Source organism: Schistocerca americana, chromosome 3 (assembly GCF_021461395.2).
Source record: "Schistocerca americana isolate TAMUIC-IGC-003095 chromosome 3, iqSchAmer2.1, whole genome shotgun sequence".
NCBI classification, from domain to species: Eukaryota; Metazoa; Arthropoda; class Insecta; order Orthoptera; family Acrididae; genus Schistocerca; species Schistocerca americana.
This window is the reverse complement of record NC_060121.1, coordinates 966,061,800-966,205,978: the sequence shown is the minus strand read 5'-3', so window position 1 is coordinate 966,205,978 and position 144,179 is coordinate 966,061,800. Positions and strand designations below refer to the sequence as shown.

At 44.0% G+C, this 144,179-nt stretch overlaps 1 protein-coding gene across 1 annotated transcript; it reads right to left on the bottom strand.

The window, feature by feature from the left end:
* Nucleotides 1-76,917: 76,917 nt before the first annotated feature.
* Nucleotides 76,918-142,975, bottom strand: LOC124605533 (alpha-amylase 1-like). Its single transcript, XM_047137280.1, has 11 exons — nt 142,750-142,975; nt 136,125-136,276; nt 128,779-128,947; nt 111,808-111,923; nt 102,535-102,665; nt 94,241-94,363; nt 92,587-92,711; nt 84,934-85,150; nt 84,552-84,667; nt 82,483-82,638; nt 76,918-77,163 (listed from the first exon to the last, which is right to left on the bottom strand). The coding sequence occupies exons 1-11, from the start codon at nt 142,936-142,938 to the stop codon at nt 77,023-77,025; spliced, it is 1,635 nt and encodes a 544-aa protein (XP_046993236.1). The 5' UTR covers nt 142,939-142,975; the 3' UTR covers nt 76,918-77,022.
* Between the last annotated feature and the right edge of the window lie 1,204 nt (nt 142,976-144,179).

Sequence of the window (144,179 nt, the reverse complement as noted above, 5' to 3'; positions counted from 1 at the left end):
CAAGGCCCCGGGAGTAGCAACATTCCATTAGAACTACTGATGGCCTTGGGAGAGCCAGTCATGACAAAACTCTACCATCTGGTGAGCAAGATGTATGAGACAGGCGAAATACCCTCAGACTTCAAGAAGAATATAATAATTCCAATCCCAAAGGAAGAAGGTGTTGACAGATGTGAAAATTACCGAACTATGAGTTTAATAAGTCACAGCTGCAGAATACTAACGCGAATTCTTTACAGACGAATGGAAAAACTGGTAGAAGCGGACCTCGGAGAAGATCAGTTTGGATTCCGTAGAAATGTTGGGACACGTGAGGCAATACTAACCTTACGACTTATCTTAGAAGAAAGATTAAGAAAAGGCAAACCTACGTTTCTAGCATTTGTAGACTTAGAGAAAGCTTTTGACAATGTTAACTGGAATACTCTCTTTCAAATTCTGAAGGTGGCAGGGGTAAAATACAGGGAGCGAAAGGCTATTTAGAATTTGTACAGAAACCAGATGGCAGTTGTAAGAGTCGAGGGGCATGGAATAGAAGCAGTGGTTGGGAAGGGGGTGAGACAGGGTTGTAGCCTCTCCCCGATGTTATTCAATCTGTATATTGAGCAAGCAGTAAAGGAAACAAAAGAAAAATTCGGAGTAGGCATTAAAATTCATGGAGAAGAAGTAAAAACTTTGAGGTTCGCCGATGACATCGTAATTCTGTCAGAGACAGCAAAAGACTTGGAAGAGCAGTTGAACGGAATGGACAGTGTCTTGAAAGGAGGATATAAGATGAACATCAACAAAAGCAAAACGAGGATAATGGAATGTAGTCAAATTAAATCGGGTGATGCTGAGGGTATTATATTAGGAAATGAGACACTTAAAGTAGTAAAGGAGTTTTGCTATTTAGGGAGTAAAATAACTGATGATGGTCGAAGTAGAGAGGATATGAAATGTAGACTGGCAATGGCAAGGAAATCGTTTCTGAAGAAGAGAAATTTGTTAACATCGAGTATAGATTTAAGTGTCAGGAAGTCGTTTCTGAAAGTATTTGTATGGAGTGTAGCCATGTATGGAAGTGAAACATGGACGATAACTAGTGTGGACAAGAAGAGAATAGAAGCTTTCGAAATGTGGTGCTACAGAAGAATGCTGAAGATAAGGTGGGTAGATCACGTAACTAATGAGGAGGTATTGAATAGGATTGGGGAGAAGAGAAGTTTGTGGCACAACTTGACCAGAAGAAGGGATCGGTTGGTAGGACATGTTCTGAGGCATCAAGGGATCACAAATTTAGCATTGGAGGGCAGCGTGGAGGGTAAAAATCGTAGAGGGAGGCCAAGAGATGAATACACTAAGCAGATTCAGAAGGATGTAGGTTGCAGTAGGTACTGGGAGATGAAGAAGCTTGCACAGGATAGAGTAGCATGGAGAGCTGCATCAAACCAGTCTCAGGACTGATGACCACAACAACAACAACTCTCATACTTTCTTGTTTAAGGTCCTTTCTAATCTCTACATTCCTTACTCTGTCCATTCTTCTTTTTCCTTTAATTGCTCTGAGAAATTTTATTTCCCCTGCTTGCAGTCTGCTCCAGTCTCTTTCTGTCATTGTCCATGTTTCTCCACCATAGGTGACAAAAGGGAAGTAATAATTCTTATACATAAGCAGTTTTGCTTTTTCTGGAACTTCCTTATTCCAAAACAGTTGTTTTATTGGTTGGTTGAAATTGCCTCCCTTCTGTGACCGCCTATTAATTTCGTTGGTTATTCTTCCGTCCCTAGATATTTCACTCCCTAAATTAGTGAAACTTTCTACCATTTTGAGGGCAACGCCCCTCCTATCCGCCTCCTCCTCTGAGGATGACACAGCTGTCGGATGGTCCCGGTAGGCCACTCGTGGCTTGACGACGGAGTGCTTCTACCATTTTGAGGCGTTCTCCATTTAAGGTAATATTTCCGTTGATCCCTTTCTCTCTTCCAAATACCATTACTACACTATTATCTTTATTTACGTTTAATCCAAACCTTTTCATTATTTCCTTCCACGCATCAAGTTGTAACTGTACATCTACCTCTTTATCACCCCATATTACATTATCATCTACAAAAATCGTCTCTTCGTCTGTTTCTTTTACTAAATCTATAACTGCCCTATTCATTCCCTCCATCACAACATTAAAAAGTGCAGGAGATAGAATATTTCCTTGCTTAAGTCCTTGTCTTATTTCGAAGTATTCAGAGTTCCCTGATGGTGTTCTAATTCTACAATTGTGTCCTCTGTACATTGTCTTTATTACTTTTATGCATACATCTTCTATATCTGTCTTCTTCATTTCTTCCCAGAGACTTTCCCCGTTAACTGAGTCATATGCCTTTTCTATGTCTATAAAAACCACCTACTATCCTCTACACACCCGAATTTCTCGTTGTGGTCATTATGCGATATTATGCAGCGCACCCACAAGACTTGGTGTGCGAACTGCGAGAGCTGAGGTGCTGACGTCAACCGCTACTTGTACAACGCCGCCCTCACCTCGCAACAGGCCGCCTATCTGGGAATCAATCTCTCCGGCTCGCTTCCGCTGAGCCCTTCAAGTGCACTGCAATCAAGGTCTCAGCGGTGACCCCTGCCCTGGAGGTGCTCGACCCATGTTTACGGAACGCTTCTATCTTTGGCACCTGATCACAACTGCGATGCGATAACCACTTTACACTGGCCATGATCTTCGACATCGCTGCTATTTTAGATGAGAAACTATAACCCTGTTCCCAACCAACACTAGTACATCCTCATGATGCATTCGTAAATGCAGTTCCTTCTCTAAATCCTCGCACAAACGAAAAAATGGCTGACATCGGAATAAGTGTCCAAGGAATAGAAAAGCAACTGAAATCACTCAACAGAGGAAAGTCCACTGGACCTGACGGGATACCAATTCGACTCTACACAGAGTACGCGAAAGAACTTGCCCCCCTTCTAACAGCCGTGTACCGCAAGTCTCTAGAGCAACGTAAGGTTCCAAATGATTGGAAAAGAGCACAGATAGTCCCAGTCTTCAAGAAGGGTCGTCGAGCAGATGCGCAAAACTATAGACCTATATCTCTGACGTCGATCTGTTGTAGAATATTAGAACATGTATTTTGCTGGCGTATCATGTCATTTTTGGAAACCCAGAATCTACTCTGTAGGAGTCAACATGGATTCCGGAAACAGCGATCGTGTGAGACCGAACTCGCTTTTTTTGTTCATGAGACCTAGAAAATATTCTCCCAGGTAGATGCTATTTTCCTTGACTTCCGGAAAGCGTTCGATACAGTTCCGCACTGTCGCCTGATAAACAAAGTAAGAGCTTACGGAATATCAGACCAGCTGTGTGGCTGGATTGAAGAGTTTTTAGCAAACAGAACACAGCATGTTGTTATCAATGGAGAGACGTCTACAGACGTTAAAGTAACCTGTGGCGTGCCACAGGGGAGTGTTATGGGACCATTGCTTTTCACAATATATATAAATGACCTAGTAGATAGTGTCGGAAGTTCCATGCGGCTTTTCGCGAATTATGCTGTAGTATACAGAGAAGTTGCAGCATTAGAAAATTGTAGCGAAATGCAGGAAGATCTGCAGCGGATAGGCACTTGGTGCAGGGAGTGGTTAATGACCCTTAACATAGATAAATGTAATGTATTGCGAATACACAAAAAGAAGGATCCTTTATTGTATGATTATATGATAGCGGAACAAACACTGGTAGCAGTTACTTCTGTAAAATATGTGGGAGTATGCGTGCGGAACGATTTGAAGTGGAATGATCACATAAAATTAATTGTTGGTAAGGCGGGTACCAGGTTGAGATTCATTGGGAGAGTCCTTAGAAAATGCAGTCCATCAACAATGGAGGTGGCTTACAAAGCACTCGTTCGACCTATACTTGAGTATTGCTCATCAGTGTGGGATCCATACCAGATCGAGTTGACGGAGGAGATAGAGAAGATCCAAAGAAGAGCGGCGCGTTTCGTCACAGGGTTATTTGGTAACCGTGATAGCGCTACGGAGATGTTTAGCAAACTCAAGTGGCAGACTCTGCAAGAGAGGCGCTCTGCATCGCGGTGTGGCTTGCTCGCCAGGTTACGAGAGGGTGCGTTTCTGGATGAGGTATCGAATATATTGCTTCCCCCTACTTATACCTCCCGAGGAGATCACTATTGTAAAATTAGAGATATTCGAGCGCGCACGGAGGCTTTCAGACAGTCGTTCTTCCCGCGAACCGTACGGGACTGGAACAGAATAGGGAGGTAATGACAGTGGCACGTAAAGTGGCCTCCGCCACACACCGTTAGGTGGCTTGCGGAGTATAAATGTAGATGTAGAAATATGGTTTCAAGGATCTCCGTTTCAGATACGCTGTAAGATCAGCCTCCTGCCATGAACTAATATTCTCGTTTCACACTCTCCTCTTAAATGCTGAAGGCATGCAGTTAGGGTTCGACTGTTGTCTACGTATTTTCAGAGTGCCTCCTCCTACAACAGATCTCAATATCTTCGGGACAAATACCTTCTGTTAAGTGCTTCCTCTTCGTCAGAGCCTAAATTAATGTAAAGTACACTACTGGCCGTTAAAATTGCTACACCACGAAATTGACGTGCTACAGACGCGAAATTTAACCGACAGGAAGAAGATCCTGTGATATGCAAATGATTCGCTTTTCAGAGCATTCACACAAGGTTGGCGCCGGTGGCGTCACCTACAACCTGCTAACATGAGGGAAGTTTCCAACCGCTTGCGGTTTATCGTATCGCGACATTGCTGCTCGCGTTGGTCGAGATCCAATGACTGTTAGTAGAATATGGAATCGGTGGGTTCAGGAGGGTAATACGGAACGCCGTGCTGGATCTCAACGGCCTCGTATCACTAGCAGTCGACATGACAGGCACCTTATCCGCATGGCTGTAACGGATCATGCAGCCACGTCTCGATCTCTGAGTCAACAGATGGGGACGTTTGTAAGACAACAACCATCTGCACGAACAGTTCGACGACGTTTGCAGCAGCATGGACTATCAGCTCGGAGATCATGGCTGCGGTTACCATTGGCGCTGCATCACAGACAGGAGCGCCTGCGACGGTGTACTTACCGACGAGCCTGGGTGCACGAATGGCAAAACTTCATTTTTTCGGATGAATCCAGGTTCTGTTTACAGCATCGTGATGGTCGCATCCGTCTTTGATGACATCGCCGTGAACGCACTTTGGAAGCGTGTATTCGTCATCGCCATACTGGCGTATCACCCGTCGTGATGGTATGGGGTTCCATTGGTTACACGTCTCCGTCACCTCTTGTTTGCATTGACGGCACATTGTACAGTGGACGTTACATTTCAGATGTGTTACAACCCGTGGGTCTACCCTTCATTCGATCCCTGCGGAACCCTCCATTTCAGCAGGATAATGCACGACCGCATGTTGCAGTTCCTGTACGGACCTTTCTGGATACAGAAAATGTTCGACTGCTTCCCTGGCCAGCACATTCTCCAGATCTCTCACCAATTAAAAACGTCGGGTCAATGGCGGCCGAATAACTGCCTCGTCACTATACGCCAGTCACTATTCTTGATGAACTGTGGTATCGTGTTGAAGCTGTACCTGTACACGCCATCCAAGCTCTGTTTGACTCAATGCCCAGGCGTATCAAGGCCGTTATTGCGGCCGGATGTGGTTGTTCTGGGTACTGATTTTTCAGCATCTATGCATCCAAATTGCGTGAAAATGTAATCAAAAGTCAGTTCTAGTATAATATATTTGTCCAATGAATACCGGTTTATCATCTGCATTTCTCCTTGTTGTATCAATTTGAATGGCCAGTAATGTACAAAAACCTAAACTTTGGGTGAATTTCTGGAAATTAAAAATAATGATACTGTAGGCAGTAAAAGTCAAAGTCTGTATTCTCACTATTAGAGTCCAACCATTAGCCTAGTTAGGCTTTAAAAAATCGAATTCCCATCTACAAAACAGACAAACGTCTGATTAATTCACAAATGCATTATTGGTTGAATATTTGAGGATTAGCGTGTAAAACGTTCATGTTCGAAGACACTGTAGTTTTTCACGCAACTCAATGTTTATACATAGTATCTCCTGAACTATGTCTCGTAGGGTAATATAATTTTGCAGATAAATTCAGTGGTATATGTGGACACCGTCTCCAAGTATGTTAAGAGTAGAGTTAGTAATAAAGAAGTCATAAATTAAAACGTCTTGCCTGACGCTCAGTCCTTACTACACGAACAGTTAAACTGTAGTAAGCGATGGACTGTTCCTTTCATTAGCTTGTGGAAGATTTTAGCAAGAAAAATTTCGAAAAGGTTTAAAATTATGTGTGAAGTTTGTTGGAAATTGCTAAGTGCTCTTCTTAGCAAATACTGGATGAATACAGTGTGGGAATTTTTGAACTGTGAGCTAAGCTGCCTCATGAAATACACTCGGTTTCTAACTTTATTGATTATCTAATCGTGTTAAACCTATAACGTAAGATTATACTTCTTAATGGGCTGATTATGATAGGATTTTACATTTTTTTTACAATTGGTCGATAATTACGTGAAATATGGTTAATCGAATTGTTGTTGCCCCGGGAAGCTGTTAGAAAAGCAACCTTCAACTATGTGTGGGTGACAGTGTTACCGTGTTACCTATTTAGTAATACAGTCAGGGAACTATATAAATGCTCTCAGGCGCCCATGTAAATACTAAAACAGAATGGGTGTGCAGGGATTTGAATCCTGAACTTCCTGAATACGAGCCAGGGTGCTTATCACATATTTGATTCCATCAATGTAGTTCTCCTGCAGATGAGAATATACCTCGATTCTACTTCTCGGCATTTACACAAGTTCTGTGGAACTAATATACACATGTCCATTGATTGTTCAGATCTTCCTAATATAAAGCCCATCTCATCCGAAGGCCACGAAGACATCTGAACTGCCAAGCGTAGAGTATAACACTGACAGGCATGGTAACTTGTCTTTTCCGGCGGTTTTGAAGCCTTCAGCACCAGAGCGCTATAAAGGGAGAATTGGAAATTAACGTGCCTCGAACATCAAAATATACTATGTTCACAACATGCCCGTTTCATTTAGGGACAATACTGGCACAGTTCAACCAGTACATATAATGGATAGATGGAAAAGGTAAACGAAGAGGCAGATAAGGCTAGCCCATTTTATTTCGAACTTACACAGGAAAAAATTTTAGAAGTTTATTTCCAAGGTGTGAGGAAGAGGAGCGACTATAATCCAGGTAATATTTTTTGCAACTACGTTGTTACACAATAGCCACTAAAACTTGTCGAAAGTCCATTCAAAATTGAATGAAATAACTTTATAATTGATCTTTGAGAGAGCCGAGTTTGGAGGGCTAGCCACCAGTCGATCATAGTTGTTTCTCGAGCGCCGCGTGTTGGGTGTATTCCTGGTACACTGACCCCCTCCTCCCCCCGCCCCCCTCCACCCAACACTGCAGTTTGGTCAGCCACAAAGTTCTTTCATTCAAGCTATACCACGCACACAACACAGGGCCCTCGTATGTACGAGTATCTTATATATTGCCAGCAACAGTTACACTGCAGACACTTCCTTCGAAAGGACGCTTATCTTTAAAACTGTTGCAATGGCACCAGTCCACACCAAAACTGGATAAGGAGCTGATGGACCTGCATTCAGAAACCTTCAGAAACCAAATCTTTTTGTGACTTACCGAAGTTTTTACCACTACCGTTAGGCACCGTTAATGTCATGATTAAACTGAATACAGAGGGGCCTAACCAGTTACTTCTTACTTGATTTCTCCGGCTTCATAATGCGGTAAAATGTTACGAAACTATCTAGTTAGAGTGCTCGCGACAGTAAGTGACAACTGAACCTCATTACGATTCTCATAATGTTTGCATAACTAACACCGCCCCCCCCCCCAAAAAAAAAAACATTCCATTAGAACTACTGATGGCCTTGGGAGAGCCAGTCATGACAAAACTCTACCATCTGGTGAGCAAGATGGATGAGACAGGCGAAATACCCTCAGACTTCAAGAAGAATATAATAATTCCAATCCCAAAGAAAGCAGTTGGTGACAGAGGTGAAAATTACTGAACTATCAGTTTAATAAGCCACTGCTGCAAAATACTAACACGAATTCTTTACAGGCGAATAAAAAACTGGTAGAAGCCGACCTCGGGGAAGATCAGTTTGGATTCCGTAGAAATGTTGGAACACGTGAGGCAATACTAACCTTACGACTTATCTTAGAAGAAAGATTAAGGAAAGGCAAACCTACGTTTATAGCATTTGTAGACTTAAAGAAAGCTTTTGACAATGTTGATTGGAAACTCTCTTTCAAATTATGAAGGTGGCAGGGGTAAAATACAGGGAGCGAGAGGCTATTTACAATTTGTGCAGAAACCAGATGGCAGTTATAAGAGTCAAGGGGCACGAAAGGGAAGCTGTGGTTGCTAAGGGAGTGAGACAGGGCTGTAGCCTCTCCCCGATGTCATTCAATCTGTATATTGAGCAAGCAGTAAAGGAAACAAAAGAAAAATTTGGAGTAGGAATTAAAATCCATGGAGCAGAAATAAAAATTTTCAAGTTCGCCGATGACACTGTTATTCTGTCAGAGACAGCAAAGGACTTGGAAGAGCAGTTGAACGGAATGGACAGTATCTTGAAAGGAGGACATAAGATGAACATCAACAAAAGCAAAGCGAAGATAATGCAATCTAGTAAAATTAAGTCGGGTGATGCTGCGGGAATTAGATTAGGAAATGAGACGCTTAAAGTAGTAAATGAATTTTGCTATTTGGGGAGCAAAATAACTGTTGATGGTCGAAGTAGAGAAGATATAAAATGTAGACTGGCAATGGCAAGGAAAGCATTTCTCAAGAAGAGAAATTTGTTAACATCGAGTATAGATTTAAGTGTCAGGAAGTCATTTCTGAAAGTATTTGTATAGAGTGTAGCCATATATGGAAGTGAAACATGGACGATAAATAGTTTAGACAAGAAGAGAATAGAAGCTTTCGAAATGTGGTGCTACAGAAGAGTGCTGAAGTTTAGATGGGTAGATCACGTAACTAATGAGGTGGTATTGAATAGAATTGGAGACAAGAGAAATTTGTGGCACAACTTGACTAGAAGAAAGGATCGTTAGGTAGGCATCAAGGGATCACCAATTCAATATTGGAGGGCAGCGTGCAGTGTAAAAATCGTAGAGGGAGACCAAGAAGTGATACACTAAACAGATTCAGAAGGATGTAGGTTGCAGTAGGTACTGGGAGATGAAGGACCTTGCACAGGATAGAGTAGCATGGAGAGCTGCATCAAACCAGTTTCTGGACTGAAGACATCCTTAAATACAGACGTCCAAAAGCACATGTATCATTTTAGCCAAGGCATTGTAGGAATCTAGATGACCGCCCACCGCCGATCTGTAAAAATACCTAAAAACAGCGGAAAACAGAGGCAAATTAGTTTTGAACGTGACATCGCCTTCCCCATTTGACACACAATGCGTTTATTCTGAACATACCCGCCTTTGTGCTCGCCATTTAAAAGCCTTTTCTTATTTGTTCTTATTTGCAAAATACTTGAATCTTATTCTTGTCTCTGCTCGAGATCGCTAATTAGTTCAGGAACTTCAGTCAACTCAGCACCTCGCAAGGAACTTTGCCACCGTCCTCCACATAGTGTGTCAAGTCACAATCTTCAAAGATGCGACTTGAAGCGTCGGCCCGGGTTTTGTCTGGATTCCTGATATGATGAACCTTAGAACGAAGCGCGGAGATGCAGATGCCCAACGAACAACCCATCCAGTTTTTCTGCTGTGGGCCAATACCAATCTCAACGCCTCGAGCACAAATTCCCTATGATCTAGGCAGAACTTAAACTTGTTCAAGGCGAAGAGAACTGCCAAAGCTTCCCACTCAAAAAAAGAATATTTTAATTTAGCGCGATGCGCAGGTGACGGGACGCCGCTCCCCCTGCTGCGGAAGAAAAGGGAACTTCACAGAAAACATAAACATAGACAAAGCCTTGCAGACAAACAAAAATTACGCGAAGCGAAATATAGTGTGAGGCGGGCTATGCGAGCGGTGTTCAATGGTTCAAATGGCTCTGAGCACTATGGGACTTAACTTCTGTGGTCATCAGTCCCCTAGAACTTAGAACTACTTAAACCTAACTAACCTAAGGACATCACACACATCCATGCCCGAAGCAGGATTCCAACCTGCGACCGTAGCGGTCACGCGGTTCCAGACTGAAGCGCCTTTAACCGCACGCCCACACCGGGCGGCCGGTGTTCAATGAATTCGAAAGTAAAGTTCTATGTACTGACTTGGCAGAAAATCCTAAGAAATTTTGGTCTTATGTCAAAGCGGTAGGTGGATCAAAACAAAATGTCCAGACACTCTGAGACCAAAATGGTATTGAAACAGAGGATGAAAGACTAAAGGCCGAAATACTAAACGTCTTTTTCGAAAGCTGTTTCACAGAGGAAGACTGCACTGTAGTTCCTTCTCTAGATTGTCGCACAGATGACAAAATGGTAGATATCGAAATAGACGACAGAGGGATAAAGAAACAATTAAAATCGCTCAAAAGAGGGAAGGCCGCTGGACCTGATGGGATACCAGTTAGATTTTAGACGGAGTACGCGAAGGAACTTGCCCCCCTTCTTTCAGCCGTGTACCGTAGGTCTCTAGAAGAGCGTAGCGTTCCAAAAGATTGGAAAAGGGCATAGGTCATCCCCGTTTTCAAGAAGGGACGTCGAAGAGATGTGCAGAACTATAGACCTATATCTCTAACGTCGATCAGTTGTAGAATTTTGGAACAAGTATTATGTTCGAGTACACTGACTTTTCTGGAGACTGGAAACCTACTCTGTAGGAAGCAGCATGGGTTTCGAAAGAGACGATCGTGTGAAACCCAGCTCGCACTATTCGTCCACGAGACTCAGAGGGCCATAGACGCGGGTTCGCAGGTAGATGCCGTGTTTCTTGACTTCCGCAAGGCGTTCAATACAGTTCCCCACAGTCGTTTAATGAACAAAATAAGAGCATATGGACTATCAGACCAATTGTGTGATTGGATTGAGGAGTTGCTAGATGACAGAATGCAGCACGTCATTCTCAATGGAGAGAAGTCTTCCGAAGTAAGAGTGATTTCACGTGTGCCACAGGGGAGTGTCGTGGGACCGTTGGTGTTCACAATATACATAAATGACCTAGTGGATGACTTCGAAAGTTCACTGAGGCTTTTTGCCAATGATGCTGTGGTATATCGAGAGGTACTGAAATGCAGGAGGATCTGCAACGAATTGACGCATGGTGCAGGGAACGGAAATTAAATCTCAATGTAGACAAGTGTAATGTGCTGCGAATACATAGACAGAAAGATTCTTTATCATTTAGCTACGATATAGGTCAGCAACTGGAAGCAGTTAATTCCATAAATTATCTGGGAGTACGCATTAGGAGTGATTTAAAATGGAATGATCATATAAAGTTGATCGTAGGTAAAGCGGATGCCAGACTGAGATTCATTGGAAGAATCCTAAGGAAATGCAGTCCGAAAACAAAGGAAGTAGTTTACAGTACGCTTGTTCGCCCACTGCTTGAATACTGCTCAGCAGTGTGGGATCCGTACCAGATAGGGTTGATAGAAGAGACAGAAGATCCAACGGAGAGCAGCGCGCTTCGTTACAGCGTGATTTAGTAATCGCGAAAGCGTTACGGAGATGATAGATAAACTCCAGTGGAAGACTGCAGGAGAGACGCTCAGTAGCTCGGTACGGGAATTTGTTGAAGTTTCGAGAACATACCTTCACCGAGGAGTCAAGCAGTACATTGCTCCCTCCTACGTATATCTCGCGAAGAGACCATGAGGATAAAATCAGAGAGATTAGAGTCCACACAGAGGCATGCCGACAATTTTTCTTTCCACGAACAATACGAGACTGGAATAGAAGGGAGAACCGATAGAGGTACTCAAAGTACCCTCCGACACACACCGTCAGGTGGCTTGCGGAGTATGGATGTAGATGTAGATGTAGATGTTCTGGGAGTAGTACCGCCGCTACCCCTGAATTGGATGCGTCGGTCTGGATAATAAAGGGCTCTCCAAAATCCAGGATAAATAACACAGGAGGGCTGCTAAGGGCAGCTTTAACTGCCTCAAAGGAAGTTTAACGACTCTCCCCATAAAGGAAGGGCTCGCCTTTATTGCGCAAGTTATTCAAGGGCGCCGCCAACAGTACGAAATTAGCAACGAACTTTCGAAAGAAACTCGGCATTCGAAAAAATCTCGCCGCTCTAGTCTTGCTCTTAGGGGTGGGGAGGGGGTGTCGGGGAGGGGGAGTAATGCAGGGAACGTGTCCGCTCCTGATCAATCCGGACACTTTGAGCTGAAACCAGATGACCCAAAAAGGATGTACAAGGTAGAGCCTAGGTAATCTTAGAAGGCTTAAAAATAGGCCTGACCTCCATAAGACGTAAAAAAAAAACTCCGCGAACGTGGCACTGTAAACCACCACATCATCAACATACGTAAAAGCGGATATAAACTTAAGATCTCCCAAAATATGGTCCGAAAGACGAGACCATCCGAAAGGAACCCTATTAATCTCGTAAGAGTTCCAAACAGTACAAACGGCAGTTGCCTGTTTGGAATCTTCGGTAAAGGGTATCTGACGCTGGGCTTGACTAAGGTCCAGCAGATAAAGCCAATGGGCCCCAACGAGCCAGGTGAAGCAATTCTGGAGGTCGGGCGACTGAACTGATTCCAACGCGATCTTCTAGTTGAGTGCCCTATAACTGACAACTGGCCGATAAACGCCACTCTGTTCTTTAGGAACAAGAAAAATGAGTTAAGCATAGGGAGAAGTCGAAGGTCTAATGACACCATCCCAGAGCGTGTTATTAATTAGCCAGGGAAAAATCTTTATTTTCTGATGAACAGGACTATGATCAACCAAGCGAATCTTATATCGAATCTTGCTCGTGACACCTAATTTATTAGTGAGGACGTCGGGAAATTGGGATAGCACTCTCAACAGTGACCTAGATTCGCCGAATTACAAATGACCAGTGGCAAACTTGGACGACCACAACCGCAAATCATTAATCGGTTGTGTGCGCCGACGCGAACACTATGCTATGCTTTCATTAGGTCAGAAGGTGAAGTAAAAGGCACAAGCCTGAACCACGTCTGTACACTCAATGAAATCACAGCCCAGTATCACGCTTACTGAGAAATTCTTAGCAAAGACGAAGTTGACTGGTCGTGTAAAATGCAATATGCCTAACTTCCCCCGAAACTCCCCTGCCAGAGGTAACTAAATGGTTCAAATGGCTCTAAGCACTATGAGACTTAACTTCTGAGGTCATCAGTCCCCTAGGCTTAGAACTACTTAAACCTAACTAACCTAAGGACACCACACATATCCATGCCCGAGGCGGGATTCGAACCTGCGACCGTAGCAGCAGCGCGGTTCCGGACTGAAGAACCGCTCTCAGACGTAATTCTTGTCCATTAACTACACGACATGTCTGACACTGGCGGCACACAGGAGGTATTATACATAAATTCCCAACTTCGAGCCGGCCGCTGTGGCAGAGTTGTTCTAGGGGCTTGATTGATTACCTGAAACTATTCTCACAATGGCTACACGGGCTGCCATGTTATCAACTGATGAGCAGTCTTGATTGGCACTTGATTGCTGATAATAGGGGATACAAGCAAATTCCAAACGAAAAAGGATGATAGGAAGAAAAGTTAGAGGTAACAAAAAAAGTCAGTACAATGATGAACATGATGCGGCAAAACATTAGAAATAAAAAAAATTACGTTTACGACACTAAACTGAATAAAACTAATAGTCGAAGTCTTTTAATTGGAGGTAGGAAAATAAAAAATTTCGTTGAACGTGACGAAACTCGAACCTACAATCTTCCGAACGTCATGTTTACACACTAATCATTGCCCTACGCCATTACACTGCAGTATGTTTTTGCATTTATGAGTCTAGAGCCCAGTCGCAGCGATTAATTATAGCCTGCAAACATTCGACTTCACGTAATGTGCGAAGCTTATCTAATGTAAGACGATCTCTGTGATTATAGCTGTATTTGTGTAGCTGAATCGCGTCTTGTACGGAAAGATCCAATAGTGATTGGTTAGTGCTGTGTATGAAATGTGTATATTTCTTTAGCATCACTGCGTGTGTGTGTGTGTGTGTGAGTGTGTGTGTGTGTGTGTGTGTGTGTGTGTATTATTTTTGGCGGTCATGGTTATCAGTGCAATGAAATACCAAATAAAAGGGCCCGGTGCAGAAATCGGAATTTGACAACGGCGAACGGTTCAGGCGTGACGTTGAGCGCTTTGGTTGGGGGAAACCAGCTTCAGCCCGTGAAGTGTAAACTATCAAGTAATTAGTAGAACTTAGCACCAGATACCCACCAAGGGCATCGGATCCATGGCACACGGAATCGCTGCTGTACTCAGATCCAATGGTGGTCGAATACGTTACTGAACAGGTTAATGTTATGGCTCGTCAGTGAACATGCACCAAGATTAGCCAGTGTTAAATCCCGTATTTCAACTATGACGACTACTGTGGCAGTCAAATGGCATATTTCTGAAGAAACAGAAACCAGGCCAACAGACTCTGAAACATCTACTTGCTATGTTCGAACCCTTTTCAGACTAAAGCAAAGCAAAGTTCTAGTCAGCATCTTTTAGTCAAAACTAGAGAAGTCCCAAAAGGCGACTGACATGGTCTTAACAAGAGCTCGAACAAAACGACAGTCCAGAATTACTAGAAGTGAAATCTGACTAGGATTGAACATTCAGACAGCACTGCTTATACAAAAAATGATAATGTCTGCTCATAAAATGATGCGCAAGAACGTCGTGTTGTCACCAACCACATGTGTTCACAAGTGCTGCGCACCTTAGTAGTCTCATTGAAGTTCTCGGCAATGGAATACGCAGCTCCAGTATGGAAGAACTCAAACCACAACAGGGAAGTCACAGTCGCCGCCAACGATGTAAATCTCACTGTTTAAGGATGCCTCAAGACGAGATGTTGCAGCGGATTCAGCGGAAAGATCTAACCAGTTGACAGAGGTTCTCCACCTCCCCGCAGTTGTAATACCCTCTTCATGGCCACTGTCAGTAACTTTCGAGACTCTGGTCTAGTTTCCTAAATATCTTGGAACCACTTACAGTTAATGCTTTATTTTTCATGAAATCTTTTGGTTAACAGTATGAAACTGCTTAAAATATTCAATCTCTTTTTCATCGCAATATTTTGTTTTTACCTTATCAGCTTTCTTCGAGTAAGTAAAGTTTCCACACTTCATTTTCCGTTTAGAAATCGTGCCTAGCATTGCGAGCATTTATAGAATGTCAGGAACATCTTTCATTAGCAGTGACGTAACACGAACCAATCCCACAGTGCATAATACGGCAGCACTGCCCACTTACCTTTCCACAACTTCTTTGATAAGGTTCTGAAGCAACTCAGGTATCACAGTCGATGTACAAGTCAAAATACCTCGATACAAGTAGCTTGTTTCGTCTAAGAGACGAAGTCTTCTTTAACATTAAATAATTAAAACACTTATATGAATGCATAAACAGTTTTCGAAATTCTTTGCTTTAGCAAAATCTAGCTCCAGATAAGTAATTTGTGAATTAAAAGTATCTTTTGGTATATGTATATCGTCAACATTCGTTTTAGTTACATTTTTGTAATGATTTTCGCTTCTGTCTCTCCTATACCCACTTTCAGCCAGTTGCGTTAATGAATTGTAAACAAGATTTCCATGAGAACAGAACTGGATATCCATTTAGATCCCTGAATTCTGTTTTGATCCACTGAATCGGTGTTACTTGAAAGTATACAAATGATAATTTCATACATGAGTTACTTTGTTATACTGTTGTAGTGTTTAGATGACGCCATGAGGCCGGCCGTTGTGGCCGTGCGGTTCTAGGCGCTACAGTCTGGAGCCGAGTGACCGCTACGGTCGCAGGTTTGAATCCTGCCACGGGCATGGATGTGTGTGATGTCCTTAGGTTAGTTAGTTAGTTAGTTAGTTTTTTTTGCACCAAATGACAATACAGAGATATTACACAAAGTTTTTGTTTGTCTTTAATAGTCAATATTGAGCCGTCTAAGTCTGTACCTCGATCAATTAACCTTCTGTTATCTTTGCCGATCGATATAGCTAAATTCTTTGGCATGCCGAAAGGGGCCAGGATGAGCGGTTTTTGAAACGTGGGTTGCCGCGAGAGACGCAGGGGGCAGGCTCTGCTAGTTACGCCTTATTCTTCGTGCTGGGGGTGTAGCGTGAACGAGGAATCAAGGGCGGCGTGGTGACTGTGCATACGAAATGTTAGAATACCTGCTGCGGAAACAGAAGGGATCTGTACTTCGGCGAGGAAGGATCCCACAAAGAACATCTCTCTTCCAATGTCCAACATAGAATAATTATCTCTTTGCCGTAGCTTAATACAGTCTGTATATCTTTGTTATCGAGTTCGCACGGAGATGCTTAACTTCCGAAGAGTATTTACCTCGACGTATTAATAGTCCGTCGCACTTTATATATGGGATTTTGCATCAAAAACGCTAGGAAAGGAAGGAATTATTCATTTTAGCGGTCTATTGTCCAATTCCTGAATAGAATATCACACATACAATCAACTGAAACTAGTATGTGTCACAGACAAATTACTGGCAATGTTATGGTGGAAACACTGCAAAACACAACACAGAGTTAGAAGTGTAAAAATAAACAGCAAACAGTTGTGAGCGAAAAAGTGTGGTGCGTAAACAAATATGGCGTTGGCTAAAATGGCTCTGAGCACTATGGGACTTAACTTCTGAGGTCATCAGTCGCCTAAAACTTAGAACTAATTAATCCTAACTAACCTAAGGACATCACACACACCCATGCCCAAGGTAGGATTCGAACCTGCGACCGTAGCGGTCGCTCGGTTCCAGACTGTAGCGCCTAGAACCGCACGGCCACTACGGCCGGCCAAATATGGGGTTGTTTACAGAGTATGACAGTACACATGTGATGTGTTGCGACAACGAAAAGAACCTCTGGCCACTGGAGGCAATACCACAAGTTCCTCCAAAAAATCGTAACACAACACACACACACACACAAATGTCATACTAACAAATGTAAATCCGCATGATGATGGAGGTTTAAACCTTTGAAACGCGTCGCCGAGATAAATAAACACTGACTGGTAACAGTAAACTTGTTGTTTCATTTAATGTCAATAACAGTCAAGATAAAGCCTAACATAATATGTTCGCATTTAAAGAAAGAATATCCATCTTAAGATTCGCGAGGACATTGCTGTTCTTAGTACCACTGAAGAAGAATTACAAGATCTGTTGAACGGAGTGAGCAGTCTAATGAGTACAACTATGGATCGAGAGCATATCGAAGAAAGACGAAAGTAATGAGAATTAGCAGATGTGAGAACAGCGAGAAACTTAACATCAGGACTGATGGTCGTGAAGTAGATGAAGTGAAGAAACTCTGCTACATAGGCAGCGACATGCTTGCCCAAGAGATGTCTATTAGTAGCAAACATAGGATTTAATTCGAGGAAGAAATTTCTGAGAATGTACGTTTGGAGCACAGCATTCCATGGTAATGAAACAGGGACTGTGGGAAAACCGGAAAAAAGGGAATCAAAGAATTTGAGACGTTGAAAGTTAGGTTGACTGATAAGGTAAGGAATGAGGAGGTTCTGCGCAGAATCAGAGAGGAATTGAATATATGGAAAACACTGACAACAAGAAGGGACAGGATAGTAGGACGCCTGTTAAGACGTCAGGGAATAGCTTCCATGGTACTAGAAGGAGCTGCAGAGGGTATAGCTGTAAAGAAAAACAGATATTTGAATACATCCAGCAAATTATTGAAGACGTAGGTTACAACTACTGATTTGAGATGAACATGTCGTCAGAGGATCGGACTACATCAAACCACGCAGAAGACTGATGACTCAAAAAATGTAATTGTCATTTAGCTGCTTCATGATGTTCCACAGTTTAACGTAACGGTAACTTCTCGTTAGTGTTTTGGGCTGATAAATTGCTTCTGAGGTTGTTCAAGTATTACGTAACCTTAACGAAAATTATACTACGACTTATCTTAGTGATTTTGCTGCTATGCTGGATTCCACAGTTCAATTTAATGATGACTGTTCATCAATATTGATTGTGGTGAGTCACTGCTGAGGTTGTTGTAGTACTATTCTACTTCCACTTAAATTACTTTTTCTTGAAAGTTGTTATCACCATTTTGAGGCTGTGCTACATTCCGCAGTCAAACTGTAAACATTCCTTATTTTTTTCTTTGGATTTTATTAATTTCTTGGAGCTAAGGCTTTAATTTGTAAACACAAGGCAGATGTCAAAAAACCTTGTTGTTTCTGTTAATTAAAAGACTATTGCTGGCTCTGACCATTTCCCAGAAAATTCCCCCCCCCCCTCCCTCCCCCCAAACCCAACATATCAAATATAATATCGAACATCAAATGAAGCCATGGACTTGGAAACTTCGGCAAAAGTAAACAAGATAAGCATATCTTTATATCAAAGGCAGTTAGGCTTTTGAGAATGTACTTATGGGGCTTGACTTTATGCCAACAGTTACGTATCTCCAAATCCTATTGTACTACTGAGGGCAGAAATCACTTATACCTGTGGGCTGCCGTACGTAACCTGTAAATCTTTCAGTCCCACAAAGGACTAGGAGATAAGGCGCCACGCTGACCTCGTTACGTTGGGTTACATTGATGGGGATGACAAATGCACACACTGCATATTACCTGGATTGTCACAACGTGACCACATAAGAAGACCTTATGGATGCTCCGTGGCTGAACACTGAGCATCTTATATTTTAGTTTCTTTTTACGATTATGATTATTATGTAATGAAGTGAAGAATTTCACGTTAGCACCATTGGCTGCTTTTAATAAACAATATTTTATTAATGGCTTGTTTCGGTAGGAAGCACCATTTTCAAATTGATCCACATAACAGACAGAGTATCACAAGAAGAGAGCCAGTGTATAATTATTTTGATATAAAAGTCAGCCGTAACAATAATTTCCAGGAAACTGTGTATGGATACTCGTGTTAAAATACGTTATAATAAAAACATTTTGGTGTGATACGTTAATACGTGATACATCTGTTAATACTTACGTTAATATATAATATTACACGACGATACTGGAATGTAGTCGAATTAAATCAGGTGATGGCAAGAGAATTAGATTAGAAACTGAGACACTTAAAGTAATAGATAAGTTTTGCTATTTGGGCAGAACAATAACTGATGATGGCCGAAGTAGGGAGGATATGAAATGCAGACAGGAAATGGCAAGAAAAGGGTTTCTGGAGAAGATAAATTTTTTAACATTGAGTATAAATTTAAGTGTCAGGCAGTCCTTTGTGAAAGTATCTGTATGGAGTGTAGCCATGTATGGAAGTGAAACATGGACTATAAAATAGTTTAGACAAGAAAAGAATAGAAGATTTTGAAATGTGGTTTTAAACAAGAATGCTCAAGATTAGACGGGTAGATCACGCAACTAATGAGGAGGTACTGAACAGAGCTGGGGAGAAGAGAAACTTGTGGTACAATCTGACTAAAAGAAGGGATCGGTTGATAGGGCACATTCTGATGTATCAGGGGATCAACAGTTTAGTACTGGAGGGAAGCATGGTGGGGTAACAATCATTGAGGGAGACCAAGATATGAATACAGTAAACAGATTCAAAGGATGTAGGTTGCAGAGGCTACTCGGAGACGAAGAGGCTTGCACAGGATAGAGTAGCATAGAGAGCTACATGAAACCAGTCTTTGGACTGAAGACCACAACAACAACAACAACGTGTTAATACACAAAATGTCATACACGTTACATCAAGACCTGAAAGGAAAACCGTTCATAGCTTGACACGAATACCTTCCGCATCGCACGTGTGTGCGGAAAATAAGCTCAAATTTCATCACTTGAGTAGCAATCTGCAAATCACAACGGTAATAAAACAGAGGTCAAACACTCATATAGAATACTGATCCGTGCACAGTAGATACTACACAGTTATACAAAACAATAAATGGCTTTCTGTACTGCTGTTGTATGCTCTTTACATAATGTAGGGGTAAACGAAAGGAGCCTCCCCGAAGATCATGGCAACGATCGGGCGTACCCTGGGCAACGTTAGGCCTGTGCCTAACGGCCAATCCTTTCAACACCAAGACGCCACAAAAAGGCATTTATCAAAGCCAGCGCTAAATATAATGTCCATAAACATTGAAGGGCTCTCTCATGAGAAAGAAGCGCTACTTGCTGTAGAATGTAAAACTCACAACTGTGATCTCTTACTAATCCAGCCAGGACGCTAATGTAGTAATGCTGATTCACTGTTTGTCCCTCTGGTACCCAATCAATGTCCACAATCCCTTTGATGTCAAAAAAAAAACAATCATCATTGCCTTGAATTTCGATTTTGAAATTCGTGCTTTTTTTGTCGTGGAGAACCAGGAGTTTTCCAATGCATCGATTGGCGTTTAGTTTCGGGATCGCAAGTAAAAAACCACGATTCATCGCAAGTAATAACATTTTGTAAGAAGGTGGGATCACTTTCAATGTTTCCCAGGATGTCAGAACAAATCATTCTTCGGCGTTCCTTCTGTTCAATTGTGAGACACTTTGGAACCATTTTTGAACACACTTTGTTCATGTTGAAACTTTTATGAAGAATCTGCCTAACACTTTCCTTGTCAACTCCTGTTAACTCAGACACTGCTCTGATTGTTAAACGGCTTTTTTCAATGTTTGCATCAGTTTTTGCTGACAATGGTCTGCCAGTGCGAGTGTCATCACTGGTGTCTTCGCGGCCATCTTTAAATCGTTTAAACCACTCAAACACTTGTGTTCGCGATAAACAATCATCGCCGTACACTTGTTGTAACATTACAAACGTTTCACTTGCAGATTTTCCTAGTTTGAAACAAAATTTGATGTTAACACGCTGTTCTTTCTGTACACTCAACATTTTCCGACGCACAGACAAAACGTCAACTACTTAAAACAGACGCCACGGGCAGACTGAGTGCAGGAAGCAGATGAAACTCGAGCAGTAGGCGGAGCGAGAGCCACGTGACAGGCCACGCGACTTTCAGCCTTATTGCATTCATTTTATTGTTTCACCAGTACTAGTCCGGTTTTTTTCTAGCCACGCCTCGTATATAAGCCACCGAGCAGGGAGTTCAGATTCAGTGAGCCAACCAACTTCAACTCACAACCAACGGAGATAGTAAGGGGCGACTACAACTGTCATGGATCAGCCTGGGGGTACAGGCATACAGACAAAAGTGGGGACGACCTAGAAACCTGGGCAGACTCAACTGGCCTTAAATTAATACACGACCCCAAACTTCCATATTCCTTCAACAGCAGCAGGTGGAACCGTGGACACAATCCAGATAACATCTTTGTCAGCGAAAACGTAGCACATCAAACCAGGAAGGATGTGGGAGAACCCCTCCCACATACACAGCACCGAGCTATATTATGTCTGGTTGAAGCAGTTGTTAAACCAGAAACCACCAATTTCCAAAGACGTTTTAATTTTAAACTTGCCCTAAGGGACAAATTCTCTGAAGAACTTGACAAAGAGGTGCAGAACCTTGATGCTAGCCCGGCAAAATATGACACATTCATTGAATTAGTTAAAACTGTCTCCCGAAGAAATATCCCCCGAGGCTGCAGAACTAGTTATATCCCTGGACTTGACGGAAACTCAAAGGTTCTTCTGGAACATTACCAACAGCTCTTCGAGCAAAACCCTTTTTCAGAGGAAACAACTATGGCGGGAGAAGAACTTCTCCAGGCCATATCAGCCTCAAGAACAATGAAATGGTCTAATCTAATCACAAACCTAGACATGAAACAGAATAGCCGAGAGGCCTGGCAACTTCTTAAAAACATCAATAATGACCCCTCATCTAATACACAAAATTTGTATAAGGTCACACCAAATCAAATAGCAAATCAACTTCTACTTAATGGTAAAACCAACAGGAAGCACCCAAGAAAGAAACTACAGAGAGGCACTCAAGAAAAAGACCACCTAGGCACCCCCTTTACTCTGAAAGAATTAGAAGATTCCATCTCCATAATGAAAATTAATAAAGCCGCTGGCCTAGATGATCTACGCCCAGAACAAATAAAAACGTTCGGACCTGTTACCAGACGGTGGTTACTAGATATGATGAACAAATGTGTTCTTGAAATGAAAATCCCCAAGACTTGGCGGAAGGCAAATATAGTAGCTATACCAAAACCTGGAAAAAACCCCACAGACCCTAAAAATTTTCGGCCTATCTCCCTGCTTTGTCAGCTCTATAAAGTCTTAGAAAGAATGATCCTTAACCGCATCTCAGAACATGTAGACAAGAATATAATTAAAGAGCAAGCAGGATTCCGCCCAGGAAGGTCATGCTGTGGACAAATCCTCAACCTTACACAGTACATAGAAGATGGATACGAGCGGAAACAAATTACAGGTGCAGCCTTTATCGACCTTACAGCAGCTTACGACACCATAAACCACAGTAAGTTAATATCTAAAATATATAACACCACAAAAGACTACCGACTGGCGCAATTCATCCAGTGCCTGTTGCAGAATAGATGGTATTTTGTCACGCTGCAGTCGAAGAAAAGCCGATGGCGGACCCAGAAAAACGGCCTACCTCAAGGTAGCGTCCTCGCCCCATTGCTGTATAATATTTATACCAATGACCAACCGATCAGCATGGACGCTCGCTCCTTCATCTATGCAGACGATACAGTCGTTGCCACCCAGGGAAAAACCTTTGAAGAGGTAGAAAGTAAATTAACTTTAGCGATTGAAAAGCTGGGTGACTATTATGATAATAACCACCTCAAGCCAAACCCAGCAAAAACCCAGGTATGTGCTTTTCACCTACGTAATAAGGAAGCAAGGAGGAAACTCAACATAAGCTGGAAGGGACAACACCTATCCCACTGCGACACACCAAAATATCTTGGGATTAAACTTGACCGTGCTCTCACCTACAAGGAACACTGTTTGGCCACAAAGATGAAAGTGAGTGCCAGGAACAACAACATCCGCAAGCTAACAAATAGCAGATGGGGAGCGATGCCTCCGCCCAATCCCCACAAAGCACCTGTACCACCTCATGGGCATAGCCCCGCCAGACATCAGAAGAAGGACTGCCGCAGAAATCGGGAAACATAAACAGGAGACAGATCCCAGGCATCCAATGTTCGGATACAATCTTCAACCTCGCCGACTTAAATCAAAGAAGAGTTTCCTACGAACAACTGAAGCAACTGTTTTATCGCCTAGAGCCCGACGAGAAGAGCTGTGGTACAATGTGGACCCAGGAAGACCAGGGAATAGTCCCAGGGAAGAACCCACAGCTGGCTCTGAACTCCCATATACGACCTGGAAAGCCCTGAATAGACTACGAACAGGCGTATCAAGATGCAGAGCAAACTTGGAAAAATGGGGCTACATCAGTGCAGACGAGCCCTGCGAGTGTGGAGAACAGCAAGACCCACAACACCTACTGGTCTGCAGGAAACTAAACAACCCGTGTTCGACTCAAGACCTGTCTGAAGCAAATGACAAGGCTATTCAAGCTGCAGTGTACTGGGCTTCACGTGGGATATGAAAATCGCTCTGTTTCGCATCCTTAGCGCTTATCATTATATGTTACATACTTTTCTATATTATTGTAGTTAATTTACCTTATAACCATGTATTATTGTATTATAACTGCTTCTCTTGCATTGTAATATAATTTTTTTTTTTTGTAAAATGGTGTTGTCTTGGATACGATAAATAAATAAATACATAATATAAAAAATACAGGTCTGAACAGTTACACGACTTATAAAAGTAGGTCTGACATATGTAAATGGTGCTTCTGTTGCCAAACATGACAAGAGTGATATCACAAACAAGCGCGTTTCAGAGAGTGTAATACAGGCTCTGTCACTGATGGATTCTCTAACTACCCCACCCAGATACATCCCATCCCTCTTTGCTGCGCTGCGGGTTGCATGCACCAAAGGCGAGGCCGTATTCACAAGAGTCTTGGTAAGAGTCTAACAGAGGTCGCCTTCGACAGGGGAACTTCGTTGTCACACCAACCGCAGACACCAACCAGGCACGACAGTAGTAAGTGGGCCTCTTCAGCGCACTCTTAGACAATTTTGGGTTAGACAATTTAGCGAGCAAACCCAACGCACCCACAAGATTTAAATTGAAGAAACACTCTCGACGAAGCACGAAAGGCCCCCCGAAAAGTTACTTCAGAATCATACAACGAACTGTAGATCATGAAATTCATTATATCTCGGTTATGGAATGGTGTAGAAAAAATTTTACGCTGATTGTGACAAATGTTCCTGCTTTTTTTGTTCAGACAAGAGTGTTAAGCTCAAGGAGAAACATGTGGTACAACGTTGGTAAGACGACAGAGACAGATTACGTGGAAATCTATGACCTTGTATGCACATAGCCAGTATAGGTATGCGTTAGGTAGTACAGTTTCATCAAAGAGTCGAATGTCACAGATATATCGAACGAAGGTGTTCTAGTTCAAGATACAGTGAGCTTTCCTGTGAATGATCTGCTACGGTAAAATGACTGTAATAAACGACGTTTGTACAGTTTTCTTTTCCGTGTGAGAAGGGAAGGGCCTTCTACATTTCTGGAAGACATGGAGAGGCATTGATCCCTTCTTCAATATTGCAGTTATCTGCTCAGACCAGTTTACCTTTTCAGATATTATTACTCCTAGACTCTTTACTAATGTCATGTCACAGATTACGCGGCATCTCCCGCCGGAGGTTTGAGTCCTTCCTTGGGCATCTGCTGTGTGTGTGTTGTTCTTAGCATAAGTTAGTTTAAGCAGTGTGTAAGTCCCTTAAGAATTCACACACATTTCAAAATTTTTTACTAACGAAGGAACGTTAAACCCCGAACTTCCTGCCACCTTATTGCTACCATAAGGTAAAGTTAAGCAATCAGTAAATACATTATGCGGGCTTTCCAAAATAATAAATGAAATTAAATGATGTTGGTAGCCCTCAACTACGTCCCCGCAGACTCAGAGTTGAAATACTAAAAGTTTTGGCTGGTTTCGTTGTCTAGGGCCTGGGATACGTAGATGCCGCATTACAGGCCAAATACTGCTGAGTCTACAGTATACGATAGGAATACGCACATGAATCGAATGGTCGAAGGTTTCTGTCACTCGGCAATTGGGAATTATGAATGTAACATATAAACTTATAAATGAAAGATTGCAATTAAATAAAGTCTGCAGGTACTATCTTAACGACTTTAAATGATGAGTACTATAGGAGAAATACTTTTGAGAATGCGGTATATTTCTGAAAAACACTTATTGGAGTCGATGGTCCAACAATTAAAGAAAATATAAGTTGAATAACAGGGAAACAATAGATTCCTACTTCGCGTAATTAGTTACGAACAACAACACAGCTCGCGAGATATTGACTTCTGAACGCATACTACGACTTCACTGCAGAAGCCACGGAAATCACACAAGACCACAGGTCAGCACTCCAAAATATTCCTATCCTCCGCGACCACGCGCAAACTGCTCCACTGTCCAAGTCTTTCTGCCGACTCCGCGTCCGTCGCGCCGTCGCGTCCAGAACTTCCCGTGTCCTGTGCCGTACTCTCCATCGCACTGCCCAGAACTACCTCGTGTCCTCCCCCCCCCCCCCCCCCCCGCCACTTCCACACAGTCTCACCACTAACGGGCCCTCTGATTGGCATGAATGCTCCCTCCATGTCTCCAAGCCAACGCACACTCACAAACAAACTCGTATTTAAGCACATACGAAATACTGGATTTACATTTAAATACTTAAAATTAAACAAATATCCTACAGCTGGACAAAAAACACTCTCTAACACACATTATTAAATATATAAACAAATTAAATAAACATATATCAAAGGAATAGCTGCAAACGGAAGGCCATTAGCCTAATGTCTGTGCTTTCTAAAATACAGTAAATATTTAACCAATTTCTTCATGAATACTATACATCGGATATAAACAAAGACATAGATGAATAAAAATATTTATAAGTGAATAAATATATTTACAAGCACACTGCTACTATTTGTTCGTGGAACTGTGAGCAACTTATGGCCTGAGGCAATCGATAGTAATCAGCCACTTTGACTTCGAATAACTAATGTACTATTTAAGTTACATGTCTGTAATTCAAACCAGTTTAAGTTTACACTAATAACTTGAAATACTTGAAATTAAATAAATTTTCCTACGGCTAGAACATAAACACGCTCTAACACACATTATTAAATATACAAAGAAATTAAATAAACACACATCAATCGTATAGCAACAAAAGGTACGCCAGTATCCTAATGTCTCTGTGCTTTCTAAAACAGTAAATATTTAACCAGTTTCTTCATGAATAGCATATATCGGATATAAACAAAGGCGTAGATGAATAACGATATTAAGTATGCTGCTACCGTTTTGTCGTGTAACTGAGGAGTACTTATGGCCAGACGCGATCGACAGTAATCGGCCACTTTGACCGCCAATAACTCATGTACTATTCAAGTTACATGCCTGTAATTGATACCAATGTAGGTTTACACTAATACCTTTCTGAAGACACGTCAATCGACGAAATCGGATGAAGCGTTTATATTTTGTAAAATCGTTGCTGGGTGTTACTTGTATAATTTACCGTCAGATACTAAACTTTACACTAATAAAGATATTGGAAATTTGATTACATCATGAGAATCGTGCAAATGATGGTAATTTTCATGTTTCTCTTTGCGGTATCATGATTCATCTACATCTACATCTACATTTATACTTCCCAAGCCACTAAACGGTGTGTGGCGGATGGCACTTTACGTGCCACTGTCATTACCTCCCTTTCCTGTTCCAGTCGCACATGGTTCGCGTGAAGAAGGACTGTCTGAAAGCCTCCGTGCGCGCTCGAATCCCTCTAATTTTGCATTCGTGATCTCCTCGGGAGGTATAAGTAGGGGGCAGCAATATATTCGATACCTCATCCAGAAACGCACCCTCTCGAAACCTGGCGAGCAAGCTACACCGCGATGCAGAGCGCCTCTCTTGCACAGTCTGCCACTTGGATTTGTTAAACATCTCCGTAACGCTATCACGCTTACCAGATAACCCTGTGACGAAACGCGCCGGTCTTCTTTGGATCTTCTCTGTCTCCTCTGTCAACCCGACCTGGTACGGATCCCACACTGATGAGAAATACTCAAGCATAGGTCGAACGAGTGTTTTGTAAGCCACCTCCTTTGTTGATGGACTACATTTTCTAAGGACTCTCCCAATGAATCTCAACCTGGCACTCGTCTTGCTAACAACTAATTTTATGTGATCATTCCACTTCAGATCGTTCCATTCATCTGGCTACTATTAATTTCTATACAAACTTGTGAAATGCTGCCATTAAGTTTTCACAAAGTCCGCCATCTTTGGCACTGTCGGCATACAAGTCTGTTTCATCGACACAGCGTCACCATGGAATTCCCAGCCACGCGGTCAGGCTGGACCCCTCTTGCTTCGGCCAACGCCGGCACCACGTGGTTGCTGCCGGGCCGTGGCTTTGACGAGCGTCCTGTGCGGCCTCCTCAACTCCGAACACAGAATATTTCCAAGGCGGCAAAACTCGCCCGTTACGTGACAAGTACTGTGGCTGACGATACGTAGAATGGTACAGAAGCTCCCCTTGCGAACAGGCAGTCAGTTTTACGTTGCATGCTACAAGACATAATGGGACGTAGTCAGAGCGATGGGGATTTGTAGCCTGTACGCAACAGCCCAAGATTGATGTAGGCGTGCTTGTTAGCCCTTTCAAGCCGGCGCCGTGATTGTTGCGTCGTGCGCTGCAGACGAGCGCCAGTCCCGCCCAGCCGTGGCCGCAGTACGGCGCACTTCTCGCACTGCCCGTGGCGCTACAGTGTCCTGCTTTCACACTCGCAGTGTTGTCGCAGTTTCTGTTGTTGTTATTGTGGTCTTCAGTCCTGAGGCTGGTTTGATACAGCTCTCCATGCTACTCTATTCTGTGCAAGCTTCTTCATCTCCCAGTACCTACTGCAAACTGCATACTTCTAAATCTGCTAAGTGTATTCATCCCTTGGTCTCCCTCTACGATTTTTACCCTCCACGCTGCCCTCCAATACTAAATTGGTGATCCCTTGATGCCTCAGAACATGTCCTACCAAACTCCATACAAATAATTACAGAAATGTCGCAGTTATTCGACTTTGTACTATATATTTATTTGGGAAAATATTTATACAAATCACACATGTTTTGGATATTGTGGGTCATGTCTGTGTTCAAATCCAGTTCTGGGGACGTCAGTGGAACAGCTGGAGCAGCACTTGCACCTGACACAGAAGCGGCTACAATAGATATTTAGTGTTCATCGTCAGATTCGGACGATGATTCGCTTTCATTTTCAAAGTCACTACCCAGTATGAGAGAAAGAGCTTCCTCCACAGTATATCGCTTATCTGTCATATCACTTCTAATAGAAACTAACTGACGTTAACAACACGTCACTTCAGATTAGAAACAAGGCGGCAAATGAGCAGTTGATCACGTTGAACAAAGCCGCTAGATGGTGCGCTGGTCAAACTTCGACACAAATCGAGAGCAGTGAATCGGAAAAATATGACGCGAGGCGGAACTGCTACAGCAGTCCCCGGGCTGGCGGCATAGTCGCTCCCGACTTCTACAGAAGTTCACCGTAGCGAAAGGGTTAGAGCCATTGTCACGACCAAAGGAAATAAATGACGTCGTAGGCTGAAACAAATAAAACGGACAGTGACTGGGAAAAAGACTCGTGGTTCCGAACAGACGTAGCATATGGCTACGTTTATTCAAGGAAGTAAGGTAAACTATAAAGCCTACAAAGTAGTTTCGACATGCAGGAGCAAAGTGGAAGAGACGTTTGCCTCCGCGTCGTTAATATGCTGTTCCAATTTAACATCATTCTGAGCAGTGGTTCCCTTTCTGCAGCGTTTGGAAACTGGAATTTTAATTATGGACATTCTGTGTTTAACAGTCCACCCCGATAGCTGAGTGGTCAGCGCAGCGGTCTGTCACGAAAAGGGGCCTCGGTTAGATTCCCGGCTGGGTCGGAGATTTTCGCCACTCTGGGACTGGGTGTTGTGTTGCCATTATCATTTCATCATCTCCAGTGGAAGGCAACGGGAAACCACCACTGGAATCACTTCCCTAGACGCTCATCAGGCGGACCTCTCTGACGAAGCTTCCCCCGTGACAAGACCTGTCGTAAGACAGAACACAAAGTTTGCTTATAACAGAAAGAGAATTCAATATTTCGATGAATAATAAATACAATGAATGATAGTAATAGGTATTTAAAATGTTAAAATAACTTGTACTAAAATCATGTTTCGTAGGCATGCGTCTTACTACAATGCAGGAGTTCTGAGAAGACGAAATCATACGTAAGCTGTAAACTTATTGTTCCGCAGTTGCTTGGAGGCAAAAATATGGGGAGGACCCCACTTCCAACATTATTTCGCTCGCGAAATAAACTGAAGCAAAAATGCATTACTTACAATGATTGAACAAACATTAACGACAAAAAGTGGCTCTGAGCACTATGGGACTTAACATATGAGGTCATCAGTCCCCTAGAACTTAGAACTACTTAAACCTAACTAACTAAGAACATCACACACATCCATGCCCGAGGCAGGATTCGAACCTGCGACCGTAGCGGTCGCGCGGTTCCCGACTGAAGCGCCTAGAACCGCTTGGCCACCACGGCCGGCCATTAACTACAAATGATTACTCAACGAAACTAATGTTTACCTTATTTAAGTTGCATCACATTACGTGAGCGGCCTGACACCTAAGCGCACTTTTTCATCCATACGTACGCTTAAATGTGCTGTGCGAACAGTCGAATTTTGCGTCCTCGTATGAAGATTCCGACCAAAAGGAATATGACTACAGAAGGCGAGAAAATCTCGCATCGGTAAAACAAGCTCTAGGCGACGCCTCGCGTCAGCGATTTAACATTATTTTTACAATGGTAACTTCTCTGTCATCAATTACGGGGAGGTTTACTATCTTTTGGTTCAAAAAATCGATTTTTTAAAATTGCACTTTTGGATCCATGAAAGTGTTTAGAATCCACCCCTGAAACGGTTTTTCCGAATACGGAACAGAAATGTTTGTTATTCGCGGTTGAACAAAAAAAATGCACCTGCCTGAAATCGGCCTTTTCCACGCACCAGTTTTTTTCTTTCGGAGGTGGAGTTATTGTACCGGTGCTTGGAAGGAAACACACAAAATTCAAATGAAAGATTGAACGTGTGTGTTTCGATATTAGCCCCCAAGCATTTACATTCTGGTGCGAAGACTATGGAGATCGCGACTTTCCTGGCAGTGAGCAGCTTCAACGAATGGTATTCAGCAATTCTGAAGACCATGACAACGATGGACGCCACCCTGGGACTCTATTCCACGCAGTTCGCCAAGCATTCGGACGACCATCGGATTCAAGTGGCCGAAAACCGCTTGTCACCGGACGTACGAGCGGCTCTGGAGCAGCGTAGGATGGCCCAGATCGAGCAGAACGCCCTCTGTGAGGAAGAGGAAGGACTAGTTTATGGACCCGGAATAGCAGATTGAACGCAAGTTGCATAATATTACATTTATATGTAGTCAAAACTTCGAACGAGTTTTTCTCGAAATGACTATTTTTTTTATAGCGCGGTCCGGTAACTTCAAATCCACTGAAGCGATTGGTATGTTTCTTTGTTTCCGACGAAACTAACTAAATTGTCAAGGAGTTGTACTACTTTTATTCCGATCCATCAACTATAAATACTTTTACTTGGCCGACGAAGCCAAGAGAAGAAACGCCCTATCTCTCAGCACAGCAGCGCCCTCCCACGCAGGTCAATATAGAGCCGTGCACGGAAGTGCTCTGCCCCATTTCTTGACCTCAGCTGAAGCGGCCAACATCAGCCAGTTGGACTAGTGTTATTCAGGCCTCAAATGGAAAGGCTCAACATTGTACTCCAAGAGAACAGTTTGTTAATCAATGTATCAGGTGATGATTTAATAGTCAGTGAAAGCTGAAAACTATGAAGTAGTCCTGTGGGAAAGGATTGTATCAAGTTAAGTAACTCTTTTCATCATTCATGTAGTAAACTCCTTCGTCCGAACAGGCCTTGGTAGGCCCAAAGGTACCGACCGGCAGCCATGTCATCCTCAGCCCACAGGCGTCATTCAGTGCGGAGATGGATGGGCATGTGGTCAACACACCGCTCTCCCAGCCGTAAGTCAGTTTACGAGACCGGAGCCGCTACCTCTCAATCAAGTAGCTTCTCAACTTGCCTCACAAGGGCTGAGTGTACCCCGCTTGCCAACAGCGCTCGGCAGACCGGATAGTTACCCATCCAAGTGCTAGCCCAGCTCGACAGCGCTTAACTTCGGTGATCTGACGGGAACCGGCGTAACCACTGCGGCAAGGCCGTTTGCATTCATGTAGTAAAGGGGACTAGTATTCCTTATGAAACTTCCTGGCAGATTAAAACTGTGTGCCCGACCGAGACTCGAACTCGGGACCTTTGCCTTTCGCGGGCATATCAGCGCACACTCCGCTGCAGAGTGAAAATCTCATTCCAGTATTCCTTATGTTTTAGCTAAAATAAGTCATCCCCCAGAGCAATCAAACAAACCATATTTATTGCTATGAAGATGGCATCTGTTCTTTCGGACATGACCGAAAGAACAGATGCCGTCTTCATATCGTTTAAGGCTAACCGGCTGATGACCTTCTTCAGTCCGGATGCACACGATTTGCCTGTACTTGTACGGGACTCGGTAGATTGTCTGCCGCGAGCAATGATTATAATGGCAGGGGCACTACGAATGTAGTGTGTGGACTGTAAGTTGAGAATGTGGGTCTTACAGGGAGAGTGCCGGCGATAAATCCCTAGAATCGCAGTATCCTCTGTGCCCTCGGTTTCTCAGATGGGTAGGGCGTCTGCCCTGTAAGCAGGAGATCCCGGGTTCGAGTGGAGGTCAGGGCACACATTTTCAACTGTCCCCCATGATGTATATCAACGCCCTTCTGCAGCTCATGGTATTGATTTAATTGTAATTTCATATTTATTGCTGGACGATTGTAGTTTCATCTGGCCATAACAATATGTCCATCAGAAAAGAAAACATAGACTACAACATCGGCTTATGCTTAAGTTTCTCAGTATTCCACGGCGAAAAGTATATAAGTATGTCCCATACTGTATTAGATAAACTAAACAATGCATGATAGCCGGGCCTAACATGCTACCTCCATCTGTCCCAAGGCATACAGGTGAAATCTGCTGACGAGACTGTGTGTGGCTGTCAGGAAGAAGCGTGGCGGTAAGCTGTAGAATGGAGAGTATTTGCCGCAGCTGATTCTGCACACGCCTCTTTTTAGGGCAACCAACTTTTGTCTCTCTCTCCATATTCTCCTGACATGGCACCCAGTGACTTCTCGCCTCAGGTGAAGAAACCAGTGCGTGACAGGCTTTTCCAGAGTTAGGTGATTTCCGAGGTAGAAGGTTTCCTGAACTGCTGAAGTGCGGACTTCGGCAATCAAGGTCTCAGCCAAGTAATCGACCATTGATGTAAAATGTGCCGTGACGCATTGGAGGGTACATGTCTAGAATAGAATTAGCACCAAGATTCATGTCCGTTGTTTAATCCTTAGAGGTAAGTATTAAAATGTTATGACTACGCCTCGCGTTAGTAGCAAGATAGGTAGAGGTTAAGGTATTGTACGAACAGCGGGTGTAGTTGAATGCGGTTGGGCGGACGTGTGGCGGCGAGTATGCTGACCAGCGGTTGGGTGCTGTTGCCAGAGGGGAACAGCAGCCAAGATAAACATCAGCAAGCAGTCAGACAGGGAGAGAGGGAGGGAGAGAGAGAGAGAGAGAGAGAGAGAGAGTGTGTGTGTGTGTGTGTTAGCAGGCGCCACTGGGCAGAAGCCGGCCGCCTGCTTCCGTTCGCAGGGTCACGGGGGCAAAGCCCGGACGCAGCAGACTAGAAATGACTCGGTAGTTCCGGTACACTACATAGACGATGAAGTAAGCGGTAGGCTCACTGTTAGTATTGGTAGAATTGGTAGGGAAGGAAACATAAATGAATGTGTAAGATAGAAAATGGCCGACGACTTCTGTTTTTAGAATGAAATTAGAACTATATTAATACCTTCAGCGGTTGACCGGCGTTGATATACAGCGTGTTACAAAAAGGTACGGCCAAACTTTCGGGAAAGATTCCTCACCCACAAAGAAAGAAAATATGTTGTGTGGACATGTGTCCGGAAACGCTTACTTTCCATGTTAGAGCTCATTTTATTTCTTCTCTTCAAATCACATCAATCATGGAATGGAAATACACAGCAACAGAACGTACCAGCGTGACTTCAAACACTTTGTTACAGAAAATGTTCAAAATGTATATTGTATTTGATAATACAGAAGTAGAAATGTTAAATAAGGCATTAAAGTTTAATATTGAGCCGTCATTTAACAAGAAGATCGCGAAAGAAGTAATTGCCCTCACTAAAATGACAACAGAAATTGCCAAATTAAATAATAATGAAACCGGGCATGTCGGTCATAAGCTACATAAAATAGTAAAAAATGAACTAAATAAGCGAAATAGTGTTAATCATAAGACTAGAGCAGACCGAATAACTGTTGATTTTATAAATAAAAAACTTAATGAAGTGAAAGCTATTGCCACGAAAGCGGATAAGGGGAATACGGTCGTAATATTAAAAGAGGAGGAGTATGTTTCGAAGACCTTAGCGTTTTTTGTCGAAAATAGCATCACGGAAATTCCGAAAGACGTAACAGCCAATTTCCAAATTAAACTAAAAAATGTTCTTAAACGCACACACTTCCTGCTGACAGAAGCCGAAAAAAGAAGATGTGTTATCATGAATCCAACGGGCCACAAATTAAGATCACAGGTGAAGATACATAAAGATCTGCATGCGGTTCGTCCGATTGTTAACGGTCGAAATAGTCCAGCATATAAAATAACGAAATTGTTGAACCAAATTCTGAAAAAGACTTACGTGTATAAAAATAACTATTCGGTGCGTGGTAGTATGACCATGATAGGTGAAATTAAAGATACGCCAGTCACTGACACTTCCCGTTTGGTTTCCCTGGATGTTAAGAACTTATACTCCAGTGTTCCGGTTAACGAAACTATAGAAATCATTAAGAGAAATTTCCTTAAATACGGTAAAATTTCAACGCAGGAGACAATTGAATTTATTGAACTCCTACAGCTCATTACAAGTTTTAATTATTTTACGTTTAATAACAAAATTTTATATTCAGGACGATGGGTTAGCCATGGGGTCCAGTATTTCAAGAACTATGGCGGACATTTTTATCAACGACCTTGAAGATAAAGTTCTAAATTCTGACGATAACATTATGGATAAAATTTTTTTATTACAAACGTTATGTTGACGACACTCTGTTACTTGTCGATGGTTCCCGTGAGGACATTGAGGAAATAGTAAAAAAGTTCAACGACGTACATAATAAAGTAGAATTTACCGTGGAGTATGAAACTGACAATTGTTATTTACCAGCGTTGGTTATGATGTAACAGCCGATCAGTATGCAACCCACCCAACATACATCTAACACGGCTACGACGTAATGGTACTCTCAGGTTTCCCACGGCAGTTTCACAACTCTAAGCACAACAGAGTTTTCAGTACGCAAGGCTCTGAGGGTGCAATTTCTCCCTATGTATTACTAGTATTGTAAGTAGGCGCAACGTCATTTTCCTTTCTTTCATCCAGTGCATTCATCGTAAATAGGAAAGTTCCAAATTGATATCGTCGGAAATGTTAAATAAGATACTAAAACGGAAACGTAATAAAGTTCGTTTAAATAAGAGTAAGTGGTGCAAATGGAAGTAAATTGATCGTTTTCTGTTTATCTGTAAATGACTCTACAGTGTCGATGGAAGCACGCTCTATGAGTAATATCACGAAAGAAAGATGTGGATTACGCCAGCATGGAACAGCACCGGAGACAGTTTAAATTATGACCTGAAAGCGGAAATTTCAAACTCTTCCAGACCAGCCTGCTACTCACGGAAATCATGTCGAAAACAATGGTTGTGAAAAATGAATGGAACGTAATGTCGTGTCTTGGTTATTTAGTTAGATAGTTACACGTTCCATAGATCATTTTAACAATTCTTTTATTGAAATAATATGGAAGTAGTCAGTTTCAGGACACGTGTACGATTAGTGTTAACACTGATGAATACATTATTATTTGTAGTCCTACTCGTGGAGCTGCACTTTATTCTTTTTTCTGGCTACCAGTTTTTAAGTAGAAAGTCATCAATACAATAAAAGTTGTTGTCCAGGGAAAATAATTTTAAATTAGATTTAAAACTTGCTTGGCGGGCTGTCAGACATTTTATGGTATAGTGCAAAATACGAAAAATTTTTAATGCTTCATATTGAACTCCTTTCTAAGAGCGACAGATTTCAAAATCTGAATAAAGGTAAGTTTTTCCTCTAGTTTTGTAGGGTATGTACATCACGCTCTTCCCAAATAGCTCTTCCCAAATAGCTCTTCCCAAATAGTGATACATTATTTATTCCGATTTTGATTAGCGAATATATGTACTGTGACGGCACAGTTAGATGCCTATGTCCTTGAAGAGGTAGCTACATGACGTCCGTTCGTGAGCACCACATATTGTTCTTCCTGCTCGCTTTTGTGTATTCAGTACCTTCTTTCAAAGTAATGAATTACCCTAGCAAAATGTACCGTTATTGAGTGGAAATATGCTAAATATGTCAGGAGGTTAATACGTTCGTTTCCAAGATGAGCAATCGTACGAAGAGCACAAGTAGCTGAACGCAATTGTTTGATAAGCTCAGTAACATGCTTCTTCCAGTTCAAGTTTTGATCAGTTTGTACACCCAAAAATTTGGAGCATTCTCCCCTATTTACTGACTGCTGCCCATGTGCTACATCCCTCCATAGCTGTTAACCATAACTGCTGCAGACATATTAGACTTTGAGTCTTATCTGCAACAGCAACATTTGATCATGCGGCGCAAGTTGCGGCAGGAAATATGTTGAGCGGTTACAAAAATTTTTTATCATCTGTCTTGGTTTGTACTGAAGAGGAACACAAGTTGTAATTCAACAAGGAGCAACGGCACTATTGGAGCACTAATGGTTCTTACTGGACAGGGAAGACTATCCTAATCCCGAAGAAGGAATATATTTTATGTTGCACATGGAGAAATTTAATTTCAAGAATTAAGATTAACGAATAAGAAGAGGGAAAAAGGGAAAAACACGTTTAATAGTATATCGTGAGTAAAAGAATGTAGTCGAGGTCGCTAAGGTACGCGCTCGATTCAGAGATAAGCCTGTTCCAATACCACTGGTAGAAAACTTTCAGCACCAGTATTTGGCCGGCAAATATAGGAGAGAGTGGCGTAAGGTTCCTTACCAGTTTTTGTGCTAACGTCCTGGGTTAACTTGCAAACCTCTACGCATTGACTTAATACGGATATGGTGTCTGTTCTTTCGGACTCTTACGGGACTTGGTAAGAATGTCTTCCATGAGTAATGAGTGTGCTGGGGTGGGACACTACGAGTGTAGTGTGTGGACAGACAAGGTGAGAATGTGGGTCTCAGGGGAGCTGTGCGCGAGATAGTCCCTGCAGTCCCACTGTCCTCTGTGCCCTCGGTGGCTCAGATGGATAGAGCTTGTGCCATGTAAGTAGGAGATCCCGGGTTCGAGTCCCGGTCGTGGCACTCATTTTCACTTGTCCCTGTTGATATATATCAACGTCCGTCAGCAGCTGAAGGTATTAGTATAATTCTAATTTCATTCTACGCATTGAGGCTCCTCCCGCCGGAGGTTCGAGTCCTCCTTCGGGCATGGGTGTGTGTGTGTGTGTGTGTGTGTGTGTGTGTGTGTGTGTGTGTGTGTGTGTCCTTAGCGTAAGTTAGTTTAAGTAGTGAGTAAGTCTAGAAACTAGTGACCTCAGCAGTTGGGTCTCTTAGGAACTCACACACATTTGGACATTTTCTACGCATTGACCCATGAAGTGAGAACCGTAATAAACTTTCTTGAGACTGAGAAACTTATGTTCATGAATGAGCATGGTTTTAGAAAGCATAACTCGTGCGAAACTCAGCTTTCCCTTTTCTCACATGACATTGCAAACTATGGATGAAGTGCAACAGGCAGAGTTCGTATTTCTAGATATCCGGAAAGCGTTTGCCCTGGCTTACCACTGCAGGCTGTTAACGAAGATACGAGCATATGGAATAGATTCACAGGTATGTTAGTAGCTCGAAGAGTTCTTTAGTAACAGAACCCAGTATGTTGTCCTCGATGGCGAATGTTTATCAGAGACAGGGGTATCGCCAGGAGCGGCCCAGGGAAGCACTGCTGTTGTTCTCTGTATACGGAAATGATTTGGCGGACAGGGTGGGCAGCAATCTGCTATTGTTTGCTGATGACGCTGTGGAGTACGGTGAGGTGTCAAAGTTGAGTGTAGGAGGATACAAGACAAAATTTCTAGTTGATGCGATGAATGGCAAACCTGTAATGTGCAGATACGAGGGGCGTTTGAAAAGTCCGTGCAAAAGTAAAAAATACTTACGTGTTTGGGGTAAACCTTTTGTATTTTTCGACATAGTATCCTTTTAGACTTACACACTACGTCCAACGCTGTTCTAATTTGTTGATCCCTTCAGAATAATAGGAATTCTCCAAGTCTACAAAATAGCTATTAGTTGCTGCAATCACCTTCTCGTTTGAATAAAATCTTTGTTCTGCCAGACATTTCTTCAAATTGGGGGAGCAAATAGTAGTCCGAGGGAGCCAAGTCTGGAGAATAGGGGGGATGTGAAAAGAGTTGCAGTCCTATTTCCAGTGATTTTGCGACCACAGCTGCAGAGGTGTGCGCTGGTGTATTGTCGTGATGGAAAAGGACTTTTTTGCGGTCCAATCGCCGGCGTCTTTCTTGCAGCTCGGTTTTTAAACGATCCGATAACGATGAATAATATGCACCTGTAATAGTTTTACCCTTTTCCAGATAGTCGATGAGGATTATCTCTTGTGAATCCCAAAAGATAGTCGCCATAACCTTCCCGGCCGAAGCAATTGTCTTCGCTTTTTTAGGTGCAGATTCTCCTTTGGTAACCCATTGTTTAGATTTTTTATGGTGTCAGGAGTATAGTAATGTATCCATGTTTCTTCCACAGTGACGAAACGACGCTTAAAGTCCTACTGATTCTTCCTGAACAGCGGCAAACCATCCGTTTTTGGTCAAGCGTGAGCAATCGCGGAACGTATCTTGCAGATAGCTTTCTCATGTCCAAATGTTTTTGCAAAATATTACGTACCCGTTCATTCGAGATGCCTTCAGCACTAGCAATCTCGCGCATCTCAAGTCTTCTGTCATCCATCTCAATATCATGTATTTTATCAATGATTTCTGGAGTCGTAACCTCCACAGGGCGTCCAGAACGTTCAGCATCACTTGTGCCCATATGGCCAAGTCGAAAATTTTTAAACCACATATAAACTGTTCTAATCGAAGGTGCAGAGTCACTGTAATGTTTATGAAGCTTCTCTTTAGTCTCCTGAGGCGTTTTGACTGTCATAAAGTAATGTTTAATCACCACACGAATTTTTTTTGTCCATTTTTGGATTTTCTCGACTTCCTTGATTCACACGAATGCCAAACACAAAGAAATTGACCGATATGGCTGAAACTTGGTATGCGTTCTTTCTACAGATGCTACAAACTAAACATGATCTCGATATGCGCCGGTGTCATTCTCGACCGTCGCCTCTCTTGGACCCCCCACCTCCGGACGATCCAAGCCAAGGCACGCTCCCGACTCTGTCTCCTCAAACTCCTTTCTGGTTGTACTTGGGGTCTGGACTCCTCCACCATCCTCCATACCTATAAATCCCTCATTCGCCCTATCCTTTTCTACGCCCACCCTGCCTGGATCTCCGCTCCCCCTACCTTTTACAAATCCCTTCAGATCCTAGAACGCCATGCTCTTCGCCTCGCCTATCGCATCCATCTCTCCTCCCCCACACGGATCCTGTATGACCTTATTCCCTTCCCCCACTTCCTCCTTTTCCTCGAATACGGATCGTCCCTAATGACCTCGTTGTCGACGGGACGTTAAACACTAACCACCACCAATCGAATACGGATCCTCTACCCTCCCGTAAACTCGATCCTCCTCACCCGCTGGTCTCTCCCATCCTCTCCCGCCCTCGTCCGATGTCGCGCCTGCACTTCCACGTCCCACCTGCTCTCCATCTCTCCACTCTCCATACCCTCTCCCAAGGTGGCTTCCGCCAGCTCCCCCTCCCTGATGATGCCCTCCTCCCCTCCATCTACCCCTCCTACCAACTCTGATCCTCCCTCCCTCCTCCTGTGTTTTGTTCCTATGGGCACCCTCTCCCCCTTCCCTCCCTCCCCCTTTCTCCCCACTCCTCCCCCGGGCTTCCCCTACCCCCATTCCTCCGCTCCTCCTCCCGTCTCCTCTGCCACTGGCATCTTTGCTCACCCCTCTCTCTCCCCTAGCCCCTTCTTCCCCTCTCGGCAGGTCCCCAGACTCGCACACGCTACGTGGACATTCGCGCGCCGGATATCATCGCCATCAGTTTCTCGTGTGTGTGCGGGTTCGTGTTTGTGATTTAGTGTTCACCGTCACACTCCAACGTTCACCTGTGCCGTCGAATCATCAGTGTTTGTGCGCCGTGCCAACGTGTTTCAGTGTAATTTTCGTCAAGTGTGAACGGCTCCATGTTTTGTCTTTCTGTGCCTACTGTTTTTTGCCCATCACTATATCTACTATGTATCTTCGTCATGTTTTTCTCATTGTCGACTGGAAGGTTGAAGAGCAGCGTAGAATGCTGGTGCCAGCCTACCTCTGTGTAGGTATAAAAATTACAATAAAAGAAAAAAAAAACTTTCAGAGGAGGGCTGCTAGATTTGTTACCGGCAGGTTCGAACAACACCAAAGTGTTACGGGGACGCTTCGGTAACTCAAATGGGAGTCCCTGGAGGGAAGGCGACGTTCTTTTCGAGAAACACTGCCGAGAAAATTTAGAAAACCGGCGTTTGAAGCTGACTGCCGAACGATTCTACTGCCGCCAACATACATTGCGCGTAAGGAACGCGGAGATAAGATTCGAGAAATTAGGGCTCATACGGAGGCGTGCAGGTCATTGTTTCTCCATCGCTCTATCTGAGAGTGGAACAGGGGAGGGAATAACTCATAATGGTTGAGGGTACCATCCGCCACGCACCGTATGGTGGCCTACAGAGTATCTATGCACACGCAAATGCAGATCTGTAACATTTTTTATCGTGATCCGTCCATCGTATAGGGACGGTATGCCCATCGGCCCCTTTGGTGGGTTGCGAGGGAGTAAATTGTGCACGAGCACCGGGTTCGCCCTCTCCCTCGTCTTCATCCATAACAACCCAAAGCCAGCACTACTCTGCACAGGCACTGATCGCAGTCACCCACACGACACAGATACGTACTTGAGACTTCGTAAGAGGTCGGAAGAAAGCAATGGGAAAGCACCTCCACTAGGACTTCGCCTAGAATGGCGATGCAAGATTCCTGAGTCTGCTCCGCTGAGCTCGTTTACTGAGAATGGGACCATCTTAACTTTGATGTGTGTCTTAGCTATTGTTTTGTCTTCGGTCTCTGATATGCAGTTAATACGAGAAGTGAACAGAGAACTGAACTGGTAATCATATGCAGGGTGGCCCCACTTAAACGTTTCAGTGCAGGTGTCTCTAGAAATACAGTAGATATTGAAGAATGACTTTTCGCGGGTATGAATGTAAGGTGGGATCTCGTGAAAGTACTGTGAGACATTCTCAAACGTAAGCAAATATTAGTTTTAAAACAATTTTTTTTTAATAAAAGACACCTCGTACTATTTCTTACGCAATCAACGACGTGAAAAATCACAAAAAGGATGGCGTTGGCTACATAACAATACTTCTTATATACAGAGAAATCGACGCTTGAAACTTACGAAACACGCCGCTACTGTACATCCCGAGACGTAAGTGTGAACTGCACGTTGCTCACAATCGCGATGTAATTGACGTATGTAATCTTACCTTCACTGTTATCGCGAGGGCCGAAAATTATAATAAGGCTTCCTGCTACAACCATTGGCAAGTACATAACGGTTTCCGTCTTGCGTGTGTTATTTACCTACGTACACACTATGGAACAGTACCGGTCAGAGCGCTAAACAAACAACCAACAGGGCTAGAACTAATGTATTGCGATGCAACCAACGCCATTCTTTTTGCCACTCCGCGCAGCCTTTCATCAGTCCCTGTCTTACATCCATACCCGTCTGTTTTCAATATCTATTGTTGTTGCAGAGATATTTGCGCTGAAACCATTAGTGGACTATCCTATTTATCATTTCTCAAGTCAACATCCCCTTTTCTCAACACACAATAATAGTAGAGGGATGAATGAGGTGTCCTTTGAAAGGTTTCTTAACCGGCTTCTGATACAGAATACCGATTTAGCGCTAAAACTTACTATCTATGGAAAATTTTAACATAAAAGAGGTTTTTAATGATCGTAGGCAAAAGGGCATCATGGATGCCAAACTACATACATATATTTTACGAAGCTAACTTATTCATCATCAATAAGAGACTCACTTTTTATGCTATTTGTATTACATGTCTTATTTGTTTGAAAGAATTTGTTAACTGTATAATTTGTATACAGAATTATCATAAGTAAAACCGAGACCATTTTGGTAGTCCATTAACTCTGTCCGTCATACAGAATGAATTTTGTAAACGAATATACTTTCCAAAACGATAAACACGTATGTCATTGTCATCTTGAATAGTGATTTACCTATTGCTTCTCGTGTTTACTGTAGCAGAAAATATTTGTCGAGTTAAAATCATATGTTATGTGGCTCTAATGACAGTCTATGTTCTCTGCCTGTCGTGCAAGCCGGAACAAGCATTCCGGATGCAAAACACCTTTTTGGACACATGGGAATATATATGCAAGGATGTGTCATAAATTCATGATTGCTATTTCACGTCGTTTGGTTCATTTTTAAAGATGGTTTCTCTTTAGTCCAACAATTACCCTTGTCTCAACGACTACACTTATTTCAAATACTGTCATCACTTAAAGATATAAAAGTGCGAAAGTTTAGCACGGGTCTGCTGGTGACGAAATATTCAACAAGACTGTGTGTAAAAATGACTGAAGTTCACGGTGAACAAACTTTGTGTCTTAAGTTTTTCTTTGCTTGAATGAAAATAATGCGGTGTTCTGTTTTTGTAATTACTAATGAAGGTGTAAATACGAATTTTTGATTTAATACAGTGTTACAAGCGAAGTCAAGTTACATGCAGTTTTTAACTTCTGGGAGTACTGCTGTGTCTTCTATTACAAAGACACTTGAAGTCTGTTGCACCCTCGTAAGTATTAATTACAAAAATTTTACGTTTTTGGTGGTAACTAATTTTTCAGCAGTTCGTGGTGTCCGCTCCTATAGCTGAATGGCCAGCGTGACAGAATGCCGTCCTATGGGACCCGGGTTCGATTCCCGGCTAGGTCGGGGATTTTCTCCGCTCAGGGGCTCCGTGTTGTGTTGTCTTCATCACCCTCATCCGGCGAGCAGGTCGCCTAATGTGGCGTCGGAATGTAATAAGACCTCCACCAAGGCGGCCGGACCTGCCCCGTAAGGGGCCTCCCGGCCAATGACGTCAGACGCTCATTTCCATACCAGTTCGTGGTCGAACGTATGAAGAAAAGTTTATGTGACTATATCAACTATATTGTAACGATCTAATATATTAATATTACGCTTTTATCACCATAGATGGGTTTTCAGTGCTTACGATCGCAGTACTGCCAACTGAGACACAGCCAGAATTCATTCTTAGAATTTCTCTAAGGAGAACTTTCTTTTTATCCTAGAGACTGCTGCAGCCTCATCAACACTGATCAGCCAGAACATTATGGTCACCGACCTACTATCGATATAAACCCGTCCAGGCGATAGCGTTGTCATCTGGCAAGCAATGACTGCTAGTCACACATATGCACAGTGCATGTAGTATCAGAAAGCGTGCTGTCCGCGTGTAGAATGGGGAACGCGTGCGATATACGAGGGCAGTTCAATAAGTATTGCAACACATTTTTTTTCTCGGCCAATTTTGGTTGAAAAAACCGGAAATTTCTTGTGGAATATTTTCAAACATTCCCGCTTCGTCTCGTATAGTTTCATTGACTTCCGACAGGTGGCAGCGCTGTACGGAGCTGTTAAAATGGCGTCTGTAACGGGCAGTGATCGAGTTTCTTTTGGCGGAAAACCAGGGCATCTCAGATATTCATAGGCGCTTGCAGAATGTCTACGGTGATCTGGCAGTGGACAAAAGCACGGTGAGTCGTTGGGCAAAGCGCGTGTCATCATCGCCGCAAGGTCAAGCAAGACTGTCTGATCTCCCGCGTGCGGGCCGGCCGTGCACAGCTGTGACTCCTGCAATGGCGGAGCGTGCGAACACACTCGTTCGAGATGATCGACGGATCACCATCAAACAACTCAGTGCTCAACTTGACATCTCTGTTGGTAGTGCTGTCACAATTGTTCACCAGTTGGGATATTCAAAGGTTTGTTCCCGCTGGGTCCCTCGTTGTCTAACCGAACACCATAAAGAGCAAACGAGAACCATCTGTGCGGAATTGCTTGCTCGTCATGTGGCTGAGGGTGACAATTTCTTGTCAAAGATTGTTACAGGCGATGAAACATGGGTTCATCACTTCGAACCTGAAACAAAACGGCAATCAATGGAGTGGCGGCACACCCACTCCCCTACCAAGAAAAAGTTTAAAGCCATACCCTCAGCCGGTAAAGTCATGGTTACAGTGTTCTGGGACGCTGAAGGGGTTATTCTGTTCGATGTCCTTCCCCATGGTCAAAAGATCAACTCTGAAGTATATTGTGCTACTCTTCAGAAATTGAAGAAACGACTTCAGCGTGTTCGTAGGCACAAAAATCTGAACGAACTTCTCCTTCTTCATGACAACGCAAGACCTCACACAAGTCTTCGCACCCGAGAGGAGCTCACAAAACTTCAGTGGACTGTTCTTCCTCACGCACCCTACAGCCCCGATCTCGCACCGTCGGATTTCCATATGTTTGGCCCAATGAAGGACGCAATCCGTGGGAGGCACTACGCGGATGATGAAGAAGTTATTGATGCAGTACGACGTTGGCTCCGACATCGACCAGTGGAATGGTACCGTGCAGGCATACAGGCCCTCATTTCAAGGTGGCGTAAGGCCGTAGCATTGAATGGAGATTACGTTGAAAAATAGTGTTGTGTAGCTAAAAGATTGGGGAATAACCTGGTGTATTTCAGTGCTGAATAAAACAACCCCTGTTTCAGAAAAAAAATGCGTTGCATTACTTATTGAACTGCCCTCGTATCTGAGTTTGACCGAGGGCAAACCGTGATGGCACGAGCATTTCTTGAAACTGCACGACTTGTCGGGTGTTCGAGGAGTGCTGTGGTGAACGTCTTCAACACGTGGCGAAACCAAGGTGAAACTACATCCAGACGTTGTGGAGTTGGGCGGTCACACCTCATTACAGACGTCTGACACCATCGGCCGGTCAGACTGGTGAAATGGAGCAGTCAGCGAAATGCAGCGGAACTACAGTCAGACATTAATGCTGGGCATAGTACAAGTATGTCTGAACAAATAGCGCACCGAACACTCCTACCAATGGGCCTCCACAGATGATGACCCATGCATGTGCCGATGCTAACACTACGACATAGGCAACTAGGAGTAAAATGGGCACTTGACGTTGGCGCAGTAGCAGAGCATTGCGTGGTCAGAAGAACCCCAATACCTTCTTCATCACGCCCATGGGAGAGCACGAATCCATCTTCCAGGGGAGCAACTCCTTGACACCTATACTGGCGGAACAGAGACAAGCTAGTGGCGATTAGAGGTGTACAAATTCCACTTGCAGCCTGCTTGCCCCTAGCTCCTCTGCAACCATTCATGCAGGTCAGTCTGCCGCGACGTAAACACAAGAGTACGCGTGTACTGAGGCCATAGTAGGTAATGCGCTCCCGCGAGCCCGGGCCACCTGGGTTCCCGCAGGCCTGCCAAGCTTCACGGGACCCGCTCAAGTTGCTGCGCCTGACAACAGGTTGCGCTGTGGACTCTCATGACGGAAACGTAGACGCCGCGAAAAATGGCTCAGAGTCTCCATTGTATTCCCAGCACTATAGATTTTAGACGAACAGGATACGAAACAAGTGCTTCGATTTTGTTAAAATGCATTTTGGCAATTTAGAATGATTTTGCCAACTTCGAATGAATTCACAGAACCAGTAAAATACATCCTGGAAAAGTAGTTAAATATTTGTATAACTGGTGTCATATTTGGCTGAAACATACTAAAATTAAAGAATCGAGACTTCCAAAATCTTAATTTGGTTGTCATTGCAGTACCATGGTTATCAGGGGCATAGATAATCTATTCTTCTGGGTAGGAGACTAATCTCCTTTTTGGAGGGTGGAGGTTCACTTCTTTAGTACAAATATCCATCCGTTTCAGTGTTGAAAACTGCAACACAAACTGCATTGCGTTCCACTAAAACAAAAAATACTATCAAGTGTGCCAAATTTCATCAAGGTTGGAATAAAAATCTACAATTTGTCGAATTCCGTTTGGTGAAGTAACCTCTGCCATGCACCCTACGAAATTTTATGGTTTCAAGATATAGTGTGCAAACACAAGGGCACAATGAAAACGCACTTTCAGTTTTCCAAAAATTTTATTTGATAAAAACCTTGTCCTGAGAATTACGAACACAGCAAAAAAATTAGCCGAATTGGTCCAGCCGTTCTCGAGTTTCACGATTATCGACACATTTGGCAATTCATTTTTATTTATATGGATAGTAAGCCCGAAATATATGCGTAAAGGAAGAATGTACAAATAAAGCCCAATATTTTTTGACCTGAAATTAATACATATATTGGGGTTTGTCTTTTGGTGCTCAGGTAAAATAAAAACTTTTAACTAACGTTCGTAATACGACAATGACACGCGCAGTCTAAACGGCTGCGTAGTGCAGCTCATCAGTAGTTATGGACAGGCAGGCAAGTTTCCCGCAGCCTGCCCGGGATGGGTTCTGCTTGGCTTGGCTGGGAGTGAAGCAGCCTGCCCGTTCTGTTGACAACGCGCGGCGGCCTGCCCGCCTGGCCACCGGGCAAGCATGGGAGGGTTAAAAGCGGAACATGTACACCACTGGTGGCGATGCCATTACGCTATGGGGAACATTTACGTGGATGTCCATGGGTCCAGTGGGGTTCGTGTGGAGGGCCAAGTAGTATCGTACACTGGTTGCAGATCACGTACAGCCCTTCATGACTATCATCTTACCCGATGACAGTGTCATTTTCCGACAAAATAACGCGCCTTGTCACAACGCCAGTAGTGTGATGGAGTGGTTCGAAGATCACAGTGGCGAGATCCAATTAATGTGTTGCACCTCCCCCCCCCCCCTCCCCCCCAAGTAGCCAGACGTGGCATCTGGGATGTGCCTGAAAGTGTCCTCAGAGCTCATCGCTCCCCTCCACGGAACGTACGGGTATTAGGTGACGTGTGTGCACATGTGGTGTCCCACACGTCGCCTCTGGCATCTGTACCGCAGATGGACACACCGGATATCACGTAGGTGGTCACAATATTCTGGTTGATCAGTGTTTACACATCTTACACTGTTATAGGGTCTGTGTTGAATTGGTTTATATGTCTAGCAACGAGAATTTTCAAGTTCAGTTAACACTGTTTTCTTTGGCGAAGGCGGCCAGGCGCGCTGGATAATAGCAGCTGCAGTTACGACTACGTCACGCTTCAACTACGACACGGTAAGGCCTCAGACGTCCACGCTGCTTCAGCATTCTGTCAATAATTCGAGCTCCGATGCTGGAAAAAATTTTCGTTCGAGAGTGAGAGAAATACTATTTTAATCTGTAACACTTTTTCAGGTCCTTTATGTGTATCCACAAGTCCTTTATCCACATTCGTGGATGTTAAAATTTTGTAAACCACTTGTACCGTCCCCAACAGAAATATTACAAAAACTGGAAAGTGGCATTCGAAAAAAAATTAATATTGGATAATACGTGAACATTTTCGAGTGAGAAGAACATAAAAGATGCACTCTCACAATAATGGATCACGTAGATGGAAGAGGAACCATCTTTTGTCTCTCTCTTGTCTTCGATGCGAGTAGTCGGACATCTTGGCGAGTGCTGTTGAATGTAAGCATTATTGTATTTGTAATCAGATAATATATTACTTTCATGCTATTATTCACTTTCAATATTAAGAGGTGAGCCCTATCTTATGTCCGCTTCCTTTGAATATCAGTAATTCAAGTTATTTTCAGCGCAACAATTGCAGCCGCCGTTGCAGCCACAGCCGCCATTACGTGACAGTTTTAATTTATGAAATTAGGGGAAGCGAATTTAATCGCCCGCTTCAGTTATAATACACAGTTTTTCCACAGCTGCAACGGAATACATAGCTTTAAGATTTTTACTTTCAGTTTAACAGTCGAGATCCAGAGAAACGGCTCAGACTACAATGCGTTACGAATGAAATTGGCGAGAAATTATTCCCTCGCGCGTGTGTGGGCAAATGCAAATAATAATCAGAGATCTCATGTTTGAGCAGAAACGTTTGGCCGAGGCAAGAACCTAACAAAGTTTGTTTCATTTTTCAACTTATATGTAACGTGCTACAAGATCAGTGTGTCTTACAATTATTAACGTGATTAATGCTTTTACTAAGGATTAACTTTCATTGAACAAACCGTCTTACAAAAAGCAATTTCATTCAAATCAAAGACAAAATCAAAATTAAACTAATAACCAAATTAGCAATTAGTTTTGAGAAAAGCTCACCACATAATAACGACATTCATATAAAAAGAAAGAGAAAAATATTTTATATTATCGTGAATCACGTGAGACACTTTAAGCTGTTCGGTACGGCGGGAATCTGACGGTAGGCTTGGGCTTCTCTTCAGTTTTCCTCTACTGAAGCCTGACCACCTTTCGCTTCTTTCACTACGAGCATGGAAGCCAGCCATACCTACATATTAATAAAACATACCTCGGCATATTGCTCATCTTTTTCTTGTTGACTTCTTCACCCCGAAGACTGGTTTCTCCACCCTAGTCCAGCTTTTGCAGGCCTCTTCCTCTCCAGATGACTACTGATACGTACATACATTCGAACCTGCTTATTTTATTCATCCCTTAAGCCCCCTCTGTAATTTTTTACCCCTCATACTCGCTGCATTACCAAACTATCCCCCTGCGGGTCTGGGGTAAGAATAGGCCCGAGGTATTCCTGCCCGTCGTAAGAGGCGACTAAAAGGAGTTTGAACCGTTTCGGCCTTCCATGTGATGGTCCCCCTTGCGGTTTGACCTCCATTTTTCAAAATTCTACAGAAGTACGAGCCTCTTGGGGAAGGACGCCTTACGTGGTGTACCACTGGTCCTCAGTGCACTAAGACCTTGGCACTCAGCATTGTACCGGCGTTGTAACCACACCCACTATTTCTCAAATTGGGCCTATACGCCTGATGGGTTGCACAAGTTACGCCCATAGTGCGTCCCCATCTGCACCTACGATCATGATGGACTTTCCATGCACCCGATATCCAGCATGGTAGCCAGCCCGTTGTGGTGGGGTCGTCTTGTACCCTCTAGGTTGTAGCCTCCTGACAACACAGGGATCGTACTGCCGATACCTGAGCTGCACCCTCCCCACGTCGGCCAAGGAGTAGATGCCCGTCCCCTTGGGGCATCAGGACTCCCGGCAATGGTCATCCTGCCAGGTGGCCCTTGCTGAGGCGGGGTGGCGCCCGTGGGGAGAGCCCCTGGTCGGAGTGGGTGGTATCGGGGCGGACGTTTCGCAGATGAAACACCAACACGTATCAGGTCGCTCTGCGGCCAAGTCTTTTAAAAAGGAAGGTACTGTCTCTGGTTCTGGTTCTCCTGCCCTTTCCCCCTTGGCCACTCCCTGGGAGGAATGACAGGCCCGCCGGCTTGGGGCGAAGTACTTCCCCAGCTATTTAGTCTGTTCTCGGACCGATGGGGGGACGTTCGCCACCTCCAAGCCCATGTTCTTTGTCCAGCACATCGAGGACATCTTCAGGGAAATCGAGGCTATCAGTAAAATGCGTTCGGGGTCCGTTCTTATAAAGACCACCTCCGCCACTCAGTCAGCGGCGCTCCAGGCGTGCGACCGACTAGGGGACGTCCCAGTGTCCATTGTCCCGCATCTGGCACTGAATAGGATGCAGGGGGTTATTTTTCATCGGGACCTCCTGCTACAATCTGATGAGGAGCTCAGGGCCAACCTGGAGTGCCAAGGCGTGCATTTCGTCCGGCGAGTCCAGCGCGGCCCCAAAGACCGTCGCATCGACACCGGGGCCTTTATCCTTGCCTTCAAGGGGGACATTCTCCCAGAGAAGGTAAAGGTGATGTGCTACCGGTGCGACGTGATATCTTACGTCCCGCCTCCTACGTGCTGCTTTCGGTGTTTGCGCTTTGGGCACATGTTGTCACAATGTGAGGCTGAGCCCCTTTGTGGCGATTGTGGACATCCTCTTCGTGAGGAACATACATGCACCCCACCACCTCGGTGCATCAATTGTCCTGGCATCCACTCGCCTAGATCTTTAGACTGCCCCGCGTATCAGATGGAGAAGAAGATTCAAGAATTACAAACTTTGGACCGCCTCTCTTATTCTGAGGCCAGGAAGAAGTATGACCACCTCCATCCCGTGACGTTGACAACTACGTTTGCCTCAGTTGTGTCCACTCCTTCCACAGTATCCTCACCCCCTATCGTGTCCCCCCTCCACCTCTTCACCCCATCTGGGGTCTATGCCTCTGCCTCCCAAATCCCTCCCTTCCAAATCCTCCTCCCTCGTGGCCCCTGCCCCCTCTGCCCTAGGGGCCACCCTTCCTCCTCCTCCCCCTCCGCCGCCAGAGAAGCGATCCTCTTCTCAGGCATCCATCGGGGAACCATTCCGGACCCTGGTTTCCGAGGTCCGGCGTTCCAAAACGGACCCCGCGCGTGAGGACCTTGTTCGGGTCCAGCCCACCATCCCCGTGCCTCATCGGACTTCCCAGAAGGCCTCCAAGAAGAAGTCTTTATCCCCCTCTCCACTCCGGCGCGTTTCGTCTGACGCTCCATCCGTGAGCCGCTGCTCCCGGCCGTCTTCAGTTTCGCCGGGATGCTCTGCTGCCAGGCGCTCAACTGGCCTCTCGTCGGCAAATGATGCTGCCCCTCCTAGGCAACCCGGGAAAGCGGCCGCAGCTGGCGACGACTCGATGAACAGGATCCGCCTCCCGCCGGTTGTAGCGTTGTTCCCTCAAAACCTGGCCCTCTGCGGCCGTCGAGGTGACCAGCTCTTCACCCGTTTCGTTCCCCCTTTTTTCCGACTACCGATGGCTTTGTTACATTGGAACATAAGGGGTATTCGATCTAATCAGGAGGAATTACAACTGCTCCTCCGCCTGCACTGTCTGCTCGTCCTTCGTCTCCAGGAAACCAAGTTGCGCCCAACTGCCCGTATTGCTTTTCCCCACTATACGTCGGAGCGGTCTGACCTCACCCCTGTGGACGGTATTCCAGCTCATGGTGGGGTCATGTTGCTCGTTCGGGACGATGTCTATTACCATCCCATCCCATTGACCACCCCACTCCAAGCAATAGCTGTCCGTATTACTCTTTCTGCCTTTACTTTTTCTGCTTGTACCGTATACACTCCGTCGTCATCTGCAGTTAGGTGGGCTGACATGATGCACCTGATTGTTCAGCTTCCTCTGCCGTTTTTATTGTTTGGCGACTTCAATGCCCACCATCCCCTTTGGGGCTCTCCTGCATCCTGTCAAAGAGGCTCCCTCTTGGCGGATGTCTTCAACCATCTCAATCTTGTCTGCCTCAATACGGGCGCCCCGACTTTCCTCTTGGACTCTACTCATACCTACTCCCACTTGGACCTCTCGATCTGTTCTACCACTCTTTCCTGTCGGTTCGAGTGGTATGTCCTTTCTGACACCTATTCGAGCGACCACTTCCCCTGTGTCGTTCGTCTCCTGCACCACACCCCATCCCCACATCCTTCGAGCTGGAACATACCGAAAGCTGACTGGGGACTTTACTCCTCCCTGGCGACCTTTCCGGACCACGATTTTCTCAGTTGTGACAGTCAGGTCGAATACGTCACGGCTGTTATCATCCATGCTGCCGAACGTTCCATTCCTCGTACTACCTCTTCTTCACGTCGCGTTTCCGTCCCCTGGTGGAATGAGGCTTCTAGAGACGCTATCCGTGCTCGACGACGTGCTTTACGCACGTTTCGCCGCCATCCTACGTTGGCGAATTGTATTGGATACAAACGACTCCGAGCGCAATGCCGTAGAGTCATCAAAGACAGCAAAAAAGCTTGTTGGGCCTCTTTCACCAGCTCCTTTAACAGTTTTACTCCCTCTTCTGGCGTCTGGGGTGGCCTGCGCCGGCTGTCAGGCATTAAGGCCCACTCCTCGGTACCGGCCTGACTTCAGGTGATGAGGTCCTTGTTGATCCTGTGGATGTCTCCAACGCCTTCGGCCGCTTTTTCGCGGAGGTTTCAAGCTCCGCCCATTACCACCCTGCCTTCCTTCCCAGGAAAGAGGCAGAAGAGGCTCGGCGACCTTCCTTCGACTCGCTGAATCTGGAAACTTAAAATGCCCCCTTTACTATGCGGGAACTCAAATGTGCACTTGCACTGTCCCGGTCCTCTGCTCCGGGGCCAGATGCCATTCACGTTCAGATGCTGGCCCACCTTTCTCCGGCAGGCTAAAGCTTCCTTCTTCGTACTTACAATCGCGTTTGGACCGAAGGTCAAGTCCCCATGTGTTGGCGTGACGCAGTCGTTGTTCCTATACCCAAACCCGGGAAGGATAGACACCTTCCTTCTAGTTACCGCCCCATTTCTCTTACAAGCTGTGTCTGTAAGGTGATGGACCGCATGGTTAACGCTCGGTTAGTTTGGATTCTTGAATCTCGACGGCTACTTACCAATGTTCAATGCGGCTTTCGTCGCCGCCGCTCCGCTGTTGACCACCTTGTGACCTTGTCGACAATCATGAACAACTTTTTGCGAAAGCGCCAAACGGTAGCCATGTTCTTCGATTTGGAGAAGGCTTATGATACCTGTTAGAGAGGAGGTATCCTCCGCACTATGCACAGGTGGGGTCTACGCGGTCGCCTGCCCCTTTTTATTGATTCCTTTTTAACAGATCGAAAGTTTAGGGTACGTGTGGGTTCCGTATTGTCCGATGTCATCCCCCAGGAGAACAGAGTGCCTCAGGGCTCCGTCTTCAGCGTAGCCCTTTTTGCCATAGCGATCAATACAACTATGGATTGCATTCCACCTAATGTCTCAGGCCCTCTTTTTGTCGATGACTTCGCGATCTACTGCAGTGCCCAGAGAACATGCCTCCTGGAGCGCTGCCTTCAGCGTTGTCTAGACAGCCTATACTCAAGGAGTGTGGCAAATGGCTTCCAGTTCTCTGAAGAGAAGACGGTTTGCATCAACTTTTGGCGATATAAAGCGTTCCTTCCACCATCCTTACATCTCGGTCCCATGGTTCTCCCATTCGTTGACACAACTAAGTTTCTAGGGCTCACACTGGACAGGAAACTTTGTTGGTCTCCGCACGTCTCTTATTTGGCTGCCCGTTGTACACCTTCCCTTAATGTCCTCAGAGTTCTTAGTGGTTCATCTTGGGGAGCGGATCGCACTGTCCTGCTTCGCCTGTATCGGTCCATAGTCCAATCAAAGCTGGATAATGGGAGCCTCGTCTGCTCGTCTGCTCGGCCATCTCTCTTACGCCGTCTCAACTCCATCCACCATTGGTGGTTACGTCTTGCAACTGGAGCATTCTACACTAGTCCCGTCGAGAGTCTTTATGCTGAAGCTGCCGAATTACTATTGACCTACCGGCGCGACGTACTGCTTTGTCGTTATGCCTGCCGGTTGTTGTCAATGCCTGACCACCCCTCTTATCAGTCCTTCTTCGCCGATTCTCTCGACCGTCAGTACGGGTTGTATGTGTCTGCCCTGCTGCCCCCTGGAGTCCGCTTTCGTCGCCTGCTTCGACAATTAGATTTTGTCCTCCCTACCATCTTCAGAGAGGGTGAGAGCCCGACACCACCGTGGCTCCAGGCTCCGGTTCATATTTATCTCGACCTCAACTCGCTCCCGAAGGAGGATACTCCGGCTGCAGTGTATTGCTCACGGTTTGTCGAACTTCGTGCTCGACTTGCCGGTCACACCTTTATTTACACCGATGGCTCCAAAACTGACGATGGTGTCGGCTGTGCCTTTGTCGTCGGGGACGTCACCTTTAAATACCGGCTCCTCGACCAGTGTTCCAGCTTTATGACCGAGCTGTTTGCTCTCCATCAGGCCGTTCAGTATGCCCGCCGCCACCGCCATTCATCGTATGTACTCTGCTCTGATTCACACAGTGCTCTTCAGAGCCTTGGAGCTCCTTATCCGGTCCATCCCTTGGTGCAACGGATCCAGCAGTCCCTGCATTCTTCTGCTGGTGATGGCTCTCCTGTCAGCTTTTTGTGGGTTCCCGGCCATGTAGGAGTGCCTGGGAATGAGGCTGCTGATGCTGCAGCCAAGGCTACAGTCCTCCTGCCTCGGCCAGGCTCCCATTGTGTCCTGTCATCTGACATTAGTGGGGTTGTTTGTAAGAGGCTTGTGTCTTTGTGGTGGGATACTTGGTCATCACTTCAAGGAAACAAGCTCCGGGCAGTAAAACCGTTCCCAACTGCTTGGACAACCTCCTCCCGATCATCTCAGCGAGAAGAGGTCCTACTGACCAGGTTGCGGATTGGGCATTGCCGGTTTAGCCACCGCTACCTGCTCTCCGTTGACTCAGCCCCGCAGTGACCTTGTGGTCATGCATTAATAGTGCGCCATGTTTTATTGTCGTGTCCCCGTTTTAGTCAATCTCGTGTTGTCCTGTCTCTGCCATCTACTTTACAGGATATTTTAGCTGATGACGCTCGAGCAGCTGCTCGTGTTCTTCGTTTCATTACTTTGACTGGCTTGTCCAAAGACATCTAACTCCTTCACTTATTTTATCTGCATCTTTGTAAGAACTTTCTGGGGTCCCCCCCCCCCCCCTTGAGTTTTACTAGATTCTATGTGCTCTAACAATTGTGACTGGGCGCTAATGACCTCAGTAGATGAGCGCCCTTAAACCCCCCCCCCCCCCCCAAAAAAAAACCAAACTAGCTATTTCTCGATCCCTCAATAAGAATCCTGTCAGCCGATCCCTTCGTTTAGTCAAATTGCTGCACAATTTTTGCTCCAGTTCGATGCAGTGCCTCTTTATTAATTACTCGATCTACCCACTTAATCTTTATCATTCTTCTGTAACAATATATTTCAAAAACTTCTCTTCTTCTTTTATCTGGTTAGTGTCCACGTTTCACTTTCGAGCAAAACTAAGTGCCAGACAAATACCTATACAAAATCCTTAATAAGACTTAAATTTATAATAGATATTAAAAGTTTCTCTTTTTCAGAAGGTCTTTTCTTTCTACTGTAAGTCTGTATTTTATATCCTCTGTACTTCGGCCACAAACTGTTTTAAGGCCTAATGACAAAGACAATCTATTACTTTTAGCCTATCATTTTCTAGTCTAATTCCTTCACTGTCGACTTATTTAATTCGGCTGCATTCCGCTTCCCTTGTTTTAATTCTGTTTCCGTTCGTATTACAACTTCTTTTCGAGACACTGTCCATTCCCATCAACTGTTCTTCCAAGTAATTTGCTGCCTCTGCCAGAACCACAGTCTCACTTGCAAACCTGAAACTTTTATTTCTTCTCCCTGAACTTATTAACCCTTCCCAAACTTCCCATTCGCTTTCTTCAATGCTCGCTCAGAGTGAAAACAGAACGACGTGGGTGACAGTGTACAACGCTGCCTCACTCCCTTCTCAACAGTGGGTCTCTTTCACGTCCTTTGACTCTTTTAACTGCAATCTGGTTTCTGTACAAGTTTTAACTAACGTTTCACCCCCAATATTTTACACTTGTTACCTTAAGAATTTCGGAATGTATTCCAGTGAAAATTAACAAAAACATTCTGTAAATATACAAATGCTCTAAATGTATCCTTTCTTTGATCCGTTTCATAAGATAAGTTGTAGGTATGTGTATGTAGACTTTTCCAGCGTATACTACTGCCGAAATCTTCTCGGGCTTTCATCTGGCTAGCTGCACTGAAATTCAGCTACGTGTTGATGAGTGTCACTTTTTTTTTTTGTGGTTTTAGGGCGCACAACTTCAATGGTCATTAGCGCCCTGACTACTCTAAGAATGCACCGCGAGGCACAAGTTGACCACAACAACTAAAAGGGAAAACACGATAAAAGACAGACTGACAGGCATAGGATTAAAAAACAGCATCATCAAATGTCCTTAGCGAGGTTTGTCAAATTGATAAAACGAAGAACACGAGCAGCTGCTCGTGGGTCATCCGCTAAAATGGCATCGAAAGTATTTGGCAGGTTAAGATCGAGGCGCAGTGTGTTAAGATCTGGACAGGACATTAAAATGTGTCTAACCGTCAGCAAGTGCCCACATGGGCAGAACGGCGCCGGCGCAGCCGTCAGCAGATGGCGATGGCTGAACCGGCAGTGTCCAATTCTTAACCGGGCTAAAACGACCTCCTCCCGCCGAGAAGGGCGTGAGGAGGACGTCCAAGCCACGGGAAGAGGTTTTAAGGCCCGAAGCTTGTTGTCGGTAAGTGCAGCCAAATCGGCATGCCACAGCGATAAGATGCGCCGACAAATGACCCTGCTAAAATCGGACGAAGGGACACAACAAGAAGCTGTCCGAGGCTGGAGGACCGCAGCCTTGGCCGCGGCATCTGCAGCTTCGTTCCCAGGGATACCGACATGGCCAGGAGCCCACATAAAGCTAACTGGAGAACCGACGTCCACCAGCTGCTGAAGAGAGCGTTGGATCCGGTGTACGAAAGGGTGAACCGGGTACGGATCACTGAGGCTCTGGATGGCGCTCAGGGAATCTGAGCAGATGACATAAGCAGAATGTCGGTGGCGGCAGATGTAAATAACAGCCTGGTAGAGGGCAAAGAGCTCAGCTGTGAAGACCGAACAATGGCCATGGAGCCGGTATTTGAAACTTTGTGCCTCGACAATAAAGGAACACCCGACCCCGTCATTGGTCTTAGAGCCATCTGTATAAATGAAAGTCATGTCGATGAACTTCGAACGAAGTTCCAAAAAACGGGAGTGGTAGACCGAACCGGGGGTGACCTCTTTTGGGAGCGAACTGAGGTCAAGGTGAACGCGGACCTGAGCCTGGAGCCAAGGTGGCGTGCGGCTCTCGCCCACTCGAAAGGTTGCAGGGAGTGAAAAATTAAGGTGTTGAAGGAGGCGACGAAAGCGAACTCCAGGGGGTAGCAGGGCAGAGACATACAACCCGTATTGACGGTCAAGAGAGTCGTCAAAAAAGGAACGATAAGACGGATGGTCGGGCATTGACAGTAGCCGACAGGCATACCGACAAAGCAGTATATCGCGCCGGTAGGTGAGTGGCAATTCGCCAGCGTCAGCATGAAGACTCTCTACGGGACTGGTATAAAATGCTCCGATCGCAAGTCGTAAACCCCGATGTTGTATGGAGTTGAGGCGGCGTAAGATGGATGGCCGTGGTGATGTTTCAAAATTAAGTGACCTTTTATATGTTTACACCGAAGCGGTAGCTGCCTCGCTCCACCCTTCCGCCTGGCGCGAAGTTCGGCATCCCGTGGTGGCCAGAGGACCGCCATTCAGACTTGCGGATCGTCAACCGGTGGGCGTTGCCTCAGCCTATAGCCACTAATGCAAGGTTCCACCGGAACTTAGCATTTGGGCTCCGTCCCTACAGAACGAGACTGTCATGAAGCGTTGCCTCAACCAATTCTTTGAAAAGCTCTCGCAAAAGCCACGAGCTCTTCACAACACATTTATTTTACAACGTAGTCTGGTTAAGTGTGCATTAATTTTCTATTTGCTGCTTCTACTTTGGAAAACATAGAAATTTGAAGACGAACGATTCACTTGTAGTAGCCCTATAGTTCCTTACTTTGTGTTTTCATTTATCGCAGACACAGATAGTGATGTTTTCCTTAACGTGTTAGTAAATGGAACACATTAACGTACCTGGCACTCTAAATGCCTGGAGCGAAAAATTAACATCCACATTATTTAATACGTGGATCTGTTATCGCTGATTTATTTTAATATACACAGTTGACAACAATAAAACTCATCCGTCTGCGTCTGTGAAAATTTGCACCACTTAAAAAAGGAAATAGTTCACCTCAGTATACTGACGCATTAAGATCAGAAGCAATTAAGGTGGATACCATTTTGACTTCCTAAATGGCAGAGGTACAAGAGAATCTATCCTATCCATTTGCAGTATAACTGAAGAAGGTCTTAGGAACAAGAGGAAAATTTGAACTCAGGAAATCATTCGACACTGTCAACTGGAACAAGTTAATGGAAATTCCAGAAATGATTAAACTAGTCTATAGAGACGGATGAGTAACTGGAGGACAAGAACAAGGATAACAATAAAGATAACGAATATATGAAACAAGTTGATATAATTAAAAGCGCTAGCTGGAGTTACAATCTGTCCTCCAAAGAATATGCAATAAACGAATACAAAGGATACTGGGGAGGTACGAGAATAAATGGAAAAAGAAAGTGGGTGCTTCAGTATGAGGATGACGTAGCTGTGATAGCTCCAGATGAAAGAAATTTCCAAAGAATCTTAGAAGTTATAGATACAGTACTAAGGGGTGTGTAGGCTACACAATAAAAACAGACAAAAATCCTCCAAGACGTTAGAAGAAATAAACATTAAAATAATAGGAAATAAAACAAACTAGATCACACCAGCATTTAGAAAATAAAATACTTGAAGATGGAAAAAGACAAAGAAGTCATAAAACAAAGAATTCGAGAAGCAAAAACAATTATCAAAACTAAAAGAAAAGTCATTTGTTCAAAAAACATAAATAATGAAGTAAGGAAAGCGGTGGTCAAGAGATGCATTAACAATGAGTACTTTATGGCTGTAAAACTTTGATAATAAGCAAAAATGATATGAAGTCTCTTAAAGAATTTGAGGCATGGTGCTGCAGACGTGTCTCAAAGTAGTTTTATTCCTGACAACATTAAGAGGTAAAGGTTACAGTAAAGGAGGCAGACGGACACTTTCCGTGATCCCACCGGGATTCTATCCCCGACCTCTCCAGTTTCCAGACACGCGCTTTATTTCAATGCTACCAGGCCCGACCTTTTAAGAATAAAGTGGCCAGACAAAACCAGCTGCCAGGAAGCCATGCAAGGGATTTTTGAAGGAATATGACTTAGGAGAACAATAGAGTGAATAACACGAGTGGTTTGGTCACACAACGAGACAATAGTTCCTCCTGAATGTCCGAGGGCAGTGGTCAGCAAACGGCGGCTCACGAGTCACATCGTGGCTCTTTCAGGAAACACCACGTGAGGGCGCCCGCATACAGGATTAAAGCCCTTGGTCACAGCCAATTTGAAGAATTTTTAGGTGAACTGCAGAGTGAATACGCAGATCTTCTGCTACTTAACAAGGTACGTAAGTTATCAACAGGAGGTGTGTTGCTTCCTCATTAACAGTAACCAAAGCATATCTCCTTCAGATCGGTTTTCAGTTCAAATGGTTCAAATGGCTCTGAGCACTATGGGACTTAACATATGAGTTCATCAGTCCCCTAGAACTTAGAACTACTTAAACCTAACTAACCTAAGGGCATCACACACAGCCATGCCCGAGTCAGGATTCGAACCTGCGACCGTAGCAGTCGCGCGGTTCTCGGATTTCAGTGTCTAGAATCAACGAACGATCAGTGAATCTAAATCACCATAATCCTAAAGTACAGGAGAAAGGAAACACAATTGTTTCGATGTTACAACGAGTTAAATCATTCGAAGACATACCTTTCTTTTTGTTGTACATTTTGAAAGCGAAACTTTGATTCACTTTCTGAGATTGTTGGATTTAAAAAAAGCAACGAATTTTGGAGATACAAATGTAAACGTCTTTGTGCTTATATGCGAAAACTGGAGAAAAGCGAACGTGAATCTACTTGTTGGCTGACAGCACAAGTGGTCTTCTTTGAAAGATCTAAAGAAGAAAGATATGTTGATTTTTAACGCCTGGGATAGTATTTCCGGCCTACACAATCAGCTTCAAAAATTTAGTTGGCCATTCCTTCCCTATTCAGGTCTACATATTCACGAGAATAATCATTTTCAAGTGTCAACTTTATAAAGAATTAAAAAAAAATGGTTCAAATAGCTCTGAGCACTATGGGACTTAACATATGAGGTCATCAGTCCCCTAGAACTTAGAACTACTTAAACCTAACTAACGTAAGGACAGCACACACATCCATGCTCCAGGCAGGATTCGAACCTGCGACCGTAGCAGTCGCGAGGTTCCGGACTGAAGCGCCCACAACCGCTCGACCACCGCGGCCGGCTATGAAGAGTAAATTGACATGTCTTATTGATGAGAACCCGGAATCGTGCCTAAAATTAAAAATTAAACACAAATTTGACTTAAACAAATTTTCCAAGGTGTGAGGCAAGTGACAACAGTATGGTTTGTCGTTGCCATGATTTAATTCAATGCGTACCTTACAAATTTAATTTTATCAATGTACAATACCATTATTAAGTATGATATCCAGTTTCATTCAACACATTTATAGTTTTATACAACCTAAAAATTTAATTAACGCATATTCACTGAATTTTGGTAGTATTCTGAAGTTGAAGAAGATGCAGTGTAGAGTATTGAGAAAGGTGAGGACATATAGAGATAGACAAAGCAAGTACACAAGACGAGTGTGGGTGGGAGAGTTGGAAGGGGTCGACCTCAGCGAAAGTACCTGAGTCAAATTGGGGATGCATCTAGTGCATCCAATTAAGTTAATAAGAATGTACCTACCTATAAAGTTTAAATTTAAAAAATTAGCTCTCAAAATATATCTCAGGCGTTGCATTGTTGATATTTGGGTCTTTTGACTAATGAGTTTGTCGATCACTGTCCTAGGGGGAACGTTTCATGGTCAGATTTTCCGAAGGAGACAGTGGTTGGTATTTTCAAAACAAGTTATAGGCTACATGATTCAGCAGTCTCAAACAATGCAGAAATGAAGAAGTTGGCTTCTAGTATATCCAGATGGATAGCTGCCAATCAACCGATAGACTGATAATGATGAAGAAGTAGGAACATTCTACATCAACTGAAGAAAATGTTTACTACCACAGTCGTTAATGCATCCATATAGGCACATACACACTCAGCACTGCCAACATGCTGCGATATGGAATTCATTTTGTTGTTATGTACAAAGACTCAATATTGATATACTACGAACTTTATGTTTTGAGCCCAAACGAAATATTTTTATTAAGATTCGTGACAAATGGTTCAAATGGCTCTGAGCACTACGGGACTCAACATCTTAGGTCATAAGTCCCCTAGAACTTAGAACTACTTAAACCTAACTAACCTAAGGACATCACACACACACCCATACCCGAGGCAGGATTCGAATCTGCGACCGTAGCAGCCTCGCGGTTCCGGACTGCAGCTCCAGAACCGCACGGCGACCGCGGCCGGCGATTCGTGACAGACTGCATTAGTTCCGCTTATTCTAAACGCAGATATTCGTAACTCATTCTGTAGATGATTATGTAATGAAAATCAGAAGAAGGGTAACATAAAGATATCGCCACCCTTCAACATTTACGTACGCACTAGGCAATATTTACAAAAGAGAAATAATTATGTGACAGTGGTGTGTGAAGAAGACACGGTTTGCTGTTTTAACGCTCTGCGCGGCATCTGGCGTCAATCTTGTGAACTACATACTGGCTGCGTACCACACTGTCGGTGGTGCCATCTGCCGCGTGATACCCAAAGCTACTGGGCACGATCCGAAAAACCTTTAGGCGCTGCGCAAACACGAGCAAACATCTCCCAGCTGCTGCCGTTCGTTAGCTTTGGGAGCATCTGTTGGTTACTTCGCTTTCGTGCTGAAGCCTCGCCCACGACAACCGATGGTTCTGAGGAAAATCTCTCTTACTTCTACTACACAAGTACGATATATGTTTAGAAGTAGGTTATCAGAATCTATTACAGCGCCATCTATCACAAAGCGAAAAAAGTGATCCAACTAAGACATTCATATTTCTTTATGTACTACACGAAATGGGGGTTCCTATTTTAAAAAAAACGCAGTTGATATCCGTTTGAACTATGGCAGCGTCATCTAGCGGGCCAACCATAGCGCCATCTTGTTTCCCCCTTCAAGCTAGACGAGTTTCGTTCTTTAATAGTTTTTTCGGTTGATGCTTATTTCGTGAGATATTTGGCCCGGTCACTATCAATGGACCACCCTGTATACACAACATTTCTATCCTGCTCTCCAGTTGACATATGCAGATAAGTCTCATCAATGTTACATAGGTCGTTTTTTTTCGAATAGGTAGTGTCAGTGGTAAGGGTCAACTCAAGGACGGGATACAAATTTTAGTTGTGTCGGGCGTTCCGCCTTTAATATTGCTAGTACAGATTCGAAAAAATCCACTTGATACTAGTGCTAGGAAACGAAAGAAGAACGACAGCTGCGAAATTTCTATTACTTACTGGAGTTCGCGAAAACATACGTAATGGTGTAACACAACAATGAAATACGTCAAATAGTCAAATAAAGTAAAATATAAAAAATGGAAAAAGTGAACTTACCAAACGGGAACATATTAAAAGAACCGAAGCTCGCCTAGAAAGACATCAACAAAAATCACATACACAACAAACAAAACATTTCGAATACACACACACACATACACGCACATACACATTCACCCCTCACCCCCCTTCCTAATGTGAAAGTAGCTAACATACTCATATTTCGGACGGTATGTTTGCCCATCACGTTTAACTAAACATTTAAATGGGCAGTGTGTTTGGGGAATACCACGCCTCCACGAATATTTTTCTGACTTAGAAGTGTGAGAATCCGGCGTTTCGCCTTCCCTACAAGAGATTTCACCGCTGAGCAATAAACCTCTATGCTATTTGTGCAAGCCCCTGTGGGTAATGATCTGAACTCAATATTGTGATTAACTGCGAGATGTTGATAACCCCTTTTCCCTAAATCCCTATGTTAAGAAAAACCGTCTGAAATTACAATGGAACCCACTGCAACGTGATCTTCAATTGAGCTGACCCAAACTTCCTTCCTTCGTTTGGGTACTACTTTAAACATTACATCGTCATACTCTTGACCTGAAACTACAGCTCCCCAAACCCATAATCCTACCGGACCTCCCCCCCCCCCCCCCCCCTCCCACACCGTTGTACACTTCCTTCTGCCAAAATGCGACTAGTTCAAAAAATTGTTCAAATGGCTCTGAGCACCATGGAACTTAACAGCTGTGGTCATCAGTCCCCTAGAACTTCTTAAACCTACTAACTAACCTAAGGACATCACACACATCCATGCCCGAGGCAGGATTCGAACCTGCGACCGTAGCAGTCGCGCGGTTCCGGACTGCGCGCCTAGAAGCGTGAGACCACCGCGGCCGGCCACAATGCGACTAGTCATTTCGACCATAACACTCCCCCCCCCCGCCCCCCCCCACCCCCACCCCCAACGGCCTTACGGCCTAACCATCCCCTCTATTTCATGTATTCCTCACAACAAACTTCCCTACAAAAAGAATTCCAATCTACAACTGTACGCTTACTCACACGAGATTCATGGACACACAGCCACATAGGATATCTCAGACACGAACAGAACCTGATTTTCATAATGTCTCTCAAGGCGAGCTTAGATTTTTCGAACCACATCCCTCGTCTAATGGATCGCCGCAACCTATCTTTGCTGCAGGGCCATAGGAATAAGTCGTGAGTACGGCGACGAGATACACTTGTGAGGCGCATATGTTCGCCGCACACACGACATCGATCATACGCGGCAACGAGACCACACATTTGTAAAATACAAATCAACATGTCTACGACCATAGCTTCTCTCAAATCACCCAGGTTCATCGGAACAGATAAATCCATACCTACAAACGAAAATGAGATACTGAAAATTGTCCTAAAATAACAGACTAATATTCCAAATTACCTCAGTATCACTAAGAATGAAATTAAGTAGCGAATGAATTGCAAACAACCAATTATTTAAATAAATGCACTCGAAGAATATTTTGAGCAATATGTAGCGATCTCTTTTAAAATAACATTCAGATATTTTAATGTACAATGACAGCGCTTATCCGGAACACAGAACAGCTGAAAGTGAAGACATTATTATCTATGAATAATGTATAACGTCATTGGGCAAAGCTGACGGGTTGTATCCGCTGCTCCACTAGACCCAGACAACTTCCTCAGACGAACCTTGATAAACTGTTCAAAAATGGTTCAAATGGCTCTGAGCACTATGGGACTTAACTGCTAAGGTCATCAGTCCCCTACAACTTAAACCTAACTAACCTAACGACATCACACACATCCATGCCCGAGGCAGGATTCGAACCTGCGACCGTAGCAGTCGCGCGGCTCCAGACTGCAGCGCCTGGAACCGCTCGGCCACCCCAGCCGGCGATAAACTGTCTAGAACTAGGTGAGTGCGTTGTGAAATCACATTACCATGAATATAACTGCCGTGTCAAAGATCTCCATATTCATTAACGATATAGGCCTGTGAGTATTTCTGTTTTGTGTCCGCAGAAATGTGTAACCGACCTGATGCATGTGCTTTTGGGTGCAATTAGTTGGCAGAACGAAAATGTTTGTCGACTGTTTACCTTCCGATTGCTATCGTTGCTCCGCGCTCGTACTGCATTTCACGTTTGTGTTAAGATATCTGTGAGTGGAGACGGGAACGCTCATGTTGCTCGCCGTTTGAGTCATTTCAAACTGTTGCTCGGCAACGGCGTGGGTTCCTGGAGAGATCACTGTATTGTCGAAAACGTGTCATGTAGCGTGTGGTCTGTAGAGAAGTGCGCAATGCCACCGCGGAATGGTCACCATAGTACCAGAAGAAAAAAAAAGGAAAAAGTGAGGAAAAAGTAAAATGCAAAGAAAAAGTGGAAAAGTTTGTAAGATGGTCAGTCAAGAGAAGTACTTCGCAATGTTAAAACAATTAAAGCTTGTTACGGAAATTATTCTGAGGTAAAGATACACAAATCACTTGCATCACTTATCTGGGTCAAAGATCTTCTCGCCGACCGTTGTGGCCGAGCGGTTCTAGGTGCTTCATCCCGGAACCGCGCTGCTGATACGGTCGCAGGTTCGAATCCTGCCTCGGGCATGGTTGTGTGTGATGTCCTTCGGTTAGTTAGGCTTAAGTAGTTCTATGTCTAGGGGACTGATGACCTCAGATGTTAAGTCCCATAGTGCTTAGAGCCATTTGAATCATTTGAAAGATCTTCTCGTATTTTGTATGCAGGCCGAGTTCCTTCGACAGGTTTTTTCCCGCGGCCATGGAATATTTGAGACGAATTTTCTTAAATATATCAAAAATCCGCCTCAGATGTGAAATGTTTCTGGTCTTTACCCAGGTTCCAGCTAGAGTAATCTAGCCTTCTTCAGAAGCTAGATTACTCTAGCTGAAATCTGGGTAACGACCAGTAACATTTCGCAAGTGAGGCGGATTTTTGATATATTAATTTATCACAGTTGCTGACAGGGCTGTATCATGTTAAAAATTCTTATATGAAATTTCTACTTATATTTCATGTACCAAATAATCAGTACGTTATTCCCTTTTCGTTGACTCGTACGGCTGTCCCGTACATACTGTGATATCCACTTCAGAATGTACTACAAGTTATATGGTTTTCTAAGTTTCATAATACACTACTCGCCATTAAAATTGCTACAGCACGAAGATGACGTGCTACAGACGTGAAATTTAACCGACAGGAAGAAGATGCTGTGGTATGCAAATGATTAGCTTTTTAGACCACTCACACAAGGTTGACGCCGGTTTCGACACCTACAACATGCTGACATGAGGAAAGTTTCCAACCGATTTCTCACACACAAACAATAGTTGACCGGCGTTGCCTGGTGAAACGTTGTTGTGATGCCTCGTGTAAGCAGGAGAAATGCGTACCATCACGTTTCCGACTTCGATAAAGGTCGGATCGTAGCCTATCGCCATTGCGGTTTATCGTATCGCGACATTGTTGCTCGCGTTGGTCGAGATTCAATGACTGTTAGCAGAATATGGAATCGGTGGGTTCAGGGGGGTAATACGGAACGCCGTGCTGCATCCCAACGGCCTCGTATCACTAGCAGTTGAGATGACAGGCATCTTATCCGCATGGCTGTAACGGATCGTGCAGTCACGTCTCGATCCCTTAGTCAACAGATGGGGACGTTTGCAAGACAACAACCATCTGCACGAACAGTTTGACGACGTTTGCAGCAGCATGGACTATCAGCTTGGGACCATGGCTGCGGTTAGCCTTGACGCTGCATCACAGACAAGAGAGCCTGGCATGGTGTACTCAACGACGAACCTGGGTGCACAAATGGCAAAACGTCATTTTTTCGGATGAATTCAGGTTCAGTTTACAGCATCATGGTGGTCGCATCCGTTTTTGGCGACATCGCGGTGAACGCCTGTATTCGTCATCGCCATACTGGAGTATCACCCGGCGTTATGGTATGGGGTGCCATTGGTTATACGCCTCGGTAACTTCTTGTTCGCTTCCACTTTGAACAGTGGACGTTACATGTCAGATGTGTTACGACCCGTGGCTCTACCCTTCATTCGATCCCTGCGGAACCCTACATTCCAGCAGGATAATGCACGATCGCATGTTGCAGGTCGTGTACGGGCCTTTCTGGTTACAGAAAATGTTCGACTGCTGCTCTGGCCAGTACATTCTCCAGATCTCTCACTAACTGAAAGCGTCTGGTCAGTTGTGGCCGAGCAACTGGCTCGTCACTATACGCCAGTCACTACTCTTGATGAACTGTGGTATCGTGTTGAAGCTGCATTGGCAGCTGTACCTGCACACGCCATCCAAGCTCTGTTTGACTCAATGCCCAAGCGTATCAAGGTCGTTATTACGGCCAGAGGTGGTTGTTCTGGGTACTGATTTCTCAGGATCTATTCACCCAAATTGCGTGAAAATGTAATCACATGTCAGCTGTAGTATAATATATTTGTCCAATGAATACCCGTTTATCATCTGCATTTCTTCTTGGTGTAGCAATTTTAATGGCCAGTAGTGTACATACAGTCGTTACGTTCAACCGTAGTTTTCCAGGTGCAGCCGAATATTTGACAGTTGTGAAAGTTGATTATGCTTCCCTTCTTATTTGAAAAATAGCTGACAAACCCGGTATCGCTCGGGTATTCATTTTGCCAATTTTATATTGGAAACGAAAACGAAAACAGAATGTCTTTGTAGTCTGATAGCGAAAAAATTTCTTTTCAGTATATTCGTGAAAACGCCTTTGAAATTATGAAAACGTCATATAAAAAATATGCATAATGTACAAAAGTATAAGTACGGTATCCTGAACAGTTTCTGCAAGCTGGACGCAGCTGCCTCGCATGTCTACAACGTCGTTTTATAACGTCTTTATGGCAACGCCTCTTTATGGCTCTCTATAGACGGCTATTGTCTTCGCCTACAGCCGTTGGCGCTCTGCAATTGAAATTTGTCAAAAGCGCTGCAGGCGTCCGAGATTTCCATAAGCTGACTCGACTTTAGTAGTGTCTTACTAGTAAAGAATGAACGTATTGAAACTCACGCACGATACGGCGTTTCTCACGCATTTCAATGCTTATGATGTCATATCTCTTAAACTATGAGTCCTATAATGATCTGTTTGTGTAGATAGATTCAGCGGCGTATGTCAATACTGTCTGTGAAATATGTTACGAATAGACTTAGTATCACAGAGGTAAAAAATTTAAAGGTCATGCGTGATGCGGCAGTTTTCCATGCGTCTCATTGCTTATGACGTCGTATGTTCTGAACTATGATGCACTATGGGATCAAAAGTATCCGGACATCGCCAAAAACATGCGTTTTTCATATTAGGTGCATTGTGCTGTCACCTAATGTCAGGTACTCCATATCAGCGACCACAAGAGTCATTAGACCTCGCGAGAGAGCAGAATGGGACACTCCGCGGAACTCACGGACTTCGAACGTGGTCAGGTCATTGCGTGTCACTTCTGTCATACATCTATGCGCGAGATTTCCACACTCCCAAGCATCCACAGATCCACTGTTTCCGATGTGATAGTGAAGTGCAAACCTGAAGGGACACGTACAGCACAAAAGCGCACAGACCAACCTCGTTTGTTGACTGACAGAGACCGCCGACAGTTGAAGAGGGTTGTAATGTCCAATAGGCAGAGATGTATCCAGACCATCACACAGGAATTCCAAATTGCATCAGGATCCACTGCAAGAACTATGACAGTTAGGCGGGAGGTGAGAAAACATGGATATTATGGTCGAGCGGCTGATCATAAGCGGCACATTACGCCGGTAAATGCCAAACGACGCCTCGCTTGGTGTAAGGAGCGTAAATATTGGACGACTGAACAGTGGAAAGACGTTGTGTGGACTGACGAATCACGGAACACAATGTGGCAATCCGATGGCAGGGTGTGGGTATGGCGAATGCCCGGTGAACGTCATTTGCCGACAGTAAAATTCGGTGGCGGTGGTGTTATGGTATGGTCGTGCTCTTCATGGAGGGACTTGCACCCCTTGTTGTTTTCCGTGGCACTATCACAGCACAGACCTACATTGATGTCTTAAGCACCTTCTTGCTTCCCACTGTTGAAGAGCAATTCGGAGATGGCGACTGCATCTTTCAGCATGATCGAGTAACTGTTTATAATGCACGGCCTGTGGCGAAGTGGTTACACTACAATAACATCCCTGTAATGGACTGGCCTGCACAGGGTACTGACCTGAATCCAATAGAACAGCTTTGGGATGTCTTGTAATGCCGACTTCGTGACAGGCCTCACCGACCGACATCGATACCTCTCCTCAGTGCAGCACTCCGTGAAGAACGGGCAGCATCTGATTGAAACGTATGCCTGTGAGAGTGGAAGCTGTCATCAGGTCTAAGGGTGGGCCAACACCATACTTAATTCCAGCATTGCCGATGGAGGGCGCCACGAACTTGCAAGTCATTTTCAGCCAGTTGTCCGGATACTTTTGATCACATAGTGTAGGTAGGTGGTTCTTGCCCCCATAGCGGTTTTTGCCTGACAGTTAGGGACATGTGTACCAATTTTGGCAGAAATTGGTCCAGTGGTTTAGTAGGAACTGTGGAAAACACACACATACACACACACACACACACACACACACACACAAAATCAACTTTTGCATGTGTGGATAAAATTTAATATATCTGTATGCGTACGTTATCAAATGGTTCAAATGTCTCTGAGCACTATGGGACTTAACATCTGAGGTCATCAGTCCCCAAGAACTAAGAAGTACTTAAACCTGACTAACCTAAGGACATCACACACATCCATGCCCGAGGCAGGATTCGAACCTGCGACTGTAGCGGTGGCGCGGTTCCAGACTGAAGCGCCTAGAACCGCTCGGCCACACCGGCTGGCGTATGTTATCAGTCATGGATAATTTATACAACAGCTGTGGATATCCTGTGAAGACAAACAAGTCGAAGTGGAAGGTACTGTCATGATGCATTTCATTCGCGTCATTGATGTACAGGAGCTAACCTGTTATTGCCGACGGCTACGCCCGTCAGCCACCCTAACTGTTTTATACTCTTACTACCGCAGTCTCGCAGCCTCTAGCACTTTACAAAGCAATCCGACGTGCAACATCGCTGTTGCTTTGTGGGTGGCGAATGGCGTTTTCCTCGCTGTGGCGCCGCCTTCGACATCTGCTGGAGGTTTTAATGCTGTATTGTTTCTTACCTCTAACTTGCGACTTCATATTCCCGACGCTCACGAAGTGATTTTACAGTTAATTTATGATCAATAAATTCTCAATAATTCTCACCAAGATCTGCTATTGGGTTAGCAAAATAATTTTTTTCCCTCTAGTGATAATGGTCTACGCGTGAGCTACAACTGTTTATAACTGTAAATCTATGATAGAGAACATAACGCGCAATTATGCCAGAATTTCCTCTAGGCACTAATGTCTCGGTGATCCTGTAGTATTATTCCCCACATGTTTCTCAAAAACTCGGTTGAGGAGTATAAGATGCAAAATGTTATAACTTATGGCTTAATAGCGCGCTGTCCACGTACAGATTGCAGCACAGTAGCGAGTCTACGTTGCATGCAATCCACAAGACCTAGGTATGTTTCCAGAGATGTGTAGCACCACATTTCTAGGTATAGATCATCCAGTCAAATTATAGACCTGTGGTTTTTGCACACGGACCCGATGACTAACAGCATCCTGAATGTGTTCCACTTGGTACAAATCAGGCGATTTGGGTACCAAAATACAAACATCAAAAAAGGTTTTGCATCACCCCGGTTCCGAGAACTCCTGAAGACAGACGTTGACTGTGGATATTGCATCACCGACACAGTCGCTTTGACTGTTCAGATATGTCACTAAACCCGCCCAAAGTTGTAAACAACCATGCATGAACAGCGCCTATTAGACGGAGGGGGTCCGACAGCCGATGAGTTCCAGTCATTCCACCAGGAAGGAGGTACACGGCTCGTGTTGTCTGTTGTTCAACTACGCCTAGACGGTCAATGGCGTCCGCATTGTTACTTTGTGCCAGGAAAGGCTCTCAAGAAGGGAAGTGTCCCGGAGTCTCGGAGTGAACCAAAGCGAAGTTGTTCGGACATGGAGGAGATACAGAGAGACAGGAACTGACGATGACATGCCTCTCTCAGGCCGCCCATTGGCTACTACTGCAGTGGATGACCGCTACCTACGGATTATGGCTCGGAGATACTCTGACAACAACGCCACCATGCTGAATAATGCTTTTCGCGCAGCCACACATCATCGTATTACGACTCAAACTGTGCGCAATAGCCTGCATGATGCGCAGCTTCACTTCCGACTTCCGTGGCGAGGTCCGTCTTTGCAACCACGACACACTGCAGGGCGGTACAAATGGGCCCAGCAACATGACGAATGGACCGCTCAGGATTGTAATCACGTTCTCTTCACCGATGAGAGTCGCATATGTTTTCAACCAGACAACCGTCGGGGACGTGATTAAGGAAGCTGTAGAAATACAACTAGCCGACAACCTGCTAAGCCGTGACGAAGGATTTCATCTTGACAATGCTTGGAAACCGCTTATTTCACACCTTCGTTCGGAAAGAATTTCTGCATCTTCACTTCCGACCGATGTCACCACTTTTAAAGATTAATTATTTATTTACAAGCACGGTGGATTCGCAGCAGCACTATTTTGTTTGCACTCTGCGCTTGTATGTTTATCTTTGCTATATACATCTTATCTATGACTAGCGCAGTAGTGGCGACTTTGATATCTTTGACGCATGCACTTTCAATCCTCAGCAGCTTTGTATCACGTGACTCTCCGTATAAATAGGCACGCGCAAACGCTATGAACTCAGTCTACGACTCGCCTTGAAGATGGCTGGGAGGTATCTAGCCGAAATATCGCAAGAAGAAATGTCGCTGTCCCGAGTGCACGCCCGAAAGATGATGGAACGTCGGAGACGTGTTTGGAGGCAACCCGGTCAGGCTGGACGCCTTAGACAGATTTTCCAGCGAGTGCAGCATGGTGGAGGTTCCCTGCTGTTTTGGGGTGGCATTATATGGGGCCGACGTACGCCGCTGGTGGTCAAGGAAGGCGCCGTAACGACTGTACGATACGTGAATGCCATCCTCCGACCGATAGTGCAACGATAGCGACAGTATATTGGCGAGGCATTCGTCTTCATGGACGACAATTCGCGCCCCCATCGTGCACGTCTTGTGAATGACTTCCTTCAGGATAACGACACTGCTCGCTAGCTTGGCCACCATGTTCTCCAAAGATGAACCCTATCGAACATACCTGGGATAGATTGGAAAGGGCTGTTTATGAACAACATGAGCCAACAACCACTTGGAGAGGTCTACGTCGAATCGCCGTTGAGGTGTGGGACAATCTAGACCAACAGTGTTTTGATGAACTTATGGATAGTGTGCCACAACGAATACAGGCATGCATCGATGCAAGAGAACGTGCTGCTGGATATTAGAGGTACCGATGTATAGAGCAATCTGGACCACCACTTCTGGAGGTGTCGCTGTATAGTGGTACAACATGCAATGTATGGTTTTCATGTGCAATAAAAATGGGGTAAATGATGTTTATGTTGATCTCTATTGCAATTTTCTGTACAGATTCCGGAAATCTCCAAACCGAGGTGATGCAAAACTTTTTGTGATGTTTGTATCAAGACTAACTATCATGCTCTTCAAACCAAGGTAGTAAGATTCTGGGCTCCTTACATGGACAGCTGTCACGTTCGAAGATGCCATCCCTGTCTGGGAAGAAACCAAGAATGAAGGTATGCGGGTGCTCTGTATTAATGTTCGTTAAGTTCACAGCTGACATGGTACCTTCGGTTACTAGCACAGGTACCACGGCGGCTCAGATCAGTGCCTCTCATGGTATAATACTGCCCACCACCAGCCTACATCCCAAGTGCGGTGCATGTTTCGAGTAACATGGATGACAGCGTCTGGGACAAGTCCATCGACCTGGTGTAGCAAGAAACTTAACCAACCTGAGCAGGCACACGTTTCCATTCATACACCTCCCAACATCGATGATTCGATGCCCACTGCAATCGTAATGAGGACGTACTTCGGCCAACAATGTAATGGAGCGGATCAAATAAGTGAGGAAACGAGTGCTATGAGGCAGTCGGAAACAGGTTATCGGGCTGAGACCAGGCGAAAGTGGGACACAAGGCTTGGCGAGGGCTACAAATAGTCAAAACAGCCGTTTGTTAAAGGAATGCACCTCAGTGCTAACAAGCAAGCAGTACTGCGTGAAATAGCCACAGAAGTCGGTGTGGGACGTACGACGAACGTATCCGCTAGCACAGTGCGGTGAAATTTGCCGTTAATGGGCTATGGCAGCAGACTACCGACATGATTGCCTTTGCTAACAGCGCGACATAGACTGCAGAGCTCTCCTGGTCTCGTTACCGTGTCGGCTGTACCATAGACGACTCGAAAACCATGGCTGGTCAAATGATTCCCGATTTCAGTCGCTAAGAGCTAATGACAGCGTTCGCCCGCCATCAGACCGCATAAAACCTTGCACCAAGATTGTGAACAAAGCGCTGTGGACGCTGATGGTGGCTCTAGAATGGTGTGGGCTATGTTTACATGGAACGAACTGGGTCCTTCGGTCCAGCTGAACCGATCGTTGACTGGAAATGGTTATGTTCAGATACATGGAGACAATTTGCAGCCATTAAAGAGACCGAATTTTTATGAATGGCAGTGCGCCATTTCACTGAGCCACGGCTGTTCGCGATTGGTTTGAAAAACATTCTAGAAAATTCGAGCGAATGATTTGGCCACCTGCTCCCAGCATCGAATATTTATGGGACATAATCGAGAGGTCACTTCGTGCACAAAATCCTGCATTGGCAACACTTTTACAATTACGGACGGCTGTAGAGGCGACATGGCTACCACACTATGCCGGGCAAAAAGAAGTCCGACACGATCCTAGGAGCTGTCCTATGACTTCCGTCACATCACTGCAAAACCGGGCTGATTTTACTGAAGCCCATCTATTTCAAGATAGTCAGGCCTACAATTATTAGATTTTATGAAATCAGTATTAAATTGGTGATTTTTAAAGTTTTATTTTAAAAGTTTTGCTTTTCTACATTGTTCAAGTTTTATTTTAATTTGTTTGCTTATTCTGAATTGCTTGCATTACTAAAATGTCAAAGTTAACAGTAGCATTGAGCATTACACTGCGGCGGGGTGGGGTTGGCGGGACTCGTTTTGCGATTTATGTAATGTCCGCCCAACTCAGTATGGTCTCCATTCACCACCATTTGCTCTGCATTCGTAGGTACTATGTAGACGATGAGAAAAGCATCGTTGAAGAAAACCACCGTCCATAGTTACGATTACAAATTCCGCGTAACTCCAGTAACAAGAATAAACCTGTAAATCTCTATTAATAACTGGCAAAGTGGGTGCTTCCTCCCTTCATTGAAAATGTTTCTTTGTAGATACTGATGTTTTATCATGGTCCTTTTCATTATGTCACGAAGCCCACATTTACGTTGGTAGTACATCTACTACTAGTTCGTGCAGCTTACATCACACGTAAGACAGCCAGAAATGTCCGAAGTTCAACCCGAAATATTACGAGATTCACACAGCCAACACACTGTTACAAAACGAGTTCACATTCGGTCCTTTTCAGTGGATTCTTCGAAAGAAGACGCACGCCAAAATGTTCTGTGCATGCATACGGAACACGCCACGCAGAATATTCACAGAGGCCGATAGCTTCACACACGGTTTATTCTGCAACCAACATTCCAAAACCTCTCAAAACTTCACCGAAATGTCCGTAATTGCCTCTGCTAGCACGACGATATAAACCGAGCGCGATTTAACCGTCATTTCTTCATCTTACAGATAATTTTTTCGGACTGACTGAACGCCATCGCTCACAGGGCATATAACTCATTCAATTTCGCAGGAAAGACTTCTCTCTCATTGGTTGATCAAAATGATCATCCAATCAGATTAACCTTTCATGATCAATTTCGAACGCAACCCGCTTTACTCCAATCAGCATTCGCAGATGCTTCTACGTCATTTCATATTGCAAAATTTCACAAAATGTTCCACAAAACCAAACGAAACGAAAGTGAAGAGAAAACTATGTTTGAAATATACTTTAGAACTAAGTATCCCCTTACTATTTTTCTGGCTGCCTTATTACAAAAGCAAACGCTGTTAGACAAACGTCATCCACCAGTTAGGTGGATTCACCGTTTTCAGGACATCCTCGATACGTAACACTTGCTAGTTACGGATGGTGTAATACATTATAAAATTGAAAATTTGACATATGTACCCACATATACACTCACATTCACTCTCATCTACTCCCATCCTAACACAAAATATAAATATCAACTTTTAAACTATTATTTTCATTACGAAAGCAAAATTATTAAAAGTTTAGAATTAAAATTCTTTAAAAATAACTTCTGCGCACTGAGAGTGCTGTTAGTATTTTCAAATGACAAAGAAACTTAAACTGTCCTGATTCCTATCTAAATTTACTTTACTAAAAGTAGTTTTTAATAGGTTTTTTTATATTTTCAAAAATATTAAAGTTATCTGCATGAAAATTTTACACACTATTCTTCTAAATTATAAAAGTTCCTATACCAAATTTGAAAACAAACAGATCATATTTATTATAGTTTCTTAGGTGAGATGAATAAATAATCTTAGGCCGGTATTACACTACCAAATTTCTTTGTCAAAGACGTGATTAAATGTTCTGTCAAATATATTTGACAAAGATCTTTGACGTAGCGCTAGAAGGGGCATTACACTGTCATCATATTTTTCGTCGAAGTTGTTATTAACCGCAGCAGTTGCATGTACCAGAATTACACTGTGTGCACATGCGGAAGAGAAGCGGGAGAAAAAAGGAAAGGTACCTGGGTGAAGCCGTGGGTTTTACGATGACATGATAAAAGCATTCAACAAAACTTGTTACGTGTGCTTATAGTGGAGGACATCAGTTACTTATGAATGGATGAGCATACATTTCTGTATGTGCTCAGTGAAGTGTATCCCCATATCACAAAGTACAATATTCACTTAAGAACTGCTACATCTGCAGAAGACAGGCTCACTGTAACACTCCGATTCCTTGCTACAGGAGAGAGTTAGGTTAGGTTACATCTCCAATCTTTTCAATGTGTTTTTGTATTCAGGGTGCCTCACGTTGTAAAGTGCCTCATCAGCTTTATCTCTAATAATTTTGTAGTTGTCGGTATAACCAATTGTACAGGGCTATTACAAATGATTGAAGCGATTTCATAAATTCACTGTAGCTCCATTCATTGACATATGGTCACGACACACTACAGATACGTAGAAAAACTCATAAAGTTTTGTTCGGCTGAAGCCGCACTTCAGGTTTCTGCCGCCAGAGCGGTCGAGAGCGCAGTGAGACAAAATGGCAACAGGAACCGAGAAAGCGTATGTCGTGCTTGAAATGCACTCACATCAGTCAGTCATAACAGTGCAACGACACTTCAGGACGAAGTTCAACAAAGATCCACCAACTGCTAACTCCATTCGGCGATGGCATGCTCAGTTTAAAGCTTCTGGATGCCTCTGTAAGGGGAAATCAACGGGTCGGCCTGCAGTGAGCGAAGAAACGGTTGAAAGCGTGCGGACAAGTTTCACGCATAGTGATGTGAAAGATTCAGTATTTAAACCTCCTCTACCAAGAAACGTGCCAGAACTGCGAGCTCGCATCAACGATGCTTTCGAACTCATTGATGGGGACATGCTGCGCCGAGTGTGGGAGGAACTTGATTATCGGCTTGATGTCTGCCGAATCACTAAAGGGGCACATATCGAACATTTGTGAATGCCTAAAAAAACTTTTTGAGTTTTTGTATGTGTGTGCAAAGCATTGTGAAAATATCTCAAATAATAAAGTTATTGTAGAGCTGTGAAATCGCTTCAATCATTTGTAATAACCCTGTATTTACTGGCAATGTTTATAAAAACACTGCAGATGACAGAACGCTGCAGCAATGCTAGGGCTCCACGTGGTAACATTTCACATTGCATTGAACTGAAGACAAGCAACTTCTTTGATCAAATCTACAGCGAGGCCCTAGATTTGATCAAATATTTGACGACATTTGACAAAGTTCCCCATTACACCATCAAATTTATTTGACAAAGATATTTGACAAACATATTGGACAAAGAAATTTGATAGCGTAATACCGGCCTTAGTACGCTCCACACAGAGCAGTTCTCACGGTGCACACACTGCGACAGACAGGATTATGACGCCAGCAGCTTGCTACACAATGGCCGGGGCTGGTGACTTCATTCCCAGCCTCCAATACACCTTTACCTAACGGAATAAAACTTACTGCAAAGCTCTGCAGCCATGTAAATAGCTGCGACGTTACAGTACAACCGAGTTTTCCTAGTCTGTCGAAGACGCAGTATCATAAAAAGTTGTAGAACGAGTCAATACATATGGCAAAGTGTCATGAATACCAAGCTCATGGAAACAGTTTTTCACTTCGCATTTCAATGCAGTAAAAACTAGACTTTATTGTGCACAGGCTAGTAAATGATACAGTTCACAGTGATCAATGGTTTATGCAAGGTGGAGCAACACAGGGGTGTCTGGTTAGCGGCACGGGTTCTCCGTGGTGGTCGTGGTGGTGACCTCGGTGGTCGACTCGCAGCCGCAGGGGTCCGTCGTGTGGCCGCTGTCGCTGGTGGATCCAGTGGGCGCAGCTGTAGTCAGGCCGCCGGATCCAGACATAGCCTGTAACAAGAAGACAGGTCTGTGCCAGTCACTGGCCAGAGATGAACTTAATGCTCACTCAGTCAGCTGTGATATTAGGAGATGGCGGGAGGAGCTGTTCTTGTGGGATCTGAAAAGTGAATATCTAAGGACATGGCGTGGAAATACAGTGTGTTGTTGGGGGCATTGATATACAAGTAGTATTCAAAAGATATCTACGCTTACAGTTGAGAAAGCATTTGATAAATTATACTGGAATACATTCGTTAAAATTCCGAAGTCAGCAAGGATAAAGTATTGAGAGTAGAAGGTTATTTGGAACTTGTACAGAAACAAGACTGTAATTACAAGAGTCATATGACATGAAAGACAAGCAGTGCTTGATATGGGAGAGAGACAGGGCTGTAGCTTACCCACATTTTATACAATCTGTCCACCGAGCAGGCAGTAAACGAAACCAAAAAGGAATTCGGAAAGCGAATTGCAGTTCAGGGAGAGGAAGTAAAAACTGTCAGGTTTTCCGTCGATAATTTAATTCTGTCACGGGTTGCAAAGGACTTGCGACGGCAGTGGAATGGAATGAATAGTGAGTTGAAATGACGCTATAAGAAGCACGTCCACCAAAATAAAACAAGGGTAATTGAATGCAGTCGTGTTAAATCAGTCGATGTCCAGGGACTGAGATTAGGAAATCAGGCACTAAAAGCAATACATGAATTTTACTAGGTGGTCGAAAGGGAAAGGATGTAAAATTCAGACTAACTATAGCACGAAGATCATTTCTGGAGGCAAATGGTGCTAGAGAATATTATATGGACAGTTAGAGTAACTAATGAGTAGGTAGTAAATAGAATTGAAAAAAAAATTGTGGAATAATTTGACTAATGGAACGAATCGGTTAATAGGAGACGCCTTGAGGTGTGGAGGAATGGACAGTCTACATGTACATCTACGTGATTACTCTGCTATTCACAATAAAGTGCCTGGCAGAGAGTCAATGAACCAACTTGAAGCTGTCTCTCTACTGTTCTACTCTTGAACGGCGCGAGGGAAAAACGAGCACTTAAATTTTTCTGTACGAGCCCTGATTTCTCTTACTTTATGGTGATGATCATTTCTCCCTATGTAGGTGGGTGCCAACAGAACGTTTTCGCAATCGGAGGAGAAAACTGGTGACTGAAATTTCATGAGAAGATCCCGTTGTAACGAAAAACGCCTTTGTTATAATGAATGCCACTCCAATTTACGTATTATGTCTACGGAACTATCTCCCCTGTTTCGCGATAATACAAAACGAGCTTCCTTCTTCGAACTTTTTCAATGTCATCCGTCAGTCTCACCTGATGCAGATCCCACACCACACAGCAATACTCCAGAATAGGGCGGACAAGGGTGGTGTAAGCAGTCTGTTGCACCTTCTAAGTGTTCTGCCATTGAATCGCAGTCTTTGGTTTGCTCTACCCACAACATTATCTATGTGATCCTTCCAATTTAGGTAATTCCTAACTGTAATCCCTAAGTATTTAGCCGAATTTACAGCCTTCAGATTTGTTTGACTTATCGTGTAATTAATTTAGCTGATTTCTTTTGTCACCCATGTGAATAACTTCACACATTTCCTTATTCATTGTCAACTGCCACTTTTCGCACCATACACATATCTTATCTAAATCATTTTGCAAGTCGTTTTGATCATCTGATGACTTTACAAGACGGTAAAAGACAGCGTCATCTGCAAACATTCTAAGACGGCTACTCAGATTGTCTCCCATGTCGTTAATATAGATCAGGAACAATAGAGGGCCTATAACACGTCCTTGGCAAACGCCGGATATTACTTCTTTTTCACTCGATGACTTTCCGTCTATTACGAACTGTGACCTTTCTGACAGGAAATGACGAATCCAGTCGCACAACTGAGTCGATACTCCGTCGGCACGCAGTTTGGTTAGAAGACGCTTGTGAGGAACAGTATCGAAAGCCTTCTGGAAATGTAAAAATATGGAATCAATTTGACATCCGCTGTCGATAGCACTCATTACTTCATGAGTATAAACAGCTACTTGCGTTTCGCAAGAACGATATTTTTTGAATCCGTGCTGACTGTGTGTTAATCAATCGTTTTTTTGAGGTAATTCATAATGTTCGAACACAGTATATGTTCCAAAACCCTACTGCAAATCGACGTTAGGTGATATGGGCCTGTAATTCAGCGGATTACTCCTTTTTCCTTTTTGGATAGTGGTGTGACTTGACCAATTTTCCAGTCTTTAAGTACGGATCTTTCTGTGAGTAAGCGGTTGTATGTAATAGCTAAATACGGAGCTATTGTATCAGCATACTTTGAAAGGAACCTGACTGGTATACAATCTCGACCAGAGACCTTAGCTTTATTAAACGATTTTAGCTGCTTTGTTACACCCAGAATTTCGACTTCTATTTTTGTCATCTAAACAGTTGTTCTTGATTGTAATTCAGAAATGTTTGCTTCGTCTCCTTTGGAGGAGTTTCGGAAAACCGTGTTTAATAACTCTGCTTCAGTGGCACTGTCATCAGTGACTCAACCGTTGTTATCGCACAGTGGGGGAATTGATTGGTCTTGCCACTGGTGTGCTTTATGTATGACCAGAATCTCTTTGGGTTTTCTGCCAGATTCCGAGACAGAGTTTCGTTTTGGAAATTATTAAAAGGATCTCGTATAGAAGTACACGCTGTATTTCGAACTTCAGCAAAACTTTACCAATCTTGGGGATTTTTCGTTCTTTTAAATTTGGCACCCTGTTTTTCGTTGCTTCTGCAAACAGCAATCTGACCCGTTTTGTGTACCATGTCGGATCAGTACCATCACTTATTAATTTATGTGGTATATATCTCTCAATTGCCGTCTTGCAAAGATTGCAAAAGCGAGGGTAAAACTGCAGACGGCAACAAATCGACGAATACAGTAAGCAGCTCCAAACGTATGTAGTGTGTAGCAGTTGGTCGAAGATGAAGAGGCTTGCACAGGATAGATGAACCTAGAAAGCTGCATCAAACATGTCTTCAGAATCAAGACCGTAACAGAAAAAATCATAAAATTTTAATTGCCACCTCTAAAAATAAAAGTACGTAATTTATTTACTATTTCTCTTGGCACATATGTGAATTCCATAAACATACAAAAATCCCCACGCTACAATACTACAAGTGGCCGTTACAAGAGCGAAACAAAATAGCGCGAATCACTGATAAAGTGGAGGACCATTCGTTTTCTGCATTTGAGATCAAATCTGCAAATGTGGTAATGCATAGTATCGATGGACAATCTTAAGGCACAGTGGATAGGTCGCGCAGATGCTTCAGACAAGTATGAATGACAAGGAACGAAGTGGCAGACGATCTCTCTTTGAATAGACGGGAATCGCAAGATAATTATGGATCCTATTGACCGAAGACAGGCGTATCACAATGGAGGCGGTAGCGGAAAAAGCGTAAATCAGTCAGGGTATACTTTTCAACATACTGAACACGAAGTCAACCGGATGGGCTCCGTGACTGGCCACATCCACTCAGCAACACCATCAAACCGAGAGGCATCAGCCGGATTATCCTAGGTGTGTCAAGCTAATCCAGGTGGCCTCTTGAGCCGCCTAATCACGGCCAACGACTGCTGGATGCAGCCCTGTGATCCAGAGACGTTTCAGCAAAGCAAGCGGTGTAAACGTGTGGATTCACCACAAAAAGTGAAACACAAACATGTTAGGACAAGGCGTGCTAATTGTTGTTTGTGGGTGCTGTGGTATGAAGTTAATAGATTAGTCTCGTCAGGGGCAAATCGACATAGGAATTTATTACCAAAGCTTATGAAGAGGTTACGCGAGGCCGTCAACACGAAGTGTCGCAGGAAACTGACCAAGGGGGTATATTTCCAACATGACACTGCCACAACAGTTCCTTCGAAGGACACACTCACACGTCGCTTCAAAAAAATGGTTCAAATGGGTCTGAGCAATATGGAACTTAACATCTTAGGCCATCAGGCCCCTAGAACTTAGAACTACTTAAACCTAACCAACCTAAGCACATCACACACGTCCATGCCCGAGGCAGGATTCGAACCTGCGACCGTAGCAGTCACGCGGTTCCGGACTGAAACGCCTAGAACCGCACGGCCACCACGGCCGGCTCACGTCGCTTCTTTGGTCAATTAAAATTTGCCTCATCCCTCGTATTCTCCTGACGTGACACCGAATGATATATTCCTCTATTCTCGGATGAAGATGCTACAGAGTGGTATGCGTTTCTAGAGTGACGACGAGGTGATTTCCGAGGATGAAACCTTTCCGTAGCAGCCGAATTGGAGGCTTCTACAACCAAAGTCTCCGCCAAGTGCCGGCCGCGGTGGGCGTGCGGTTCTGGCGCTGCAGTCCGGAACCGCGGGACTGCTACGGTCGCAGGTTCGAATCCTGCCTCGGGCATGGGTGTGTGTGATGTCCTTTGGTTAGTTAGGTTTAAGTAGTTCTAAGTTCTAGGGGACTTATGACCTACGATGTTGAGTCCCATAGTGCTCAGAGCCATTTGAACCATCTCCGCCAAGTCATACATCATTGTGAGCAACGACTCACTAGGTAGGGTGAATATGTACATGTATAGAAAGTCTCTCGCGATCATCAGTTTTCGTGGTCGCAGCTTGATATTTTTCAGGTGATGATTAAAAATTTATGACAACAGCTTATTAAACAGTAAATTAAAATAATGAAACGCGCCGTGAAACGGACCGAGTAAAAACTACCCACTGAGGAAGAACCTGCTGATTCAGTAACAAATGAATCCAACGTCCTAGACAAAGTGACTTACTGCGGCGAGCGTGTATAACTGAAGGAAGACAAAGAGAGATAAAGGTTGAATGTTTCGTCGACATGTGGGCCATTAGAGACGGAGCGTAAGGCTGCGCCCTTCCAAAGGAGCTATGCCGGCATTAGCATGGAGTGATTTAGGGAAATCACCGAAAATCTAAATATTGCCGCTCGGAACCAGGTTTGAACCAACATCCTACCGAATGCGAGTCCAGTGTGCTAACCATTGCGCCAAGCTCGGTGTATAGGACTGAAGAGTCTACGGGGCAGTAAATAAATGTCGCGTGACTAGGGCCTCCCATCGGGTAGACCGTTCGCCACTTTGGAGACTTGCGCGTCGATGGGGAAGAAATGATTATGATTAGAACAACCCAACACCCAGTCCCTGAGCGGAGAAATTCTCTGACCCAGCCAGGAATCGAACCCGGGCCCTTAGGATTGACTTTCTGTTGCGCTGACCACTCAGCTACCGGAGACGGTCTACCGGGCAGCACGTCGCACTTACGTTCACGTGGATGGCAATGGTGCCCTCCTCGTCCGTGGTGAGGATCTCGAAGGTGGCCGTGCCGTCGCTATTGACGGTGACGGTTTTTCCCGAGCAGCCTGTGTCTGTCGGCTCACCAGAGATGACGTCACAGTAGTCTCCAGCAGGCAGGCACGTCTGAAAATTAGCAAAGACGGACACGCTTCAAGAAAAATTGTACAGTTTTCGTATAACCAAGTTGTTTGCTTATTATTTCAGTCTCAAACCACAACACTGGGAACAGCTCCCACGTAGAAGAGAGCTCAGTGGAATAGGCATAGTGATTCACAATGCAAACCGATTTAACGCATGGCACCACGAATGCAGAGATGTGACGTGTTTTGGAAGTTAACAGAAAAATCTTATCATCTTCCTTAGAGGGCACAAACTGCGAGACAAAAATACTATGAATTTCACTGGAAGAATTTATTCATACTTTAAAGCAATGCTGTAACAGAACCAGTGTTATATTCCAGGTAATGTCGTCATCAACACCACAAAATTAATATCGGGAAATAAGTAGATGCAAACTATCGGCTGACTGATTGGTTTTACATTTATGAAGCATTCCGTTAACGGCGTGTGTTGGCGACTGTTCTTCGCAAGAGATATTTTCACTATGATAACTTGAACGAATTATCGTAATAAATACGATGCTGAACGTAGTTGCAGCAAAATAACGACGCCAGGTGCAAAGAGGATGTAAGATGTAGAATGGCATCAATAAGAAAAGCGTTCCTGAAAAAGAAAACTTTCTGGACGTCGAATATAAATTTAAATGTTAAGAAATCTCTTTTTGAAAATATTTGGCTCGTAGTGAAACGTGGACTATAAATCAAACAGAAAACACCACTGAATTGAACTATTTGAAATATAGTGTTACAAAAGAATACTGAAGATTACTGAGTAGATCAAGGAATTACTGAGGAAATACTGTATGAAAATAGAAAAAAAAGTGTCTTACTTGAGAGTTTAACTAAAAGAAGGGGTAGAGTGATAAGACACATCCTGGAATATGAAGTATCCGTTAATTTGTGATGGAGGGAATGGTGGATCAGGGAAAATATTGTAGAGGGGGACCATGCCTCGACTACTGTCGGCAGATTCAGCGGGATGTAGGTTGTTTTACTTATGAAGAGATTAAGAGACTTGTACAGCTTATAGCAGCTTGGAGTGGTGTATCACGCCAGTCTTCGATTCGAGGAGCACAACATGTCTTTTCAGGGCAGCAATTGTCCTGCGTAGAGTGTTTTATTTTCTTATTAATCAGCTAGGATCACCTAACAATCTCAATTCTTCCTCTTTCCTAGCTGTTTTCTATTTTTCCAGTGCTTCTTGATATTTTCCTCATGTTGTCTTTTCCTCTCTTCTGCCTATGTTGTTCCAGATTTCTTATTTCTTCTGTCCTGAAAGCCTTCCAAATTTAATATTTCATTCTTAAAAATGTTTATGTCTAGCGTTTCCGATTCGTTTATACTCTTTCTTTCTAGATCTTTCCTTATTTCTGTAATAGATGCTATTGTCTATTTCTTTTTCCAGAACTACTGGAATATTTGTTTCCTGAGCCTGTTCTAATTAACTTTTGAAATAAATACTTTATTTAGTGGTCTTTCGCTATTAGAGAATTTCGCCCCGTAGAGGACTTCGTAGCTTGAATATGCCTAATGGTGTTACATTGCTAATACCAAAAAGTTGAGAAATAAAGTATTTATTATTTCAAAAACAGAAGAGACTAATCAAGAGAATGATTTCCCTGAAGAAATTTGTAGCGGTTGTGGACCCGTATATACAAAAGAGTAACGACATGTGCTTGTGATATCTGCGTTCATTATCCCATGAGAGACTTTCATTTGTTACTCCGATCTAAAGCACCAAAGATTGCGTTTTAAACAGATGAGTACACACAAGTACGAACCACAACGTTCACTGAATTCATTGTCACGTAGTTCATAGTCAGAGCCACACAAAATAGTCCTGAAATTTTGTGAGGGATGGTGATGCGACAATTCCTTTTCAACGCGCCGACCATGCATCAAGGATCAGTTACTAACCGTCAGCGTCTCCTGAAGGTCCACGTTGTCGTCGTTGATGACGATGAATCCCTTGTCTTCGCGGCAGAAAGCTATCTGGTTGTTGTCGTTGTCCCACCAGTTCGTGGCGTTGGTTCCTGAAACACCAAACGCCGTAGCGCTCTGCTCAGTCTCTCGTACAGCACAACGTAGGGCTCCGCCAGTGACAGCTCATAAATAAAGGCAGAAGATCTTTAGTAAGAATTACTAGTACGACGAGTTGTAAATCGTTTTGCAGTGTTTGTAGCTAAAAACAGCCGGAAAGACTAGAAGAGTGTCTGACATCCAAGACGCGAACATGAGTACTGCAATGTAAGCGTAAGTTACTTTATTGTGATAGCTTCACACAGAAAAGGGAACTAACCCTCGGTGGCGATCCTGAAGGTGAGCATATTGTAGATGGGTCGCCAGCGGTGCTCGCACACCCAGTTTTCGTCACACGAGCCGTCCTCGTTGAAAGTGGGCGAGATGGTGTTCTGGTTTTCGTCCATGGGTGGTCCAGCTTCGGTGTCCGTGAAGGCAAAGCTGGACATGAGACGAGGTGCGCCGAAGGGCCACGCCAGCATAAAGGCGACCGCCATCTATAAAGAACCAGACATCTACATGACGATGATGATGATGATGATGATGATGATGAGGTCCCATACTCCGAGGAGAGTAAGGCACGATGCGGGAGACTCGCACCGCCGAGCGGAGGTGGTTTGCCATTGCCTTCCTGCGACCGTAATGGGGGTGAATGATGATGATGAAGACGACACAGCAACACCCAGTCATCTCGAGGCAGGAAAAATCTCTGACCCCGCCAGGAATCGTACTCGTCTACAAATATTAGGTTGATGCATAAGTCCGTAGTGTTTTTATTTTGCATGTTGGTATTCCGGTTGCTATGGACCCGCCAGGGTAGCAGAGAGCGTTAACGACGAGGGCCGATGTGCCGGCCAGCCTGGATGTGGTTTTTAGGCCGTTTTCCACATCCCGCTAGGCGAATACTGGGCTGGTCCCCATGTTCCGCCTCAGTTACACGGCTCGCAGACATCTGAACACTTTCGCGCTATTCCATGGATTACACTCGACGCAGACAGTTGGGGGTACACTAATTCCGTCCCAGGGGGTACAGGGTGGCGGCAGGAAGGGCATCCGGCCACCCCTTAACCATTAACATGCCAAATCCGATTAACGATGGCTGACCCTGCGTAACTGCGAGACAAGGCTCAAGCGATAGAATAGAATTCCAGTTGCTATGTTTTTTTTTTTTTTTGTGGATTGACATTTTTTATTTGTAGTTCACTGTTCCTATCTAAGTTTACATATAGTCTCCGCCATGGACGGGGGACATCGGCTGGTTACGTAACTGTCAATGTCAATTAAATTCACCAACAGCTGTGTAGCTTAAAATGCTATTTTACTTTGTTTTGAAGGCTACCAGTTTCAGCATTTCATTATGCCATCTTCAGGCCGCATACGCATCTCTCCAATTAAACTAAAATGTCGTATGGAGTCATATAGAGTCATATAGTTGATGGACTAAAAAGAGCAGTTATAGTAGGAAATAAAACCATGTACAAATCGTGTACTGTACTTATATCGAAGAGATTCGGACTGGACGATGTTGATCAACAGTTACCTCTCCCTGGAGTAGACGCTACATAGAATACATTTTGCGTTTGTTGTTCCGTTCGCTACGGCTTTGCATCTATCACTAACGAAACACAGAAACAGGAATCACGTTACACCCGCAAGAATAAAGTTTCTAGTCAGTGTGTTGTCCCACGTTCCGAATCGTCTAATGAAAAAATAAGATTACTTAAATGTGTACCTTTTACTGAACTGTAAGGTTGTGTTTGTCTCAACAGATCAATAAACAGGCCATGCAGTGGTGAGAATTACGCAAAAACTAAGCACTATTGTAACGAATGAATTCACGACATCCAGAGATTTATGGCTCTATATAACATTTTCGTTTATTTCGAGACGGGGCATAATGAAATGCTGAAACTGGTAGGCTTCAAAATAAAATAAAGTAACATCTGAAGCTACACGGCTGTTTGTGAATTTCATTGACATTGACAATAAGTTTGCATTGAAACGTCCCCTTTGAAAAATTATGAATGACTGTGCTGATAAAGTTCTACGTTATTTGATACTCAAACAGCTGAGCAAAACTCAACGTACTCAAACAGTTTTCTCTTTACTTATTCTGATCACCACTAAACTGACACACATTATTATTTGTGCAACGCAATCTGACTTTCAAGAATTCCTACAAAAGAATGGCCCTAAGTAACACAATAACCTATACCTTTCATGAATCACTTACCTCACAAAAATCTACGTTACTCGCACTACTGCAATACAGTGATGGCCAATACTGACAGCTAAATAAAAGATTCAAACTAGTGAAGGCACTAACTACTGGTAGGCATAGTTAGCAAATGAAAGATTTTGATAGAGAACAAACAATGTATTTACCTTAATAATGTTAAAAAGTCATCATATATACATCTATCAATTCGTGACATCCATCTTTACAAATTTCCTTTTTCTGGCGGACACACGTCCAGATCGTCCGCTTATAGTAACCTCTCAAAACTCTGCCGTATCTCTCTCTCCACATTCATCACCGCTGGCGGCTCACCTCCAACTGCCCAACGCTACGTGCTGTTCACATCCATATGCTGTGTATATCTGCTGGATATAGTAAGTGGGTAATTTCCCCACCACCAAAAAAAAATTATTATGTGTCGTGTACTATTTTGTGTAATGTAATATTTTGGATACACACCTTTTATTAACCTGACACGTTCCATATCATTACGAAGTGTCGTATTCATGATCTATGGAACAAGTACTAATCTAATCTAATCTGCCCAACACTACACTAGTGAATATTTCAAGAATGAGTACAACCAGCCACAGACTGCACACAGCACAGTCAGTGATTTTCATACAGAGTGCTACGTGGCGTTACCAACATAAAAACCTAAAAACCTAAACAGCCTACTTAAAACATATTGTTTTATGATTTGATGATAGAGAGTGGACCTGTGGATGCTAGAGAATGGAGTGCCAAATGGAGACATCGGAACGTTTCTAACGTATTCTTCCGTATGAGTTCATTAGAAGGGTGATAGCAACAAAGGCAGCCACAAATATTTGCACATATATGGCAATAACGCCTTTGTGCAGAGCTTGGGAAGAAAGTAGTTCCTCGTTTTAAGGAGAATCGTTTCGACGTTAGTTACTCCCCACGTTCAGGAAGACATTCGAGGCTTGATGAACATCGCTTAATGTACAGGGTTATTACAAATGATTGAAGCGATTTCAAAGCTCTACAATAACTTTATGATTTGAGATATTTTCACAATGCTTTGCACACACATACAAAAACTCAAAAAGTTTTTTTAGGCATTCACAAATGTTCGATATTTGCCGCTTTAATGATTCGGCGGACATCAAGCCGATAATCAAGTTCCTCCCACACTCGGCGCAGCATGTCCCCATCAATGAGTTGAAAGCATCGTTGATGCGAGCTCGCAGTTCTGGCACGTTTCTTGGTAGAGGAGGTTTAAACACTAAATCTTTCACATAACCCCACAGAAAGAAATCGCATGGGGTTAAGTCGGGAGGGCGTGGAGGCCATGACATGAATTGCTGATCATGATCTCCACCACGACCGACCCATCGGTTTTCCAATCTCCTGTTTAAGAAATGCCGAACATCACGATGGAAGTGCGGTGGAGCACCATCCTGTTGAAAGATGATGTCGGCGCTGTCGGTCTCCAGTTGTGGAATGAGCCAATTTTCCAGCATGTACAGATACACGTGTCCTGTAACGTTTTTTTCGCAGAAGAAAAAGGGGCCGTAAACTTTAAGCCGTGAGATTGCACAAAACACATTTACTTTTGGTGAATTGCGAATTTGCTGCACGAATGTGTGAGGATTCTCTACCGCCCAGTTTCGCACATTGTGTCTGTTCACTTCACCATTAAGAAAAAATGTTGCTTCGTCACTGAAAACAAGTTTCGCACTGAACGCATCCTCTTCCATGAGCTGTTGCAACCGCGCCGAAAATTCAAAGCGTTTGACTTTGTCATCGGGTGCCAGGGCTTGTAGCAATTGTAAACGGTAAGGCTTCTGCTTTAGCCTTTTCCGTAAGATTTTCCAAACCGTCGGCTGTGGTACGTTTAGCTCCCTGCTTGCTTTATTCGTCGACTTCCGCGGGCTACGCGTGAAACCTGCCCGCACGCGTTCAACCGTTTCTTCGCTCACTGCAGGCCGACCCGTTGATTTCCCCTTACAGAGGCATCCAGAAGCTTTAAACTGCGCATACTATCACCGAATGAAGTTAGCATTTGGTGGATCTTTGTTGAACTTCGTCCTGAAGTGTCGTTGCACTGTTATGACTGACTGATGTGAGTGCATTTCAAGCACGACATACGCTTTCTCGGCTCCTGTCGCCATTTTGTCTCACTGCGCTCTCGAGCGCTCTGGCGGCAGAAACCTGAAGTGCGGCTTCAGCCGAACAAAACTTTATGAGTTTTTCTACGTATCTGTAGCGTGTCGTGACCATATGTCAATGAATGGAGCTACAGTGAATTTATGAAATCGCTTCAATCATTTGTAATAGCCCTGTATTTATCCGCAATAATCCACATCAGTGAACTGTATATCTGGCAGTTGTGACGAGCGGTGATCATGCCATCATCGTTCAACATTTACATGTTGTGGGGAAGGTTCAAGAATCTGGTGTACGGCTACCGCATGCTCTAAGCCAAAATCACAAAAATCAGCGGATGGCCTGTGTGCGTCTCTGCTTAGTCATCATCAATCAGCTCACGAACAACGCCGACCACTCCAATGCGGTATCGTTACTGCTGACGAGAAACGGTGTCTCCATGTTAACATTAGGAAAAGAAAGGAATTGTTTCCCCCGAACAAAGCAGCATCTCTCCCTAAAAAAGACCTGCGCGCATCCACAAAAGATAATGTTACGCATCTGGTGGAAAAGTCACCGTATGGTGTACTATGAATTGCTTCACCGAGGTGTTACCACCACTCATGACGTTTATTGTCAACAACTGAGGCGTCTTGCAGGCGCAGTCCGAGAACAGCGAACAGGAAGACTGCATAACTGATGGCACTCCACGATAACGCCTGTCCGCTTTCTGCTACACTGACAAAAAACACTATACACGAGTTCGTTTTGGAAGTTATTCCGTACCCATATTATTCACCTGATCTTGCGCCTTCAGATTTTAACCGTTTCCGATCTCTATCGAACAACCTTCAAGGAACTTCCTTTCCGGATAAAAATGCGTTCCGAACATGTCTCGGCGAGTTCGTCGTTTCAAAACCACGTGATATCTGCAGTCGCGGAATCGGAAAGTTACCGCAGCATTGGTATAGTGTTTAAATTGTGAAGGAGAATATATTATTGATGACAAAAGTCTCTGTTACGTGCACTTATGGAAAAGCGCTACGAACTTATCTATGAACCCAGGACATCTACCTCTGCAGATACACCTACATCTACATCTACATGTGCATTGATATCGACATCTACATCTCCGTTTACGTATAGCGTCCACAAGAAATCTTGATGCGCGTGGATGAGGGTACTTCATCTACCACACTCATTTCCCGCCTACCCCGTTCCATTCGTTAATGATGTGCGGTGACAACGGTTGCCGCTAGCAATATGCTTGACCTCCAATTTTTCTTATTTTTACAATGCTGTTCAGTTTGAGTTATGCATGAGGAAGGAATCAGTACGTTGTTTCACACATCTTGTAACTCACGTTCTTGGAGTTTGAACAGTAAACATTTCCGGATGAAGCTACTTCATCTACCACACTCATTTCCCGCCTACCCCGTTCCATTCGTCAATCATGCACAGTGACAACGATTGTCGCTAACAATATGCTTGAAATTCAATTTTTTCTTATTTTTACAATCCTGATCAGTTCCAGTTATACACGAGGAAGGAATCAGTACGTTGTTTCACACATCTTGTAACTCGCGTTTTTGTAATTCCGTGACGCCTGACTCCTCATTGCCACAGGAATGGGATAGGCGTAACTGTGAAGGTCTCGTCCTAGCTAAACAAGCCCGCAATGAAATCTGCTGTTACCAGTGGTCAATCTAGCTCAAGGTAGACTTCAGATTCGCGCTTCCCTTCCGCCCGCCCCCCGCTATGCTGAAATCACACCATTAGCTTTTGCTTAATTCTCAGCACTCCGTGGCCTGTTTATTGATCTGTTGAGACAAACACAACTTTACAATTAAGTAAAAGGTACACATTTCAATAATATTATTTTTTCATTACACGATTCGGAACATGGGACAACACACTGACTAGAATCTTTATTCTTGCGGCAGTAACGCGATTCCTGTTTCTGTTTCTCGATATCGATCGATGCAAAGCCGTAGCGAACGGAACAACAAACGCAAAATGTATTCCATGTAGCGTCTATTTCAGGGAGAGGCAACTGTTGCTCAACGCCGTCCAGTCCGAATCTCTTCGTGATATTTACGGTACACGATTAAATTATACATGGTTGTATTTTCTAGTATAACTGCCTCTTTTTAGCCCATCAACTATCTTTTCCTTTATTTTCTAGAATGAAACAAAAAAATGTAGTTAGCAGTTCAAAGGAGAGTCACTGAACAAAAAACGTGAGAGGACCAAGTACTTTATGTTGACCAACGTGTGCCAGAACCAAGAACAATATTGGGAGTGTCCAGACAAACTATCTTCCATTGCTGATTAATTGTACGAAAGTACACATCGAAGTAATGTCCTCATGGTGGCAGCTCGGCGTAAGTGTATCTACAAAAAAGATGAGCGTTAATACGACAAGCGAGTCACGACCATGAAGTATTATCTCTCGCGAATATTACCGCAAATAATGCTTATGTTTTAGTTTCTCTGTAAATTAGATGGTAAGTTCGTTTCGCTTGTGTTTGGGAGAGTGAGAAAGCGACATCGCAGTGTGTACGCCAGAAATAAAGCTTGGAGATTGTAAGGGGTCCGTAGGCCTTTACTATAGATTTGCACTCGGCACAGGTCGATAGGGCGAACATTCGATTGTGTCGTGTTGCGAGAGCGAGTGTGGAGTTGAACCAGTGCCATGTTGCGGGTAGAGGTGTGTGGAGGCCAGTTGTTGAAATGCAAGGCTTTAACGGAGAAGGGAGTCGCCATCGCCGTGGTTAAACCCCTTTGTACTAGAATAATACCGGGAAGGTGAAGAAGTATTATTACGAAAGTGGTCAGTGACATTTCTAGAGCCGATGTTTTGGTTTCGCGTCTACCGCGCCGGCATCACCTTGGATTGCAGTGTTGGATGCAGTGATGGATTAGCGTGTGACGATAATGGAAAATAAAGAAGCCAGTGCTGAGATTAGCCGTAATTAGATATGTATGACGAAGGCAGTGGCTGTCTCCTTTTTTTGTGTTTTTGAGAAGAATATAGGTTCGTAATTAGTGAAACTGTGTTGGTGTTTCCTTGTTACCGGACGTTTCATTATTACAGTATTGAGAAGGACGAACTGGAAAGTAACAATTTCCGTAGCAGTCAATTCCGATTGCCAGCCCCATTAGGTACACGGTCATATTAATAACAAATATTGGGCTGCTATTCGATCAGATCAGGTCGGGATAGAAATCGGATGTGTTACAAGATCCAAACATATGTTATTTAACAACTATACTGTTGACATGTGGAATAATTTGGTGTACTGCCCGATGTTTGTGTCGCTCTGGACAATATTTCGGCGACGTAACTCGTTGCCTTCTTCAGGTAGCATCTGAAGAAGGCGACGAGTTACGTGGCCGAAACATTGTCCAGAGCGACACAAACATCCGGTAGTAGACCCGATTATTCCACATGTCAAGATCTCGCCGGGAAAGCCTGAAGAGTTACAACTATACTGTTATTTGGTTGACTGTAAATCACCATTCTGGTCGAAGAATGACTAACGCGTAAGGCCAATACGTCAGCTAATATCACCCACGAACCTTGTACTGGCGCGGCACCTTGTAGGTCAGGATCTGGTCACCTCCAGCTCCGTGTCCTCTCTGGTTGTCGTGGTTGTCCACGAAGACGACGACGTTCTCGTCGGACTCCATAGCCCAGGCTTCACCTGCAGGGAAATTTTATCGTTATTAGCTATAAACGATCCTCTACGCTTGTTCTGTTCTCATCATTTGTTGTCGGGTTTACAAAAAAAAAGGTGTAATTAATGATATTCTTATAAAATGCATTTAGTCTTTTGCTTTCGTGTGCAAAGAGGAATACGTTTCGTGGTTGTCTAACACGCAAACACCCTACGTGTAGATGTCCGTACGAGAAACGCGACACTTTTAAATTCACACCGCAAGTTTGGAATGCTTGCCTTTCTGTTTTATCTATAGTTGAACTGCACGCTAATCTTACCAGGAATTGGAGCTTTTTTAAAGCTGAATGGTAAGTTAGCTGAAATGAGTGGATTTCGTGGTATGAATACTGACCTGCCTTTTTCTTTTCCGCGAAATATTGCCGCACCTGTAACATTGTTTAGAAACTTTTTCCCCAGGGTATAAAGGGAACACTGAGAGAATTTAGGAATTCTGTTGGGAAGTTTAGGCTTTTGTCTTGGTTTATCACTGCAGCAATAGATTTTAATGTTTTTCTCCACCGGTACCTTATACCACACTCAGTGATATGTTTGTTGAACTACGCCATTTTTTGTTGCTAAAATTGTTCCCTCGTACAATCATCATCTGTTTACGAAGCTTCGCTCTACAAGTGAATACACCCTTTCGATGAGTTGTTCCTCTGTCTTTGCTACACTGTACTACTCGTTAAGATATGTGCTGTTACGAAATTACATAGCATAACAGTCGAGGATATTCTAGAATATACGACAAACTTTCGCAAAACCTCGAGAATATTATAGAACAATCTCACATTTTATTCACTGAAAAATGTAATGATGCGAAAGAGACCATTCAAGTCCTGGTGATGGTGGCCACTTCAGACTCTGTTATCTTCACAACAGCTGGGACTGTACAACCACAGTGGTGCACAACGGGGAACCAGACTCAAAAATCAAGTCTTACAGTCCTCTGTCAAATTATTTTCACTGTTCCGTATAACACACCTCATTATCTTCTACTTCCTCTTACATTCGTATAGTATTGCATTCAAGTTACCTTTCCTTGCAGAGTACAATGATGTCCGAATAATTATAGAAATTTGAGCTCATAGTGAACAATTGTTCGTCGGACAAGAAACTGTGAAACTATAAGGGGCTGAGGAGGAAAGGAAGAAGATGCGGGAGGGTTAACTGTAGTAAAACGTAGGAAGTATATTCTGGCACACACCGTTAGTTTGTGAAGTATTGACGGAGGCATCGTTGCAGTATCAACAGACCTCTGCACAACCTAGTAGTGCGGTGGCATGAACTCTGTATCCAGCGTGGCTGTAAGCCAATACTCCTATCGCAGCCAGATGGGGTGTCACATACATTACACTGCGTAACATCAAGACGAAGCCAAAGTCGAGTTTTCATTCTGTCGTTTACTTGACTACTCTGATAGAACTGATTCAGCTCTCACGGGCTCAAGAAGGTGTTCTCAGGTGCTGTAAAGTCTTAGAGGAAGTAGTTCTGTGAATGAGTAAGGCACTTACCGAAGTTGTAGAACCACTTGAGCGGGTTGTTCTGGCGGAATCCTCTGCCGATCTCTGAGCTGTAGCGGAACTCGATGACACGGCCCATGTCAGTGTACTCCGACTCGGACACTGCCTCGTTACCTGTTAGCAGAGAAAATGGATTGGCAAAGGCACGTTGTAAAGTAGCACTTTTTCGTGCACATTTTTCACTCGTAGAATTGGCGAATCTGTTCACAAGCTGTGTGTTTTTGTCCCATAAAACAAAGCAGATTGTTTTATGAGCACCAAATTGAATTCTTTTTTTTTTCCTTTATCGTAAATCCATTCCTCATTAGGGGCGGGCCGGCAGCAGCATAAGCGCTGCTCTTCAGCCGAGAGACATAAATAGACAGGAAGACATGTAAAACCATACAAAGAAGAAAACATGGCGGAATATGGAAACAACAAGGGGCGGAACAGAAGAAAAGAAAGCATACAAAGCGGTGACTGTGAACCGGAGATAAAAATCTAAAAAAAAGTATGTTACACAAAAAACACACACTAGTTTAAAAGGCACCAGGCAAATTACGGCCGGAGCATAAAAGCCGTAGAACGAAGGAAACAGCCACTTGATGCACTGTGTAGCATCGAATAGTCATGGGCGAAAAACAGGTCGAGCACACAATTAAAACCACGTCACTAGAGCACACTGAAAAAATACTAACGCATCACGCTGATAACGTATAAAAACCTGGTAGGATCTGCCGTGGAGGGGGGGGGGGGGGTGAGGCAAGGGAAAAGGTAGTAGGGGAAAAGGAGGCGAGGAGGAGGGGAGAGAAAGGGGGATGAGATGGGGGGAGCGCTGATTGAGGGCCGGGGAGGGTCCAAATTGAAATCAAAATTTAAGTAAAATGCTTTTAAACTATTGAGGAAGGAGGGAGTAGATGTTAAATATTGTTTTTTTTTGTGTTTGAATGGCGCAAAAAATGTTTGGTGTACACTCTGGAGAAAGAAACGCTCAGCAAAAGTATAGACTGTCTAATTGTGAGCAGTAGGAGCGACGAGTGCCATCTGGCTTTGAAAGTTAGAAAACCACTGACAGCAGACGTGAATGCCATCTGTGAGTGAGTGGCATGAACTCGGAACAGGAGCAGCGAGATTTAAATGTGAGAAGGCATATACAGACTGTAATTTCTTTGTTTACGTCAGAATAGGATTAATATAGTTTTTTTGTGAACAACTGAGGAGAAGGAGTGAGAGATATCGCAGGATATGGACATCGAAAAAGATTTGTTCGGAGGTTAAAACGAAAGTGACGCTGAAAATTGATAAAAAGTTTCGAGGTGTTATAAATGAGAGTTGAAAAAATGGTTCAAATGGCTCTGAGCACTATGGGATTTAACATCTATAGTCATCAGTCCCCTAGAACTTAGAGCTACTTAAACCTAACTAACCTAAGGACATCACACACACCCATGCCCGAGGCAGGATTCGAACCTGCGACCATAGCGGTCACGCGGTTCCAGACTGAAGCGTCTAGAACCGGACAGCCACACCGGCCGGCAAATGAGAGTTGAAATTCGTTCCAGACTGCAATACAGAGTAACTTACCGAAACCACTTCTGTTTTTCTTTTTACAGATTGTATCCTGCTGTCTCTTCTTAAAATCCTACTTCAGTTACAGCTTTGAAGGAGAAAATAATTTCTGGAGTTTGCTGTCGTTGTGAGTAATTAATTCCTTAATCGGAGAGCCATATTCCACTCAAGTGGGATCGAATACGACTTTCTTTTCAGAGAGCGACGTAGCTCGACGTCTTACCTTCAAGTAAGTAAAAATGAAAATTCCGTATCACGACAGCCGGCCGGAGTGACCGAGCGGTTCTAGGCGTTACAGTCTGGAACCGCGTGACCGCTACGGTCGTAGGTTCGGATCATGCCTCCGGCACAGATGTGTGTGATGTCCTCAGGTTAGTTAGGTTTAAGTAGTTCTAAGTTCTAGGGGACTGATGACCTCAGCAGTTAAGTCCCATAGTGCTCAGAGCCATTTGAACCCGTTTCACGATATAAGACGGAATGAGCAAGTTATATTGTCGCAGTTGCCCTCTGGTCTTGTTATGAGATTCCGGAAGAGAGAATATGTCCTAGCCGGGTGGTTTCTATTAGACACACAGCCGGACGCTCTTTTTATATGTGTAGTATTCTTCACGGAAGATGCAATTAGATGTTTCAAAAAACGAGCATACATTTGTCTGTAATGTGTGCACTGCAGCCTGTTTCGCTCTAACACCTCTACAGTAATATTAATATAAAAGAAAAGTGAAACTGTCGTTCTCACGAAACGTGGATCTGGGCCGGTATCATGGTGACCGAATTTTTCAAATACACTGAAGAGCCAACGAAACTCTTACACCTGCCTTACATCGTGTAGGGCACCCGCGACCACGCAGAAGTGCCGCAACACTTTGTGGCATGGACTCTACTAATGTCTGAATTAGTGCTGGAGGGAACTGACACCATGAATACTGCAGGGCTGTCCATAAATCAGTAAGAGTACGAGAGGGTGGAGAACTCTTCTGAACAGCACGTTGCAAGGCATTCCACATGTGCTCAATAATGTTCACGTGTGGGGAGTTTGGTGGCCAGCGTAGGTGTTTAAATCAGAAGACTATTCCTAGAGCCAGCCTGTACTTGTGGGGTATTGCATTGTCCTGCTGGAAGTCCGTCGGAATGCACAATATACATGTATGGATGCAGGATGCTTACGCACGTGTCACCTGTCAGAATCGTATCTAGACGCGTCAGGGGTTCCATATCACTCCAACAGCACACGCCCCACACCATTACACAGCCCCCACCAGCTTGAACATTCCCCTGCTGACATGCAGTGTCCATGGATTCATGAGGGTGTCTCCATACCCGTTCACCTCCGTCCACTCGATACAATTTGAAACGAGGTCCGTCCGATCAGGGAATATGTTTCCAGTCATCAACAGTCCAATGTCGGTGTTGACGGACCCAGACGAGGCGTAACGCTTTGTACCGTGCAGTCATAAAGGGTGCACGAGTGGACCTTCGGCTCCAAAAGCCCATATCGATGGTGTTTCGTTGAATGGTTCGCACGCTGACGGTTTTTGATGGCCAACACTGAAGTCTGCAGCAATTTGTGGAAGGGTTGCACTTCTGTCACATTGAACGATTCTCTTCAGACGTCGTTGGTCTCGTTCTTGCAGGATCTTTTTCGGGCCGCAGTTATGTCGGAGATTTGATGTTTTACCGGATTTCTGATATTCACGGACCACTCGTGCGATGGTGGTAGAGGAAAATCCCCAATTCATCGCTACATCGGAGACGTCGTATCGACTCGCTTGTGCTCCGACTATAACACCACATTCAAACGCACTTAAATCTTGATAACGTGCCATTGTAGCAGCAGTAACTGCTCTAACAAATGCGCCAGACACTTGTTGTCTTATATAGGCGTTGTCGACCGCAGCACCATATTCTTCCTGTTTACGTATCTGTATTTGAATACGCATGGCTATACCAGTTTCTTTGGCGCTTCAGTGTATTTTACTGCATATAGTATTCCTTTCCCTTCACGGGCGAAGTCCGACTTACACGACTGGTCTGCTGTGGAGCTGGGCCTCTGAAAGAACATCTTCTGCAATTTAGAGAAGAAAGAATCAACTGCTTTCCTTCTACTGATGGTTCAACACCGGGTTGTTGGATAGTGTGCATCATATCTTGAAATTACGGACAAGGACAAAGGACGTCTTTCGTGAGCGGGAAGGCTATTGGTAGTATTCCCAGACATTATGATCCATCTTTAATCGACCGGCTTTCCAGTGGTTTGAAGCGATCTTCCACTATAGGCTTGTACACCCCAGTCTGTACCTACTTCACTTAACAAGAGAGACTTTACAAGCAGAAACCATAGTTTCCGGAAATATATATTCCAGCTGTCTTTGTTTTGATTGCCTTCTTTTTTAACTAACCGTTTTTTGGCTTGTTTAAGGTGCTCCTCTTCCGTCTGTTCTATTTCAGTGTCTGTCTCTTTGCATATACTTTACTGGAAGTAGTCGAAAAGTCACAGAGCGAAGTATTGCCTTGCGCCTATCGCGTGGATAGTGTTTTTTGAATATAATGATCATGTTTCAGTAAATAAGAGTATGAAATATGCGCTACGTCTCACTGTATTCGTTGACTGTAGATCGTCCGCCATCATGTTGGGGTAGGAGGACAAATGGTTCAAATGGCTCTGAGCACTATGGGACTCAACTGCTGTGGTCATCAGTCCCCTAGAACTTAGAACTACTTAAACCTAACTAACCTAAGGACAGCACACACATCCATGCCCGAGGCAGGATTCGAACCTGCGACCGTAGCAGTCGCACGGTTCCGGACTGCGCGCCTAGAACCGCGAGACCACCGCGGCCGGCGTAGGAGGACAGTTCTGTGCTTTTTTCAGTTATTATTTTTGCAGACACATAAGAAACGGAGTACGGACAAGAGGGCCTTATGCCTCAAATGTTGCGCCTAAGTTTTGGCCTTGAGGTTATTGTGCAGCCAGGAAGCTCCAGGATAAAGTGGGTGGTAAAGATCTGTCAGTGATTTATTAATCCAGACAGAAGTTCCAAGGTCGCTACCTTCTAGTAACGGATACTAGTCCCAGATATTCGTAGAGTAAGTGACATATTAACAGATGTACTTATAGAGTAGAAAACTGTATTGAGAAACAGCGGGTCGTAAAAGCCACTGGATATGTTCTACTGGTCTGAATAGTAAAAATCTCTCATTTTCCACCGTTGCATCTGTTTTCAATCCAGGATGAAATGCATCTGTTTCATCACCTGGTATCATCGCCTGATAGTTTCCAACACACGGTTGTTCTTTCCCACTCTACCAATAATTGCTTTATAGCAGGTATATTCAGGGAGTTCTAACATACTTCTGTTGCACCAATAACAAAATAATTACGGTTCCTCCTTTCCTTGTCGATCTGCAGCTTTACTTTAATTTTTCACAGTGCTATGCCCTAGGGGTACATTCAGTTAACCACTTATAACATTCTAGGGTCATTTTCGAGATCAGCAAGTCACTGCTCGGGCTGGTCCACTTTTTATTTCATCCTCGGTACTGTGTATTGTTTAATTCCTGCACTTAGTTGATAGAATACAACATCGCTACTGAGTCCTGCCTCACCTGATTTTCAATGGATTTTGCTTTTTTTTGTTTCAGGTATTTTTTTTAATTCTCATGACACTGAATTGCAGACTTTAATCCATCATTTAGATTTAAAAATTATCGTAGCCATCTTTTATTAAAAAACACTAACTTGATGCAACACACAAAAATAGACAGCACGTTTTCATTTCAGAAAAATATCTCACGTTCAAGGTATTGACTACCAGCTGCCTAAGTCGATTCACAAGAAGGGATTTGATAACGCCAACAGGAAGAATACCGTCTTATTAAGACGTCAATATGGAAGATAACGAACAACCAGTAGAAACAGGATTACTAGCTTGTTGGGTTTTATATTCTCTTAATTAGACTCTCATATCCTTGTACAAAAGCAAAGTGACTTTAATGTTTCAAACATGGAAATGAAATCTTAATTGTTACACAGATAAACTGAGTAAGCGGTAGTATATATTCATATTACCATACTGCCCGTCAAAAGTCCTTTTATTGATTCGAAAACCCACTGAAGCGCAAGTGCAGGGATTATGTATATCGATTTACGAATGTAAAACACACACCATAAAGGAGAAGGAGGATAGTGAACTTCTGGTTTTGCAAGTAAAGTTACTCAGGCGTAAGTTTGACGATACAAAAGAAGAGAACGAATGTGAAACTTGTTAGAGATGAAGATGCCAAATTTTAAGTGAAACAAGGAAAAACACACAGTGTTCACAAATTACTGGACAATTTCAAAACACTGCATTGTCAAACGCAATTATTATTAAAGTATATCAAAGAAGTATGTTTCACATTTTTACACACACCATAGATGTACTAGGCACGTATAAAAGGACAACCGGCTACGCGACAGCCTCGTCTCGCACAAGATAGGACAGTAATGTCTGACGTGACATTTTACATAAGCAGGGTAACATTTCACCAAGATAAGTTCAAACTTCTCCGAAATGGTAATACTTGTGTTTATGTTCGGTGTTGACCAAGCTATAACCTTACGAAGTCTTGCAGTAATGTCGTGTATAACCTCCATATAATTTTATAAGAGTTGCTACGGCTATATGCGAAGAATGAGTGACGATAGAAAACAAAAAGTAGACCGAAATGAAGCTCTAATATACAGAAGATTACAACGTTCGTACAGAAACTACAAGAAGGAGAAACATATTACAAATGGACAGAAACTGGCAGTGTGATCCCATGCTACCTCGCGTCGACCAAATTTTAATTTCTAATTTTGTTGTTGTTATTGTTGTTCTGTCTTCAGTACTAAGACTGGTTTGATACAGCCTCTGCGCTGTCTATCTTTTGCAAGCCTTTTCATCTGTGCATAACTATTGCAACCTACATCCATTTGAGCCTGCTTACTATATTCACGCTAAGTCTCCCTCCACAATTTTTATCCGCCCCCTTCCCCCTCCCCCCCTCCCTGCATACACTCCCATCCATTTCCAAATTGACGATTTATTGAGCCTTAGGATAGGCCCTGTCATTCGACCCCTTTTTTGAACAAGTTCGCTGTAAATTTCTCAATAGTTACTGGCTACACTCACTCATTATTCAATCTTCTTCTACAGTAGCACACTTGAAAAGCTTGTATTCTCTTCATTCCGTCCAACTGCTCTTCCAAGTCCTTTGCTACCTCTGACAGGATTACAATGTTACCAGCAGAACCAAAGTTTTTACTTTCTCTATTAACATTTATTGGATTTCTAAATTTGTCGTTGGTGTCCTACTCTGGTTGGTCACGTTATCGTCCACGTTTCACTCTCGCACAAGGCTGCGCTCCGCGTAAACAGTCAGTACAGACGTCCTAACACTTAAATTTACCTGTGGTGTCAGTTCTTTCGGACATGTTGGAAAAAGTAGACACCACATATAAACAAGGCGAGGACGGCCAATGATCTCTTCACTGCAGATGCTCACTAAGTTCGAACTCTTACGAGAATCGGCGAAAGGCCGTGAATTATGGAATAATGGAAAAGGTGCACTAATTAATAGTGTATGGATAATTGAGAACTTGGATCTGACGGGAGACGTGGTAGGGCAGTCCGTGCAGTTGCAAAAAATACTGTGTCCAGATGGATTAATGGCCAGAGCGTCTGTCTTGTAAGAAGGAGACTTGCGTTCGAATCCCGGCTTGGCACAAATTTCCAACTCTCCCCACTGATTAAAATCAATGCTCCCTCACAGCCAATGTCTGTATTACCTTTGTGACATTTTGTGACAGTTTTCAGAATTGCTTTTCGTCTGCATTATATATCCTCTCATCTTCGGCCATTACCAGTTATTTTGCTGCCCAATAGTAAAGCTAATGTGCTATCTTTATCTTCACATTTCCTAGTCTAAATCCTTCAGCAGCATCTTTCGATTCGACTACATTCAACTGCCCTTATTTTACTTTTGTTATTTCTGTAATACCATCTTATAATCTCTTTTCGAAGCACTATCCATTTCCGCCCAACAGTTCCTCCAAGTCCTTTGCTACCTATGACCGGATTACAATGTTACCAGAAAATCCAAAGTTTTTACTTTCTCCATTCACATTTATTGCACTTCTAAATTTTTCCTTGGTTTTCTGTTCTGCTTGCTCAAGGTACAGACTGAATAATGTTGCGGATAGGCTAAAGCCAAGTCTCACTTCCTTAGCAACCACTGCTTCCTTTTCACGTCCCCAATTGGCTGGTTCAAATGGCTCGGAGCACTTTGCGACTTAACATCGGTGGTCATCGGTCCGCTAGAACTTATAACTACTTAAACCTAACTAACCTAGGGACATCACACACATCCATGCCCGAGGCAGGATTCGAACCTGCTACCGTAGCTGTCGCGCGGTTCCAGACTGAAGCGCCTAGAACCGCACGGCCACACCGGCCGGCACGTTCTTCAATTTCTACAACAGATGACTGCAGTCTGGTTTCTGTTCAAGTAGTCAACATTGCTATGTCTAAATGCTGTCTCCAAATTTACAAATGCTAAAAACTTACTTTTACCTTTCTTCGGTTTATTTTCTAAGAAAAGTATTATTTAAAACTAACTTACTAACCGTACCAGCAGAATTCATGTAACACAGAAAGAAAGGAATTGAGTTTTAAGGTGTCTGCATGGACGCAGAAGCTAAGGTACTAACTTACCGAAGTCGATGACCTCCTGGAAGATAAAGGGGCGGCTGCCCTCGGGGAAGCCGAAGTCAGTGTTGAGATCGCTGACAGCGTCGTAGATGAGTTTCAGCTCCGAGGGCGTCATGTGTTTGGCAGAGTCCACCCTGTCAAGGAAAATGCTGTACTTAAACACATGTCACTGCTTTACTGGACTTGGGATGTTCGGCAAATACATCCCGAAAGTACAGGTCAGACAGATTCACTTTCTTTTATAAAATTACAAGGGAAGGAATTTATTCAGCCTGTGTTCATATCACGTTTGGATCTTGCACACATTTTGGTGACCTCTGTGACACTATATAGCAGCTGCAGTTTGACTTTCAGGCACTCAGATTTCGTGGAAGCAGCACATAATAATCATTTGCCCATCGCTGTCTTGGCTGTAATCGATACGTAACAGGATATGTGTGTGACGTGAAACATCGTGCCCACGGTCCGTTTTCTCTGTTCTGTACCCGAAGTCGAATGAGGAACAAATGCCACTCTAAGAAAACTGGTGAATCACCATAAGTTATACACGTACTGACAATTGTACCAACTATGCGTCGCTAAACTGACGTGCTTATTCGGTTTCCTTATAAGCTTGTCATAAGCTTACCCTCTACATAGTATTTATATGAACTCTGTGTAATTTTCTGTTGTATATTATGTTAGTCTGAAAACAGCGTTCGTGATTTTATAGTTGACGATTTCGAGACTTGTTCGATTGTCTCCATTTCTTGGATTCGTATAGTAACAGTCTGGCGTTACACTGTATCATTCGTATTCGGTGATTCGCTTAGAGAATGGACCGTGGGATGTGCATTAGAAGTCAATAATTTTATTTTACTTAAATATTACTCAATAATAGTGTTGCTACTAATTACGAAATAACCTGAAACGTTGCTTTACTGTTCGCTGCAGAAGGGAAGGGGCAGAGGGGTTGCCCAATAAAAAATTCCTTAATATAATCTCAGAACCTACCACAATACCTATATGGGCTTTAATATTCTCTGCCAGATTGCAGAAAACATGAACACCCATATACTCGACTCCTTCCTGTACTAATCTTAGACCTGTGATGTCATTATGGAGGTTGTTTTCTGTCCTTCTGCTATATTCATACTTTTTACTATCTTTTAAGAAAATGGAAGTATTCGTTATGACAGAGGAAATAAATGGATGTATATATATATTGTGAAGCAAATGTCAAAATACACCTACAAGTCGTTCTAAAACTAACGCCAGATATAACTTTTATAATACAATTCTGAATTCTGAAAATACTTCCCCTACAAGTTGCGTCACTCCCCAAATATGATTTCGTAAATCTTCAATGAACAGAGAAATGTAGAACAAAGTATTTTCTTCATCTTTAAATCACTTAAAACAGTAATCACGCATACGACTAAAATAGCTGAACTCAGGTGTTTTAGTAACTCCATTTAGTAGGCCTAGTTTCCCAATTAACATTTTGTGCTTTTTATATTTCACTGCTGAGAACACTGTTTTTATAGCCTGTGTCATAGATGAGAAGTACTACATTGTATGCACTGAAATTTGTAAAAATCTAATGGAGAGTCATTTGTACCGAAGAACCTGTTGATTTTGTGAGCTGCTCTTTCAGTAAGGGGATAGCGGATCATTGCAACTGTTCATTAACATCCTTGAATAACTTGCGAAAATGTAATAGTTGCAATAAACTACCACACTCAGATTTCAAGGATTTCATATTTCTTTTCGCTTTCACAGATAGTAAAAACTATTTATGTACGTAAGTAACTGTTTTAAGAGTCGTGAAATGAATTCCGGCCGCGATATATTATACAGAACGAATGGTATAAAATGTCATTGCAACAGAAACTTTGAAACTTCCGAATAGCAAAAAGTGTTTGGGAGCTTCAGAGAAGGAGAAATATACACCCTCAAGTGTTTTTTTAAACAGCAGTTGATCGTGCAGTTTCCATATACTGCAGCTATCGCATTATACTCGTAGATCCTACAGTGTAAATGGGTAATCTTATAGGAGACAAATGATGTATGAAATAGTTCGCATTTTGGTGGTGAATTGCGTCGTTAAGGTACGTCACCTAATATTCACTGTTCACTCCATTGTCATTAACGATATATTACGCACGTTTAGAAGTCCCACCCGTAACTATTTATGGATGATTTTAGTATTGCTCGTTCTTGAACCAGTCTAGGTACTATTGCTTGTCAGTTACAAATAACATTGAAAGACTGTACTACCTCCAGCAAAGGAGGCGTTCCTAAATGGGAGAAGAGCAACGATGAGGTTTGGAATGGAAGGAACATGTCACAACTAGCGGTGTTTCAGACGCATTGGACTAGAATAAACAGCCACCTTTGCAATTCCAGGGTCGGACTTTGATTTTAGAATGGAGTCTGAGATTTGTCTTAGACAAAGGGTTGTGCACTTCTAGATAAAAACTGGAAATACAGACTACATTTAACCATCTAGTACTGTTCTATCTCTGTAATTGGTCTCATACCCTGACGGATATGGCACCGTTACGCCATGAAGCATCCGTTACATAATTCTCAAACTTAGCGGAGCATAATAGGTATGAAATGATTAAACGTCCATTCCATTTGAAACTGATGTCTGTCACCACCACATGAGATAAGATCTACAAGGGCACGAAACCTCTCTTGTATTTGCTGTTCCGCGGAAGCAAACAGCCTGCAGTATTTCTAGCATTTCCAGGCAAACAGCATCCGAATGGAATCTTGAGGGGTATCTTGCCATTCCTGAAATACAGGCTGTGTTAGATTATGAGGATTGACGCCTGGGGGGCGTTTTTGGTGGAGCTACAGTGTGACGATTTGCATTATCCTGCTGGAAAACGACATTTAGCACGCTACTCATGAAGGGAATGCAACAGGGTTTACCATTCTTGCCATGTACTGCCTTCTTTTAACAATTAGCAATTCATTCCGTTGTCACATCCGATAACTCCCATCCCATTGTTTCAGTAGTTGGAGAGATGTGGGTCTCGAGAATCACCACTTCCTGTAGCCTATCACCAGATCATCTATGGACACGTTGGCATTGATATGACCGACACAAACACAGGTGAGACTCATTACTGAACAACACAAAATGCCGCACGATAAGAGTTGCAAAACTACCATAGACTGCGGAAGACGGTCATAAGTAAGCGTAAACTACGGTAGTAGAGTTGGTCAGTTGAGATCGTATGCCCGTTACACCGTTACCTGTGCGTTAGGTCTGCTGCATATCAATCGGTCGTCAGCACGTTTCGATCACTTGTTTGCGCATGCGATCAGTGTCTTAGTAGATTCCCCTAGAAACTAGAAGACATATAAAGAGCCGCATTAGCTACGGAATATTTCTGCTCTACAGTTTTCTCCCTGTCTGTTACTTAAAAATGAACAGTATATATAAAAAAATTTAAACTGTCAATTTTTAGCTCAGGATTTATTCGAAAACGAAAATTGTTGATTTGTAACGCGAAACAAAGGAATATTGTAGAAAGATAAATACGGATTTATAATGTAGCGCTACAAAACGGAATTTCGTGGAAAAAAGATAAAATTAAGAAAAACCACAAAACAAAAACGTATCAAACATCTCTTCAATATTTTGTCGGGCTTAAATAAAACATGCTTCTGTAATTCATAAAAAACTTTCGCACTTCCCAGTAATAACGGGACACTTTAGTCTCTGACCATGCGGAAGAGCGTTACACGAAGTACAATATAACAACAATAATTATACAGACTTTTTGGTGCTTGTACATGTGAACTGTACTTTCATCAAAAGTAATTGCTTTGGTTTGACAAAAGAACAGAAGTTATGCGATCAGCTAATTTTTTTAACTATAAAATTAATTTTACATTTTTTAAGGATATAAAATACACAATGGACTAACATAGAAAGATGTGCGGTTGTAATTATGTGTGAAACAAACAAACAAACAAAAGAATGAAAAGCAGAGAGAAGTCGTCGGCTGCTGGTTTCTCCCTAATAAATTGATTTATGTTTCCTTCCCTACCAATACTACCAGTCCAAAGATGGTTCAAATGGCTGTCAGCACTATGGGACTTAACTTTGAGGTCATCAGTCCCCTAGAAATACTACCAGTACTACCGGTAATAGTACAATTTACTACGTCATTTATGTACTGTACCAGAACTAGCGAACAGTAGTTTTCGTAGAGCACAATTTTACACGCAGTGTTCTACTTGAATCTTGCTCTACAACACACCAGTATTAGTTTCCTTGTGTACAATGCCACCCATAAGCGACACATCGAAATGCGAGATCTGAAGCCAGCTTCCAGCAGTCTGTTCCCGACGGTTGGTGATGTAACTCTCCCTGTAACGTCTGCCCGAATTTCATCTGTTACCATACGTCTAACCGCCAGGTTCAGTCAAACAATCCTACAATCATATCGCGAAGTCGTCCTTCTGGAAGGGCCAGCGCCTACTCTTCTTTCGATTTGGACGTCCATCTAATCAGCAGTCGTTACGTAGTCGTTACACTATAGTCCACTGCCCGTGCTATTTGCCGGTATGACACTCCCATTGGCCCTCACGCCAGTGTTTCGATTTTTCTCGAAGTCAGAAAGATGACGATAAACTGCGCGTACACGTACGAGGTTCATTCAAGTTCTAATTAATTACTCACCCAAAATCGATGAAACTGGCGTTACTTCTCTACATAATCGCCCTGCAGACGTACACATTTATCACAACGCTGACGCCATGATTGCATAGTAGCGGCGAAGGCTTCTTTAGGAGTCTGTTTTGACCACTGGAAAATCGCTGAGGCAATAGCAGAACGGCTGGTGAATGTGCGGCCACGGAGAGTGTCTTTCATTGTTGAAAAAAGCCAAAAGTCACTAGGAGCCAGGTCAGGTGAGTAGGGAGCATGAGGAATCACTTCAAAGTTATCACGAAGAAACTGTTGCATAGCGTTAGCTAGATGTGCGGGTGCGTTGTCTTGGTGAAACAGCACACGCGCAGCCCGTCCCGGACGTTTTTGTTGCAGTGAAGGAAGGAATTTGTCCTTCAAAATATTTTCGTGGGACCACGGCGCTCCGGTGCCCACGTCATCCTTGATGTTGCCTATGTTGCCCATGGAGTACTCAGTTTGTATATTTTGCTTATTTTTTCATAGTTGCACACAACTTCTTCCTGTTTTCTCGATTGATCTGTGTTCAGTTTTTCGAGGCCTATCCACTGTGCCAAATTATAACTAAATCTGAGGGCGGTGCGATGGGGAGGTTCCCTTGTCAGTGTCATTTTTCTGCGACTGTCCTCTTAAAGAGGGCAATTTATCAACAGTGATGCAAGTTTTCAGTTAAGTGGTGCCTGGAATTAAATTAGAACAGGATTTAATTTGACTTTTGACACTGTGAGCGCGACTTTCCTCCACCTACGAGCGTCTTCCCACGCACATGTAATGTCAGCTCGCGATGTGATAAATTTCGACGTTGTCGTCTGGTTATTATCAATCGCGTCTTGTAGCAGTTACAAAAGCAAATACAACAACCTGAAGATGATTAACAGTTGTGTCGATCACATATTGTTGGATTTGGACAGTGTGATCCGGCGGCAACGCTGAGAAGTGTATTTGCCGCTGGAGCGTAAGTTTGATAGTGTTCGGCGAAGGAGTTCATGGTGTAACAATTCTCATTTCCGGCAGTGTATTACAATCAGATATTGGGTGCCTTTATACCGCCTGAGCTACAGTTGATCTTGTTGAATATAACAACTGTTAGGTGAAACACTGAAGATGTATGCTGGCCGGAGTGGCCGAGTGGTTCTAGGCGCTACTCTCTGGAACCGCGCGACCGCTACGGTCGCAGGTTTGAATCCTGCCTCGATCATGGATGTGTATAATGTCCTTAGGTTAGTTAGGTTTAATTAGTTCTAAGTTCTAGGGGACTGATGACCAAAGAAGTTAAGTCCCATAGTTCTCACAAGGGAACCTCCCCATCGCACCCCCCCCCCCCCCCCTCAGATTTAGTTATAACTTGGCAGAGTGGATAGGCCTTGAAAAACTGAACACAGATCAATCGAGAAAACAGGAAGAAGTTATGTGGAACTATGAAAAAAATAAGCAAAATACACAAACTGAGTTGTCCACGTGACATAAGCAATATCAAGGAGAATGTGAGCGTAGGAGCGCCGTGGGCCCGTAGTTAGCGAGAGCAGCTGTGACACGAAAGGTTCTTGGTACAAATCTTCCCTTGAGTGAAAATTTTAATTTTTTGTTTTCAGACAATTATATCTGTCAACCCGATGCGATCACTTTTTTGGGAGTGATAATCACATCCACAAGAAAACCTAAATAGGGCAAGGTGAAAGAATCTTTTTACCCATTCGCCAAGTGTACAAGTTAGGTAGGTCGACAACACATTACTATCATATGACGCACATGCCGTCACCAGTATCGTATAGAATATATCAGACGTGTTTTCCTGTGGAGGAATTGGTTGACCTATGACCTTGCGATCAAATGTTTTCGGTTCCCATTGGAGAGACACGTCCTTTCGTCTACTAATCGCACGGTTTTGCGGTGCGGTCGCAAAACACAGACATTAAACTTATTACAGTGAACAGAGACGTCAATGAACGAACGGGAAGATCATAACTTTGCGAAAATAAAGCAAGTAAATTTTTTACTCGAGGGAGGACTTGAACCAAGGACCTCTGGATGCGCCGCTGCTAACGCTAACCACGGGACCACGGCGCTGCTGAGCTTCTGTCGTCCATGTTGTTGCCTATGTTGCTCATGGACTACTCAGTTTGTATATTTTCCTTATTTTTTTCATAGTTCCACACAACTTCTTCCTGTTTTCTCGATTGATCTGTGTTCAGTTTTTCAAGGCCTATCCACTGTTCCAACTTATAACTAAATCTGAGGGGGGTGTTATGGGGAGGTTCCCTTGTCAGAGCCATTTTTTTGAACTGAAGATGTATAACGTCCAATACGCCGATACGGTCTTTCAAAATAGAATTGTGGCTCCTAAACACGTTACAACGTAAATAGAAAATAAAATTTATGGCTATGGACGTTAATTAGTAATTCCTAACCTAGAACATAAAACTTCCGAGCTGATGGCCCATGGTCGATGTATAAAACTCTCCCCTGACGTTTCGTCTCCGACTGTGATCATGAAATAAAATTCAGCGAGACGAACGTCGTATCTAAAACCTCGCATTATTATGCTCTCATGTATAGAGAGGCTATCGAGATTGATAAATACCGTAATAATTTTAACAGGAAAGACGAAGCTGTTAAACTGGATAAAATTTGGATGTCAGCGTTGCATCGCAAGCATGACGATCGGTCACTTCCTGTCGAGAATGTCGGCATTACCAGAAACAGTCTCATAGCCGACGCCACGTGATGGACAGCGGCGCCCTCTTCACTGCCTATATAATCAACGCTTCCTCGAGTTCTCTTCGCAGTTCGCCCACAGTTCGCCGCTTTACGTCGGAGGATGTCTCCCGCAGTCGGAGACGAAAAGTCAGGGGAGAGAATTGTACATCGACCACGCCGTATCAGCCCGGACGTTTTAAGTGAAAACAACACCGGCCGTAAAAGCGTACATTGTATCATCCTAACCTAGAAGTTACAGTCACTGACAGCCCAAGACTTAATGTCTATCAACAACGTATTTTAACAATATCATGAGAAGAATAGTTGCTGCTCACCACATAGCAGAAGTGTCGTGTCGCAGATAGGCACGACAAAAAGACTGTTAGCAAGCAAGCTTTCAGCCAAAAAGGCCTTCATCAAAAACAGACAACACACACACACACACACACACACACACACACACACACACACACACATTGTCTCTGGTGACCTCAGCAGCAAGAGACTGTGGTCATGTGTGTGTGAATTGCGTTTGCGTGATTGCGTGTGCGAATGTTATCCATTTCTGATAAAGGCCTTTTTGGGCGAAAGCTTGCTTGCTAACAGTCTTTTTGTTGTGCCTGTCTGAGACTCAGCATCTCTGAGTAGCAACTATGCTTTTCATCATATTGTCATTATTACATCCTGGATTTTGCGTTGTTTAAACACTTGTTTTAACTGATATGAAACTTCCTGGCAGATTAAAACTGTGTGCCCGACAGAGACTCGAACTCGGGACCTTTGCCATTCGCGGGCAAGTGCTCTACGACGAGGCACTGGCAGAAGTAAAGCTGTGAGTACCGGGCGTGAGTCGTGCTTCGGTAGCTCAGATAGTAGAGCAGTTGCCCGCGAAAGGCAAAGGTCCCGAGTTCGAGTCTCGGTCGGGCACACAGTTTTAATTTGCCAGGAAGTTTCATATCAGCGCACACTCCGCTGCAGAGTGAAAATCTCATTCTACTTGTTTTAACTGTTTATGTATTGCATTTTCTGAGGTGGAGACTGGGATCCACCCCGGAATTTGTCTCAACCGCTGTGAAAAACCACCTAAAAACCAATCTCATTGTGGGTGTTGTACCAGACCTTTGGTCGCCATGTGTCGTACGGATTCATTCTGGATCAGACTTCAAAGGCTGCGCGCTGCGCCCTGAGTTATAAGGGTAGATCATTATCAGGTTGTAGCTCCCTGGCAGATTAAAACTGTGTGCCGAACCGAAACTCGAACTCGGGACCTTTGCTTTTCACGGGCAAGTGCTCTACCAACTGAGCTACCCAAGCTCGACTCACGACCTGTTCTCACAGCTTTAATTCTACCAGTACCTCTTCTCTTACCTTCCAAATTTCACAAAAGCTCTCCTGCGAATCTTGCAGAACTAGCACTCCTGGAAGAGAGGATATTGCGGAGACATGGCTTAGCCACAGCCTGGGGGATGTTTCCAAAATGAGATTTTCACTCTGCAGCAGAGTGTGCGCTGATATGAAACTTCCTGACAGATTAAAACTGTGTGCCGGACCGCCCCTCGAACTCGGACCTTTGCCTTTCACGGGCAAGTGCTCTACCAGAATTGAAGCTGTGAGGACGGGTCGTGAGACGGGCTTGGGTAGCTCAGTTGGCAGAACACTTGCCCGTGAAAGGCAAAGGTCCCGAGTTCGAGTCTCGGTCCGGCACCCAGTTTTAATCTTTAATCTGCCAGGAAGTTTCATATCAGCGCACACTCCACTGCAGAGTGAAATCTCATTAATTGTCAAGTTGTAACACCCTCCAAAAATAATCTGGTCTGAGGTGTCAGAGGAGCATTACACACGAGCTGCGTCTTTCTGTACGACCGCCACAGACTGTACGCATTGCTCACCTGAAGCCGGCGACACCGAGCTCCACCAAGTGGTTGAGGTACTCGGACAGCTTCTGGCGCACGAACTCCTGCGACTGGTCCAGGTCGTGCAGCTCCACGAGCTCGCAGTCCCTTATCTGCAACAACGTGGGACGTTATCCTGTGCTAAAGTCGATTCTCGATAATCCAGAGTACGAAGGATCCCAGAAAAAGTACGAACAATTCAGTTAGATTTAACAAAAGCGTGACTGGTCAAAGAAGAATCAAGGAAAATATGAAAAACACTGGTGTTCAAAATTAAAGCAACAAAGGAAAATTTTGCAAGGCTGCGTTCATTTTTCCTCAAAACCGTCTACACAGGTGATAGTAAAGTAGAAATAATGTCAAGAATACAGAACGTAAACAACTAGAACTTGCATAAAGATGGACAAAAATGTTCTTAACGGATTCGCACACACATTCCGACAGCTGGTTAATGCGCTCAGTATTAGGTGTGACCACCTCTGGCAGCAATACAGGCATGACAACGACGGGGCATCCAGCGAATGATGTCATCAGTCTCATGTTGAGGCAATAACGCCCGTTTCTCCAGCAGAGCTGCTCGCGAGTCTTGGAGAGTGGTTGCTGGAAGCTGACATGATGCAGCCTGTCTCTCTGGTGCACATCAGACATGCTCTATGGGATCAGATCGGGAGAGCGAATAGGCTGCGCTATGCGTACAACATTTTCTGTTTCCAAGACAACATCAACCACTCGTGCTCTATGAAATCGAGCACTACTGTCCATCCGGGTCTGGGCCCAAAGCACCTCGCAACAATTGCACATGAGGTCCTAAGATCTCGTCACAATACCCGACAGAAGTTAAACCTTGCCGATTCACTCGTACTCGTACAATTTCGTGAAGAGCTGTTCGTGTGCCCACACCATTATGGATCCTCCTCGATGTCGGTCCAAAGTATTTGGGCTCCGAAATAGAGTTCCACGTTCCCTCCAGATGCGAATCCGACGAGTATCACTCTCCAGACCAAATCGGGACCCATCTGTAAAAAGAACATTGGCCCACTGTTCGACCATCTAGGTGGCACGTTGACGCCTCCACTCTAGACGTTCCCTTCTGTGAACACGCGACACAGGTACATGCAAAGCAGGTCTCCGACAATAAAGACCATTTCACTGAAGTCCTACGTACACCGTTTGTCTCTATACGAGGTGCATTCAAGTTCTAAGGCCTCCAATTTTTTTTCTCTGGACTGGAAAGAGATAGTAACATGCGTATTGTTTTAAAATGAGGCCGCGTTCATTGTCAACACGTCCCAGAGATGGCAGCACCGTACGGCAGATGGAATTTTACCGCCAGCGGCGAGAATGAGAACTGTTTTAAATACTTAAAATGGCGACATTTTCCTTACTTGAACAACGTGCAATCATTCGTTTTCTGAATTTGCGTGGTGCGAAACCAATTTAAATTCATTGACAGTTAAAGGAGACATATGGTAATGGAGTTATGGATGTGTCGAAAGTGCGTTCGTGGTGCTACAGTTTAATGAAGGCAGAACATAATGTGACAACAAACCGAAACAACCTCGGGCTCGCACAAGCCGGTCTGACGACATGATCGAGAAAGTGGAGAGTTAAAGGAGACATGTGGTAATGGAGTTATAGATGTGTCGAAAGTGCGTTCGTGGGTGCGACAGTTTAATGAAGGCAGAACATCATGTGACAACAAACCGAAACAACCTCGGGCTCGCACAAGCCGGTCTGACGACATGATCGAGAAAGTGGAGAGAATTGTTTTGGCGGATCGCCGAATGACTGTTGAACAGATCGCCTCCAGAGTTGACATTTCTGTGGGTTCTGTGCACACAATCCTGCATGACGACCTGAAAATGCGAAAAGTGTCATCCAGGTGGGTGCCACGAATGCTGACGGACGACCACACGGCTGCCCTTGTGGCATGTTGCCGAGCAATGTTGACGCGCAACGACGGCATGAATGGGACTCCCTTTTCGTCGGTTGTGACAATGTATGAGACGTGGATGCCATTTTTCAATCCAGAAACAAAGCGCCAGTCAGCTCAATGGAAGCACACAGATTCACCGCCACCAAAAAGATTTCAGGTAACTGCCAGTGCTGAAAAAATGATGGTGTCCATGTTCTGGGACAGCGAGGGCGTAATCCTTACCCATTGCGTTCCAAATGGCACTACGGTAACAGGTGCATCCTACGAAAATGTTTTGGAGAACAAATTCCTTCCTGCACTGCAACAATAACGTCCGGGAAGGGCTGCGCATGTGCTGTTTCACCAAGACAACGCACCCGCACATCGAGCTAACGTTACGCAACAGTTTCTTCGTGATAACAACTTTGAAGTGATTCCTCATGCTCCCTACTCACCTGACCTGGCTCCTAGTGACTTTTGGCTTTTTCCAACAATGAAAGACACTCTCCGTGGCCGCACATTCACCAGCCGTGCTGCTATTGCCTCAGCGATTTTCCAGTGGTCAAAAGAGCCTCCTAAAGAAGCCTTTGCCGCTGCAATGGAATCGTGGTGTCAGCGTTGTGAAAAATTTGTGCGTCTGCTGGGCGATTACGTCGAGAAATAACGCCAGTTTCATCGATTTCGGGTGAGTAGTTAATTAGAAAAAAAATCGGAGGCCTTAGAACTTGAATGCACCTCGTACAATATGTCCAGTGGATGCTGCAGGGTCAGATGCGAGTTACCTTGCGGTACTGAGGTGGTGCTGTCGTGCCCTTACACCAGATAACTGTTCTCTCTTTCTGATGTCTCAAATTGTCGGCCGGCGCTAACCTGGCCTGCGGGATACAGTTTCAGTCTCTACAAACTGACACCACATCCGGGAACAACAGAACGATTCACGTTAAGCCGTCGGCCATTACAGACTGGGACTTTCCTGGTTCCATTCTTCCCATGGCCCTCCACCGCAGAGAGTGGTAGGCGTCTCTTCTGTTCCATACTACACCCTCTGTCACTGTATACACATCAGTTGTGGATGACGGACTATCCGCAAACATTTCGCCTTTTGACAGGTGCCCTGACATCATCGTTGGCGTGGCTGTCCATTGACCGAAATGCCACCTTCCGTGCGAAACGCCATCGTACCAACGTCTGCTGACAGTTTGTGTGATTATATCACGAATTAGAATGGTGAAATAGCAGGTTAATAATTTTTTTTTCACAACGCGAGGCCACAGTCATAATATATTTCTTTAAAGTCAGTACCGCCATTAGACTTGTTTATTTACAGTGTTACATTTACACTTACACAATTCGGCTTCAAAGTGCCGTTATCAAGTGTTTTAAGTGTTATAAATTGTCTAAGATGGCATACTGTCGTATGACTCAGTAATGAAACAAAGGAGTAGGATCTTCCAGAAATATCGGCTCTTAGACAATGTGTCTAATAGTGTATTTTAATACGACAGTATGCCATCTTAGGCGATTTATAACACTTAAAACACTTGATAATGGCACTTTGAAGCCGAAATCATGATTGTGTAAGTATACTTGTAACACTGTAAATAAACAACAGAGTAATGGCGGTACTGACTTTAAGGAAATAGCAGTTTGTTGCTTTAATTTGGGCACTAGTGCAAGAGCGTCCCCTTCAAAAATATTTCTGCAGTTTCAGTAACACTCGTATCTGCTTACAAAATATCAAATAGAATTCTAAACATATTTTGTTACATTTCGTTAGCTTTTATTTAACGTTTAAAAGACGTCAGTGACCTGTTTCTGCTTAAGTGACAATACTGAGTGACAAAAAGTGTGATACATCCAGAAGACATGGCCAGAAGGCAATTTAACTTCATACACATACATAGCTTCAATGGGTATCTGAATGTTGAGAGTTGCAGTTCTCTGTAACAGGTATAACGGCCACCAGAGTGCATTAGTCTACTTCTTGTTCAGTACTGTTGCGAGACAAAAGGTATATAAGGTGCGCGAACCGCGTTAGATGATGAATCATCACTGTATAGGACACGGACGTGCCACGTACTCGTGTGAGAAAGCGTTATCAGCACCTGAGAGAATTTGGAAGAGACCTCATTGTGGGTTTCCATTTGGCCTGCAGGTTGAATAGTATCCATGTTTGTGGGACATTCATTATGACAGCTACCTGATACTGGACTGCATCGGAACGTGATGGCGCGCATACTCGTCTTAGCGTTCCTACCGACCACGTCTGATTTTGAGGTACTGTCGTGTGCAGGAAGATCCACAGATCTGTCCCTGTCAGAACATGTGCAAAACTAGTTCGGACATCAACTGCCTCCCAGTCCCAGTACCTAGGATATCAAAGGTAAGTTATTGCAGTTCGGACCATCGTGCCCCAGGAGAGGGTAGAATGACTTCATGATACCCTTCCCAAACAGTCAGTGCTTCCAGGCCAGACGGAGCTCGATTTCATACTGATAAGCGATCTGCCGAGTTCTTTGTAGAGTTCGCTCGATTTTGTAATAACGTCGTATAACCTCTCAGTGCCTGTGAGCGCTCAGCGTGAACATGAACAATTCGATACCATCGCGGATGTGAAATTAGTTTTCTCAACTCTCTCTTCATCACGAAGAAAGATGAAAATGTGGCGTAGGTGACTTTTAGCACCAGTCCAAACGAGAATGACCTTAGCAACTGCGTAGTGGGAAGTACGAGGTGCATTCAAGTTCTAAGGCCTCCGATTTTTTTTCTAATTAACTACTCACCCGAAATCGATGAAACTGGCGTTACTTCTCGACGTAATCGCCCTGCAGACGTACACATTTTTCACAACGCTGACGCCATGATTCTATGGCAGCAGCGAAGGCTTCTTTAGGAGTCTGTTTTGACCACTGGAAAATCGCTGAGGCAATAGCAGCATGGCTGGTGAATGTGCGGCCACGGAGAGTGTCTTTCTTTGCTTGGAAAAGTCACTAGGAGCCAGGTCAGGTGAGTAGGGAGCATGAGGAATCACTTCAAAGTTGTTATCACGATGAAACTGTTGCATAACGTTAGCTCGATGTGCGGGTGCGTTGTCTTGGTGAAACAGCACACGCGCAGCCCTTCCCAGACGTTTTTGTTGCAGTGCAGGAAGGAATTTGTTCTTCAAAACATTTTCGTAGGATGCACCTGTTATCGTAGTGCCCTTTGGAACGCAATGGGTAAGGATTACGCCCTCGCTGTCCCAGAACATGTACACCATCATTTTTTCAGCACTGGCGGTTACCTGAAATTTCTTTGGTGGCGGTGAATCTATGTGCTTCCATTGAGCTGACTGGCGCATTGTTTCTGGATTGAAAAATGGCATCCACGTCTCATCCATTGACACAACCGACGAAAAGAAAGTCCCATTCGTGCTGTCGTTGCGCATCAACATTGCTCGGCAACATGCCACACGGGCAGCCGTGTGGTCGTCCGTCAGCATTGGTGGCACCCACCTGGATGACACTTTTCGCATCATCAGGTCGTCATGCAGGATTGTGTGCACAGAACCCACAGAAATGCCAACTCTGGAGGCGATCTGTTCAACAGTCATTCGGCGATCCCCCAAAACAATTCTCTCCACTTTCTCGATCATGTCGTCAGACCGGCTTGTGCGAGCCCGAGGTTGTTTCGGTTTGTTGTCACACGATGTTCTGCCTTCATTAAACTGTCGCTCCCATGAACGCACTTTCGACACATCCAAAACTCCATTACCACATGTCTCCTTCAACTGTCGATGAATTTCAATTGGTTTCACACCACGCAAATTCAGAAAACGAATGATTGCACGCTGTTCAAGTAAGGAAAACGTCGCCATTTTAAGTACTTAAAACAGTTCTCATTCTCGCCGCTGGCGGTAATATTGCATCCGCTGTACGGTGCTGCCATCTATGGGACGTATTGACAATGAACGCGGCCTCATTTTAAAACAATGCGCATGTTTCTATCTATTTCCAGTCCGGAGAAAAAACAATCGGAGGTCTTAGAACTTGAATGCACCTCGTAGAGCGCTGTGCGCGATAAACAAGTCGTCGTTTCGGCTGTCTGTAGCGATGGACAAACACTATTTCACATACATTAGGATCTCATTTTACTTTATTTCCTCTTCCGCGTCGGTGTGTTTCCCTTTTCTTATCAGCCTGTGTACATCTGTTCTAAGGATGTTTGTATGAAACGCTTTGGAGTTGCAGATGGAATGATCTCTGCTTCTCCTTCTCCTTCTTCTTCTTAAAAGCGATGTTGCAGGGTCCGCTTCCTCCCTTCTTGTGATATGTGTCGTGCTGTCTAATCTTCCTGCTTCGGGACTGATGCGTTGATGGCGTAATCCTTAAAGTTTTCCCTGCATCTTATCCTTTTCCACTTCACGTTTTTGGCCTCAACAACCTGTTCTCTTCCTTCGAGTGTCAATCATTTGTGCTTTTTGAAGCCACGTTTACTAGTGATTTATGTACGGTAGCAAAGACTGCGGTTGTAAGGAAACGGTGGAATGTCGTGAAGAGTTGGATGACGATACACACACAGAAACAGTTGACGAATCAATTCGGAATTACCAACTGTTACGCAGCCGCCAACTTCGAATTACACAGCTTTTTCGGGCTTTCGTTCATAACTATCTTTTCGATTTATCGCGTGTATCAAAGCACTTAGATAGCATAGATTTATGGAGCTTATTTCGAGGTACAGGGAACCTATTTCGATTGATCGAGGTTCCAGTTACCAAGAATAGACTTCACAAGTTTACGAGGTGCCAATTGTGCTTCTTTTGGCTGACTGATACCCAGATGATTCCCTACAAATACGGAGTAGAAACGTTCTTCAGACGCAAGAGTTAACCATCTTATCATTCACTACAACGTCGTGACTAAGGAAGAAATTTTGGAGCACACACAGCGTTTGCCTCAAATAAACATGAAGATTTTATATATAACATGCATTATGTTAGAGACTACTATTTGGAAGAATGTGTTCTGCCTTGGTAAAATAATAATTACTACAGCTGAACAGGAATCGTGATTCAGTGTCTTGTGTGAGATTTGGTTATACCGTGAGCGCTTAGCGTGAACATGAATAATTTCGTAGCATCTCGAATGTGCAATTACTGTTCTCACCTCTGTCTTGAATACGAAGAACACTGAAAGTATGGCGTAGGTGAATTTTAGCAGCAGTCCATGTGAGAATGACCTTTGCAGCTGCCTAGTGGAAAGTACACGGAGCGCGTTTCTGTCTCTGTAGACGTGGACAAATACGATTTCATATTCACTAGGATCTCACTTATATTTCGGACGTAATGCCCCAGAAATAAGTGATAAATATGTCCGATCCACCGGTTCTAACCAAGGTTTTCAGTAGGCTTCCCTTGGTCGGCTACCAGTCCGTATGGAATTTGACCGAAAAGTATCTGGCTCTCTAGCGAATCATAGCTCGTACAGCTCGCTCTGTCAGTGGGGGCAGGAAATGGAAAGTGTTAAAAAAAATTCTGCGTAGTTTGGTGTCCTAATGCCCAATAAGATAAAAGTATATCAGCTGTCAAGGTGAATTTTATCTGCATCGTACTCGTCCAGTAGGTCATTATTAATCCGTGATAAAATAAGACAACCAGAGGATAGATTAAACATAGTACGACTAGTGAAATATAGAATGCATCATTCAGACCCACTAATGTCATTGTTTGCATCCAAAATATTCATTCGCCCAATTTATGAATATGGAATGCAAGCCTGAATAATGCCGTCCAATCAAACTTGGAAGGTCATGTCTGCTAACAACAGAATGCTGGTGACGTAGGATATGACTTTCCGTCTGCTCATCACTCGAAAATCTCAATCCAAAAACTTAGGAAACAGTGCGCTACATATGGGCTCGACAGACTAAAATACTCGGTTTCCACGAAATACCTGCATCAGCAGAACTTTGCACTTTCAACTATCCGCGCTTCAAATACATACTGAGTGATTCAGTTTCCCCTAGCGATATCGTTTTATGCAACCTGCAGTGTAGCACCCGGCCTTCAAAAAACACGAACGGGATTTTCATATTCTCTTGCATACTATGCGCAAACTATTAGTCCTAAAGAAAAAATGAGTAGGACCTTTTTGTAGAAAATTTAATGTAGCTAAGTTCTATAGAGGAACATATTTTTGTTAGAGGCCGTAGTTCTCGTGTTATTCATGGAAAACGTGCAACAGTTACCTTGAAACGCAAACCCAGTCCCATGCTGAGCCCCCACCGTTCAGAACTTCTAGTATGTTGTTCATGGCACTCCCTCCTATTACTTTACAAATATTTGCGACTGCATGAATTAGTTCCGAGACTCGACCTCTTTGGCCTTCGTTGACGGGCCTTACTACACTGCTTGTAAGAGTTAAGTTGGGCCCGAATTGTCAACGTAATTAGCTTTAGCGTAACTTTTACAAAAGTCATTTTCCATTCATTACCATCAGGAGCACGTTTCAGTTAATAATGCTAACAAGGGAACCTCCCCATCGCACCCCCCTCAGATTTAGTTATAAGTTGGCACAGTGGATAGGCCTTGAAAAACTGAACACAGATCAATCGAGAAAACAAGAAGAATTTGTGTGGAACTATGAAAAAAATAAGCAAAATATACAAACTGAGTAGTTCATTGTAAGATAGGCAACATCAAGGACACTAAGAGTTCAGGAGCGCCGTGGTCTTGTGGTAACGTGAGCAGCTGCGGAACGAGAGATCCTTGGTTCAAGTTTTCTATCCAGTGAAAAGTTTAATTTTTTTATTTTCAGTTTATGTGACAAACTCTTGTGTTTTCATCACTTTATTGGGAGTGATTATCACATCCACAAAAAAACCTTAATCGGGCAAGGTAGAAGAATCTTTTTACCCATTCGCCAAGTGTACAAGTTAGGTGCGTCGACAACATATTGCTGTCATGTGACGCACATGCCGTCACCAGTGTCGTATGGAATATATCAGACGTGTTTTCCTGTGGAGGAATCGGTTGACCTATGACCTTGCGATCAAATGTTTTCGGTTCCCATTGAAGAGGCACGTCCTTTCGTCTACTAATCGCACGGTTTTGCGATGCGGTCGCAAAACACAGACACTAAACTTATTACAGTGAACAGAGACGTCAATGAACGAACGGACAGATAATAACTATGCAAAAATAAAGAAAGTAAAATTTTCAGTCGAGGGAAGACTTTAACCAAGGACCTCTGGTTATGCAGCTGCTCACGCTACCACGGGACCACGGCGCTCCTAAGCTCACATTCTCCAATATGTTGCTTATGTGACCCATGGACTACTTAGTTTGTATATTTTGCTTATTTTTTCACAGTTCCGCACAACTTCTTCCTGTTTTCTCGATTGACCTGTGTTCAGTTTATCAAGGCCTATCCACTGTGCCAACTTATAACTAAATCTGAGGGGGGTGCGATGGGGAGGTTCCCTTGTAAGTAATACCCAACTGGCATAATAGCCGAATCAATAGTGTCCAAAAAATGTAGAATACCGGGAATAGTTCGTGTAGTCAGAAGTTTTTCTACAACGGAAGGAGGGTGTGCCACGAAAAATATACTAGAAATCCTGAGTGGAGAGGGATGAATGTGGGGATGGAGGGGAGTTTGAAGGCCACTTTGGTATGTTTTCCTTGAATTACTCGTAAAGAGTGGCCTCCAGCAAAACCGTATCCCGGTACAAAAATTAACTACACTATATTTTCTACAAAAAGATCCCGTTCATTTTTCTGTAAGACTAGTAGACTGCGCGTAGTGAGCGAGAGAATATGAAAATCTCGTACGGGAATTTTTAAGGACAGATACAATATTGTGGGTTCGATACACCGCTAGGAGCAGCTGAATCACCCTGAATATGCCCTCCAGCTACATCAGACATACTGTAAGTAGGCTGTTTATGTTTTCTCTATGTAAGTAGGCTGTTTATGTTTTCTCTATGTAAGTAGGCTGTTTAGGTTTTTTTATTGGTAACGCCACCTCTGTATGAAAATCACTGGCTGTGCTGTGTGCAGTCTGTGGCTGCTTTGCATTGTTGTAATACTCGCCATTGTAGTGTTAGGCAGCTGGCTGTGAACAGCGCGTAGCGTTGCACAGTTGGAGGTGAGCCGCCAGCAGTGGTGGATGTGGGGAGAGAGATGGCGGAGTTTTGAAATTTGTCATGAACTGCTATATTTATATATGATGATATCAAGGTAAATACATTGTTTGTTCTCTATTAATATCTTTCATTTGCTAACTATCCCTATCAGTAGTTAGTGCCTTCAGTAGTTTGAATCTTTTATTTAGCTGGCAGTAGTGGCGCTCGCTGTATTGCAGTAGCTTGAGCAGCGAAGATTTTTGTGAGGTAAGTGATTTGTGAAACGTATAGGTCAATGTTAGTCAGGGCCATTCTTTCGTAGGGATTTTTTTTAAAGTCAGATAGCGTTACGCTAAAAAATATTGTGTGTCAGGTAAAGGACAGTCGTGTATTATTGTTCAAAGGGGACGTTTCATATGTCGACCCTTAGCCGAGGATACCTCACTGGAATCTTCTGATCTTTTGTTGTAGTTTGTGTAATTAGTGTAGATTTTGTTTATTTCTAGCGCGTAATTGTAGAGAAAATCTCCTTTGTAGTTGCAGTCTTTCATTGTTGTACAGTAAAACAGTTGTGGCATGCATGTAGATTTGCACCAAGTATTTCGCAGCTGCAATTAACTAGATATTATTTTCAGTGTTATGTTAATGTGTTCTCTTATTTTTGCTCTTCAAATTGTGCTTTTCTGTGTTGTCGTGTGAAATACTGTGACAATAATGGCGTGTGAAAAACGTAATACTAGGCTCCAAAGTAAACTGAGAAATAACAGTGAAAATGAAAGATATTAATAGAGAACAAACAATGTATTTACCTTGATATCATTATATATAAATATAGCAGTTCATGACAAATTTCAAAACTCCGCCATCTCTCTCCCCACATCCACCACTGCTGGCGGCTCACCTCCAACTGCGCAACGCTACGCGCTGTTCACAGCCAGCTGCCTAACACTACAATGGCGAGTATTACAACAATGCAAAGCAGCCACAGACTGCACACAGCACAGCCAGTGATTTTCATACAGAGGTGGCGTTACCAATAAAAAAACCTAAACAGCCTACTTACATAGAGAAAACATAAACAGCCTACTTACATAGAGAAAACATAAACAGCCTACTTACAATACTCCACAGTCAATTGTAAACAAAATAGAGCTGAACAAGAGCACTGATATATCAACAACGCCATCTGGAACATGGGATGATACAGCATAAAAAAAAAAACTAGCATAGAAACTATATGATTCCAAAACAGGAATTATTACACGACTGGCCATTAAAATTGCTACACCACGAACATGACGTGCTACAGACGCGAAATTTAACCGACAGGAAGACGATGCTGTGATATGCGAATGATTAGCTTTTCATAGCATTCACACAAGGTTGGCGTCGGTGGCGACACCTACAACGTGCTGACATGAGGAAAGTTTCCAAACGATTTCTCATACAGAAACAGCTGTTGAACGGCGTTGCCTGGTGAAACGTTGTTGTGATGCCTCGTGTAAGGAGGAGAAATACGTACCATTACGTTTCCAATTTTGATAAAGGTCGGATTGTAGCGTATCGCGATTGCGGTTTATCGTATCGCGACATTGCTGCTCGCGTTGGTCGAGATCCAATGACTGTTAGCAGAACATGAAATCGGTGGGTTCAGGAGAGTAATACGGATCGCCGTGCTGGATCCCAACAGCCTCGTATCACTAGCAGTCGAGATGACAGGCATCTTATCCGCATGGCTGTAACGGATCGTGCAGCCACGTCTCGATCCTTGAGTCAACAGATGGGGACGTTTGCAAGACAACAACCATCTGCACGAACAGTTCGACGACGTTTGCAGCAGCATGGACTATCAGCTGGGAGACCATGACTGCGGTTACTGTTGACGCTGCATCACAGACAGGAGCGCCTGCGATGGTGTACTGAACGACGAACCTGGGTGCACGAATGACAAAACGTCATTTTTTCGGATGAATCCAGGTTCTGTTTACAGCATCATAATGGTCGTATCCGTGTTGGCGACATCGTGGGGAACGCACATTGGAAGCGTGCATTCGTCATCGCCATACTGGCGTATCACCCAGCGTGATGGTAAGGGGTGCCATTGGTTACACGTCTCGGTTACCTCTTGTTCGCATTGACGGCACTGTGAGCAGTGGAAGTAACTTTTCAGATGTGTTACGACCTGTGGCTGTACCCTTCATTCGATCCCTGCGAAACCCTACATTTCAGCAGGTCCTGTACGGGCCTTTCTGGATACAGAAAATTTCGCCTGCTGCCCTGTCCAGTACATTCTCCAGATCTCTCACCAACTGAAAACGTCTGGTCAATGGTGGCCGAGCAACTGGCTCGTGACAATACGCCAGTCACTACTCTTGATGAACTGTGGTACCGTATTGAAGCTACAATGGGCAGCTGTACCTGTACACGCCATCCAAGCTATGTTTGACTCAATGCTTCAGACGTATCAATGCCTTTATTACGGCCAGAGGTGGTTGTTCTGGGTACTGATTTCTCAGCATCTATGTACCCAAATTGCGTGAAAATGTAATCACATGTCACTTCTAGTGTAATATATTTGTCCAATGAATATCCGTTTATCATCTGAATTTCTTCTTGGTGTAGCAATTTTAATGGCCAGTAGTATAATATATCAGCCAGATTTATACAAAGCAACAGGACACAAAATTCCTTGACATGAAACAAAGAGTCTCAGCTGTGGTTTTTATACAGCGAAGTTTTTTCTCAGCGGTAAGGTAAATTTCGAGGTTAGTAAGCATAGAAATATCAGTCTCCGATCCACTAGCATGAAACACAGTGAGGTGACAGAAGTCAACGGATACCTCCTAATATCGTGTCGGAACTCCTTTTTCCCGGCGTGATGCAGTAACTCCACGTTGCCTGGACTCAACAGGTTGCTGGAAGTCCCCTGCAGAAATCCTGAGCCATGCTTCCTCTGTAGCCGTCCATAATTACGAAAGTGATTCGGGTGCAGCATTTTATGTTCGAACGGACCTGTCGTTTATGTCCCATACATGTTCAATGGAATTCATGTCGGGCGATCTGGGTGGCAAAATCATTCCCTCGAACTGTCCAGAATGCTCCTCAAACCAACCGCGAACAACTGTAACCCGGTGACATAGCGAATTGTCATCATTAAAAATTCCATCACTGTTTGGGAAGTTGCACACTATGAAGGCTGGAAGGCAGGTAGACGTACATAACCATTTCGAACAGTAATCGTCCCAGTTCATCAGAGAACGCCGTCCATCCCCTGTAAGTACAGCCCACATCATTATGAAGCCACCGTGAGCTCTCATAGCACATTGTTGACACCTTGCGTCCAATGGCTTCGTGGCTACCACCATCAGCTCTTACCAACTGAAATCGGAAGTCTCCTGACGAGAAAATGGTTTGCGAAGCGTCGAGTGTCCAACCTACATGCTCAGGAGAGTCGCTGAAGGCGATGTCGTGCTGTTAACAAAGGCACTGGCGCCGGTGCTCTGCTCCTGTAGCCTCTTAATCCCAAATTTCGCCTCATTGTCCTAACGATTACGTCCCTCATTGATTTATGCGGTTATTTCACGCGGTGTTGCTTGTCTGTTAGCACCGAAGACTCTATGCAAACACCATTGCTCTCAGTCGTTATATGAAGGCCGTCGGCCACTGCGTTGTCGGTGGTGAGACGTGATGCCGGAAATGTGGTTTTTTCGGCTTACACATGACATCTCGAAATCTTAAATTCCCTAAAAATTTTCGAAATGGAACGCCTCGTGCGTCTTGCTCCAACTGTCATTCCGTGTTTAAAGTCAGAAACCTTTCCGCATGTATCCCCTGAATACAAATGACAACTCCGCCAAAGCACTGCCCTTTTATAACTTTTGTACGCGATACACATAGCAAAAGAGGCACTTTATAAGAAAAGGAGAATCTGCACAGAGAATTCAGGAAGAGACTCATAAAATATCTTGTATGGAGTGTTCTTCTGTATGGCTCTGAAACATGGACTTTGAGGAAGAAAGACAGAGTAAGGCTGGAGGTTTTTGAGTTGTGGACAGGGCGGAGAATGGAAACAATAAGTTGGATGGACAGAGGATAAAATGAAGAGGTACTGAGAAGAGTGTTAGAGAAAAGACAGTTACTAGATGTAATAAAAATAAGAAAAAGAAATTGTATTGAGAATATCTTAACAGAGAATGACGGACTGATAAAAACAGTTTTAGAATGTTATGTAGAAGGGAAAAGGAAGCGAGGAACGAAGAGATTTCAGGTACTGGATGACGTACAGCAGCCTTAAGAACGAAGCAATGGATTGCAGAAAAAGGAGAGGTAAAGGATCTGCTAATATAGCAGAAAACTGATGATGATGACACGATACTACCGCCATATGTATATGGGCATGCTGATATCCCATGTCTTTCGTCACTTCAGTGTGCTGTGTCCACACCAAATTAGAACAAAAGCCTAAAAGTTGACAGTGCAACAGCAGCATTAAATACTTCCAAATCAGATACAATGAGATTATTCAAGTTTGCGCCAAGATCTCACAATTTAAGCAAATGGCACACACGATACTCTATCAGAATTTTGTTCCACTAACTTTAACTATAACACAGCCCTAATTCGTATTAAACACTGGACAGTCCTCGAAAGTCAACTTTTGAGTCTAAACCGATTTGAAGTTAATGAATGAGCATTCTAACCTACAAGTGAGAAAAAACCTTTTAGAGGGTGTTATTGATTGTAAATCAGAATAACCGGTAACTTAGAATGAATTTCACCTTCATATGAGTGTAAGTCAATTATTATTCGCAAAGTAGTTGTAAAATTTTACTTGATCAAATAGGAAACTTAAAAGAGCATCATTTTTCGACATAGTCTCCTTGCGTTTCAACGCAGTTGGTCCATCGTTGTACAAGCTTCCTGATGCCCTCATAAAAGAAGGTTCTCGGTTGAGCTGCGAGCCAGGAATGGACCACTTCTTTCACTGCTTTGAGGCAAATCGACAGCCCCTTATTGCGTGTTTGAGTGGACCAAACAAGTGATAGTCAGAAGGGGCAACAGCGAAACTATTTGGAGGATGATCCAGTACTACAAATTTGAATTTCTGGACCGTTTCAGCGGTGTAGGCAGCAGTATGCGGACGGGCAATGTAGTGCAACAACACAACACATTTTGACAGCAATCCTCGGCGCTTGCTTCGAATTGCAGGCTTTAGCCTGGCAGTGAGCATCTCACTGTAACGTACACTGTTTACTGCTGTGCCCCTTTCCCCATAATGTTCCAGTACTGGAGCTTGTGCGTCCCAAAAAACCGTAAGCATCAGTTTTCCTGCGGACGGTTGGATCTTGGACTTTTTCTTGCTCGGCGAATTTCGATGTTTTCATTCCATACTCTGCCGTTTACTCTCCGGCTCGTAATGATGGATCAGTAATGATCCTGTCTAAGAAGTTGTCCCCTGCGTTACCAAAAATTGTTCAAATGGCTCTAAGCTCTATGGGACTCAACATCTGAGGCCACCAGTCCCATAGACTTAGAACTACTTAAACCTAACTAACCTAAGGACATCACACACATCCATGCCCGAGGCAGGATTCGAACTTGCGGCCGTAGCAGCAGCGCGGTTCCAGACTGAAGCGCCTAGAACCGCTCGGCCACAACGGCTGGCCCTTCGTTACCATAGCGATCCAAATGTTTTATGCAGATGTCCAAGCGCGTTTGTTTATGCAACAGTGTGAGTTATTTTGGGACCCATCTTGCACAAACTTTATGAAACCAAAGTCTGTTGTGGATGACTTCTTAGGCAGAACCACGACTAATTTGCAGACAATGTGCCACTTCGTCTATAGTTAATCGTCTGTCTGAGAGAATCGTTTCACGTGAACGGTGAACGGTTTCTTGAATTGCGGCGGTAAACTGTCATCCGGCTCCTTCATGGTGCGCAACACTTGTGCGACAATTTCGGAATTTTTCAATCCATTCGTAGACATTCGTTTGTGGCAAAACACCGTTCCCGTACGTACCTAAAGTCTTCGATGAATTTCGGCCCCTGATATGCCTTCCGACTGCAAAAAAGGATTACTCTTCTTTGGTGCAAACAGACAGCGGAGCAGCCATGATTAACAGCACGGCAGCGATAACGAAACTAACCTAGCAGCTTGAAAATTGTAAAGATATAACAACAAATAAACAAAGCATGCGTCATCAACGTAAAACGACAGTACTTCCAAAATAAACAAAAATATAACTAAATTGCGGATAATAAATGACTTACCCTCCTATATTGAAAGGAAGGTGAAGTCACGACTTGTTTGTTATATGAATCGGTACGTGAATGATCTACAGTAACATTATCCGAATGTTTAAAGAAATCAAGTCTTGAATTAATAATTTTTGTATTTAGAAAGTTTCAAACTCGTTTTTGAAGTACTCTGAGTGGCCAAACGTCACGGAAGGTAGTGGATGTGATGGCGGTCCTCGGCTGCTGAGACCTATGCAGTGCATTTGCCTCCATATAGCCCTGCTATAAAAGGGTTTCTGACGCCTCACATTCAAATCGCAGGCAATCTGAGGCACAGTCTATTGTCGACTGCCCCTTACGGCTCTACGCAGGCGACGTTCCGTCCGTTCGTCAAATCACTTTGTGGTCGCTCTGTATGGCGGTTTACGCGGCTAGAAACATTGTCGCTGCGATTTTGATGATCCACCTAAGATGGTCTTGGCCTCGCAAACCCGAATTCTTATGTAACGTCCGATATACTATGACCCATGCGTCTTACACCAATTATCAACCAACGTTCGTAGTTGCACTCTTCGGGTACCACGTCCACACTTGTGCACTAGCCGCAAAGTTTAAGTATCATAGAGTGCACCTCTTCAAATGAAACAACGCTTTGCATGCCTTTTGCCGACTCGTTTTACAGAGAAGGCGTAATCAGTAGGCTACGTACGTTGTTGGCGTCCTGGTAGTTGTTGACGAGGCAGTAGGGGTGGAAGTTGTCCTTGGTGTAGGGAACGTCTGGGTAGCTGTAGGCAGCGGTGTCGGGTATGGACCCCCCAGTGCCCACCTCTCCGTCCCAGGTACCCGTCATGTGGTTCAGGATGACGTCAGCGTAGATCCTGCAGAAAGTAATTTTTCCTTCATTGTTATTCCGTGCCCCCCTCGCCCCATGTAGCAGGGGGGCGGAGCTGTCAGAGGTACAGATAACCCCCTCTTCAACCAGAAGTACGTAGTACTAACACAGATGCTAAAAACGGAAAAACAAGGAGACACAAGTACTACGAATTCTAAAATAATTGAGAAGGTGATGCGAAAGGGTGTAACACAAATAATAAAATACTGTCTTTATGAACTAGTAGAAGCCGACCTCGGGGAAGATCAGTTTGGATTCCTTAGAAATATTGGAACACGTGAGGCAATACTGACCCTACGACTTATCTTAGAAGCTAGATTAAGGAAAGGCAAACCTACGTTTCTAACATTTGTAGACTTAGAGAAAGCTTTTGACAACGTTGACTGGAATACTCTCTTTCAAATTCTGAAGGTGGCAGCGGCAAAATACAGGGAGCGAAAGACTAGTTACAATTTGTACAGAAACCAGATGGCAGTTATAAGAATCGACGGACACGAAAGGAAAGCAGTGGTTGGTAAGGGAGTGAGACAGGGTTGTAGCCTCTCCCCGATGTTATTCAAAAATGGTTCAAATGGCTCTGAGCACTATGGGACTCAACTGCTGTGGTCATAAGTCCCCTAGAACTTAGATCTACTTAAACCTAACCAACCTAAGGACATCACACACATCCATGCCCGAGGCAGGATTCGAACCTGCGACCGTAGCGGTCGTGCGGTTCCAGACTGTAGCGCCTTTAACCGCTCGGCCACTCCGGCCGGCGATGTTATTCAATCTATATATTGAGCAAGCAGTAAGGGAAACAAAAGAAAAATTCGGAGTAGCTATTATAATCCATGGAGAGGAAATAAAAACTTTGAGGTTCGCCGATGACATTGCAGTTCTGTCAGAGACAGCAAAGGACTTGAAAGAGCAGTTGAACAGAATGGACAGCGTCTTGAAAGGAAGATATAAGATGAACATCAACAAAAGCAAAACGAGAATAATGGAATGTAGTCGAATTGAATCGGGAAATGCTGCGGGAATTAGATTAGGAAATGAGACGTTTAAAGTAGTAAATGAGTATTGCTATTTGGGGAGCAAAATAACTGATGATGGTCGAGGTAGAGAGGATATAAAATGTAGACTGGCAATGGCAAGGAAAGCATTTGTGAAGAAGAGAAATTTGTTAACATCCAGTATAGATTTAAGTGGCAGGAAGTCATTTCTGAAAGTATTTGTATGGAGTGTAGCCATGTATGGAAGTGAAACGTGGACGATAAATAGTTTGGACAAGAAGAGAATAGAAGCTTTCGAAATGTGGTGCTACAGAACAATGCTGAATATTAGAGGGGTAGATCACATAACTAATGAGGAGGTTTTGAATAGAATTGGGGAGAAGAGAGGTTTGTGGCACAACTTGACTAGAAGAAAGGATCGGTTGGTAGGACATGTTCTGAGGCATCAAGGGATTACCAATTTAGTGTTGGAGGGCAGGATGGAGGGTAAAAATCGTAGAGGGAGACCAAGAGATGAATACACTAAGCAGATTCAGAAGGATGTAGGTTGCAGTAGGTACTGGGAGATGAAGCAGCTTGCACAGGATAGAGTAGCATGGAGAGTTGCATCAAACCAGTCTCAGGACTGAAGACCACAACAACAACAACATGAATCGTTTTAAAACAGTGATTAAAATGTGGACAGGTAGCACAGTTGAAAATCATGAGAAACACTTGAACAGGAAAAAAATTGAAAAATAAAACTGGAAAAACGCTGAACACGACAGAAGATACACTGACCATTAAAAACAGAGCAACATGCATTACCACTATAACTGGAAAAGGACCTGCCCTGGGATTGTAGAGGAAAAGAAGGTGTGGTATGGAGAGAGATGGGTGGGTGGTGGTGATGAGGTTGGTGAATTGGGAAAAGGTTTTGACAATCATAGGGATGGCTGCAGAGGACAAGTAGAGAGGCGAACGAGTTGTAGAGTGGAGAATGAAAGGGGGTGGGGGTGGCAGGGAAGGAGAAAAGGATGGAGTGTGGTAGGTGGCGGGGAGGAGGAGGAGGAAGCCATTGGGGAGGGTATGGATAGGGAAGCATTGGATTGGAGTCGGTAGGACGGATATATGTTGGGGCGGAGTTCGTGGCCCGGAAGAGGAAGACGGTTGAAATTTATCTGTGAAAGGATGTGGTGGGTGTGCAGGTGAAGGGTATGGTGGAATGTGTAGGTAGAGGCGTGGCAGCACACTAGGGTTGCTAAGGAGAGGGGACACACTAGGACTGTCGGAGTCGAGTTTACGGACGGTGCAGATTATTTAGCGGTGTTCAGTTTGAGTGAGGAGAGGTGGGAATTTGATGAGCTGGTAAAGGATGCTCGTATGGGAAGCAGACAGTATTTTCTTTTCGCTCTTTATAGTTTCAAATGGTTCAAATGGGTCTGAGCACTATGGGGCTTAACATCTTAGGTCATCAGTCCCCTAGACCTTAGAACTACTTAAACCTAACTAACCTAAGGGTATGACACACATCCATGCCCGAGGCAGGATTCGAACCTGCGACGGTAGCGGCCGCGCGGTTCCAGACTGTAGCGCCTAGAACCGCTCAGCCAATCCGGCTGGATTTTATAGTTTCGAAATATTCCTTTCTTGCTCTTGGTCTAATGGCAACATTCTGGGAACAAAAGAAATAGCGGTACGCTACTAATAAAATAAGTTCTCTGATGAGCGATGTCCAAACTCCAGACTGTGATAAGGTACGAGGCTACTTGATTGACATTCCCTTTCCATTCACTTTTGTTGTGCGGAGTAGGATGAAGATAATCCCGACAGAAAATTCTTTGTTCAGCAAGCCCGATATACGGAATTTTCCATGCTAAGAAGTCAGAGCACTTTATAGTGAAGTCTTTTTCTTTCTGTCCACAACACTTCTTGAATGTGTCTCTAAGCCAAATGTTGATCTTCATTTTATTTTTCCTTTCTCAACATCGCTTGATGTATTACTTGATCGACTTTCCCCCTTCGTTGACACTAGTTGCAAACCGCTGCCGCTGGGTGGCTCCATACTGTATCGTGTAACATGTCGGCGTGTAACAGAATTATGTCGGTGGGTGAAAACAGCGTGCTAATCGCAGAAAACGTGCCTCCGATTGAAATCCGTAGAAAAATGAAAGCTGTGTACGTTGTTTATATCATCGATATCAGTCATGTACGACACTGTGTTGTTTGTGCTCTTAAAGATGTAAACAGTGGTGCTAATCTCAACGTGTGAAAAATAACTTGCAGTATTTCCAAAACTGAAAGAACGCCTTCGAGAATATCACTTTCATAGTGATGAAGCGGTACAAGCAGAGGTGAGGTTGTGGGTCTGTCAACAAAGTCATCCACTATTTACTCGCGTTATCAACAAATTCAGCTCTCGTTGGAAGAAATATTTTCGGCGGCAAGGTGGCTATGTTGAGATATATATATATCCAGATATGAAGAATCAAGACGTAGATTGTTAATGAACTTTGTTTTGTTGTTGGAAAATTCGGAGGCACTATTTTTGAGCACGTCCTCGTACATTTCAAAATATACTTCCACGGCAGTATTGAAGGATATCTGCCACATTTGGCAAATACTTTTTGGTGTGTGTGCGTGTGTGTGTGTGTGTGTATGTGTGTGTATGGTGCTTTGCACAATATGGTGATGTGCAAATCATATAAGTGCTGCATTTGTTTTGGACTATTTGAAAAATACAATCCTGCAACTTCGCAACAAAACCGAGTGGAATTTTTGATGGCATCAACACGCTGAGAATATTTCGCCACAGTTGAAGAATAAAAATCGAAAAACGACGATTATGTAAATTGTACTTTCAAATCATATGAACAGCCGTCTGATGATGAACTTGCCAGTTCGAAACCGGTTACGGCGCTATTTACTTAAATAAATAGCAGTATTAATAGATGCTGGTTGCTGTCTTCTTCTTCGTAAGAATCAACCTACATTAATTGTACACAGCCACGGTCTCACTCTGTCAGTTTTAGACAAAATAGCATAAAACTTAAGACAAAGCGTGAGAGAGATTACAGTCTCACGTAGACGACGAGATAAAATTTGACGAAAGTAAAATGTACATTATACATAGTGTGCTCGATAAAACTAGAAAAATGGTAGAAAGAACAAGCAAACGGGGACGAAGCTGGTATCAAAGCACCAACATTCGTTTTCACAGACATATAATGTTTTATGTGGTTTAATTACACGATGAAAATGAGTAATGACAAACTTGAAAGAATAACTGTAAAGTTTATCAATCAGTGGTCAAACTAATTTTGTATATTAGCTAGAGTGGTTACAAGTCTTAGTCATTTTTCCAGAGCACATAAATGCTTTCTGGCTGATGGGCGCGTAATTCTGTGCAATGCTCTTACCAGGAACGTATTAACTCAAGCCATATTGGGACTCTAGGTAAATGAAATGGAAGATTAAGTGTTACAGCAACAAAGTAACTACAAGGTGACAATTATTGAACTACTTGAAATAACATCGTTGTAACATCCGAACGGTTTGCGCTGGACGCTCAAACTGCACGGTTGGGCGCGGGCATGATCGGAATTAGTGTCCGCATGCATGCATGGTTTAGCAATGAAGCCCGCTTTCACTTGGATGGGTTCGTCAATAAGCAAATTTGGTGCATTTAGGGGACTGAGAATCCACATTTCGTTAACGAGAAGTCTCTTCACCCCCAACGGATGACTGTTTTGTGCACAATGTCCAGTCACGGAATAATCGGTGAGATATCCCTTGATCGCACGGCGACTACCAAACCGTTCGTAAAAGTTTTGGAAGATGATTTCGTCCCAATCATCCAAAGTGATGCTGATTTCGACAAGATGTGATTCACGCAAGACAGAGCTCGACCCCATCGAAGCAGGAGAGTGTTCGATATCCTGGAGGAGCACTTTGGCTACTGCATTCTGGCTCTAGGGTACCCATAGACCACTGGCATGGCCCTCGATTGGCAGCCATACTCTCCGGATCGCGACACCCGCGTCTCCTTTGTGTGGGGCTATATGAAAGACAAGGTGTACAGCAATAACCCCTAAACCATTGCTGAGCTGAAAAAAGCCATTCAGAGGGTCATCGACGGCATCGATGTTCCGACACTTCAGCGGGTCATACAGAATTTCGCCGTCTGTCTAGGCCACATGATCGCCAATGATGGCAAGCATATCTAACATGCCATAACCTAAATCCGAATATCTGTAGTGACGTCACTACGAAGGCTTTCCCGGCGTAATAATTGATAATATTCTTCTCGGGTGTGCAGCCGGATCATAACGCCATCTTTACACAATATTTCCATGGTCCAACTGGCCGCCATCTTCAGGTGAGAGTGCTGGTACACGATCTCGCCGGAACTGACTTCTCAGAGCAAGTGGTGGCCCCTATATAGGCCGCAGAAGGCCCACAACGCGTGCGCGAGAAGTTGCTGTAACTGCCCTCTAGCGCAGGTAAACACACAGCGCCTCAGTGGTGGAAACGGGAGCTATCAAAAATTATAAATTATTCCGACGATCGAAACACAGACCGTTGTTTTTTAATGTCTGATTACACCGGGTTCCAAGCCTTACCTAGAAGGTAACCCCTGTCTCTCTTAATAAGATTATCAGATAATCGAATCTCTATGGATTATTTTAAAACACAGCCCCAATAGCGAGGTGCAGAGTAACCATTTGTGTCTCGTCACACAGCATTCTATGTCCCTCGTTGAGGCAGTGCTCCGGCACTGTAGATATCTCAGGCTGAAGCAACCGCGTTTGCCGCTGGTGCTCAACACATCGGTCGTGAATGGTCCGGATTGTCTGACCAATATAAGCCTTCCCACAGTGGCAAGGGATCTTGTACACACCTGGCTTCCTCAAACCCAAGTCATCCTTAACTGAACCAAGAAGCGCTCTGATCTTGGCTGGTGGACGAAAAATACTTTTGATATGATATCTTTTTAGAAGTCTTCCTATTTTAGAGGAACTGCTCCCAGCAAAAGGCAGAAAAGCCACCGATTTGCAGGTATCTTCTGGTGGTTCAGGCGAAGGTCCAAACTAGAAAGCAAGACGGCTCTGTTTATCTGTATAGCCATTCTGCTTGAACACAACCTTGAGATGGTCCAATTCTTGTGTCAAGCTTTCTCCATCTGAAATGGCATAAGCTCTTCTCGCCAACGTCCGCAGGACCCCCTTACGTTGGAACGATGGATGACAGCTAGAAGCATGCAGGTAACGGTCCGTGTGCGTAGGCTTTCGATAAACACTGTGTCCCAATGTCCCATCATCCTTTCTGTACACCAGAACATCCAGAAATGGAAGCATTCCATCACTTTCCACCTCCATGGTAAACTTGATGCTAGGATGCAAGGAATTAAAATGATCTAGCAGGCGGTCAGGAGCTTCCCTCCCATGAGGCCACACCTTAAACGTATCGTCGACGACCTCCAGAAACAGGTTGGATTTAAAGACGCCGTCTTCAGCGCCATGCCCTCAAAGGCCTCCATAAAAAGATTGGCGACTATTGGGGACAGTGGGCACCACATAGCCACTCCGTCAGTCTGTTCAAAACATTTGTCGTTGAATAAAAAGTACGTCAACGTCAGCACATGACGACAAAGCTTGGTCGTTTCCTCATCCAGTTTCTCACGAATTAATTGCAAGGCTTCTTCCAAAGGAACACGGGTAAAAAGCGACACGACATCACCTTCTCGCGCACTCGTTGTGGGCCTTCTGCGGCCTATATAGGGGCCGCCGCTTGCTCTGAGAAGTCAGTTCCGGCGAGATCCCGTACCAGCACTCTCACCTGAAGATGGCGGCCAGTTGCACCGCGGAAATATTGTGCCAAGATGACGTTATGATCCGGCTGCACACCCGAGAAGAATATTATCTGTAGTGACGTTTACACGTTGAATAAAGTGTGTGTAAGCCGTAGTTCGTAAATAGTTTACCTTTTTTTCCATGTAGTTCAATAATTGTCACACTGCATAAAACATAGAGGCATATGCGTTTTTGCGTATAGGGACCCAAAGAGAAACTCGTGACTTTTTCGTGTTGTAAAATAAACAAAGCGGGGCCGTCTTTGTATGTTCTCCAGAGAAAAATGCGACTTGCGTGATGCAGTCTAATATATGTTCGGCGCACAGTAGGCCCTTACCTGACACCCACGTCATTGCAGCGCTTCACCATGTCGGCGAAAGCGGCCTCGTCTCCGGAGCGCGTGACCAGGTTGTAGGAGACGGGCTGGTACCTCTCCCACCAGGGGCGGTTGCGCTGCGTGATGGCCAGGTTCTCCGTAGGCGGCGACACCTGCAACACAGCGACGACCTCTCACAGCGCTGCCCAAGAGGCGGCCAGTCGCTGACTCCAGAAATCCTTGCACGTGTGCAGATGGTTGATACTGCCAGGTGATCTATGAATGCACTGTACGGACAGTCTGGACATCGAGAAAAGGTTCGCATACTTCATTTGAACGTCAGCGTACGAAATGGAAGGTTCTATTCTTACAGCCCACGGATTCTACACCAAAGACGAGGGTCAGTCCAAAAGAAATGCACACTATTTTTTTTTTAAATCCATCTTTAACTCTACATGTTTGAAAGTTTTACATTGTGTAGATACATCCTTTAGGAACAATATTTTCATTTCTCCACATAATTTCCATCCCTCTCAACTGCCTTACCCCATCTTGGAACCAGCGCCCGTATACCCGCACGGTAAAATTCTGGACCAACCTGTTGGAGCCACTGTTTGGCAGTGTGCACAAGGGAATCATCATCTTCAAACCTTATTCCACGAAGAGAGTCTTTCAGTTTCCCAAAGAGATGATAGTCACATGGAGCAAGGTCAGGACTGTAAAGCGGGTGTTTCAGTGTTGTCCATCCGAGTTTTGTGATCCTTCAGGAGTGCTAGTTCTGCATGGTTCGCAGGAGAGCTTCTGTAAAGTTTGGAAGGTAGGAGACTAGATACTGGCAGAAGAAAAGCTGTGAGTACCGGGCGTGAGTCGTGCTTCGGTAGCTCAGATGGTAGAGCACTTGCCAGCGAAAGGCAAAGGTCCCGAGTTCGAGTCTCGGTCAGGCACACAGTTTTAATCTGCCAGGAAGTTTCATGAAACATCCTGCTTTTGCCGATGTGGTCGAACACGACTCAGTCGAGCTTGAAGTTTCTTCATTGTTGTCACCTATGCATCAGAATTTATGGTGGTTCCACTTGGCATGATGTCCACAAGCAAGAGTCTTTCGGAATCGAAAAACACCGTAGCCATAACTTTTCCAGCAGAAGGTGTGATTTGAAATTTTTTTTTCTTGGGTGAATTTGCATGATGCCACTCCATTGATTCCCTCTTCGTCTCTGGTGAAAAATGACGGAGCCATGTTACATCACCTGTCACAGTTCTTCCAAGAAATTCATCTCCACCATTCTCGTACTGTTCCAAAAGTTCGCTGGATACCGCATTTCTTGTTTCTTTGTGAGCCACTGTCAACATCCTGGGAACCCACCTGGCACAAACCTTTTTTAACACCAACACTTCCAGTATTCTGCAAACACTTCCTTCCCCTGTCCAAACGTAGCGTGACAATTCGGTCACTGTGATGCGTCTGTCAGCAGTCAGCGTGGACAAATCTGTGACAGATCACCACCTATCCTGCTTTTTACAGATCTGACCGCTCTTTGACTGTCACATCCTGAGATGAGACGTGTACCTCCAGTACATTGTCGCCTTCTATTGGCTTCGCCGTCCTTCAGCGACTTTCCGTAGATGCTCACAACAGTAGCACTCGAAAAGCCGACTAGCTTCGCCATATCCGAGATAGTCGTTCGCAGGCGCTGTGCGATAACTACTTTGCATTTGTCAGATTCGCTTATGTCAGTGCATTTCCCCAGTTGCAGCCTTTGTCGTCGATAGAATGAGTACCTATTCGTCTCTCCTGCGCTTGTATACTATCTGATCAAACGTTTCCGGACACTAATATGGGGTGTTTCCATCGATCGACTTAACTATGGCTTGAACTGTGCTGGGGACAATGAGGTTCGGGCATACTGTGCTGGAAACACTTTCAAGGAGGTTCAGAATGCCAGTAGAGAAGAGGCAACTTATTCTTCCTCAAAATCCGAAATCAGAGAAGGTACTAGCTTGCGACTGAGTGGATTGTCATGCTGATACTATCACGGTCTCCAGATAGCTCCTAAACTGTACGCAGCACACAGAGTTTTAAAATGTGTTCGTATCCTTCGCCTTTTAGCGTTTTCTTAAGCACAACAAGGACTTCACAATCCAACCAAGAGAAACACTCCGTTACGGTAACGCCACTTTCTCAGAGCTTCACTGTTGGCACTAAACGTAATGGCAGGTAGAGGTGTCCAGGCATTCGCCAAACCCAAACCCTTCCATCGGGCTGCCACAGGGCACAGAATGATTCTGCACTCTTGACGACTCCATTTAGCCACTGTCCAGTGACGTCGTTCTCCACGCTGCTTTAAGCCTCGCTTAGCGTTTAGTATAGAAACATGTGGCTTATGAACAGCTGCTCGACCACTGTACTCCATTATTTTTCACTTCCTCCGCACAGTCATTACTGGTCATGAATGATTCGTCCCGCTGATTTCATGCGATTTTTTGCAAGTACCCTCCGTAATGCTCTATGGGCCGTTTCTATCAGTACAGGAGGTCTGGCAGGTCTTGGAATAGCTGTGGTTGATCCTTCGCACTTTCAGTTCGCAGTAACGTCGCAAACAGTCGTCTTGGGCTGCTTCAGATGGGTTAGAATGTTTCTGCACGATTTTTTACCCAGGTGACGTCAAATCACTAACCTATGATCGAAGCCGCTGAGGTCTCCTGACCGACCCATTCTGCTATTACAGCTTCTCTATTAACAGCACAATAATGCCCCCCCCCCCCAACATCCTTTTATGACGTCTCCTCCTCTAATGACGTTTAGTCATCAATACCGATTTAGGGATGCTCGAATGATTTTTATCAGATGTTGTGTACCTTCATCATCGAGTCGCAGACTACACCACTAGGTGGCATTCAGTCTCACTACACTTCGAGCTCCTTTGTGTGATGACAAAAACCGTCATTACCTCATGAGTGACACAGTATAAGTGAAGGGTATTTCCACCATACTGAGACGTTCTGTATGTTTGTTATGTCACACCAACTTCCACGTAATTGACAGGTACCTATTTGGCACGAGGTGATGGAACCGTCTTCACAACACACCTGTCAGTGTCTGACGTCACAGCATTATTGCTTTAATTGAAATATATAGGCAACACCCTTTCATATATACTGAGGAAACTCCCAGTTGCCCTGGGACACATCTGCTCTTGAAGTACATACTTTGCCACGATAGCACTTGCAACAGACCTTAATCTGTGTGACAGCTTCGGCATGCGAGAAGGCCTTTCCCGCTCCCTGCTGGCCAACAGCTAAGAGTGCCATTAAGCAAACTTAAAAAAATTGCGCTTAAAAGCTGAATATCGAGGGAAAGTACCAGGCCAAGAATGGAACAAGCCGTCATTCGTCAATGTGTTGCGACTGATTTGCATGCCTTGGAAACCACAAGCAGAAATTTTGGTAACTGGTGAAACAAGTCTGAGGAGCTGGTTTCTGTGAACGTTCCAATGGGCCAGGGATTGTCTCATGGCAGCATAGATTCGTAAACAACAACAACAACAACTAGCTACAAATTTAACAAGTGAATGGAGTAAATTATCACATACATGTGCTTTATATTCCTCTACAGTTACGACTGTTGCAAACGAAATAAAAAATCATGCTGATTGAAAACTTACATGATCTGAAGTCTGTGCTCTGACAAGAAAAATAAAAATGTTTGTTCACTGGACAACTGACCTCATTTTATTTATCAGTTCTTAGAACTGATTGTGTGTGGTGTGTGTGTGAGTGTGTGTGTGTGTTTGTGTGTGTGTGTGAAACCTTATGGGACTTAACTGCTAAGGTCATCAGTCCCTAAGCTTACACACTACTTAACCTAAATTCTCCTAAGGACAAACACACACACCCATGCCCGAGGGAGGACTCGAACCTCCGCCGGGGCCAGCCGCACAGTCCATGACTGCAACGCACTAGACCGCTCGGCTAATCCCGCGCGGCTTAGAACTGATTCAAGTAAACTAAACATGTCTGCTTACTTTCATACCAACATGATCCTTAACGTCTAAAGCTGTAGCCAACAACGAATTATTTGGAGTTTCCTGACCAATCATGGAGTTCATTTCTACAAAGTACCACGTGGTACATTCGTATTCGGGGTGGCTACAATTAAAGTGCAGCTAGTCATAGAGATCAACTGTGCGCTGTTATTATCATATAGAAGTGGATTTTGGTAAATACTTCAATGCGTAAGGCGGAACCGATTCGTGCTGGAAAAGAATATTTCCAAGTTCGGGCACCAGGTGCAAATCTGTTGCTGTGAATGCAAGAAAGGCATACAGAGATGTTTCCATAATTATGTAATGGAATAGGAACAGCCCGCAGAGAGTAAAGGTCAAAGAAGTGAGAAAGAAATAATGCTGATTTCATTATTAACTGCCACTTACACAATTTGTTCAATACGAGCACCGGACTCCTCGATAAGATGATGTACAGGGCTAGATTTGCACCTAGTGGCCAAAATTGGAACTGCTTTTTCGAGTGTAAACACGTTCCGTATTAACACGTTAACATATCTGCCAGTTTCGCTGCTATACGATAATTACAGCCCAGACTGGACCTCTGTCAGTAGATGCACCGTAATTACAGCTACCCAGTATGTCTCCCAACCCACATTCTGATATTTTCTCATTCAGCCTTTCCAGTTCTTTTCTGAAATTTGTTTGGGGCGAACTGAATTTCTCCCACTTTCTACAGAAGGTGATCAACAATGCACAGTATCACTACTACAAGGTGAAATGTATTGCCAGCGTGTCTGAGGGGGAATCGTCAATATTTAGGCAAATGGCAGGAACTGTTATTCGAAGGAAAAAAGTCTAGTAAACGTCGGCTATAAAATGCACACCATAAGAGCTAAGAGGAGTTGTTCAGCAGAAGAAAGTGTTTCACAGTGCGAAGATGAACAAGTGGTCATAGCTCTTAAGGTATGCACTTCAGAGCCCGTGGTATCTGTACCCTTTTACTCTTTTTTGGCCAATGCTAACTCTTCCCAAAGTATGGAAAGCAAAGAGCTTGCCGTGGAAGAGAATTGTGTCATAGTATCAAAGATTAAGACTTTTAAGGTACATATTTAGGAGCCCGTGTTTATAAGACTTTCTTGCATCGAATGGTCGTTCCTGTCGTATCTCTGAATATTGTCCATTCCTCCTGGGACATCTTGTAGATTAAACGAGCAACAAAATGGCTCTAAGCACTATGGCACAACATCTGAGGCCATCAGTCCGCTAAACGTGCATCAATATTTTTGGAGTTCTACAGGTTTCTTCGATATAGTGCGAAAAACCGTCAGTAGCATAGTCAGATAGTCAAATGTATTTCGCAGTACTCAGTGTTGCGTAAAAAATGTTGAGGACCCCTTAACGGCGAGGCCGGCCGAAGTGGCTGAGCGGTTCTAGGCGCTTCAGTCTGGAACCGAGCGACCGCTACGGTCGCAGGTTTGAATCCTGCTTCGGGCGTGGCTGTGTGTGATGTCCTTAGGTTAGTTAGGTTTAAGTAGTTCTAAGTTCTAGGGGACTGATGACCTCAGCTTTTAAGTCCCATAATGATCACAAGGGAACCTCCCCATGCTCCACCTCCCCCCCCCCCCCCCCCCCGTCAGATTTAGTTATAAGTTGGCACAGTGGACAGGCCTTGAAAAACTGTACACCAATCGAGAAAACAGGAAGATGTTGTGTGGAACTATGGAAAAAATAAGCAAAATATACAAACTGAGTAGTCCATGCGCAAGATAGGCAACATCAAGGAGAATATGAGCTCAGGAGCGCCATGGTCCCGTGGTTAGCGTGAGCAGTTGCGGAAGGAGAGGTCCTTGGTTCAAGTCTTCCCCCCGAGTGAAAAGTTGTGATTTTTTATTTTCAGACAGTTATTATCTGTCCGTCCGTCCGATGCGAGGTAACTGCGCCGTAGTATGGGGACGTTACACCAAAACAAACATAGAAACTGGTAGAAGGTAGAAGAATCTTTCTACCCATTCGCCAAGTGTACAAGTTAGGTCGGTCGACAACATATTCCTGTCACGTGACGCACATGCCGTCACTAGTGTCATATAGACTATTTCAGACGTGTTTTCCTGTGGAGGAATCGGTTGACATATGACCTTGCGATCAAATGTTTTCGGTTCCCATTGGAGAGGCACGTCCTTTCGTCCACTAATCGCACGGTTTTGCGGTGCGTTCGCAAAGCACAGACACTAAACATACTACAGTGAACAGAGACGTCAATGAACGAACGGACAGATCATAACTTTGCGAAAATAAAGAAAGTAAACTTTTCACTCGAGGGAACATTTGAACCGAGGACTTCTCGTTCCGCAGCTGGTCACGCTAACCACGGGACCACGGCGCCCCTGAGCGCACACTCTCCTTGATGTTGCCTATCTTGCACATGGACTACTCAGTTTGTATATTTTGCTTATTTTATTCATAGTTCCACACAACTTCTTCCTGTTTTCTCGATTGATCTGTATTCAGTTTTTCAAGGCCCATCCACTGTGCCACTAAATCTGAGGGGGGTGCGATGGGGAGGTTACCTTGTCAGAGCCATTTGAATCTTAACGGCGAGTCGTATTCCTTGTGAGGAGTCGTTTAGGCAACCCGTGACTCACCTGCACACCACCGAAGCCCTTGGGGCCGAGGAAGTTCTCGCACTCGGCGGCGATGTCGGCCCATTTCCACTCGAACAGGTGCACCATGGCCGTCCTGCCGGGCAGCCAGTATGGGTCCTTCTGCGCCACGGCGGCCGCCACGACGGCGGCCAACACGAGGAGCGCTCCACGGGCCGCTGGTGTCTGCATGCTGGCTGGCGGGCTCCCGTGGTGCTGACGTCCTCTGCCCGCGGCCGCGTCTTCTTATACCGACGCGCGAAGGTCTGTCAATAGCGCCGGACCGCCGCCCCCCTCCTGACCAATCGCAGCGCGAGGCGGTGCCGTGCGCGGAGGGGGAACGGCGGATCCGCCTTGTTTTCGCGACGAGCCGGCTCCTGTTGTCACGCGGCGAGCGTCGGCTGCTCTACATGCAGTCCCTCGCCCTCCGTGACACCTGGACAAACATTTGTTCAGCCTGTCCCCTCACCTCGCCTACGACTGTCGCGTACTGGCCCCTGTTTCCAGTAGCTGCTGTTCCGCTACTAGCGGATGCAGTGAGTAGAAGCAAAGTGCCGGTTGTCTGGAGAACAGAGGCTGACCGCTAGGTTATCAGGCTTGTCTTTAGTCGGAGATTATTTACAAAAAAATGGTTCAAATGGCTCTGAGCACTATGCGACTTAACTTCTCAGGCCATCAGTCGCCTAGAACTAAGAACTAATTAAACCTAACTAACCTAAGGACATCACACACATCCATGCCCGAAGCAGGATTCGAACCTGCGACGGTAGCGGTCGCTTGGCTCCAGACTGTAGCGCCTAGAACCGCACGGCCACTCTGGCCGGCGATTATTTACAGTTACTTACGCATTTAGAGACATTACACTAGAAATTAGAGACGTGAGTTTCGTAATTTCCGAGGCCGTTAACATGTGTACAGAAATATGCTTGGTTTCATTTAAACTTCTGTTGGCCTATTTCGTCTTTATAGACTGGGCACCTTCGGCAGTGCAGATAAGACAGTGTCTCTTTTCCAAGATCAGCTTCTGCCTTGTTTTATGCCCGTCACACTTCCATTGTCAACCAATTTGTGATACTCTAGTAATTGCACCCAATATCTTCGATACTATGTTGTATATGATGCGATATCTGTTATGGCTCTAAGCACTATGGGACTTAGCATTTGAGGTCTTCAGTCACCGAGACTTAGAACTACTTAAACCTAACTAACCTAAGGACATCACACACATCCATGCCCGAGGCAGGATTCGAATCTGCGACTGTAGCAGCAGCGCGGCTCCGGACTGAAGCCCCTAGAACCTCTCGGGCACAGCGGCCGGCCATCTCCTACATCTATATCTACATCATACTCCACAAGCCACCTAATAATGTGTGGCGGAGGGTACTTTCAGTATCATTATTTGATCCCTCCAGCCCTATTCCACTCGCGAATAG

What these genes read in the sequence shown, in the direction of transcription:
- LOC124605533 (XM_047137280.1), bottom strand. Translation starts at nt 142,938, where the DNA reads ATGCAGACACCAGCGGCCCGTGGAGCGCTCCTCGTGTTGGCCGCCGTC. An exon ending in AGGGCTTCGGTGGTGTGCAG is followed by an intron (nt 136,277 to 142,749) that starts GTGAGTCACGGG and finishes GCTGTGTTGCAG; the next exon opens with GTGTCGCCGCCTACGGAGAA. An exon ending in CTCGGTGTCGCCGGCTTCAG is followed by an intron (nt 102,666 to 111,807) that starts GTGAGCAATGCG and finishes TTTCCTTGACAG; the next exon opens with GGTGGACTCTGCCAAACACA.